The sequence below is a fragment of the Condylostylus longicornis genome, unplaced genomic scaffold (assembly GCF_029603195.1).
Source record: "Condylostylus longicornis isolate FDR11 unplaced genomic scaffold, ASM2960319v2 ptg000040l, whole genome shotgun sequence".
Taxonomy (NCBI): Eukaryota; Metazoa; Arthropoda; class Insecta; order Diptera; family Dolichopodidae; genus Condylostylus; species Condylostylus longicornis.
Window position 1 is genome coordinate 15,681,580 of NW_026578009.1, and position 144,179 is coordinate 15,825,758.

Here is a 144,179-nt window from a genome sequence, read left to right on the forward strand (position 1 = left end):
TGCACTAAAAATATTTTACATTGTTTGTAACAAACTGTTTGAGGAACTACATCTAAGCTGCTATACAAAAAAATCTAGTTTTTTAAAATTTGAACACAAACTACGGCACAAAATCAAAAATCAAAAATAATTAAAAATCAAAAATTATTTTGCACAGTGCAATTTTTCTCCAATCAGTCTTTTTTATTTACAAAATATTTACATATATGCAAAAATATGTACGTTTGTATGTATGTTTTTAAATATTGAACTTCTTTTAATTCTGAAAAGAAAATTAAATAATTTTACAAAAAGAAGAAAATTTAAAAATTTGGAGCATTCCTTTACATATTTACAAACATAAAAAATATTTGAGTTTGATTTTCAGTTTAAATTTCATAAGCTTTGTTAAATTTTCTATTAAAAACTGTAGTAAAAAAGCGCGTCTTTCGGAAGCAAAATAACTGAAAAATAAGCTTTATGAAATTGGTCTGAAAATCAAGCTGTGAATTTTAATAATTCTTTTTCATAATTATTTACAATATTGTCTTTTAAAATTAAAATAAAAATTTGTAGAACTACATCATCCTCTACGAATTTATTACACATAATTTTCATGACCAAGCTGTAGGAGATGATGCAACGCATCTAAAAATTAATAACGCAAATGGTTTGTATTGTAGCACTTTTCCCTTCAACAAGTGAAAATACTGTTTTTAAAAAGAGTCTATGTATATCCACCACACTATTTTAAAATTATTTTCATTCATAAACGAAACTATTTCTAGGATTGCATATTTTTTGGATGCACAGTTTTTGAAATAACGCAAAAATTAATTTAAAGAGGAGTTAACATAATACTCGATTTTAAGGGTTAATTGCGAGAGTTAAGAAAAATAATTATATTTTTCAATGGCATGGAATTTACCGTTAGCTTTTAGCGTCCATAGAAATTTGAAAAAACTTGCGGTTTCGGAAATATAAGGCGTCAAAAATTCAAATTTTACAAATTTCAAGAGGCGATAACTTGAGAGGGGGTGGAGATAGAAAAAATTTTTGCTCTAACGAAATAACGTATTTATTAGTACCTAAAAGCCCCTAATTAATTTCAGGCTCTTACAGGCTGGGGTCTAGATGAAAAACGACATCAAAAATTTGGAAAAAACGGACTTTAGATAATGGTAAATTTGAACGGCCATTTTGTTTTTCTAAAGTTTAACTATAGTATACCGCGCTAGGAGAAGCAAGTCACTGCCTTTTTGCGTTTGCAAAATTTGAAAAATTTGAAAAAAAGAATGTAAAGATCTATGTGCACATAATTTCAGCTTTCCATCTTCAAGGGTGTAGAAGTTTTGTAAACATGTCTACGAACGGACGGGCGGACAGAGTGAAACTATTAAGCAATTTTTTTCAAAAAATTTTTGGAAAAGTGCTAAAAAAAATAAGGAAGTTAATTTCGGTCTTTTCCAAAAAGAGAGACCTTTTAAAGCTTTTCAACAACATTAGAACGACGAACGGTATGATGTTGGATTATTTTTTCCAAAGATCTATCTTAAGCGGCTTATAAAATGTTTGGAGATATCAGTGCTCAGAAATCGAACTAGGGCCGATTTTACATTTTTCACCATATCTAAAAAACTAACCGATGGGATTTTTGGAAATTTAATATTTAAGCTCAGTTTATTATCAAAAGTTACTGACGAACTTTGAAAAGAATTCGGATTATGTGAAACTCAACTAGAACCCAAATTCAGATTTTTCTAGGTATGTTAACTAAAAGCTTACTTAAAATTTGAAGAAAGCATTTAAAAAACATTTTCATAATCCTATGCATCATTTTCGCTAAACTATACAATACACTTTGCGGCCGGTTATTAGCTGACCATATCAGTTTTTTTTTATGATGAGAATATTGCTGCAATAGAGTTCTGGCAGGGGGTCATTCCTTATCTCATCGTGAAATAAGAACTAACGGTTTTTGAAAATGACAAGTTTATTTAATATTTTTAATTTTTTATATGAATTATTGAGAGAAAAAATTAATGCTGTTAGAAAAATGTTTAAAATTTACTATATAAGAGAAATCACTTACAATTTGAAATATAAAAGTATAAACGAATGGAACTCGTTGTTTGTTCGAAAAATTAATGGTGTCTAATTTTCTTACATAAAAAGAACTGTAATTTAGTAAAAATCATATGAGGTCAAACATGTACAAACAAAAACTAAGAACTTCCAATACTTTCAAAATGAAGAGAAATTATTTGCAACATATACATAAGTACATTATATACATTTGTAATTCAATAGACACAAAGTTTAAGAAAATTATAATATAAATATACTTTTATAATCAGGAGTTCATGTACATACATATATTTTAAAATTTAAAGAAATATTTACATAAATCTTGAAATAAAAAGAAAATTTGGAATGCGATACACAATGGGTCGTAACCTCACCACGATTGCCTTTCGCAATATTCTCTAAACTCTTAACAAAAATATCGTTATATACGTTTAATTACGTTTGCGTTTGCAATTTACAAAAATTACAAAAATTACAAAATAAATTCACTTTAATATTTATTAAAATTTCATATTTGGCAAGCTAAATTTTAGAAGAAAACTGTATAGATCATCAAAATTAAGTACTAAAATAAAAACATAACAAAATCTAATATAATTGATCAATTATCAAAAAAACAAATTCTTTCAATAATTTACAATAATCTCCTGAAATTTCTCTTTCATTTACTGTAAAATAACAATAGTATGCAGAATCACATTAACGGCGGAATTAACGCGACACGACCCACTGTGTTTTTCGCTATAGTATATAGAAAGTAGAAGAAAAGTGCGTCACTTGAAATTTTTTGTCACCACAAAATTTCTTTTATTCTCATTTCTGTATGATTTTATTTAAAGTTTTCAATTTTGCTGACCTATTTTATTTGTATTATTAAAATATTTCATATTATCTTCAGTTCACTGTTCATTTCTTTAAAAATTCGAAACAAAAAAAATGAACTGGAACTTAAAATTTTTTAAATTTACGTATATGAAATCTTTAAAACTACTCCTATTTTTGTTATTGGTATTTTGTTAATTAGTTTGATGAATTTCATTGAAAAGAGTGATTAACTTTTGGTTTAACTTGAATTGAATTCAATCAACTAAAAAATTGTTTGATTGCAAATTGCAATTACACCCTTCTGTTAATTTTTAGCTTGCATCATTATTGTAAATTTTTGAAAAAAAAAAAAATTAGATTTCATTAATTTTACTTACTTTTAATACTTGCAATCGAATTTTTCCCACCATACTTTTCCCAAATACTTTTCCTAACATTTTTTTTTTCAATTATACTTGTTATTTATTATGGTATATAAAATAATTTTTATACAATTTATAAATTTATAACTTTCTTACTAAATATTTTAAAAATAAATTAAAAATACAAAATTATAAATACCCATAAATCACAAATATTTTACTTTCATCTAAAATTTCAAGATTATTAGAATAGGTCATGCACAGCAAAAACCATAGGTAAATTAAAAACAAATAAAAAAATATATTTACAGCAATTCCAATAATTCCAATTCACACATATAATTTTGTTGAGCTACGCTGAAATAGGCGCAATAAGCACAGCTTCATAATAAATAAACCGGTTAGGTTGTTAATCGCTTTATCTACATTTAATAAGCCAAATTTTCTTGATAACTCTATTATTATACACGCATTACCAATATTTAAACTTAAAAAACAAAAACATATAGGTACATACAATTTAACACTATCGATTTTTAGATTGTTACCAGCTTTCTATTTATTTTATAATAATAAAATTATTACTAAAGCAACTACTAAACAATTTTACTCTTTATATGGTGAGCATTGACTAAATATCGATTTTTTTCAGAAAACTCCTTTTTTACTTTTGAAAATTTTTCTGAAGTATAAAGAACAATGTTACGTAATTCTGCCATATTAGAATTTCATATTAAAATTATGAAAATTTATAATTAAAACTATTTAATATTACATTTTATATACAAATTATTATTTTAAATATACAATTATATAAAAAAAATTAAAATTTTCTTCACAAAATTTCTATTTTTTTTTTTTTTATTTCACCTGAAGAATATCTCCTTCAAGTTCTTCCTCTTCAGAATCATCACTTGTACCACCTAAATTACCCAATTGCTTTTTGTGAACAAACATTTTATTTATTTTAAAACACTTCTATCTTATTTTTTAATTAAATCGAAATTTTTTTACAATTTTTTTCACAAAATTTTTACATTTTTTACACAAGAAAAAATTTTTACATCCTTTTAATACAAAAGTTTTTTTTCTTATATGAAAAGCATTTGTTTAATCGATTAAACAACGGTAGTTAAGTGATCATTTCAATGCTAAGGAAAAAACAAAAAGTACGCCTGCGCCATATGCAAAATATTGGAAATCTTCAAAAATCTTAGAAAATTTAATGGCAACCCTGGGATTTTTCATTTTATCGAATCATACTGTAAAGTTTGATCGATAAAAGACATTTTCAGGGGAATTTTTGTGGCGATTTTGCGCTTTCGCTGCGATGAAGCTACCTGTTGCTTGTTTTAAATTACTTGTTGCGATTTTTTGCTACTTGTTATTCTTTTGTTTAACTTGTTGCTAATTTTAAATTACTTGTTGCTCGTTTTACATTACTTGTTGCGAGTTTTTGTTACTTGTTACTTATTTTGTGTAACTTGTTGCTTCTTTTACAACCTTTTGATAACCTGTTAAATTTTAATAACACGAAATATTTACATTTAACGTGAAAATATCAATAAAATGGTGTTCAAGGATAATTTCATTCATAATTTTTTTTACTTTGTTGTAAATATTAGGTGAACATTTTATTCATAATAATGGTTTGATCCTTGAGATGAATATTATACTCTTTTATTGAATTTGAAGGACAATTAAAATTACTTTGTATATACGTTTGCTATCTTTTTTTGTTTTTAATTGTACTTAAAGCTTAATCTAAAAACAAAAATTCCGGAATGCAAAAATAATTTTCACGAAGTCCAAAACTTCGTGTGAAATAATAGATCATTGTAGTGGAATTTTTTGTCTTTTTCATGGGATAAGTCGGATTGACAGTAGAATGAAAGGAACATCCCAACTCCCGAATAGCTTTTATTAATTATCTACTTCTAGTTGAGGTCAATCTTGGACTCCAATTCGCATATTTGCCATTATAGTCACCACCCAATAAAAATCTATTTCCCACGCGAATAAGAGATTCTTAAAAATATTTTTTTTTATGTTACATCTTTGTGAACAATATACTGAACCAACTTTGAAGTTCTGCTTGGTAGATTCCATCTTCACCATAACGAGTTGAACCCTCTGCATTCTATTTTATATTCCCAAATTAAAATATCACCTCCTCCTCTTGAATGGTTACCAGATTACTTCTAAGAGTCTCAACTTTTACTCTCATGTGCTGAAGATATTCTATTTTATGTTCAAATTTTAATTATGTCTTTAGTATAATCGAAGGACATCATGAAAAGGAGCAACTTTCATATTGTGCTTCATGTCAAGAAATAGTATTCACGTCATTTTCTTTTATTTTTTTAATTTTATTTATAATATCTGGGCATATGAATACCCTTTGGATAAGTTCACACTTAATATCCTGTGGCTCACATGATGGGTGTAGATTTCTGACCATTACTTTAATTGGCCTCGTCAATTTATTTTCATAAGTATGCCATTCCATTTTGGCTTTATTAACAGCTTTTGTTATTTGTCTATTTTCATTTTCATTTTCATCATTTATTTTTAGTTGATCAATGTTCATCATGTTTACCTTTACGTCAATATTTTCCTTTTTGAGGATTCTTATTAACTGCGTGTAATTAATTATAATACTCATTATTACCGACAGAGGTTTACATTTTTTAAATTGAGCATTTTTCCTTGGTGGCAATTTCTCTAATTTAATGCTATTCATTTCTAGTGCCGATTCCATTTCTGATGAACTCTTAGCTTTTGTCTTCTTTGAATTTCTTCAATTCAACCGATTGATTTCATGAAACCAATCGGTTTCTCTAGCCAACTCCTCTTCATCAGTTTCGTACACGACCACACCTATTTTGTATTTTTCAGTGCCATTTGGAACTACGTTCTACTGTCTCTTCCAATCCAATCTTAGATTTGCCCTGAGTTTGCGGAACTCTCATTCAGCTCCTTATACCGGTTTTCCAAATCGTTTATACGCGAACCGATCATTGGTCCACTTTCCTGATGAAACGAGCTTTTTACCTCAAAACAAAATATTTTTGCCCACCTTTTTTATCACCTTATTTTTAATCATATTGCGCAATTTTGCGTAAATGGTTTTCACTTAGTTCCTGTTCAATTTTTCTTCCATGTAACAAAAAACATTTTACGATAACAAAACAACTTGACAAGAAAAAATTCGAAAAAATACTCAAAAGAAGCAAAATGTACTATTGAATTTAAGATTTGAAATGGGCGACGTCTATGTCAGAATATTTAGAAAGAGCTAACGTTATTTACATAAGTTTGCATTAATTTCAAAATTTGTAGAAACTAATACTGCGACCTTGATCTTTCATTTAGGACAGAGCATACAAAAAAGGAGAAATAAAAAATAATGTCGTAATACTCGTATTGATAGCGTTGAAACAAAATACTAAATATTTTTGAAATTTTGTCACCTTTACAAGGATACCCTAAAAATTCTAAATTATTATAAACACAAACCGATGGATTTACTCGTGTCTATGACAACTCTTTCATAAATTTTTACAGTCAGCATAGTACCAATATTTACAGTTTCAAAAGAATATTCAATATTATTCTATTTCTCAACAGATAGCAGTAACCACAGTAAAAATTAAAAATGGAACAACTCTATATTTATATCTGTAAGCAGAAACAATTATTTATTAAAATTTACTTATTTCTGCTGTAAGTAAATAATATTTAATTTTTACTACATCTATCTGTTTACAAATTGAATATTCCTTTGAAATTGTAATCTTTTTGTAATATGTTACAGCGCTATCTATTAAAATATATTTGAACGAAAATTTGGGCTGTGTTTCCGTTTAATACAATATTTTTTTGACATTTGAAATGATTGCTTTACATCTGTTATATGTCGATTGTCAATTAATTTTTTTCTCATAATTTTCAATGTTATTTGGAATAATAGTGATGTGGATAATTTTGTAAATTTTTTCTTTTCTTTGCAAAATCAAGAAAAAAAATGGACAAACCATTCAATATTGTAATGTTTTTCTAAATATCAAAACATTTATAAAATGTATCGTGGAAATCCCAGAGAACATCTAGAATTGGTAGGAGATCAATATAACATTGAGGTGAGAAGTTGAAAATTTTTTAAAACATATTTTCACATAATAAATACATCATTTTGAACAAATTTGTAGGCATCAGCCTTACACAGAAAATTGCAAAGCAAGAATGAAGCTGTTAAAATCATGCGACAAGAATTAGAAAGGTTTCGAACAGAAAGAGATCAATTTAAATTAATGGCGGAGACATTACAACTTCGTTTTACAGCCATTAGAAGAAATACTGATTATAGTAATGTCGGCTTCAATGGTAATGAAGTCGCTACTTTGTTAAATGAAACTCGTGAAAAAAATATAAAATTAACCACCGAAAATGAGGCATTAAAACAAAAGTTGGTAGAAGTACAGGGAGATCTCAAGGTTTTAAGACAAAAAGGAAATACAGATACTAAATCTATAACAAGTACAGATAATTCAAGTCAAGATAAACTTTCAATAGATGGGAAAGATGAACAAGACTGGAAAATAGAAAGAATTAATATGATCGCTCATTTAGAAAATATTAAAAGAAAGGTAAATACAAAACAAACAATGACAAAAATTGATTTATTTTCATAATACGATTTTAGAACGCCCAATTAACCTACGATTTAAAAGTTTTGACTGACGAAAAAGAAGAAATTGTTTCAGAGAGAGATGCATACAAATGCAAAAGCCATCGTTTGAATCACGAACTTCTAACCGCTTTAAAAGTGAATGATAGTCACCCAAATGTATATATATTCATTTTATTTTCTTAGCAAAACAATTTAACATTTACTCAATTTTAGACTGTTGACCTAGACGCTTTGATTTTAGAAAATAAGTACCTGCAAGAAATGTTAAAACATTGTGAATGGGAAATGGAATTCGCACAAAAAACGGCTAATAAATATAAAGTAAGTAAAATAAAATACTAAATCTTTTTAACTTGATTTGTATGTGAGGTGAAAAGATTTAAATACTAACCTTGTGTAATTTAAAAGAGCATGCTTGATACAAAAAGAAAAAAGGGAATTATTAAATTAGGAACTAACAACATTGATAGCATAATTTCTCATAACCAAGGTAATTTAGAAACATTTACACTAACACAAGATTTTTAAATTCAATTAAAAAATCCAATTTTAAGAACTACAGAACTTTTTTCTAAATTTGAATTGCATACATACCATGTATTTAAAATATGTTTTATATTTACTAGTGAAACATTTACTTGAATGCGAATCAGACTTACCATCAAGAGCGGAAACTATAGCTGATCTTAAAAGACTTTGTTTAGCTTTATTGGATAACCTAAATGATAAAACTTTAGCTCTTACACATCAAAAAAAAACAAACAAGTATAAAGTCAATATTTTATTTTAATTTACCAAATTTACGTTTATATTTATTTTAGAATATTAGCTTCCAAAATATCCGAGTTAGAACAAAGAATTCAATTGATTTTACATAATGGGCAAAAAGACGAAAATGCACCAACGAATTTTTCACCATCGCAGATTCTCTTAAATGAGTATAGTTTTTCAAATATAGATACGGAACCTACACCAAAGTCACCCCATAATATTACTGAAGATTCTGGAACTATGTCTTCTGAATCCCACGACCAAATATCAGAAGATGGTAATGATGAAAATGAGGAATCTCTATCCACAAACTCAAACAATAGTAGTATCATATCGTCAGAATATGAAAATCCTAGTAACTTAAGTGAAATCATAGCTTCTCGTAAAAATAAATCCTCTAGTGTAGAAGCAGATAGCTTATCAACTGTTCCGAACAGTATAATAAAAGAAAGACTAGAAGATTTAAAAGATTTTCCTCCAGAATTAGCTGCTATTGTTAAAAATGCTTTGGATGCATTAGATGCCAAAGATATTCAAGAAACTGAGGAAAATGTTTTACAATCATAAAACAAAGAAAAAGTTGAATATAAATTGGAAACTAATAGTAAAATTTATTAATTAATTTAGTATGTTATATACATATACGATAGAAGCATAACTAACTAATATATATTATGCGACTTTATAAAATACTTATCAATTATTGTGTATGGTTTTATATATATATATATATATACCCGTTGATTTTTGCTAATTTTTCAGAGATTTCGAAAATATATTTGTTTTTAATAAGTTTTGAAGAAAATTTATTTATAATTGCCATATTTATAATTTCATTACAAAAAATTACCTCTTCTTTAGACGTAAACAATTAGAACCTCGCATGTTCACTTAATATTTATTTATTTTTACATATTGTGTAACAATTGTTTCCAATTTATAAATAAAAGTCTATTTTATATGGAACATAAATACAATACATAATTAAGCTCACCTTATCAGATAATCAGATTTTTAAAAATATCGAAAATCTATAAAAGAAAAAAATCATTCATTACCTAATTAAAGATAAAACGAAAATAAAGCATCATCATGTAATTTTAAAAATCTAAAACAAATGAATGATATTTTTGTGCAATATGTAAATTATGAAATGAAAACATTAATTATTCTCAATAATAATAATAATGTACATTAATATTTATATATCTATTATGATTGTATAATATATTTACTAATGATGTAAAATATTTAATCGTTATAAATAAAACTATTTATCACAGAAAAACTTCAATTCAAATGAGTTGTAAATTTATTTCATGTAGGTATAAATTTTTGATCTATGCTTATTAAATCCTTTTTATTTATTCTAATTTTTCCATAAGAACTATTTTGATCACAGTATTTGCAAAGTATGTATGTATCAATTTTCACGTTGACGCAAAAAACGTGAATTTTATGAGTTTTGACATAAAATTTTCGAGGTCAATTATCCAATCAAAAATATAGCTCCCAATCTGTAAAGAGTTTATTTCATTTATTTTTTATCAAACGATTTTACACATTTTTTTGACGTAAATTAATTAAGGGAAAATATAAAAATGGAGAAAATATTAAAATGAAAATTAAATGAATTGATGCTAAATTATTAAATTTAATGATACTTTTAAGGTGTCGGTTATTATCGTTACTTAGTGTATGAGCCTTCCACCACAAGTTATTATTCTTTCATATTTGTTAATGTACCATCTAAGAAATTGAAAATATTTTTAAATGACAATAGAAAATTATTAAATAAAATAATTTGCAAATGTTTGTTTTTAAATAATAAATGCATAGATTTTATTAGTTTATTGTCAAAATACAATTCAAAATCAAGTTAAAAATCAAAACAAATTATTTCAAACAATACATACATACGTATTTTAAATAATAAACAAACATTTTTTAAGCAAAATATATTTAAAATATGCAATCAATTCTTTTGAAATGCAAAAGAAAATTAATTTTTTTTATACTCTTTATTTATTTATTTTTAATTTTGTAAAAAAACATTTGTACCAAAAAAAATTGCAAAACTAAAAATTTCGATACAAAATTTTTGTTTTCATAACATGTCCTTACAGTCGTGTCTTGAACAATGAACAATTATATTTAGGAATAATTTTGTTCAATTTTCCAATTTATGTTTGTCTAACGATATGTTTTAATAAATTATTTAAAATTAGTCTTAAAACAATTATTTTGTTTAATTATAAAACTATAACTATTAAAGTATAATTATTAAAACTAGAACAAGTTTTAGTACAAGCATAAAGTTATAGAATATTGTATAGAATATTATATTAAGTATAAATTATATTTAATTTATGTTATTAGTAATTTAATTAAAAATCAAATTATAACGCAACTTCAGCTAAAAATATTTGATTGAAAGAGCAAAATATAAATAATACATAAATTTTACAATATTCATTTTTGTTTTTGTATTTAATTGTTTTTATTATTGTTATTGGCTTTATTTACCTATAATTTATATTATTCGTAAGTCTTATAATTTTAGTCTTTCTTTCTTTCTGTATATGTGTGCATAAACAATTTTTGAACTTTTAATACAAAAATATTTTAGAATTACATACATATTTATTAATGGAATAATAATAAATATAAAAATTCCAATCTCGTAAAAGAAAAAATAAACATCTTTAGAATAATATGTAACATAAAAATTTATTTATAAAATTTGCGTTTTTTTCAGCAACTTTTGATTTTATCATACTTTTTCTAATACTTCAAACATACATATTAAGCAACTTCTTTCAATTCACACTAACTAAATTTTAAATAAGAAAAACTATTCAAACCATTAAACATTAAAACAAAAATGTAAAATATTAATTATATTCTTCTATTACAAATTTCACTTTGAAATTCAAAAATTTTTCGTTTACAATTTATTCGTTTAATGAATTAATTATAAATTTAATTAACTTTTTTTGCTAAAAAAAAGAAAAGAATGTTGACTCAATTGTAGACTTATAAAAGTGATTTTAGAATACATATTTGGCTCACTTTAAAAAATCATTAATTTTATAATTTATCACTTATTTAGTCGAAATATTATGAAAAAATATTTCTAAAAGTAATAATTTATTTTATATGCAAATGTGAACAGTATTATGAAAAACAAAACGCAGACTTATACTTACTAATTTTATGTGTTATTAAAAAAATTAATCTTATATCAGAAGGACTAGTTAAAAAAAACTATTTTACAAAATTTCAATTCAGAACTTACAACTCTAATTGATTTTAGTTCTAAACAATGACAAAATAAATATCATAAAAAAAAATGCAAAACAACATAAGAAAAGTAAATAAAAAGCAATAAATTATAAAATTTTACAAAAGAATGTCTCAGCTAATCAGCATTTCAATTCCAATAGTCACCAAAAATAAAACTAATTAAGTATTTTTATTCATATTTAATGATTCAAGAACGCATTTCAAAATACTATCACGAATATTACGAAATTCATGATATTTCGAACAATTTGACAATTTCTTTTCCTCGGCAAACATTTTTTAACAAAAGTAAAATGTATATCAAGATGTATAAACTATTGTGAACTAAATTAAAAATGTATTAGTCCAAAAGAACGCATCATTTTCGTGCTAACATTACTTACAAAATAATTTCAAAAAAATGAAGAACAAAAATCGTAATTTGTGCTTTTTATGAATAAGACATTCTTTTTGTAAAATACACTCACAAAAAATAATACACTCATTAAAAAAAAAATAATTAAAATAATTGAAAGTATTACATTTTTTTTATGTTTTTTTTCACAGTATTTTTGTTTACATTATGTAGGTATATTAATAGTTACTATAAAATATATAAAAATTTTAGTTTTTAAAAATTATTTTGTTATAATAAACAATCTTAATAAGTTTTTAAAAACAATGGTTCCATTAGAAAGTAATGTAAGAATATGAACATTACTTAATTTCATTTTTTACATACCTAGCACGTTAAATTTGTAAGTATATTTTGTTCAGCATATGCTTAAAATAATATAAGAAACACTCTTATGGCTTTAATTTTTCGTTATTAAATTATATAGACGCATAATTATTAATATTCATTAGGTTAATTTATTTTAATGTCACATATAAATAAATGTTTTATTAAATTATTATTGATGAAAATTAATGATGATGACGATGAATAATTTACTATTTATGTCCTTTGTTTTTAATTTACATTATTATTATTTTTTTCTATAGAAATGCAATATTAGCTAGTTGATGAATGATATGTAATTTATAAATATGAAGTAATTTTCAACTAACCGCGCACATAATTCACGTCGAACAGTTGCTGTAAATTTATTTACCAAACATAAAGCCGTCGTTGTACCAAATATTAAATTATAAAACAAAACAATTTGAAAATTTCCTAGCCATTCAATTGCTCCAAAATCTCCCAATAAATCAAAATTTGTAATTCCTAAAATAAAAGAAATATGGATTTATTTTTTTGTTTCCAAAATGTTAAATTTTAAATATGACCTAATATTCGGGATAATAATGGTAAAGCTGAACTCAACATGAGTACAATGGCACAATTTAATATTAATTGTGCTAATGACGTTTTATGTTTCTGGGGTCTTACAATTCTCATGAATGGCATTGTGTATAAACCAACAGATGAAGTTGCTCCCAAATATGATATTATGAATACTTCTAAAGCAGCTCCTGTTGGCCCCAATTTTGATAAGGAAGTTATACCCAAAGTAAATTGCTGAAAGATATAATATGAAAAAACAAGTTAATAAAACGTTTATTTAATAAAAAGGTAATATAGTAATTTTTTTACCCTTGTACTTAACGGCAGCGCTTTTATACCAATTAGTAATTCTAACGTATTGACAACAACTAAAAATATGGTTATTACTGTTAAAAATAATAGTAATAGCATAGCAAATGGATAAACGAAATTTCTTTGAAATGATGAAGAAGTTTTCAATTTATTTAATTCTCTCTTCTCAGACTCTAATTCTCTCAGTCTTTCTAAAAGTTGAGCTGGCTCATTGCCCACATTACCATTAATTGGCTTTCTCTGATATAAACTTTTTAATGTTGGATTTATTATACCCGAATGAATTCCATTTGCGTCACTTGTGCTGACATTTTGAAGTTCTAAAAATAGAATATATTTTAAAAGTAATACACATTATGTAGTTCATTTAGTTTACAGTTTCAACTTTTTTCCTATCTTACCTATGTTAGCTATTACATTAGCTAATTTTCGTTTAACACTCGCCTCTTCTAAATTAAATGCAGCAAATTCTTCATTAACATCACGCAACAGATGAGGTTTAACAAGAACTTGTCCAACAACACCAAAAAGTCGAATAAAACCAAAGGGTGTACAAACTGTAAAAAGAAATATTTAATTATGCATATGTATGTATAACAAGCATTATGATAGACGTGTACATAAGCTTTTAATTCTGCCAAACTTTTCAAACGAAAAGTTATTACTGATAAAGAAATATATCCTAAAAAATTAATGCGACAGGTATGGATAGATAGAAAAAAATTTCATTAAATGATTTTAAAACAAAACTCCTTTTTGAAAATAATTTTAAAATAATTCCAAGCAAATTTTTAAATTAAATCGGATCTCGTATACAAAATATTAAGCGTTTTTTCGATTAAAACTCAAAAGAACACATTCGATGACAACATCAACAAATTAAAATGTAGTTTTCTTCATCGTCTTCGAGATTTTTTAATTTTTCTATGGAATTTTTTAATAAAACATAATAGTATGCAGTTTCTTAAAATAACCCTGATAATGTAAGTTATTCTCAATTTCATTTATCGATCAAATTGGTTGAAAAATCGATTAAAATATTGCAATTTAACATGAAATATAAAGGCTCGTCATTTTTTAATCTTATTTTATATAAGTTGAAAAAACATAGATTTGAGAATTCGATAATATTCCACAAATATTTTGTTTTTCTATTTGTAACAAAAACAAAATTTGATTTCATTTATTCCAACAATTTTGAATGTTCCATTTCGAATTAGATATCGGCTTTGTTTGTGTTTTACGTACCACACTGTCGTTAAAACTTAATTATTTTTCTTCGTAGCAACCATAAAATTTTTGTTATTTATTCAATATTTGTAAATAATTTGTCTCAGAACGTTAATATTTTTCAAATGAAATAATTTTTTTCGCAGGCCATTGATTTCAAAAAGAAAAAATAAAAATGTCTAATCCAGAAGAAATTAAGTTAATGAAAAATGATGTTCTTCAAAATATACAGGCATCTGATAAAGATGATGAAAAAGATTTCGAAATTTTTCAAACAAAAGTAGAAGCCGTACAAAAAATTTTAGAACAAATGAATAGTCCCGACCAAAATGAACAAATCGAAGGTTTAAAGGAAGCTGATAGGTAGGTAGATCTACATGATGTATTAGATAAATAGTGAACATTTTCATTTTAAATTGAATTTTATTTATAGGATGTTAGGAAATGTTAACGATGTCGACAATGAAGATTCATTTATTGTGAAATATCGTGATGACCGAACTGTAATCAATAAAGCAGCATGGAAAGATGAAACAAAAGTTGAAATGGATCAGTTCACATTTATGAGACAAGTTGAAGAGGATGCAAAACAAAGAACCGAAACACGTCGTGAAAATGAAATGATTGCAAATAACTTTCGACAGTAAATTATTACAAAATAGTTTAATTTCAAAGATGATGCAAAAATTTAAAATGTATTTAACGTAAAAATCATAAATTTTTCATTCAATTTAATTAATAACTTCAGGTTAAGTGGTACAAATTGGAAAGAAAGTAAAAAAAAGAAAATTTTTGCATTTTCATTGATTGCACGTAATTTATTTTAAGATACATTATTATTGTTTCAATTAGTTTTAATGATTTTTTAATCTCTTTGTTTTTTATTTTCTCCTATTTACATGAATGAAAAGACTTGGCAATGAAGCATTCCGTAAACAAGAATACGAAAAGGCAATTAATCATTATACGAAAGCAATTGATCATGTTAAAGACAGTCCGATCTTATACTGTAATCGTGCTTTGACTTACATCAAGTAATTAACACTATAAATATCTAAAAATTTAACATGTTTATTTATTTGTTTATCGAATATAGCTCCTCGGATCGAATTTTTAAACGAATTGAGAAATATTTTTTAATTTAATTTAAATTTACTTTTAAATTGTAAAATTTTGACTATAATCATGAATATTTTTTCAATACATATTATTAAATTGCAAAATGGAGTCATAACGTTTCTAAATTCACTTCAATTTAGGTATGACAAAAGAAATACAAGTTCCCGGGTAAAAAAATACACAGTTAAAAATAAATTTTTAAAAAAGAAAATTTAAATGTTCTGGTACATTGGAGAAGTTTCATTTAAGATTCTGAAGAAATATTTTGGTTCTTCTATAAATCTCGTTACGAGTATATATCGCACATAACAAAAATTATATATTTCTACAAATCTGCAGAAAACGCACTCGGGTAATTCTTCAGTATCTGGCATTTTTCTACTATGCTCCATTTCTAATTTATAATATTTTTGCAGTAGTTATTAAAATCTTTTAGAAATTTAAGTACAAGTGTAATTTTCGAACACGTTTCTTTTGTAGCAAAAACTTATCGAAGATACTATTTTTGCAGATTTACAGTTCAGAATTATCGAATTTGCTTTATATAAAGACCTAAGTTAAAACTGAATCATCGAATATTCCCCATTCTTCGGAAGAAAACTAATATTTTTAAATCATATTAAATTTTTTGAAAATGCTATTTATTTTATAAATTCAAAATGTTTTTGCTCCGTTTTTCTAAATTATATTAACAATTTTTCGAAAACAAGACAGTATTAGATTAGATAAGAAAATTTTTTTTTTATTTCAACAAATATCATTGTTGATGAAAATATTTAATTTTATCTAAATCGGAAATTAATTGGAAATATATAGAGCAATCAAAAACAAAATGGAAATCAAATACATTTTAATATTACTAGCAGAGATTATTATATTCATTTTATCATACACTGTACAACATCAACCTCTTTATATGCCCAATTTGGTATGTTACGAGTAAGTTAGTTCATTGCGGTTAGTAATATACTAATTATTTCGTTTATAATATACAGAATTGGGTTAAACTTACACTTAGTTACTGAAATTTTAGACTTTTGAAGTCAATTTCGCAAAACAATAAATTTTTATTTTAAGTATATTTTATATTAAATTTATTAAAATAAGATTTTGTTTTGTTCAGAAATAAAAGAACTCAAGAATTTAATTAAATTTAAAGTATCCAATTAGGTTCAAAGGCATTTTAATGTTTTTTAATGTATTATTGTGTGTATACTTAACACAATCAAATCCTTAGACTATTGTATTTATTTATACAAATTACAAGTATGCATTTTATTTGGTTTATGTTCCTCAATCACCTCATGTAGCGAGAGACCTTTGTAAATGTGGTGAATGAAAGATAATATTGAAATTCTTTAGTCAAATAATTTTTTCAAGAGCAAATTGCATGTTTAAAAGAATTAATTTGAATTTTCTAATATTTTTATACCAAAAACTTGGTTACAAATGTGAAAAAATTTGAAATTATAAGCACTCTGTCATAGTGTGATTTTTAGAAACAAAATATTTTAATAATAATTAAGCTACTTATTCACATTTAGAGAAATTAATTTCTAATTCTAAATATGTCAATATTTTAAGAGAAATTAATTTTAAGTCTAATAATGTACAATTCCCTTAATGCTAAATATAACATAATGTGTACATTGCAATTCTTAATATTTTAATTTATACTACATTTTATGATCCCGGCCCGGCTACTTAGACTATTTGTTTATAATACTGTAAAAGAATAGAACATTTTATTTAATTTATATTTAATTTTTTTTTTTAAACAATATTTCATATTAAAAAAACCTGTAGCATGAATAGGTAAACAAACTTTATACCTTTTTTTTTTATCTCTGATTTAGTTACGAAACTAATTGAAGCTTTATTATTTATGTTTTACATACATATATTATTTTCTTTATATTTTTAGATTAAAATTATTCAAACGTGCAATCAACGATTGTGATTTTGTTGTAAATAAATTGGATGAAAAGAATTTGCGCAGCTGGTTATATCGTGCAACAGCATATTTAAATCTACATGATGATCAAAACTATGAAATGAGTATTAAAATGGCAAAAAAAAATAATTCAAAAGAGATCGAATATATTGATGACTACGTTCAAAAATTAAAATTAGAAAACGCATAGATAAAAAATATGATATAGGCGCTTTAAACATTCCAACTCAACGATTCTAATCATTTTATTTTACAATATTTGAAGTAAATTGTAGAACTAATTTAATTTAACTTCGAAAAAACATACAAACACAAAACGGAAGTTTGGTAATGCACAGCACATGCAATATTTGTAACAAAAATTAAATTGTTTTTATATGTAATTCCACAATAACTCACCAAGTAATAATAGCACACCTATAAATGATACGCATGAATATAAAAATGGAAGATGTGCACTCCCTAAACCTGAAATTACAAAAAAAAAAGACATTTGTTAACATATATAGACATTTGTTTGTATTATATATAAAAGCTGATCGTTAAAACTTATTGGTTCAATGCATTTAATGAATAAAAACAAACGAAAAATAGAATCGCATACTTTCTATGTTAAAAAAATTTTCAATTCATTACAATCAAACAAAATTTTTTAAATAACAATTTATTTAATTAATAACTAATTCAATTTAATTGCAATAACAATAAAATTTTATAAAGAATACACATTCTTTTAATGTTTAATGATCTGAAAAAATAATTGTATGTTATTCAATACTACAAAAAAAGCTTCATTTCAATTGCATTCTTATGTTAACAAAAAATGATAATAAACTGATTAAGAACTCAAACAGTAGCATTTTCAGCCTTCATTTGAAATAAATGAAGTGCTTATGCAAAAGTTTTTAATAAAACGACTCAAATTAGAAAATTTACAGGAGCAGTTGAAAAATATACTAAATTCTACAGAAAATTCTTAAAAAAATATTTAATTTATAATTTATTTTTCTATAAAAATTAAAATGTTTGTATAGAGATAATGTTTTATAATAAATATGAAAAATTTACTCACTTAAAACTAATTTTAAAATTCCACTTCGTTCTGGATCAATTAAAGCTGACAGTATATATGTTAGACCAAGTACAACAACTGCTAATAAACTAAAAACTGTAAATGTTTCATACACTCTGGCAATAATTCCTTTTCTATGGCCAGGAAATCCGCAAGATTCAGTAAATAAATATGCAAATGGAAGAAATACAAACAGTGATAAATTCGAGAACAGGAACACATGATTCCAAAGACCTGCAAAAATTTTAAGAGAATAAAAATATTAATGAATTTGTTAGTACATTATTTTTAATTATCAAAAATTAAATATATTTACATTTCAATACATATACTATTTGAATTGACCTTGTAAAAAAAAAGTTTAATTCAAAAATTTGTTCTTATCAAATTTTTTTTCGGAAATAAAATTTGAAATATATACGTGACTCCTGATAATTCGGTATATTATGTTATATTATTTTAAAATATGTAAACATTTTCAATATAATTTGCTCATGTGCGCTTTTTTAAATATTTAATAAATAACAGAGAAAATAAAAACTCAAGAGAGCTTTCTTTTTTTAATTTTCTCATGTCGTTCGTGTTATCTGCGTGCTTCTCAGTAATTGTCTGCGTGCTTTCACAAAATTTTTAAAAGTTTTATATTTACTTGCTTATTTACATTCCCTGTCAAATCAATATTTAATGCAATCACCAATTTGTGACACAGATACAAAACTCGAAATGTGCAAGAATCTTTTTAAACGTGTTTAACATATATTCGCTGATTTATATCTACATACACAGGGTGTTACGCATATATTGGCAAATATATTTCGCATTTATTGGATAGGAAATAATTTCGGAAATTCATATAAATTTCTTATTATACATACTAAACACAAAAAATATTTTGCGAATCTATGAAATAATTCTAAGTAGTATGAAATTTATTTTTCACATGTTTTTTAAACACATTTAACGTGTTTTACTGGCAAAACTATGAGAAAATGTTATATAGGTTAACTTTTAGCTCTCATCGTAGCGCATCGAAGAAAACAAAAAAAAATGAATAATACTCGTAACAGAATTTTTTGAGAAATCTCGAGTTTAAAAAAAAAAAAAATCGGAAAAATAATAAAAATTCTGACTTTTACGAACTTGATCTCGAAAATTATAGCTCAAAGAAATCAATCGCATGTGAAGTCAACCCGCAGTCATTACTATAATGTCGCATGGTTTTGAAATTGTAAGCATTTATTTAGATGCAGGAAAAATGTGGTTATTTTTTTCCAACAGGGTGCTTCTCGAAAACGGGTACATTTGCACTCCCCCCCCCCCCCCCCCCCTCTCTATCCAACCCCGCAAACATTCAATTTTTTGCTGGTAATTGATCAAAAAATCACCCCTGAAATTATTTGCCAACTAATGCGAAACACTCTATATACACTTATATAATACCAACAAACTTATCTTGACTTTAAAAGAAAATATGTATAAGTATGTACTTATGAAAACTATTTTTTTTGTTTTCGGCTTTTTGATTAATGTGCCATCATACACAAATTTAATTTATGTACGTAATGAATGTATAAATGTATGTAGTAAGTACGTTTTAATGCACTTGTTCTATTTTAATTTCAATATAAATTTACATTCATGTATGTATAATAATATCCAGATATAAGAGATCACAATAATAAAATTTAGTTTCTTATTTAATTGGTTATTAAATTGGTTTTTTATATATAAATATATACTACCAAAAAGTTATTTATACACAATACAAAATTGAACTGAAATTCATTGAACTTACCTTGGATCAATGAACTATTTAACCATTTAACATAATAACTATTTGGATACAATAATAAAACTTCATTGCTGGCTATCGAAATTGGTAAAAGTAATGCAGCCCCAACAGCAATTGCCAAAGAAAATGTGCACAACCATAAACTGAAATATGTAGGAAAGAAAAAAATAAATTTAATAAAATTAAAATAAATACTTATGTTTGTTTTAAACTTTATTTGTAAGATGTAAGATGTATAAATGCTTTAGTATTCAGCATCACCATATTTACATAAAGAGGTTTAAAGAAATCAAATTCGTTTTCCTTTTACTCGTTTTAAAAATAATTTTCATTCGAAACTTTAAAACACAATCATTATTTAAAAAAACTATTAGAATATATTGATCATAATTTTTATGATTAAATGTGCTAAATTAAAAAAAAATAGTTGCAGATCATGTTCTACTGAAAACATTCGATTTACAGTCAAATTTTTAATCATTGAAAAATTTTGTATTATCATTTCGTCTGTTTGATTTGCAATTTTATGAGATTTGCAATTCTCTTAGAGATTTTTTGAAGTCTCTTCGTAAAAATTAGCATTAGCATTTAAAACCACTAATATCCCTTCTTTCCCAAATTTACGTAACAAAGTGGCATGAGTATTACACAAAATTAAATTCGTAAGTCCATAAATATCCCAAATGTTTTGATGCTGATGAAGTTATTAAGTTCTAAAGTAGTAATGCCATAGCATATTGCATTATCAAAAACACCCCATGTTACATATTTTTTTGTGAAGTCGATTAGAGTTTTTAAATGTCATTAGTGAACATGAAAAAATTACTGAATTAGTTCCTACAGCAACCGTCGAAACGCTCTTCAATAAACATCTATTTTTGTTACCTTATGTACATTGCTATGTAAAATTTTAACTGCAAAAGATTTACAATAACACTATATGTATGTATATGTAAGTATATTAAGAAAGCCATTTAATTTTTATTATAAATATAATCAAATTCTACGAATTTAAGAAAATTATGAAGTTTAAGCTACAAAAAACCGAGATCCACAATAAAATATATGTATTATACACACATTTATATTTAAGAAATTAATTTCTGGTCACGTGGATTGAATTCATTGCTGCAAAGTCTTCCATTTGCGTATATTCTACGTACGTATAATGGACAAACCTCCAAATGGATATTTGATTAACATAAATATGTACATATATAAACATAATAACAGCTGTCAAAACCTGTTTTATTTTGATAAATAAACACTGATATTTTTTTAAATAATTAAAAATGCCATATTAGGTATACTTGTTCAAGTGAAAAATTTTTATTTGTGTACAAATAACAATTTACTTATAAAAAAAAAACAACGTTTTTTATTTCAAACTTTGCCAAATTTTGTTTTCATAAAAATAAATGAAAAAACAATTTTTGTCAAAAATTGAAAATTCTAACATTTCCTTAACTGTATTTTAAAAGAACATGAACATATAAATTTTATTTGAAAGTATTATTCATACGAAACCGTAATAGTTGTCAAAAACATAAAAAAACACGAGAAATACGTACAAGTATTTATAACGTAATTATTATGACAATTTATTTTATATTATTTTTATTTTGATTGACGCTATATTTTGCAGCAGGTAAAAAATAACGTATATCTATTGTTACACTTATTTACCGCAAATTTTGCAGATTTATCGCTTTACTACAAAATCTAGAGTTCAACATCAAGTCTGCAGAGTCCAAAGTTCAATACAGTTTGTTATGCGTGTAAAATTTGAAGATAACGTGTATTTCGAAAACCTATACATATTTAATATTTGCTTTGTCGCAGCGGATGTTACAGCTACGATACTTTATTTTTACATCGTCACAGTTGGTGCAACAGTAACGTAAATATACAAAAACAAAAATCAGTAGAATACAGAATACAAAACAAAGTTTTCTTCATTTTTTATTTTCAATGTCACATTCGCGGTTGGCGGCAAAGGATTAAAATGTAATTTTTTTGTTGTGTCCGCAATGCATGTTAGAACTCTATATCTAAATTTCAGTCAAACGTTGCAGTGCTTCAGTTATAACGCATATATCTGCACAATTCAAGGATACTCGTTCTATAAACCTAAAATTGTTGTGCAATTAAGTATTTTGTAAGGGTGAACCAATATGCTTATGAAGCATCAGGTTCAACCTTCTGAACTTTTTCATTCGACAAAAAAAAAAGGAACCTTTAAGCATTTCAGTCTAATTTTACCATAAGAAATAAGAAAAGTAACGAAATCTAATTTCTGCCAGCTAATTGGAATTTTCCTCGACATATTTTCATATTTTTCTAATATGTGTACATATGTATATATTTTAATTGACTTTAATACTCAAAATATTTAATTCGCGGGTCACAAATTTTTAATTCGCCCCTCAATCTGTTCAAATTTGTATCCAGCAATAACGAGGAACTAATATACACAACTTACAATTTGCAAGACAAAGTTTCTGAGAAAATTAATTTATACTTATTTAAGATTTGAAAATATACGAAAGGTGCAAAAGCTAATATCATTCAATTAAACTAAAAATTGAATTTTTGGTATGTATTATTTGGTAAAATTACTTATCAAATAAATTTTCTTGCTCTAATTTAACAATCTAAATAATTGCTACGTAAAATCTTCAGTCTTCCAAAATCTGGATCATTAAACAACATCAATTATTACATTAATTCTGCTCATTTCTAATGAAAACTTAATCAAACTATTCATGCTATCTACGGTAGCAAAGTGCAATGTTTAAATGACTAGATTTTAGTGTAACTTCCATGTAATGTACCTTTGGGACATACAATGTTGCATTAGTCCTTAAGATAAATCAAATAACATTGAATATTAATAAGTTCATAGTAAATTTATGTCGTTCAATTACTCTGCTTAATTCATTATAAAATCAACGATTTTATTATGGCGAAAAAGTCTAAACATCGAAATATCATACTTTTTTTAATATTTTTTAATAACATTAGAAAAATATTAAATTATTAACGATCTTAGATTAAAGTGCTTGAATTTGTGCAATGCTTAAGGTTATAACTAAACTAAATAATTACATATTTTAAAAATTTTTAATGATTCCATGATTGGCAAATTTTTTTAGTATCAAGGAAAGTCAATCACTCTTACTTTTTTTTCTTAATATTTTTAAACTTTACATTTTATTTCTGTTACAGTTAATTTATTTATATTGCAAAAAAAAATTGAAGAAAAAACGAAAGTTAAACCTTTCACTAGTTATATTATACAAAAAGTGTTATTACACCTGAGATTTAATAATTTCTCAAGTGTTTTGTTTTTGGTTTTGCTACAAATATTTTAAATTGTACAGCACACATAGCTAATTTGAAAAAAGAAAAAGCTTTTTAATAGCATACCTTATGCGATAAACAAGTATTTCATCGTCATCAGTTGAAAATAAATCCTCTTTGTCTCGTCGACGAAATCTAGCTATTAAGGCATATGATGCCGTATATAAAAGCATTAAAAGAAGCAAAAATATCTGAAAATAGAAAATAAATAATAAATTAAAAAATAATGCGATTATAATTATATGAGAGATTTTTATATATTAAACAAATTTTCAGAGTAACATAACGCATTTTAATTATTTTAATTAAGTATGCAGCATGCAAAATTTTTATATGAATAGCGTATTATACATAAGAAATAGTTTTTCAGTAGATATTCTCAAAATACTAAGACAAATTTGTGTTGATATGCAAAATCGCAACTAAAGAGGAAATTACACATAAATTAGGTAAGTATTGCAAATTTACCCATATATGTACTATGTTTATACTAACTATACTATAGTTCTAATTACCACGATGCTACGTGCTTTATTTCATTAATTGACACAAAAAATTAGACCCCATTCTTTTTTATTACTATACTATTTTTTTCTGCTATTAAGAAAAATTCGAAAAATTTGCTTAAGCAATTGCCTCTCAGTGAAAACAAACATTGCTTTAACCACACAAAATAACGACTTTCTTAATATTGAATTGGCGAAATGTTAAAAACTGAAAATTTTAATGGTATATATATATATATATATATATATATATATATAACATGTATGTATATGATTTACAATGTTACTATAATTATTTAATTAACTTTTAATATAATAAAATTATTAAATAATTATTACTATAATTATTTAGTCGCATACAATTATTTAATTAAGTACTTTTAGTTTTCTTTTTATAATTTAAAAATAAATGTTGACAACATTAATAAAATCCATCATTCATAATTAGAAATAGATGCTGTTCCTAAAATAAATCTATAAACTGATAAATCTAATCGTGTTGATTAAATTTATTACAATAGTAGTTTAGTCAGTTTCGTATTTAGAATTGTTTATTATAGATTTTCTTTTTATTTTTTTCATATGCTTTATCTGTATATAATTGTCTACAAAATTCCTTTGTCTATAGGTAATTTTACCAAAACTTGTTTTGGTTAAATTAATTACGAATTTTAATTTAACCAGCATAACAACTGTAAATACTATAAGAATATTGTTGTCAGTACATTTTCTTTTAAGTCATAAATAAAATCAGACAAAATATTTTTGCATTTTTCTCCATACTTTTTGCAAACTTCAAAATAACAAATACTTAAAATTTAAAAATAAATTGGTACTTGTTTTTCAAAACTAATTTTCAATTGTACTTAAACTTTATTACGAACTATTAACCTGTTACAATGCACACATGTATACGAAAGGCAAATAACTATACACACGAGAAACAAATATCTTAACGGTTTTGAAATAAAAGAAAAAAAAAATTGTATTCAGAGCACGCATACCTTATTTTACTCTGTCATTGCCTTTCGGGTGTAGTTTTACAGACAATATGAGGGCTCAGTATCAGAGTGGCCTAACTCAAATTTATATTTTTAATAATAATTTTAAAATTCTTATAAATTTTCTATATTGAAAGCATTTGTCTTAATCACTGGCTTTTTGTGATTATATAATACGCATTTATAACATGTATACAAAACAAGAATACATATTAATTTTATAAAATATTTATTTCTTAAGTTCAAAACATATAAACATTGAAAATATATATAAGAGTAGATTTTATTATCTTAGCAATAATTACTAAATTAGAACAAATCTGAAAAGAGTCAACAGAAAACAGAAAGTGTGCTAGTTTTGTAATTAAAAATTTTAATTACTTAAAACATTCTCCACAAAAACATTGTATCTCTTAAATTCTTGGTGGTGAATAGAAAATCAAATTATTTTCTGAATTATATGTAAGATGACAAAATAAGTAACAAGTTTGAAATGCTTTGATTATAAGTTTATAACAAAGAAGAATAGTTTAATTTTGGAATAAATGTATATTTAAGAAAAATACACACAATTTAATTCTAAACCTGCCTGTAGCTTGTGCAACCTGAAGCACGTGATTTTGAAGTTTTACTAAATTACACATCCAATATTTTCTTTTGTTTTTAATTGGTAAAGTTTTAAAAACTTGAAACGATTGATCAACTTTCTAAAGCTTATTTTCCAGCATATACTTATGTACACATTTAGAAAATCATTATTTATTAACAATCATCCTTCCTGTTTAATATTTTAATATTAAAGTAACTCAAACCCAATAAAAATGGGTAATTTGTTCATATACAGATAATTACTGTGTTGGCGAATAAAAATTTATCAAGGCAATAAGAAAAACTGTTAACAGAGCGTAAAGATTGCTCATAAAAATTATGACAATTGATTGAAAAACTCCTCAAAAAAGTACTTATAGCTAAATTACGAGGTCAGTTTTGAATTTTCACTTATATTTTTGATTCCACAATATTATTGTACATTGCACATAAAGAATCATATAAGAAATTATAAAATTTTATCATGAATTGACTTTATAACTTCTATAAAAATATTTACAATGTTAGGTTAATGTAAAAATATTTACAAAGTTCAATTACTCCGTAATCAACACTGTTCAAGTACTTATGTATATGCATGTGTCTATATGTGTGAATTTGTATATATGAATTATATTTTTGCAAAATTAAGGAAAACCCTAATATAAGTAAATAATTTTGAAATTTTGATGACAGAAATAAAGCTTTTTTTGCAATAAAATTGCTTATGTTCACATAATTTTACTTTGAGATATAGAAAAGTAAAGATTGAAATACAAATTTAAATGCTTTGTTACGATTCAAGATCTGTATTAAATGTATATACATATACGTTAACATACATGTAGACAGAGTAATTATTACTAAATAAAAAATATTTAGTAATAGTAGATAACTTATACTATTGCTAAATATTTTTATAGCCAATTTTTATAGCCTTTTTCAAATAAATTTTAAAGAAGAACTTAAAAGCAATTTTCCATAGATTTGCTATCATTACTTAAAACTCTAACTTTGTTAAAAATAGTTCGCATTGAAAATTCATTGTATAGAAATAGTTAAATGTCCACCATATATGCATACACCCACTATTATTTATTAAAATACAAAGTTTCATAATTTTTAAAACGGGAATTTTAAGCCTTTCTGATAGAAAACCATATTTCAAAATAAGTAGGTTAACTAGTTTTAAAATATTTATTATACATTTTAACAAAATTTATCTTGAGTTCAAGAATATTCAACGCAAATATTTTTAGAAATTATATTATTTGGTTTAAAAAAAATAAATAAAATAAGTACATTTTGGAAATTGAATTAAGGTTATTTTGCCATTTTAAGATTTTTTCAAATCAAATGCGAAATAGAATTACGCAAAATTATTAAATAAATTTGTTTAATAATATTGACAGTTTACTTTACATTAATATAGGTAATAATGTTACAATTTTTTGAAAAATATATGTCATCCTACAGTATAGTATGCAGAATTTTAAATGTTTTAAATTTCAATAGCCATTTTATGGTTCTTACCGTAAAATTGTATTTAATTTTTAAAATAAAAAATTAATTTTAACTTGAACTAACTCACATTTATTTTTAGTGACGAACTTATTATTTAGTGACGAACGCATGTTTTCTGATGAAAAGCAATCAAATTTATTGCATTTAGTAAATTATTTGTATACTAAAATAATCTATATTTTAAAATTTGATCTAAAATGTATGTAATGCCCCCGTAGCGAGTAAAAAATAAATAGTAATCATTGAATTATAAAACTTAGAAATAATTTAATTAATAAAGAACTGCATAAATCCCCACTATAAAAAAATATAGATATTAAATTATTTGAATGTGTACGTATATGTATATAAAAAATATTTTGATTAAAAAATATTTACCAACAATATAAAAAGACCACCACATAGTAAGAGTATTATTATAAGTACTTAATTGAACTTTTTATAATTAATATTAAAATTAAACTTATATGTACACTAAGTCTTCGAGACACGACATCTTCTAATACGACATTTCGAGTTACGACATGATATAAATTTGGACTATTTTTATTCGGCTTGCGAGATTTATTCCTGATACTACGACATTAAAAATAAAAAAAAAAATTTTTTTTTCACAGATTTTACTATTTTTTAAATTAAACTATATACCGAATTTAGTTATAAAACAAGACTAAAGCACATTAAGTATTTCAATAACAAACTTTTTTTAGTTAAAAATGCTAGTCAGTACTTAAAAATACGAATAGAAGTGATAGGTATACATATATCAACTTAAACAGATTTTATTTTATTTATTTTTGTCACAAAATTGGGTTTTTTTGGTTTTGTTATTATATTTTGAATTACGACATAAATTTCTGGAACCAAAAATGTCGTATCTCGAGGACTTAGTGTATATATAAACACATATATACATGAGTGATTCTGAAAATTTTACAAATTTATTTAACTCTCTCGTATCTTCAATATTTTTGTTTTAAAAATCTACTCATTCAAAAGGTTTTGGTGGCAAAACTATGAGGCACTGAAGAAAACTTTTGAAACCGAAGAAAATATTGTTAAAAGAATTTAGAAAAAAAATATCACAAAAAAATCTGTAATTCACATTTTGATCAGCTTTTTCCAAAAAACTGAAGTTTAAATATAATTAATTGTAGGAACAAAATTAAAGATCTATCAATTATCTTTGAAACATGTGTCTAACGGGTTCTCTATGTTCCACAACTGCCCAGTAATTAGCATTCATTTATATAAAGGGAAAATCTGAACAAGCTGTAGCTCGAAAACAAAGATATTGAAAATGAAAAGACACTATTTCAAAAATTATTTCAAACAAGAAAATTTCGAAATTTTCAATACCAATACCAATTCCAATTTAAAAAGCGAAGAGCATCCCTCAAAAATTTTTACCTAATTAAGTTGCAAATATTAGAAAAATGTTTACTATTTTACCTAATTTTACCTTCAACTATGATTTACTGTTTATTATGATTTTGAAAATTGGGTTAAACTTAAAAAAATGTCTGTGCAATCTCCATCAAGTCTGCTTCTCAACTAAAAAAAAAATTAAAATATTCAATAAAATAATTTTAATCTAAATTCTATGAACCCTGTTTTAATATGCTCTTTAAAATTTTTCCTGAAATTATTTTAAGTCTTTAAACTCGAATTTGTACTATATTTTTTTGCAACTTATAACATGTAGATATGCATATATATGTATATACATATATGTAACGTAATTTCACATCTATGAATTTCAATTTTAGTTTTAAATTTAAAGTATTAATAAGTCCGTGAATAACATATAAACGCATCTATAATTAAATACATATGTAAGTAAGTATGTACATTTTTTTAAAAATATTTTACTAAACAAAAATAATAAAATATAAATTTACAAACACCAGATATGCACACTAAACCGTATACATATGTACATACACATTTATACATACATACTCATACTCATGTATACATTATTTTAAACTTTCTGATCGTAATTTTCGTTTAACCCATCAAATTCTATACAGAAAAAAGCAACAATTTTTATTTACAAAATTTATTCATAATTTGTTTTGTAAACAAAGACAACTGTTTTTGTTTTTACGTGTACATTTTCCATTTGTTGCTTTCATTTGATTGTTTATGTATCCATTGAATTGTGGTTGCTCAGGTGTTTATAATAAAAAAAAAAAAAAAAAACGAAAACAACAAGAGAAAACCAAAAATACTCCCAGCAATTCTAAAAATAATACTGATTTGATGAACGTTTAGATAAAACCAAGAAGATAATTTTCATAAAAGAATTCGTTTTCGTATTATTTGATTTTTATACCCTGCACTTCGTGAAGGGTATATTAACTTTGGTATGGAGTTTGTAACTACTTGAAGGAGTCATCTGCGGTATGGACATATATATATATTCTTGCTCAGCGTAAAATTCTGCGTCGATTCAGACATGTCCGTCCGTCCGTCCGTCCGTCCGATCGCACGATAACTCAAAAACCAATAATGCAATCGACACCAAACTTTCACAAGTTTTTTCTTTTGTGCCAAGGACGAACCCTATTGTTATTGGACTAAGTCGGACAACGGGTTCGGGTGGCTGCCATACAACTCCAACAGCAAATTTTTTATATTCGGCAAAATAATAAAGTCAGATTCATGAAACTTGGCAGTCATGTGTCCAATTATAGGTCAAATATATTTCCGAAGTTTTGGAGGAATTGCTTGACAGGTTCGGGTACCTGCCATACAACTCCATAAGCTAATTTTAAATATTTGGAAAAAGAATAAAGTCAGATTCATGAAACTTGGCAGTTGTGTGTCCGATTATAGATCAGATATATTTGTGAAGTTTTAGTGGAATTGCTTGACAGGTTCGGGTACTTGCCATACAACCCCAAAAGCTTATTTTAAATATTTGGAAAAATAATAAAGTCAAATTCATGAGACTTGGCAGTCATGTGTCCAATTATGGGTCAGACATATTTCCGAAGTTTCGGAGGAATTGCTTGACAGGTTCGGGTACCTGCCATACAACTCCATAAGCTAATTTTAAATATTTGGAAAAAGAATAAAGTCAGATTCATGAAACTTGGCAGTTGTGTGTCTGATTATAGATCAGATATATTTGTGAAGTTTTGGTGCGATTGCTTGACAGGTTCGAGTAGCTCCCATACAAGTCTAAAAGCTTATTCTTAATATTTGGAAAAATAATAAAGTCAGATTCATGAAACTTGGCAGTCATGTGTCCAATTATGGGTCAGACATATTTCTGAAGTTGTGGTGGAATTGCTTAACAGGTTCGAGTAGATCCCATACAAGTCTAAAAGCTTATTCTTAATATTTGGAAAAATAATAAAGTCAGATTCATGAAACTTGGCAGTTGTGTGTCCGATTGTAGATCAGATATATGAAATTTTGATGGAATTGCTTGACAGGTTCAGGTACTTGCCATACAACTCCTAAAGCTAATTTTAAATATTTGGAAAAATTATAAAGTCAGATTCATGAAACTTGGCAGTCGGATGTCCAATTATAGGTCAGACATATCCGTGAAGTTTCTATAGAATGACTTCACGGGTTCGTGTAATTGCTACATAATAACGAAAGGTGCAGGGTATAATTCAATCGGTTTATACCGACTGAAACGTTTTTACTTGTTGTTTTTTTTTTTGCTCAAATATTAAGCACAAAAGCAAAAAGAAAAACATTACATATTTCTACATACATATGTACGTAGAATTAACGTTCAATAATTATTATTAGCAAAGCAACTGAAACGACTATATAACTGTAATGGTACCTAAATAAGCCTACACGTCGGCTGTCAATTCTTTTTCCTGAATTTTAATAATTTTTTCTTTTGTACTAAAATTCTGTCATGTTGTCGAAGGTGGCTAAGAAAATATTTTCAAATTACTGAAGTGTTTGCAAATTCATTTGGCGCTTGAGAAGTCAATGAGTGACACGTCATGTATTCTCGTAGTATACTTTAAAGGCAAAGAAATGTTTCTTGTATTTTCCAGCTATGTGAACAGAATTTACTCTTGCTTACAGTCGTACCCATTTAAAAATGTAATCTTAAATTTAGATTAACGGTGCATTTGGTGATTAAATTAAAATATTATCCTTGAAATATTAAGTTTTAAGAATATGAGTTGATTGTTGCTCTGTACATGCAAAAATATGAGTTCAACTTCTAGTAAAAGTCCAGTTGTTTGCACCTGATTTCTTCAAAAAAAAAAGGCAGCTTGTCGTACATTAAGATGAAACTTATATGAAATTTCGCAATATAAAAAGCTATTTAATATTTTCTGAAAATTGATTAAAAATGTAAAATCGGGCTACATTCCAGTCCCTAAGCCCTCACACATCGCAAAAGTTGATCCATCCGTGACAAGACTAAACCGATTTTAAATTTTCACGGATTGACAAACCGACACCTTTCAATAAAATATTTCACCCGATTAATATTTCTATGCAGAGTATTTAACTAAAATTATATGCACAATAATTTGTTGAATTCCTATTTAATTTAGTACTTAATCTATTTTAACACTAATACTTTTTACACCTAACGTGCATATGTATGTCATATTTAAAAATCTACATGCATATATTTAGAAAGCAAATAGTTTGTCAAATACTAGATTTAAAGAACGTAAAAAAACTTTTACCATTATACTTTTTGTCAGTTCTAGTTTTAAAACGGGTCCCTGTACTCAAATAGTATTAAATACTATGTATATATAAAGAGAGACAAAACGTATTAAATTTTAATACGCAAAAAATTTCATAATGAGAATTTAATCTAGCGAATTCGTTTTAAATTTCAGCTGATTACGTATTTTTTTCTCGTTGTTAAATAATTTTCGTTTTTTTTTTACTTGTTTTTTTTTTTTTAATTTTCATTGGTCGTTTTTGTTATTAAAGAAAAATCAAGTTTTATCGCGGAATTAAATATAACTGCACGATTTGTCTATAAAAACAAGGTACGACATCTACTTTTGCCCATGTTTTATGAAATTTATGAATTCTACATTTTTCGCGTGTTTTTTGAACACATTTGACACGTTTTACTAAATAACACAAGTTATCGAGAATCTTCGAGTTTTTAAAAAAAATTTCGAAAAAAAAAAATAAAAATTCTGACTTTACCGAGTTTTATTTTTAAAACTGGGGCTCAAATGAAATTGACTGTAAGATCAGAAAATAAAGAGCAACAAATTGCCTCTAAAACAAGTCCCAGATGGTTACTCTATGTTACATGGTTCCGAAGGTATAAGCACTTATTAACATGCAAGAAAAATCTGGTACCCAGTATAACAACGTTCTAAATAAATCTTATATTTCGAATAAAATAATTATTTCTGAAATTGGATATTTTTTTATATAAAAAGAAGTATTTAGAATTTTAATTCTAATTTTAGCAAAATTCTACATCCTTACTTACAAGTTTTTATCTTTTACCTCATATATACATAATAATAAGTACTCATATATACGTAATAATGAGTATTTTATAAATAAAAAGAAACAAAAATTAATAAAAAAGCAATACTAGAATTAGGAAAGCTAGTTCTTTTAACAGATTTATTAGACGATTAACGCAAAGTGAATTGAAGAAAAAATTTTATTTTAGTTTTTAGCAATCTTCCAAAAAAATTTTGAAAAAAAGTGCTTATTTAATTCACTCTGTCCGTCCGTCCGTCCATGGACATGTTTACAAAACTTCTACACACTTGAAGATAGAAAGCTGAAATTTTACATGTAAATAGATCTTTACTAGAAACTTATTTCTGTAGAAGAAAATTTTTACCTATCTCCCCCCCTCTGGGAGTTATACTCCCCCAAAACCCTAAAAATGCCATTTTACAACTATTTATTGCAGTGAAACCATAAGCATTATTCAAATTTTGCAAACGCAGAAAGGCGTTGGCTTGCTTCTTCTATCGCGGCATACTATAGTTAAACTTTAAAAAAGCAAAATGACCGTTCAAATTCACTGTTATCTAAAACCCGTTTTTTCCAAATTTTTGATGCCGTTTTTCTTCTAGACCATAGGTTGTAGGAGCGTGAAGTTTTAGCATCTTTTAGACAGTAGTAAATTGATTTTTCGTTAAAAGAAAATTCTTTTCCACCTCCATCTCCAACCCCTCCCAAATTATCGAAATTTGCAAAATTTGAATTTTTGACGGCTTATATTTCCGAAACCGTAAGCTTTTTCAAATTAACATAAACGCAAAAAGGTAACGGTAAGTTCCATGACATTAAAAAAATATAATTATTTTTCTTAACTCACGCAATTAACGCTTGAAATCGAGCATTATGTAACATCTCTTTAAATTAATTTTGGCTTTATTTTAAAGACTGCATAAATCGTTCATCCTAAATATATGCAAAAATTAAATTTAAACAATTCATTTGTTGAAGGGAAAAGTGCTACAATACAAACCATTGGTTTGACCCAACTTTATTAAATATGTGCTGTTTCAATACAATTATCTGCTGGTCAAATGATCATTCTCTACTGAAGCTGTAAATTAATAGAATAATGAATGTCTGGTTAGTTTAAGGTCAGCTAGGAACAGCCTTCAATTTTCCTTATTCTTTTAATGACAATTATTTTTTTGTGATGTTGTTATAGAGATTTATGTACATAAATGATAGTTAAAGCATAATAGTTATGAAACCTAAATAGTTAGATCTAATTTTAAGAATTATAACAAGTTTACTTTAATTATTAAACAAAATTTTGTGGTATTTTATGTTATGTCGGTAGAATTAATCAATGAACTAGTATTTTCTTTCTTATCAGTTTTTTTAAACGTTCTTAAAGAGGATATTATTTGTACAAAATAATATAAGTTTATCAATAACAAAAGAATAATATACACATAAACTATAATCTATAAACAATATACTTAAGCAAAATTTGCGTTAATTCGTATATATCAAAATATATTAAAACAAATAATTACATAAAAAACAAATAATTTTTTGTAAACATCACAATATCAAAAAATATTATTAATTTATCACAGTCGAATAAAAAATCAATTAAGAAAATTATACTTACAATTATTAGTTGCATCAACTCTAAACGTAAGGGACTCTTTAGAAAAATTGAAGAAGCGTCAAAATTTTTGATTTACAGAATAGAAATGCAAACCCATTTTTTCTTCACGCGACAAACAAATCAATCGATTTAGTTTTATTTTCTTATTAAGCCCGATATTTAAAAGTTACTACAAAACTTTTACCTTTATTTTAGGATTTGAATATGCTTTCATTGTGATGTACTCATTGTTTACCTCATTTTTTAACTTTTTTTCTAATATAAGTACTTTATTAAATTTAAGCAATAAATTTTAGAGATGTTTCCAGATGCAGGAAATGTAAAGAATTTATAAAATTCAAATTAATTAACATGTTATTTGAGTATGTAAGCCATGCAATGTAATGTGCCGTAAATACAAAATTGAAACACATAGAAAAAGTTGACACACATATGAGCACTCTAACAAAAAAGAACCTTATACTATATCTATTTACACTAAGTACATACATAAGTAAAAAAAATATTCTTAATTTTTATGAAAGCATAAAAACACTTTATGCCCGACTAAAAATATAAATTTTTTCAATTAAAGATCATTGACACTATTAAAGATCAAACCGATTATTAACAGAACAAGCTTCACTTATTTGTGAGCATCTTTTATCAGTATGTATATACATAAATGTTAAGAATTTCGTAATGAACATACATATAAAAATAAATCATTTTATACACAATTTTAAATATACGTACAAATATAGCTTTGCGTTTAAACTCTTACATACTAAATTTGCATTTATATGCGTATGCTTTTCTTTAATGCTAAACGCATATGCGCTCAATAGCAATACATATTGCATTATACAAATAATATTTACATGTGCATACAAAGTTTTTGATGTTTGTGAAATTTTAGAATATCCCCACGTTGTCATTTATTTCATTATACTTAATTTAAAATTAGACAGATACTTCACTACACTAACTATTTATTATATGACCAAACACTGTGAATCTCAAACACCTTGTTATCAAAACTTTTAAATAATCTTTGAATGTATATACAGCTATGGTCAAAATAATAGAAACACCTAATATTTTTGTTCATAACAATCCCAAATCATTATATTGCCGCCACCATGTTTTACGGTTTTGAACGTGAACCTGGGGTTTAATTCAGTATTTGGTGGACGTATAACGAACATCTGGCCCAAATAAATTAATTTTTGTTTCGTCCGAACAAAGGATATTGCGCCACTTCTTTACACCCTCTGGCCCACTGCACTCCGAATGAATTTTAGCAAAAGTTTTTCTATGTTTAATATTGTTTTTAATGACATGGGGAACTGTTCGAGCTTCGCGACCAATAAATAATTTTTGTTCAATATTTTGCAAATGGTTCTACCACTCACATTAGCCTAACATTCTTTTAAAATTGCTTTTGAAGATTTGAATGGGTCTTTTTTACATATCATTACAATTTTTCTGTTCTGTTTTTCACTTGTTTATTGCTTTCTTCCTCGTGTTTCAGGACTTTTATTACTTTTTAAAGCGTTAAAAACTAAATGTACTCAACATTCAATAATTGTGACAATTTCTTTTACACTTTTTCCTTGGTTTCTTAAGTTTTTAATTATTTATTTTTTCTTAACACTAGAATGATTCGATCGACCGATAATTCTGCAATATTTTTCCAATTTTTCAAAAAATTAAATTATTTGATTATTAAAATTTAAATATTGTTCAATATTTGCTTAAATAATTAAAAAAAAATTACTTTTATTCATCAATAAAGCTACCGTCGCCGGGTGTTTCTATTATTTTGACCAGATGAAATACGGTATTTTTACTTTCAAATGCTGAATTCCCGCAGATTACAGTTTTTTAGTGACAATAAATATATTCACAATAGAACATAATATAGCAAAATAATTTTGCAAAAGATAGCATTTAATTCGAATATAATTTACAAAAGATATAAAAGAAATTAAAAACGTATATTAAGTGTTTCTATTATTTTGACCATAGCTGTAGATTTTGTACTTCGATATTTTAGATTTAATTCGTAACAATTAAATAAATTTTAAAAATAAAACAATTTAATTCGTGAGATTTATATAAATAATTTCTTTGATGACATATTGAGAAAATTGATTATAAAAACCTCAATTCGTAATTGTACTAGTCTCTATTCGAAAAAATTCATTTTGCAAAATATTTCTAACAATTAAACAAACATCCCAAAAAAATAACCTACCTCCACTAAAAATTTCTAATTTTCTATAAACAATGTAAATTTTTTTCACAAAATTTACATTCTTTATAGAAATGATTTCGAGATATGTTTATAAGTATTTTCTACGTCAAAGAAACCTTAACTTAATGATAAAATGAAAAAGAAATTAAAATATAAGTATTCAAGTATTAAAATCTAGTCGAAAATTTTGATTACAAGTTGGTTAATTTCCTAAAGGTAATTTCACAAAATATTACTGAGCGTTTTTAACAAAAAAAATGAACCAAAAACAAAAAATAATTAACTCTCACGCTTTTACAATAATTTACAAAAATTTTCGCCAATATATTTACATATGTATAAATAAAATAGATTTAGGTCAAAATAAACTAAATTATAGAGCAATCTTTTTAAATGACGACGAATTCAAAAGACAATTAAATCTAGCGTTTCTTTTAAAAATTCTCTTACAATGAAAACTTCACCACTTAAAGGCAAACTCATGTAATTTCAGAATTTCGTAATATATAAAATTTCCAGTATAAATTTAAGGAAATATTAAAGTTATCTGTTACTGTCAATTAATGATTAACTACTAATAACCAGTCAATTATAGATAATATTTCTAGAAATACATTTTATATGTTTACTCAAATTTGCCTACAAAAAAATAAATATTAATTTTAAGTCAATTCTACATTTACCGTGAAAAATTTGATTCTACAATTACCGTGAAACAACCTTGTTTTATTTTAAAGGTAAAATAAAAGCGAGTTTGAAAAAAATTCACTTACACACATGCTTAATCAATTTTTTATTTTTAATCTTTGCGAATTTGTTTAAATTTGGCTGTTCATCGGTCATTTCGTACTGATATGCTACAAACAACATCATTTCAAAAATTAAGTAAATCTTGTAGATCACGGAGTCGTAAAATTTCGAATAGCAATAACTTTGTAGAATTAACTATGACATAAAGTTTCAATTTATAAGCCTAAACCTTCCGAAAGTATTTGCTTTGTCATAAAATATTTACATAAAATCTTAAAAAGCGATAATTTTTTTATATTGGCCTTTATTAATGCCCTCTGCACCTGTGAATTTTAGATATAATCGATGAATAAGCATTTAATACTTTTTTCGTAAAATTTTTCAAATTCTTTTTCATATTGTTTGAAACAATAAATCACACTTAATTTGCATAATACTTATAAACAACTAAGTATTTCAAAAGAATGTTTACAAATTTAAAATAATACACATATTATGCTTGTAAAATATACTTAACCCTCAGAGACTATTCATAAGTGAAATCAGCCCATAATATAGTTACTGCACCTAAAAATATTTCAACAAACTCCGGACGATTAAATTATTATCAAATTTAAAAGAAAACTGTTCTGGGTATATGGCCCATGTATCAGAAAATTTTTGTGCACACAGTTAGAGAAGTCTCAAGAAATAATTTGAAAGTAAATAATTCATATCTATTGCAAATACTCACATAAAATCTTGAAATTAAAAACGAGCAATTGTTGCAAGCATGATCGCAAAACTAAAGCAAGGTTTTGGATTTATGTAATATATATATATGGCGGACTAACAGTTTTCCTGTTAAAATAGATGCAGTAACTAAGGTCGATGTTAAATAATGCTAAGGGACTTTAATTAATTTCAGCTGACTTTTTCTAAAAAAAAGTTCTTCCATATTACAGTAATGATAACATTAAAAATAAAATATTTATTGCATTTTATTATTTTTGCTTCTTTTTCTTTCAAATTGAATTTTTTCTGTTTTATTTTAAAAAGAATATAAATATAAATATAATAGCGAAAATAGCATGAAAAAGTTTATACCTATTTACACTTGGTTTTTTACGCCAGTTATTATACTTAACTAAAAAAACTAGAGTTACATACGGGGCGATTACACTCATTGATACTCGTAGTAACATCGTTATAAAAAAAAAATGGTATTAACCGGGGGTTAGACACAAATAAAATTACAAAGATATATACATAAGTACATACATAAGTACATGTACACAAGTAATTGAGACACAAAACAAATGAATAATGAAATTATTCTAAGTTTATCTAAAAAAAAAAAAAAATTGGAGGAATGTACTCAAATGTTCAGGGTTATTTCAGAAAAGGTTAGACAATCGGTTATACTCGTATGTGTATGAATTCGATCTGTTGTACATACTTTGCAGAACAAAAAAAATATTTTGTTTTTTTTTTTTTTTTTGGCACACTGACAATTTTCATGGCGCTATAAATTTTCTGTGTATATTAAGTTTATACTCAATCATACAAAAAACAATATAATTATAATGTAACACTATAACTGACACTATAAGGTAAACTCGAGATATGAAATATTAAAAACCCAATGAAGGGTCCAAAAACAAAGTGATTTTGGTGAATACCTTAAAAACAACAGGAGAACAAATGAGCTTTATTTCGCCGCATTTATTAATAAATAAATTTTGATTTACTTTATCAGATGAATATTGCAATATTTACGTTATCAGATTGATTTTTTCATTAAAATTTCTTAATAAATTGTTTTTACGAGATTTAATCTTCATGCTTATATTATTATCTTTGATACAAAAACAAAAATTTGAATATGCCGAGTATTTCTGATTTTTTTGATTTTGTAAATAATATAAGTATTTACTTAAATACATACACAAGCATATTTAGAAGTCTTCAATCATTTTTCAAAATAACAAAATAGTTTTAAATAAATTTGAAACGGTTTTTTAATTAGCACTTTTGAGGTAAAAATAGTTTTATTCTAATATGTAAGTATATACACATGTGTAAGGTAAGTGTCCCTATTACTGACATATTTCGCAACAAATTCAACTTTGGCGTGAGATATTTTATATGTGGGACACAATAAATGATCGCATTTCCGATTTTTTGAATAATTTGGATAATTGAGAATAATGTTTTTTATAAAATTATTTAATCAAAATATTTTTTAATTCATAATTTTTCGATTATAGACGAAAAGAAAAAATGTTCCTAATATTGACATAACCGCAAATGTTTGTGTCTATTACTGACAGTTTGTGTTCCTAATACTGACAATGTAATTTTATATGCTGTAATCCATATTCTATATATGAATAATGGTTTAAAATGGTTAAAATGATAATATTCAATAAAAATGGAATAATAATTTGGATTTCTACGGATATTTCATTTTATTTAAAAAAAAAATTAAAAATTTATCATATTATAATTCAAACAAAAATAAAAAAAATATTTTTTATTGAATTAAAGGTAAAAATATGTGAAATTCAGCTGATTTGAATTTATTATTACTGTAGAATGTACTTTTGCTAGTAGTCTTAATATGCAACAATGAATAAATAAAAATTTTTAAAAGATATTTATGAAAATCTAATTCGAAATTATATAATTTTTTATAAAGTATTATAAGTAATATTTGCTACAGATGTATTCTTATAAATAATACCTAAAATATGATGTACCAATCACACGAAATTATAAGAAATCATATCAATATATTCTAAAGCTGCTAATAAGCCTATTCTAAAGCTGCTTTTTGCTTTAACAAAGACTATTTATGTATTAAGTACGTAACGAGAGCAACCCATTCTTAATTTTTGGAACAACATTTCGGGTTATTAAAAAGGACTCCTTTTCTTATTTAAAGAGAACCATTTCCGTTGTGATATTTGTTATGACGTTAACGTTTACAGTAATTTCAAAGCATTTTTTTAGAAAGCGAATTGTACTGTTTTATTGACAGTATTGTATACAATATTGACACTCAATTTGTTAGACGAATATCACTATTAAAAAGGTAAAAAGCTCGTAGTCAGATATAAGTTTTCACAAATGTAATCGATTTTCATTCGACAGAAATAGCTTAAACAATTTTAAAGTATAAAGAAATTATTTTAATTAATTAAAATGAATATCAAAATTAAAACTTTATACTGACATAATTTTGTTCATAATATTGACCCTCTTTAGATCGTATTACTGACACCAGTTTTTAAAGCTAAAATACTCCGAACCTGTAGTAAATTCTTAGTGTCAGAATTCGGACATAAGAAAGAAAATTCAAATTTGATTTTAATTAAATAAATACGAAAATAAAAATTTAAATATTTTAAAAATGACGGCATTTATAAAAATACGGATTTTTGACGTATTACTGACACATATGTCAGTAATAGAAGCAGGGTCGAATTTTAGATGTTCCTAATACTGATAGAAATTATTTGTTAAAATTCTTATTTATTTAACGTTTTTACTTCGAATTACTTATAAAATAAGATAAAAAATAATCAAAATATTTAATTTAATATAAATACATATATTTTTAACCCTCAAATAAGTCAAAAAACAATAAAAACAAAATCGGAAAAATTAAGCAAAAAGTATAAGAAATTCTCCAATGCAACCCACTTTTGCTATGTCTATGGAAACAAAACTGATTTATGTTCAATATTTTGGAGTTATTTCAAAACTAAATAAAAGGAAGTATTGCGATAATTTGAATTAATCTAGAAATAAAAAAATATATATATGTTGTATAGAGAAAATCTCTTAATAATTATAAAAAACCTCATATATGTCAGTATTACCGCCACTGTCAGTATTAGCTACACTTACCTTATATAATTATCGTCGAATTTATTCATAGACTTATGTATATAATACTTAATACGATTGCGCTGACATACTTATCAATGTATGAATATAATTTACAGATTTAGCAATTTAATAATTATTAAAATCAGGAAACTAATTCAAATTTCATTCACTTACTTATGGTTTGCACGTAAAATTTAAAAAGATGTAATTTTGTATATGAAAAAAGATGATGGAACAAAAATATATCTTGGATAAGTTATTAATGCAAATAATACTTTATGGGCCATAAATTATTTTGCTGATTTAAGCTCGGATACTTGAAAATAATATGACAATACTGCAAAAGGTACCACGGATCCAATATAAGTATAGGTGTATGTGATGTGTGACTGACTATATGTATAAGAGCCCCCAAAAAATTACTATAACTATTAAGTAACAAGAATCACTTTTGGCCACAAAGCAATTACCGAAAGAAATGATTCAATGACTACAATCAAGTCGGTAAACCAATTTTCATTGAATCAGTGATACTAACTTATTACCCATTAAATTTATGCCTACTTAATAAGTTTTAAGTTTGTGAAACTAGAAATTTTAATTTTTAATTCGAGTAAAAATATTATAACCAAATTAGTTTAATGCACTAAAAAAAATTAAGTAGGTATATATAGACAATAATATGTATATAAATATTAGCCTATAAATATTAGAATCTATAAATATTAGTACATATAATTACTAATAAAACTAAAAAGTTATGGTAATAACAAAAAAATTATAATAAATTTTTTTAACTTTACTTAATTCTCTTTATAAATTTCTATTAATTTTTAAATGAACTATTTTTGTTAATTCATGTTTTATTTTTTATATTCGCAAAGTTTTCTGGAAAGCTGAAGAACAATCAGACCTCATAAAATAAATTTTTATCAAAATCGAAAATTTAAACAAGTCTAATTTAAGCGATAGAAATATGAGTAATTTTTTGTGTTATATTATTTTTCCTGTGTTTAGGTACTTGCATCCTCATAAATACATACTTATTTCTGTAGGTTTCGCTTATTTACCAGGTTTCTTTAATTCATCAATGTAATTAGATGTAATTCAGTGAAAATTATCTACCTAAGTATTCGAGACTGCTTTGAAAAAAGTCAAAGCAATAAATCATGGGGAAACTCTCATAACTTCTTTATAATGTGGATATCTCCAATGAAATTTTCCCTTAATGAAATTTAATACTATTTAATATTATTTTTAACTTACGTAGGAACTTAAACATGTCTTTATACATATTTTTAAGTGAATTACAAAGCCATTTACTTATAAAAATTCCAGTAGGTAGGTACCACGTTACTAGATAATCAATAACTTAGTTAAATAAGTAATGAAATTTAATGAAATTAAGTGGCTATTTCCAATTTCTTAATTTAATATAACTTAATAATATAAAAACACTTCTGGGTAAAATATTTTTTGATTATAGAGATAACTGTTCATATTGAAAAGAAAAATTTATTTTAAAAGTAAACTTTTTAAATATTTATACAAATAAATACCTTTATTTGAATATTTATGTTTTGAAAAACGATTTTAAAATTTTAAAACTCATTTACGTACTCGAAAATTACCATTTAACTAACTCGAAATAGGAACTTCCCTTCTAATAAAAAATATTCTAAATATACATATAATAGTGCAACGCAATAAGCGAAACTTTTTCCTAAACTATTATTCTTCTCAATTTAAAGTTGGTACAGCTACATGTACACATTAAAAATGAAACTGCTACTGTAGGTAAACGAATGATGCTTTAACCATTTTATTTTAAAACAAGCATTCAGAAAGATTTGCATAACTATATAAAAGTAATTTTCTTTACCACGCATATTACTTTAGAGATGTGATTTTATCAATTTACCTAATTGCTATACTTAGAAAATATTTTAGGCAAATATAATAACAATATAATATTTATAATATCAATAAACTAGCTAAACCCAATTTGTGTAAGTACCCACGATGGGAAAGTCCTATCCTTTAATAAAAAATTAAAGCACATATTATTTTAGGTACCTACCTATGTTCATATGTTTTTTTTATTTTCTTTTTCTTAATAGATATACAAAAGTATATGCAAACATGTATATATGTATATGTATGTAGGCAATATGGGCTTCTTTTTCTGAAGCCTACATATATACATACATACACTACATACAACAGTTAGCAATTAAATCATATTTTCATGTTCTTTTAATGTAATTAAATTGTTATTTTCAAAAATTATACTAAAAGTGTGTATGCATTGTTTTATATTTTAATCAAACACAATTGCACTTACTATATGCTCCCTAACTGTGTTATGAAAAATTTGAAGTCGATCGTCGGTAATTTCTTCCTCTTCCTCTATATCCATTAGAATAGTAATTTAACCAAATGTAATTTTTTATATTAAATTTTGTAGGTTTATTTCCAAAATTTCTATAAAACACTCTTCACTGTCTTTATATTTTTTTATTAAACTTTTGAATTTTTCTTTTAAATCTTTATGTAACCATTTTTTTGCTATTCTTTTTTATTAAATGGTTAAAATACTTTTTTGATAGCCAAATATTGATAATTAATTATACTTTATAAAAATTTTCACTTTCACTATCACAAAATTTTATTGAAATTTCCTTCAAAGATTATACGCACAAACCATTTTTTTTTTTTTCGAATCACCACAAATTTAATATAATATGAACGTTTGTAAATCATAAATTCAACTGATTGTGACTCTTCTCTTCTCTTTTTCATTTTATGTAGTTTGATTTTTCCTTGACAATATTAATTGACATTTGGCAGTCTTAGAAAACACTTTAACTGTACAATATTTGTATCAGATTTGCTACTTTATTATCAGAAAATATCGAATTCATTATAGATACCAATAGACGTATACTTCGTTATGTCGGATCGAGTACTTAATTTAAAATTTAAATCTGCATATAAAATGCACAAATTAAAATAATTCGACTTGAGTTTGACTTCAGCTGACAAGCATTTTATATTAATTTGTCATTTTCAATCTCTCATTCCATGTATATGCAATCGATTTTCAAGTCAAGTCAAGTAGCGTTTATATGAGCTCGAAATCCGCATGAAATGAGCTTCAGGCTGCTTATAAACGGAATAATTGATAAAAAGTTCCACGAGACAGAATTAAATTTGAACTTAAAACAACAATTAAAAAATTTCTCAGCGAATTAAATTTTAATTTCTAGCAGGCAGTTGATTTTAACTTAATAGCACAGGAATGTGATCTTTTCTTTCTTCAAATGTACATAATTTAGTTCATTTTTTCCACCAAAATTTCTTTTCTTTGGCTTAAAAGATTGGTACATAAAAAATTAATAAAGTAAAACACAATATTTACTTATATGAAATAACAAAACTCTTAATTCAATACATATTTTACGTACCTCACTGTAATATGTAAAGCAATAAAAAAAAAATTATTACAAAAAAAGTTAGAAAAATGCCAAAGCACTACCTAGTAGAAACGTTAAAGATATAAAATTTTTATAAATATAGCTTAACTTAGTATAAATTCGTCATCTACGATCTTTTTCCACTAAGTATGAAAGGATGTGCTAAATGAAATATGTACTAGATTTAAATATAATTTTTTAGATTTAAAAAATATATTGTATCTAGTACGAAGGTACAAAAATCATATCCGGACTATCAGTAGAGGGTATTACTCCTTTACTATCTAATTTGCTATCTACCCATTTTCCGTCAAATATTTTTATAATTTATTTTTCGGTAACGTCAAAGTGCATTTAAAATTAAATATTGGTGAAAGAAAAATAGGTTCTCGAAATTTTTGTTATTAATTTTAAACTAGTCTCGGGGTTTATTATTAGTTATTATAAGTTATTTATTTGGTTATTCTCGTATACCTCAGACTGTAGGACTCTGAAATTTTACCAGCTTTCAGACACTAATAAAGTGTTTATTTCGTGAAAGGAAAATTTTTTTTCCCCTCGAACACATCTCAAATTGTCGCCTCTCGAAATTTTAAAAAATTTGAATTTTTGGCACCTTATATTTCCAAAAGAAACATGCCCAAATTTCTATGAATGTAGGAAGCTGACGACGAATGCCATATTATTTAAAAATATCATTATTTTTTTGCCTCACTAAATTGACCCTTAAATTCGAGCATTTTGTTAACTACGCTTTATGTTCTATTTTTGTTTTACTTACATTGCTCATCCTAAATGTATGCAATCTTTGAAATATATTCGTATATGAATTATTTAAAAAATAATTCATATTTTAAGTATTTAAAACATAATTCATATTCAATCTATTTCGTATTTTTTAAATGTATTAGATTGCTTTTAAAAGCACTATATTCACTTGTTGAAGTGAACTTTATTTAATTTTTATATCGTGAAGGGACTATATAGAGAAAGATTTTATTTCATTTTTTATTTTATTTTATTTCATCGTTAGAGTGTTTATAAAAACAGTTTTTGTACGGTTTAAAGTACCATTCAAAAATTGGCAAACATGGTTAGAATGAGAATCATTCGAAATTACCTCCACGAATTTAACTGAGAGCGAAAAAATTGCTTAAATTTCACCAATTGCGGTATTTTTGATATCATCTGTTTCCATGTGTGTGTGATATTTTATGTGGCTAATATTTGTTTCCATATGCGTGAACCCTTGGTTTTGTCGTTGCACAGTTTTTCTCGCAACTTTTATTTCCAAATTAAATATTACCTTTGTTATTCAATTGTCATCGTATGCTGCAACGACAAACATTCAATGTTCTGAAATTTTGCGGTTGTCGGTTTCGCATGTCGCAGCAATATAACTTACTCTATTTAAATCAGTGGATATAAAATCATTTAGACAATACTTGCGACTGTCGTTGACGCAGGGTTGCAGTAATATTATGGCAGCCTATAAGTTTTATTATTTGCCTTAAAACCAAATCTGACACCAGACAGTGTTTACATATTTGACGGTCATCCCATTCAGATTTACAGCCTTATCTTGTACATATATCGCTTTTCCTCCTCACTTTTTATTTACAGAATTCTACGTTTTCCTTATGGATATTTTTATAAATTCATTATTCAATGAGTAACCTCATTTTTTCAACTTTGTTTTTGCATTTGTTCTCAAATTATCGACTGAATGTCTCATTTTTAAAAACAAAGTGAATAAATTTTGTATATATTTTCGGAAAAAACGAGATACGCAATACCAAATAATTCTTCTCACTCGAAAATTACGTTGTCAAATATGTAATAGCTACTCACTTTCCGCTCGCTTGCCTAGTTAAATAGCGAGATAGATGATCAGGTCCTAAATCTTAGAGTTTGTATTATGTGTAAACACTACCTAAGGTTTTAACGTTAGTTCTATCTTTAGTTTTAGTTGCATTGGACTGTTGCAATAAAAGTGTGTACAAACATACATACTTGTTTGTTTTCATAGTCATACCAAATTTGATTGAATTCAAGCGTTTATAAATTTAGTGCATTGACAAAAATTAAAAATATTTTATTCTAAAAAATATTTTCCAATATTTAAGGAAATGTCTGTTGTGATAGAAACTACAATAGGCGATATTACCGTTGATTTGTTTATAGAAGAAAGATTTAAAGCATGCTTAAATTTCTTGAAATTGTGTAAACTAAAATACTACAACTACAATTTGTTCCATAATATTGAAAGAAATTTCATTGCACAAAGTGGGGATCCAACTGGAGCTGGCGATGGAGGAGAATCAATTTGGGGAGTTATTGAAGGTCGGCATAAACGTTTCTTTGAAGCAGAAAATTTGCCAAAAATTAAACATGATATATCGGGGTTGCTATCGTTGGTCAGCATTGGTAAACAAATGGTCAGCTCACAATTTTTTTTTACCCTTGGACAAGATCTTATATCTTTAGACAATATGCATTGTGTTATAGGAGAGGTAGTTGAAGGTAAAATTTATAAAGTTAATTTGTATTAGTTTTAATATCTGCCTTTTTGATTTGATATCCTAGGACATGATGTATTGAGAAAATTAAACGAAGCTATAGTTGATGAAAAATTTCGTCCATATCAAGATATTCGAATTACACATACTGTTATTCTAGAAGATCCATTCGAAGATCCTCGCGGACTCCGAGTGCCCAGTAGATCACCTTCACCTTCGGCGGAGAGGCTCAAAAATGGCAGGATAGCCGCTGATGAAGATATAGATGATACGGAAGGAAAAACAGCACAGGAAATACAAGAAATGCTAGCGGAGAGAGAAGCAAAAGCTCGAGCAACAATTTTGGAAATTGTAGGAGATTTGCCTGATGCTGATATTGCCCCACCAGAAAATGTCCTTTTTGTATGTAAACTTAATCCTGTGACCACAGAGGATGATTTAGAAATTATATTTAGCCGTTTTGGAAAAGTAATTGGATGTGAAGTTATAAAAGATAAAATTTCTGGAGATTCGTTGCAGTATGCGTTTGTTGAATTTGAAGATAAAAAAGCTTGTGAAGCTGCTTATTTTAAAATGGATAATGTTTTAATTGATGATAGAAGAATACATGTTGATTTTTCACAATCAGTAGCAAAAGTCCAATGGAAAGGAAAAGGACGTGGTTTAATTTATAAAGAAGGGAAAGAAGATAGAAAACTTGACTTTAATAATTATAAGAACATTAGAAAAGAAAACAAAAACTTTATGACGACCAGTAGAACTAGAAAATCAAGAAGTCCTCAATACAAAATTAATTCAAACTCAAAACGTAGAAGCAGATCAGAAAGTCCTTCACGTAGCTTTGGGTACAAAAGTGGTACTAGTAGAAATAAATATTCTGATAGGAGATATGAAAGACATAGGGATAGATCACCCTATAGGAAATCATTTCAGTCAAGCTATCATGAAAATAAAGATGGATATGAAAAAGTTCGAAATCAAAGGAGTGATTATTCAGAAAAACGTTATTCCCGAAAAAGTAGATCGCGCTCTCCTATTAGTAAGTCTTCTTTTTCAAGTTACAGTTATCACAAATTAGAATTTAATAAATCTTGTAATAGAGATTCTCAAAAGAGTGAAAACCAAGATAAAAATGACGATAAAAAAAATAGTTCAACATCAAATAAAAAAGTAAGAGATGAAAAAAGAAATTCGGAAAAAGAAAAAATTTACAAAAGATATGAAGCAGAAAATAAAAAATCTAGCAAGTCAAAGAAACATAAAAAAGAAAAGAAAAAACACAATAGAAAGAAGTCTTCCACAGAAAGCGATTCTAGCAGTTCATCTTCGTCTACATCGACACCACAAAAAAAGAGAAAACACCGCCGCCAAAAAAGATCTAGTTCTTAAATAGACAAATAAAATTTTGCAAATAGAAAATTTATAACATTATAAATTTTATCAAAGTAAGAATAAATTACATGTATATATTCATGATAAGTTCTGCTTTATTTTTTTTGAATATTATTACTTGGTTCTTTTGAACCTTGAGTTTCGCTATTGCAACATTTTTTCCCTTTAGCAGGTTTTGTAAGAACAGCATCTGGATTGAACATATAATTTTCCATTAAAATGTTATCTCGAACATTGGCTTCTATAAAATAAAAATTTGTTCATTATTTTTTCTTCATTTCAAAATTCAATTGTTAAAGAAGTACGTGCCATAAACTCCAGGTTTTGTTTCCACAGCTTGAATAACATTGTTTTCTAATTCTTTCCTTACATCTATAGCAAACTGGATTTCCTAAAACAAGTGATTTCAAATAAGTATGATCACAAATCAAATTTATCAAATTTTAATATAGTGTGAAGCACGAAAAATTCAAAATCTAAGATGAGGTATGAACAAAAAAAAATAATTTTCCAATAAATTTGTGTTTCTACATTCTATATTATTTTCGTTTTTTTTTTTAATTTTTATTACTTGAAAAGAGTTACATATATAAAATATGTTCTTGAAAGAAACAAAAATATTATATTTCTTCTTAGCTTAAAAAAAATCAATGTCATTTAGTAGAAACAGAGCTTGATAATTTAAACTACATTAAAGTTCTATTCTAAATACGAAAAGCATACCTTTTGTATTTCTAATTTTTCTTTCAAGTATTTATTCTTTTTAAACCCTTCGTTTATAAGTTTTCTTGATTCTATAAGAGCTCTTTCATCTCCATTAAATATTAATTTTCTTGTTTGATGTAATTTTTTAAACTGTGCCAAAACCTTTAATACAATAATATCATCAATTATATCTAACATTTTTCTTATAAAAGTTTTTTTAATAAATTGTGTTAATGCGCACCTGTCTTCTTAAGAAATTTTCCATTTTCGTATTTCTTCTATATAATCAATCATGGTTTACATAATGGAAATATTATTCAAAGTTTTATTATTGTTTACAAATACTATACATGTACCATATGGTTTTGAAAATTTGATATTTTGATATTTTTTGATTTGCGTAGACGTTTTAAAATATGTTCATTTATGTTTGTACAATAGCCCTACTAGATCAGTACAATAGACGGATAAAGAATTCTGGTTGGTTTCTGTTAACAAAATTGTGTGACTAAATTAGAAACTATCAAAATTTGAAACATATTTTATTTGTAAACAGCCAATATAATCAAACTAAATATCAGAAAAATAGAAGCTTGTCCTATTTTCCAACCAATTTTTTGACAGTTGAAACAATTAAAAACGATCAGCAGTAAAATTTTCGATGTTCTACAAGTATGATCAGCTGATTTTTATTTTTGTTAATTACCTATTTACATAATATAATATGTTTTGTCAGTTATTACAACAATATTATTTTAAATTTTTGGAGCTTTGAGTTTTAATTTTTTAAAATATCTTGAAGGAAAATAAATTGCACGGCGGCAGTTTAACAGAATTTAATTTGGAACTGAAGAGAAGGAAGTGCCTTTGCACCATAAAAAAATCTTTCAAATCTCTGAAAGATATAGACTATACTGAACACAACTTTTACCTTCATAAACATACCTAAATTTCATACGTCAATTATGTTATAAAAAACAACAAATGTGATAGAAAATTTGACCAAATTAAATTTGATTTGTAAATACTAATTCGATTAGTTGAATTAGATTTAGTTATCCAATTTCGCTTAATTTTCAAACGCTCCTAGATTATATTTAGTATACAGTTTTGGTATGACGAACAGTTTACATATATTACTGGTATTTTCTGATAGAGCTCAAACTTTACGTCAAAATTTAATAATTTAAATACAAAAATTATATGTAACCGCAACAAAAATCAGCCGATTGCTGTTCCCAACTCTCACAAAATTTAATTGTCGCCATTTTACTTTTAAAAAATCTGATAGTTCTCAACCTCTGCCGGGTGAAACGAAAGCTTAAAATACAATTGTTTTACCCAGAAATACAATGCTTTTTCAATCCTACATTTCAACCTCTAAAGCTCGAATAAAAAAAAATTAATGCAGAAAAAACACATTCATACATACATATTTGTAGAATTCGTTTTAACAATTTATTTAAGTTCATTTAACTTTAACAAGTATTTGATAAAATTCAATCCAAATCAATCCAATTCAACCTTACTAAATGCGTACATATGTACATATGTACGTAAAACAAACTTAATATTACAAATTTGTACCAACCATTGCTTTGCCATGTATTTACGTGCATAGGTACATGTATAATATTATACACATAATACATACCGTGAATAAATATATACATAATTCTGAGTGCAAGAATTGGTTTATCATCGAAGTATTTTCAAGTTGCAACTATTTAGTGCAAATAAGGAAACTCTATTCATGTCTTGTAGGGATTTATAATCTGTTAATTTTGTAATAAAATAACATAGAGATCATCAATAGTTGTACATAATTTTTACAAAAACTAAATTGAATTTACATAAATTATGTTAGATTTGTTTACCATCAAAACTGATAATAATTTTAATTTTGTGTATAATAAAAGTAATGACTTTTTATGAACGTGAATTCATATTATATGTATGTATACTTATACATACATATATTCCTTTTAAGTTAACTCTCATTACTGCTACAGGTGGTTAAAATTTTGAAACGCATGCGTCAATATGTACTCCACACATAGGAAACTACTCATACAAAATTTTTGACTGAAGAGAAAAGTTTATCGATTTTTCATCGTTGTTGAATCATATCCCATCAGATTAACATTGTTCAATAGTGTCCTTTAAAAAATATTTTGTTTATTCAAAATTAGAACTAAAAACTTTTTTATGTATTTTTAAAATAAAACTTGTATTTTTGTTGACCGTAGATATAAAAAATCTTTAGTTTATAATTATTTAAATTTTAAAAATAATATAATATAAATTGTGTAAGACATTCGTACAAAGGAAAGAAGTTAAGAAAACGTAACATAAATATCCTTTGTTGTTAAAAACCATTTTGCATATAGAGAATCCTTAAAAATAAAATTTGAATTGTACTTATATAATTTTATATTTTATGAAAATTGAAATTAAAACCATAGTTTAACGATAATAATAATAAAATATTCAATATAAGTTTATATCAATAAAGTGATAAATTTTCAAGGATATTTTAAAGAATATGAAAATATGTGAAAATATTTCAAAATAACAAAATTATAATTTATCTACCATTACAAAACTATTATTTTTTTTTTATTTTTGTTTGTATGAGTCAGCTGGATAATATAGCTACTTACCAATCTCTTTTAATATAAACCAAAAAGGAAAACGGAAAAAAAATCTTGCCTAAATAATAACGGACAAAATAAAAGTTTCTTATTTATATTAAAGGAAACAAACAAAAAGGGTAAATATGGCAATTGATTTTGTCTCTACTTATAAAGTGTTAGTTTTGGGTGATTCAAATGTTGGAAAAACTTGTATAGTTCATCGATATTGTGATGAAAAATATTATGACACGTACATTTCAACCATAGGTAAGAGAATTAAGAGCTTTTAAAATTTGTATTTTTTGCCTATTAGGAATTTTTGGATTAAGAAGCTGTACAAAATTTTATTTTCACTTTAGCTAGGTAAAAATTGAAATGTTCTTTATATTATGTATGCACAAATATACATATATACTTATTTATGACAGAAATAAGGTTAAACATAGAACGATCAGAGGACTTTATCGAAATTTTACAAATTTATAATTTCAAATTGAAAGTATATAGGTAAATTCCTGTGTTGTAAATAATAGGGGCTCATCATAAATATATGCATATGTATACAGTACATTCTAGATATAGGATTTGTAGTATTGTGTATATCTTTACATATGTTAATCTATACATATGTACATACTTGGTAATGTAACTACATACATTTGTTACTGTTTATACATGCACACAAACAAAGACCGTGTATTTGTCCATTTGAATAATATACTTATATGGTCTTTAATACTGGCTATGTTGAACCACAAACTCATATAGTGTAACGATGTCTGGTTAAACAGACAAGTTATATTATTTTCTTTGGTTTTATTCAGATTTACTACTCATCATATATGTGCATACGTATGCGTGAATGTTTGTATGAATATAAGGAACCTTAATTTTCAATTTGCATAGGTATGTATGTATATAGGTGGTTAGGTAAACTACCTACGTTAAGGTATCTTGATCTCAGCTTAGACGAAATATGTGCTCAAACTCCTAAGCCAAAAACGTACAGAATAAATAAAATAGTTATAGTACCTATTTCAAAAAGTATAAGTATCATTAAAATTTTTCATATACATATACATATAAGTATATGCATGTACACAGACCGAAACGCATATAATATATTACATTTTATCCAAAAATATTAAAATTTTGAAATAGTAGTGTTGAAATAGTATATTGTAGATCTGTCTAAAAGAATCAAAGAACACATTTTATCCAAAATCTCAATAACCTTATATATGTATGTAAGTATATAAGAAGAGAAATAAGTAGTTTTTTGCAGGAGTTAACAAAAAAAACTTATGGCATAATTTCTGAAGTTAACAATATGTCCCTCATTCATATTGTATGCATAAACTATCGACGCATTTGAAGCAACGCAAAACCAATGCTAAGTTTGAACGGTCTAGACTAGACAAATATAAGATATTTTTGAAAATGCAGTTTTTAAGGTTAGAAATAGGAAGCTTCACGTTTAATTTGTACATACTTAAAGCTTTGAAACTTTTCAGTTCTAGGCTTATAGCTGCATTTTTAGACATACCCATAATTGAGCATAGTCTAAAAATCTGAGTAACCATTGGAAACAATGAAGGAACTAATATTAATTAATTAGTACAAAAATTTATAGCGACTTTTCACCATTGTTAATTGTTTTTATTGTTTCCATTTCAGTGAATCCGTTATTCATTTTTCATCATTCCCCCACAACTTTCGATGTTATTATTAAACAAAAATGAATTATATAAAATTGTTGTCATTTATTCACTTTTTATTTGGTAAAAAGGAAATTAGTGCCTGTTTGTAAGTAATATAGTGAAGCGAGTCTAGAAACGTCTACGTATGTGTATGTACGCTTGTTTGATTAACGTAAATGTACAAAAATCTGAGGACGATCAGCTGATTTTTGTTTTGTAACAATTTCTGTTATAAAATTCTGTTATAAGACGTCTACCTGTTATAAAAATTGGAGAAAATTATGACGTCATTTTCTCAATGTTTAAAGTTTTTTCAAACTTTGTAAAGTAAAATTTAGTGTTTTAAAAACTTTAAAATCTTACAGTTATTGAAACGAGTGTTTTTTTGGTTATGTCAGAACGTTTTATTTAAAAAAAACTCTTTCATTAAAAATAAAATAAACAAAAAAAATTCTGAAATGTTTTTTTCTAAGTTTCACACTTTTATAATCAAAAATCAAAATTTTTTGATAATTAGTTTATCAAACATAAACCAATATTTAATTAAAACCAAAAAATATTGCTTTATGTTTTGAAATTTGATGTTTATCACCTATTTATGTATAAAGTTTTTCACAACTTCTTCGTCATTGCTTTTCTTTTTAAAGTGTTTTAAGTTTTATGCCAGACACCTATTATGTATTAAATTTTGACGTAAAGTCTGAGTTCCATTAGACAATTTTAGGGTGACATGTAAACAGTCATCAAACTTTATTTTAGATTTAATTTTAGATTTCGTCGTATATAGAACGCCAACTATTCTATATTATATAAACGGCTTATTAGGTCTATTATAAGCGTATTGTGCATTTATAAATAATATATAATATGTGCATGCATAAAATAAAACTTTGAAAACAATTTATGACTAACGGTTAAACATTTAAATATTTACAGGTATTGATTTTAAACAAAAGTTAATTAATTTAGATGGGGTTCCAATCAAATTACAAATTTGGGATACGGCTGGACAGGAACGTTTCAGGTCCTTATTAATTTTTAATAATTAATTAGCTTTTAAAAATCACTCACATATTTATTTTGTCTATTTAAATTAGAACATTAACAACGGCCTATTACCGTGGTGCTATGGGCATTCTTTTGATGTATGATGTTACCAATTTGGAATCATATAATAATTTGTCTTATTGGTTACGAAATATACAAGAGGTAAAATTTCATGTAAAAAAAATCAATTATGTAACTTTAGTATAATTATATTTATAGAATGCGTCACCAGATGTTGTAAAAGTTTTAGCAGGCAATAAATGTGAGTGTACAGCATCACAAAGAATGGTTGATAAAGATAAAGGTGAAAAGGTAAAGGTTATTTTATTAAAAGATTTCTACTTTATTTTTTATTAAACACTAACACTAAATGACAATAATTTGTAATTGAGGAGGAATTAAAATTTTCAACGTAAAAAAACATTCAACCTTATTTTTCTTGAAATAAAATAATTAAAATATAAAAGATTTTCAAAATAACGGTAACTTGTTAATTACTACACTTCAACCAATATTGGTAACATAAAATAATATTAATTGGAAATTATGTATAACCAATTTTGTATGTATGTCATAGAATATTTGAAATAATTTTATTAAATATACAGTGTGCTTCGTATAAGGTGGCAAATAATTCTAAAGATGATTCCTTGATCAATTTCCAGCAAAAATTGTAGGGTTAGAGGTGATGCAGATATATTCGTCTTCGAGCTAATCTCTATTGGCAAAAATATTACCAGATTTTTCCGCATATAAATAAACTATTATATTTTCGGAATCACGCGAGATAGAGTAACCATTCCCCCTCCCCCCACATATACAACTTTTTGCTGGAAATAAATCAAAAAATCATCCCGGAAATTATTTACCATCCTATGCGAAACACTCTGCATTTCATAAAAAAAAGAGTTAGGTTCTATCACATTTGGTTTAATGTAAAATATCTATGCTATATACAAAATAATACTATTTATGTACGTACATACATATGTATAAAAAATTATTTCCATAACTTTTTAAATTGCAGATTGCTGAAACATTTGATATGCCATTTTTCGAAGTATCTTGTAAGCAAAACATCAACATCGAAGAAGTATTTATAACATTGGCCAGAAAAATTCGTGAACAAAGAGAACGCCGGGTATGATACTTATATTAAAATTTTATTAAAACTAATTTAAAATCAATTTATTTGCTTAATATTAAATTTGTCCAATATAAAAATTAATACATACATGTTTATATAAATTTTTTAAAGGGTGACAATTTTAATGATGACAAAGGCCAAGAAAAGAAATCACCATCTCTTGGTGGCATCAGCCCATTCGCTTTAAGTAACTCTGAAAATAATGGATGTTCATGTTAAACTATAAGATTTTTACAGTCAATTTTAAAAAAAATTAAAAAAGAAAACAAAAAAAAATGAAAAATACATTTGCTTAATATTATTCATTAAAATAATTAATTAAAAAAGTATAGAAAAACTATTAAACAAAATAAAAACCAAATATAAAAATATATTATATTGCATCAAAAACAACAATTTATAAAAGTATTTAGGAGTTCAAAACAATACACAAGTGCAGTCTTTGATATTTTTCATTTATAAAAGATTTTCAATTTGGTGATAAAGTAGAAATTTAGTGAAATAATGAAAAAGAAAATACAAAAAAATTAATAAAAATTAAAAGTTTTTAGTAAAAACTTTTTACTCATAACATTTGCTTATGTTTTAATTTATTTAAAAAAAAAATAAGTTGAAAGGGAAGTTGTAGGTTCTTTAAAAAATATATGTACATATTTAAAGAATAAAATTTATTAAATTTTTATTTAATTAACTCCTCTTTAAAAAAAATTTTAATTTTAATTAAAAATATTAAAATTCTAAAATGCATTTAAAAACATGCGTACATTATTAATGTCTGTAAATTAATAAAATCAAATTTTTGTAAGTTGGGATTGTAACCGCGTTTAATAAGGTTTAAATTGTTTTAAATTTTAACAAGTTTGCAAATCTCATACATATTGTAAGGATATTATGTGTACATACGCTTCACCATCGATATATATAACAAGTTTTATTTATTATATAAGAATCCAAACTTTTGGAGAAATTCAATTGATTTGAAAAACCCCCAATTTTCTATAAAAACTTGTAAAAAATATGTTTCAATTTTTACTCCAAGTACTTTTAGATTAATTTAAATAATTAAATATATTTTCTAACGTTTTAAAAATAACGTATGAAAGCGCACACAAAGTACATTTATACTTATCGCATATTTTTTCTTAATTTTTTTCGAACAGTAAGGATAATTGAATCGCTTAAAATGATTGGATTTTATTAAGAGTATTTTGGTTTTCAGCGTAAAATTTCAAATTTCTAAATTAATTTTAAATCTGAAAAATCTTTATATTTTTGAATAAAAACTCATCACATCAAGTGATGACAAACAGAATGTTGGTGAATATGTAGACATAAATTAGCAATTTTATTTTTTCTGAAAACGATTAAGATATAGAAGTTGTTGATGACGTAAATTATTTGCTCAGATATATATTATGTATGTACATATAAATACATATGTATATATTTTCTTATACAAATGCCTTTATGTTATTTTTCATTAAAATAATGTTTATTTGCAAAAGACTTTTATATGTTAAAGTAAATTATAAATCTTTTTTTTCGCAATAAGAACTAAATTTAATAAAACGTTTTCACAGTAAAACTATTTTGGTATATTTGCAAAAAGTATAAAAATATTTCAATTTTAAATAACACTCATCAAATTTTTAAAAAGGACATAAAATTATTTATTTTATCTAATCCAATAAGTCCCACCTGCAACGCCTCAGAATAATTTTTCGTTATGTAAGAAAAATTTTTAATAATAAGTAATTTAAATTTTTATTTAAAGATAACAAACGCTATTAGGATAATCCACTTATTTTTTTTATATGTTAGTGTAATTTAATTAAAATAAAACTTAGATTATCTTCTAGAGTGCTGATAAAATACATGGGAAAAGAGGTATTAACATAGACTTTAATTAACAGTTAAAATTTTAATAATAATAATACTTTAAATTTTTTATATTAATTTTTATTTTAGAAATACCTATATTTTTCGTTTATATTTAGCTATTGATTGCGTCTATCTTAATATTTCTTTGAAAAATACAATGTTTTAAGGCAAACTTTCCTGTTAAGTTTGATTTGAATGTTCGAGAACAAGATGAATAATATAAGTCAGGTTTAGCAATATATTGTACTATTGTATTGAAAAAAAACCGTACTCTTATATATTTTTTTTTGAGAATAAAACGTTGTAATTTATATACCTATAAATGACTTTTATTGTTATTTTGAGGATGCAAGTGCAAAATACATTGAATTGCATCGTATTCCTATATACCTTAAAAAAATTTAGCTTGGGAATTATTATATAAAATAGAGAAACAAAACTGAATAAAAAACCTGAAACAAAACTTTATTGCTCTAAAATATGGTCAGATTAACTTAATATTCTATATATAAAGATTATCTGGAAACCGCTTTATTTTTTAGAGATAAAATAAAATATGTATGTATTTTTCAAATTTTTATTTCACTTATAAAAGAACCAGCTTATTTTGTTTCACATTAATTCAATGGTTCAACTTCCTCATGTGGCTTGACTGGTGGTGCTATTTTATATTCAGTTGTAGGACTTTCATAAATCTTCTCTTCTTTTGGTTCTGCAACTGAAATGTAATCTGGTAAAGGTTTCTTTGGTCCACATTTTTGATTTGGATCCCAAGGTAACATAATTTTAACTTTAATTCCCAAAACTCCTTGTCTTAAAAGTACATGTCTTGTTGCTGTGTCAACATAGTCATTACATGGATCACCGGAATGAATCATTAAGCCATCAACAAATTTCATTGATTTAGCTCTCTGGCCTCTAAGTTTTCCTGAAACTACTACTTCACATCCTTTTGCACCAGATTCCATAATAAATCGCAAAACACCATAACAGGCCCTTCTAACGGCTAGGCCACCAGTTAATTTATAACGTAAGGATTCGGCCTGTGCTATTGCACATAAACCGCGAGTAGGTACTTTTTCTGCATATAATTCAATGCGTCCTGGTTCATAACTAAATCTTTTTTGGACCATTGTTGTTAATTCACGAATACGACGTCCTTTTTCGCCCAAAACTTGTTGAGTTTTTGTGGCCATAATAATGATTTCCATACGAGCTGGTGTAACTCGGACTTCAACACCTGAATAACCATCTTCTGCTAGTTCACGAGTAAGAAACTCATTAAGTTCAGCTTTGAACATGCCATCCGACACGAACTAAAATATAATTTGAAAACAAAATGTAACTGTAATAAATAGATTGTATTATACATGAGAACATTTCGTAAAATTATTTAGTTGTTCTAAACTACAAATTAGCTTGCCTTTAAGGTTAAAAATTGTTAGTTTTTGTAAAAATTATTTTCACTTTCAAAAGCCTTCTAATTCAGTATTTATTTTTACAAATGCAAATCTAGTTTATAGAAATTATTAAAATTGCAAGTTTTATAAACTTACCTTGCGTTTTTTAGAAATTGTTACACTCATATTTATAATTCACGACTTGTACAGAACGTGGTTACAGAGAAAAAGGCTTTCTATTTCTATATACGTTGACTGCAATACCGACATAAATGGATGGTTGTCAATTGTCAAATGTTGTCAACAATTACATATCCCTTTGAAGCAGAACTGTCTTTTGATTTCTACTTGGAAATTTTTGTCTCTGACTCCTCATTTTTAGTTTTGACTCCCATTTCAAAATACATATTTTAATTGCTTCAATTTGAAACAAAATTTTTGGGGAATTGGAAAGAAATCATGTGTTTTCTTTTACCAAAAAAATTTTACTAAACAAAATATAACATATAAGAATATAAAAATAATATAAAATAATATAAAATAATAAAAAAAATATAAAATATAAGACCATTTATGGAACAGAATTGAATTTTACGAGTAACTCAGTTATCTCATCGTAAAAATGATAAGCTTTGTTTCGCGAATTGTTGTTTTTTTCTTGTCAAAAATTTATATTTAATTTTTAGGCAAACTTTATTTATATCATCATCTACTGGGTTAAAATTTAATAAGAATTTTTTGAATTTAATTGAAATTTTTGTGTCAAAAAATACAGAGCAAAGGATGTGATTTGAAAGTTGATGTTTAGTTTGAGTAAACTGCAAGGGTATTTTCCAGTTATTGTTACATTATATGAACTCGGGCTATTGAAATTTTTGTGTCAAAAAATACAGGGCAAAGGATGTGATTTGAAAGTTGATGTTTAGTTTGAGTAAACTGCAAGGGTATTTTCCAGTTATTGTTACATTATATGAACTCGGATTCAATATGAGTCTTCTTTGATTAGTGCAATAGAATGTGTATCGATGTGTTGACGCATCAGAGGAAAGCTTTGGATTGTTGCAACAATAATTAATATATGAAAAAATTCATTCATTAAAGCATTCACAAAAACGTAGTGCATGTTGCTTCACAAAAATATTTGTTCCTTGAGCAAAATTCTAAAAGTGAAAATAAAAAAAAAATCTTATTTTTATTTAACAAATAACTCAAAGTTTTTTCGTTGTGTTATTTTTTGAATATTTTGGAAACAAATAAAAAAAAACACATATATGATTGTCAATTTTGAAAAGTGTGAAAGAATAAGAAATTGACTAAAGGGTTTTTGAGTGCTACTGAAATTGTTCGACAACTGCTTGTAGCGATAATGTAGTTTAATTTTTTTAAAACTGTCATATTGACGGTCCCCCATTCAATTGACGTTATGTATTTCTGAATTCCAATTCTTTCTGAATATAAACAAATAGTTAAAAATAATTTTCGCGTTTATGAATTAATAAGTGTTATACTTATAAATATTAAAAATGCAAAATTGTGTTCCAAATAGGAATTGTGCAAGTGATGAAGAAATTTTGGAATGGGAAAAAGAAGCTGAAGCTATAATACAAGATGTAAAACATCATGTAAATGAAATATTTATTTCAAGGAGCTTAAGATCAGATTTATTTGAGATATTTTTGAATCTACGAACTTTAGAAAATAATGAATACTGTATTCGAGCTTCCGGATGTGGTTTTCAAATAGCTGGCAATGGTTATGATACAACAGACAGAATAAGTGAAAATAATGACGAAGAAAATATATTTGAAACACCATATGCTCTTTTAACTTTTATTAGCCCTGGTTATGTGCAGTCATTTGCAAATAGATTATCACAACAAATTCAAAATTCATTAATGCAATAAAAAGTGAAACAAGTTTAAAAATTTTATTTCCAGAAATTTTTTTTTTTGAATAAAAGTCCTTGTATATTAATAATTTTTATACACTACTAAGGTAAACATCTTTAGATATAATTTTATATTTATTAATATTTTATCTGATTTTATGTGCACTTTTTTATTGGAAAACCTAATTGCTTGATCTTGCGACTAATTTTATTAAAATTATATGATTAGGACTTAAGAAAGCAGATTATGTACGTACCTACATAAACGATTTATTACGCAGCAAAGAATAAATATTAAAATCTACGGTTGAATTCAAAAATTTTATAAAATATTTCATGCATTGACTATGATATCTTCCTTTTTATGTTTAAATTTGCAGTTCAAATGTATTTGTAACTGGGGATTATTGATTGTAAATGTAATTATAACTTTTTTACAGGTATTGTGGAAAAATGATATAAATAACTTTTTCAATAAATTTCAAAAATAGCAATGATTCAATATATAGTACATATTGTACATGGCACAGGTAATACCAGCTGTGAAAAGAATACGAACGAAATGGGGGAATTTTCGCAGATTTTCTTTCCTTTGCCTATAACACATACATACATGTACATAAAATTATGCCACAAATATACATACATACATATCCAGATTTAGAAGTTCATATGTATTTCTTCTTGAAAAACGGAAAAATAGAAATTTATTAAATTAAATATATTTTATTATGGACATTAAAAAAGATTGACATGAAAAAATTAGAAGCATTTGAAATGTGGTCATACCGTAAAATTTTAAAAACAAACTGGTGCGACAGGGTGACAAATGTGGAAGTTTTAAGAAGAATGAACATAGATAAACAACTGCTCTACACCATTCAATCGCGAAAATTAAGCTACTTTGGACACATTATGAGAAACAGCAAGTACCAATTACTACAATTAGTAACGCAAGGCAAGATTCTTGGTAAAAAAAACAGAGGAAGACGTAAAACATCATGGATCAGCAACCTTACAGAATGGTTCAATATGCCGGCAAATAAACTGATGAGAGCGGTTAAGTCCAAAGAGGATATAAAATTGATGATTACCAATCTCCGTAACGGAGTGGCACGCTAAGAAGAAGAATATTTTATTAAATTAATCATAGAATATAAAAAAACGAAATTGAAATTTTTTTTTTTAATACCACTATTTTACATAACGTCGTTTCCTTCGTTTTAAACTTTTTTTTTCCGAAGTAAATTTGTACCACAAACATTTTTTTTTTTCATTTTGACAATTAAATTTTTTGTCTGACCCTTAAAAACGATTTTTTCAATCCCATCCATTTTTTTATCATTTATATCATTGCTTTTATGATATTTTTTTGCAAGCGACAGCTGTTTTTAAAATTCTAATACGTGACAAAAATTGAAATTAATTTTTAAGTTTATAGGACACACATAATTGTTGTTAATTATTTCAGATAAAAAGGAAAGCGTATGTAGTAGCTATTTAATATAAATTTTCTAATTTACGTCGTGAATTTTCAGTCCCAAAAACGACGTTTAGCAAAGGATACCTGTAATTTAAATATTAAAGTTCTCAAAATTTTAATTTCTTTCAATTTTTTTTACGTTTTTTTGTATTGGCTTTATATTCATTTTGTTCCCAAAAGAAACAAAAATCCCTTTTTAATTTTCAGTTTTTAAAAAAAATTTATTTCGATATGCGACATCTAAACACTTCGATGTGACTACCGATTTCTAACCAAAAAATGTTTCTATTCAGTATCTCGTATCTTTTTTCTGCCTTTACTTTATATTGAAATTCCATTCTTTTCTCATATATTACTTATAAGAATTTTTGAAATATTTATTATAGAAACGAAGTGAACATTTGGATTGGTTTGTGTGTTTGAAAAAACCAATTTTTAAAGCATATATTTTTTAAATTTAATTTTATTCCAATTTAAAGAGAAAACTATAATCCATAAAAGGTGTTTGAATAAACTGAACATTATTAAAAACAAAAACCAACTTATATATGGTTTATACCTATGATAAATTTTTTAAGATTTCTACGATATAAAGCTATTCAGAAATTATTGTGAATTCAAAAGCTTTTCTTATGAGGAAATATTTACGTGCATTAATTTTGTCGTAATAGCGAAAATCAAGCAAAAGCAAACAGTTTATTTGTTTTTACATGGGAGACAAAAACGTGTATTATATTATATTTCAAAATAAACCTCGTACTACATTATATGGTTAAAATATGTGAAAGATATATCTATGTATGAAAAATATACACATTTTTTATATGATAAGATATATTCACATCGTTGGCGCAAATTCTAAAAGAATATAACATATTTATTTTATATTTGGCATTATCATCGCCAAAAAATTCAAATTTTAAAATGAAGCAGTCGGCGTTTCTTCATTTTAGCTAGCTCGTTTTCATAATTAGTGCTTTTATTACTAGAAGAAGAAATTTATGTAATTTACATTTTGAAAAACAACAGTTTTTAATTTACTATTTATAAGTTCTTCAATAAGTTTCTGAAAATTCTCTATATTCATACAAATACTTAAAAGAATTGGAAAAGAAAATTTGCTAGAATCTATCAAAAATATGAGTTATGTATTTAGTTATAAAAACAAATTTTTGAATTTTAAAATTCTAATATATGTATGTATGATTTTAAAAACAAAATCATTTAAGGAAAATATTGTAAAATTTAAAGAAGATAATAATATGCTTTGAAAAAAATTAATAATTTTAAAGTAAGACTTCTACAGAAAGGGTAGGAGTCATCTTATGAGATGACTCCTATTTATTTATGAAGTTCTTTTATTTATGAACTCAGAAATGAACATGGAAAAAAAAATGCAAAATCTGCTTAGTTTGTCAAAAAGTCAAAAAACATTTTAATTTTTTCCTCTTTTTTTATTATTTTGCCGCTAACCCACTAAGAGGAAAATAGAATTTTCTTAGCGTCTTGCTTCTTATTTTTCAGTAAACTAAAATAAATCTGCAATTGAGTTTTTAATGTTTAGAGATTGACTATACACTGGATGATTAAGTAATACGTACAATATATGCAAATGCAACAATATACCATTGGTTAGAATGTTAAATGATCAAAAATGGGGGAAATAGTTTTTTTTGAGTACGTACGAAATCTCAATGGTGATTTTATGAATGCTTTTCGAAAGATTATTTTATGGCACAATTTTTAATACCATGTTCAATACATATAATATCTTCACATTATGTACATATATCCCTTTACCTCCATTACATAACGTTTTGAAATTAATCTTTTCTACATTAGAATCAGGAATACTGGATGTGGTGCATATTTATTTTGTATAAATTTTACGAACATTCATTTATTAAAATATAGGTAATATAAAGATTATCACATTCATACAAATTATTTATTAATAAAAAGAACTGCTCAACCATTTTTAATATTTTACAAAATTTTATTGTATTGCTGATTTAGAGTCTAAAATTGTTACACTTAAGAGATTCTTAATGACAATGATGTATAAATCTTCATTTCTTCATATTTTTACTGTTTTGCAATTTGCCCACTCCAAAATTCATTAATAAATATTTTTTTGAAGCGTAAGAGCGTTGTTTCTTTTGAAAACAACTTAGTTGACTATTATTTTTAATAACATTCGAAACTTTTCACCCATGTATTAAAAAGAGTAAAATGAAATACTCAAGTATTTTTCAACACTTATTGCTATTGTTAAGGGGATCAAAACAAAATTAAAAATTTTATTATATTTTCTAACGATCCTTTTTATTTGTAGGGTCAAATAGTTTTATGAAATTCATTTAAAAATTTATTTTTGCAGTGAATAATGTACACGTAGTTTTTAAAAATTAATAAAAGGATTCAAGGATTTTTTACCCATTATAAGACTGTATATACATATATATATATATATATATATATATATATATATATATATATGTACGCACGCCATATAATATGATATATTTTTGATATTCATTAGGTAAAATTTTCAAATAATAAGAAAGTAAAATAGCTTAGTATATAAGGTAGTTTTATTTTTTAAGGACTAATGTTATATATTTGAACCTTTGATGTATGTACAATACAAAATGGAATTCTCTTGAATCATTGTAGAATTTTATTATTAAACTAGAATGTAATTATTATTCGGTTTGTAAATTTTGTCATTTATTTAAAAAAGTGTAAATATTTATCTACATATAAGTAAAAAACTGTTTTGAACAAAGATAATCCGATTTAAATACACAATGTTGTTATGTTTCATACTTTTTATTGGAAAGCATTAAAGAAAACGGGATATCTATATATAATTTGGAATTTTGTATTTTTTCTTTAAAAGGATAAAGAAAATAATATATTTTTTTTTATTGTGCCATTAAAAACAAAATCTTTTAGAAATTCTTTCGATTTTCGTAATTAATCTGTTGATTATTAAACTAAAATATTTGAATAGAATTGAAATTGAAATAAATTATTTGTAAGTTGGTACTCGCTTGAGGATTTAGTGAAGATTTACATTATATTTAAAATGTTTCAGCTTGCTTAAATAACATACTGTTTTGTTGAAATATGACCAAAAAATTTAATTTTAATTTAAGTGAAAAACTAACTAAATCATCAAAATTATTATTTTAAAATTAATAAAAATTATTAAGTTATGCATTCGTGAATTTTTTGTTATAAGCATATCATTAAATTAAAAATTAAATTGAAGCTTCTGTTAATCACCAATTTTGCCTGCGCTGCAATTATATTGTTGAGCTCTATTTTGACCTACATATTATTGTTTCATTACTTGTTCATTTTATAAAAAAAACCAGTAAATTAAATTTCCTTAGGGTTTAGATTAAAATGAGTCAATTGCATCTAATTTATAAAAACTTATGAATGCTTTTTTTTCAAATTTGATTAATTTTTTAAAATTTTCTGATTTAAATTTTAGAGATTTAAATAATTATTGAAAAAAATAAATTTGAATTATTTTTATTAATCAAATTTTATGAAATTAAATTATTTTTGCTTAATGCAAATGATAAAATTTTTTAAGAATAAAATAATAATTAAAATAATATTATTTCAAGAATAGTTTTCTTATTGTTAATTATTACCGTAATATTGTTATATTATAGCAAAATAATCTCCGGAACTTCATGAATGTAGCAGATTTCCCTTGAATATAATTTTCGTATAGCCTTTATGACCTAATTAATATTTTATTAATTATACATATATTATTTATAAAATCCAATTAAGGAGTAAAAACCACGTTCAAGAAATATATTTTATAATTATATGTATACACTGAAAAAAAAAAACGCATATCAAAAGTTGTCATAAACTATTTCGGAGATCTTATTTGTGTTTTGTAAATAAAATATTTGATAATTTATAATATTTTTACTCAAAGAAGAAATTATTTTTATCTTTATACAACATAAACATATTTCAATATTTCTTATAGTAAAACGCGTCAAATTATTACAATTGTATAAAATAATGTTAGAAAAAATAAAATATATAGCAACTTCTCTAATAATTCAGTTATGATATAAGAATGTTGTGACAAAAGTATATATAAATATATCTTTTGGTATTACATAACTCTTTTTCTGTTTTTAAAAATAAAATGAAGCTGAATAAAAACTGTTTTGACGGACACAAGTTTACCGACATTCAAACAAAAGCATTACCAAATAAGAAATAATTTATTTGTAATGTGCTATAAATATTTCTCAATTCATCAAAAAGTGTTTTAAATTTGACTAAAAAAAATATATATACGAAATTATTGTAGCTCATTCAGAAATTTCTTTTATTCCAAATACATAGTTAATTAATTTTTGACAAACAACTCAAAACTGGAAAATTTGAAAACAGTATATGCATTTATAAAACTGTTTTGAATTATATTCAAAATAAAAATATAGAAGAAGGAAAATTAACTATAAAATAAGGTTGCCTTAATTTCGGTGTCTCTTCTCTAAAAAAAATATCTAATTTAGACAAAATTTTTCTCCGTGAATGTATCTATGTCATAATATAATTTGAAAATTTCTATATTTAAAAACCTGTATTCAAATCAACTTCTCCGCATTAATTATAACTGTATTGTTATTCTATGAGTATTGTTATTATTATTATTTATGGTTAGATTATTTATAAGTGTCAAATTTTCTGCTTATCTAATCAAAACATTCCAATTGTAATAATATGTATGTACCTATAAAATAAGTTATATAAAGGAATTTAAAGTGAGAAGCAGGTAATGGTATTTAATTTAATCATTTATTTCTATTTATTATTCCGGTGGAGGCCACCTACTATTGTCATCGATTGTAAACACGTCGTTATGCTAAAATACTTTTAGAAAAAAAAAAAAAAAACAAATTGAAAACTTGAAATTCATATAAAAATTTTGCTTTGTATTGTTTTTTCTTTTCTTCCTTATTTTTTGGAATTTTTCACCTGCAGAATTAAGAAAAAAAAACGGGAACACTTAATATGGCACCCTCCATGAGCACACCTATAGTGTCGAAAAATTTATCAAATTAAACGTATTTACGCCATATTTTTTGTGTATAATTCGAAAGTATAGCTCTAGTTTAGTTAATTTAATTTTTTGCCAAACAAATATTTAGCTGTGATACACAAGGGCAAAGAAAAAAAAAATGGGAAAGAAAAGGTACTAGAAAAACAAAAATTAATTTTTCGTATAACAAACAAAATAAAAAAAAAATAAGAAATTTTCCTTCTGTTTATGAATAAATTTTCACGGTTTTCCACACAAATTAGATGAAAGTTGAATTCTATTATTTTGTTTTTTTTTTTTCTGATATACTTTCAAAATAAAAAAATTTAAGTAGTATTAGTGGTGGCTATCAGTATGAATTTCCTTTGGAAAATGATTCAAATTCATTTATCAAGATTAAAAATTATATAATATGAAAAAAGTGTGAATATTTGAAAATAAAATATTTCTAACATTCATAAAAATTTTAATTAATTAAGTTTCGAGAAATTTTTCAATTGCATAATGCATATGAAATACCATAAGTATAATGCTTATTAATCATAAAAATTTTATGATTTGTTCACAGTATGTACATGGTTATAAAAGTTTAGAAAAAATTTTACCGGCCACATTGCATAAAATACATACATATACATATTTGTATAAGAAAGGAGGGGTCGGGATTGCACCTGATATCAAATTTTTGAACTTTAGCAGAAACTTATCTTTGCAAACAGAAAGGTGTGCAAAAAAAACATCTTTAGTTAGATTATTTTTTTTGTCTCCCATACTAATAAACTCTTCCTTTACTAACTCCCCACTTTTGCTTTCCTCCCTCATCAAATGATCTAATTGATGATTGTTTTGACTCTTTCATAAAATAATAATTTGCCTGGCAATTAATGCTTGGTTTAAGCAATTCGTCTGTTATCTGTTATCTGTTGGTTTGTCCGTCTTAATACACTCATGCATCCCAGATTTGCTCAAAGTTAATTTGAGCAAATTTGACCCAGATTTGCTTTAATGAAATTTATAAATACGATATCCATTTGTGAATGTGATGAATTGGTTATTATTTGGAGTATATCAGGCTCATGGTTGAATTACTCTTTTTCGCTAATATTTAAACAATTTATTTCTTCAGAGAAGTGAAAAATAATAAATTTTTTGGGGAATTGGATAACGCAAACTATAAATAAAGAATATAGACCAGAGTTAATTTTATATTCTTACATTTATTTTGGACATTAGATTATCAATTTTATGTACTTGTTATACTCTATATAGTCTGTTGTGTAAGTCTTTCACTGGTTAATATTAGAAATTATATTTGTATTTAATTACGAATACTACTTTGGATTTAAACATAAACGTATAGCACTTCAATTAATAGTTTGGTTACATAATGTATATTAGTCGAACCTTACCGCGAAACACTTACCACAGGAGTAATTTTTTTTTCACTTAGCAAATTTAGATAAGAAAAAAGTACACTTATTTTTTTTAATTGATCTTTATTTTTCATTTAAATAATTTTTAATTTATTTCATTAAATTAAAAATCAATTTATTTTATTAAATGAAAAGTTTAAGGTAAGTTTTATTTTCGTTATGAAGTTGAGTTGTCACATTATACGTATTTCATACTGTATTTATATATTTGATTTAAAATAAATTTTAAATGCATTTTCCGCACGTCTTTTGGTATGTGAGTTACTTTTTAGATCTCATCGTAGCGCATCGAAAAAAAAAAACAAAAAAAAAAGATAATAATAAAAATTTTTGAGAAATTTCGAGTTTTATAAAAAAAAATTGAAAAAAAAAAAAAAAAAATTCTGACTTGACGAGCTGTGTCTCGAAAACTGTGGCTCAAACAAGGTCCTAATGATAACTCTATGTTCTTTGGTTCTGAAGTTATAAGCATATATTTATATGCACCAAAAGCTCGGTACTTTCAACAGGCTGTTTCTCGAAAAGTTTCTAAAAATTATACGCAAACCAACAATTTATAGCTTTGCATTTAATAAGTTAAATTTAAATTGCAATTTAATTGAAGAGTTAAATTAATAGAAATATCTATAAAAAAAATGTTTTTTTTTCTGGCGAAATATTCCAAATTAATACGTAATAATTAAATAAGAAAACAAATTCAGCAAATCTAAAAGCTACTATGAGAATATTCTCCAAGGCATTCTTTAGGTGGTGCCGTTTAAATACATATACGACAAGAACTAAGATAATAAAGACAGATTCTGATAACTATATTCAGTTTCTTCAAGTTCACATCAGTTATGAAATTTACAAGTTAGTTCAAGTTTACATATCAGTTTGAAATTATAAGATGAAGCTCAGACTTTCCGTCAAAATTCAATAAATTTGCTCAAAAATATTATAATTAAAATACAAATCTGCTGATTACTGCTTAAAATTCCCAAAAAGTATTAATTTTCGCAATTGTTTTGCGAATTTTAATTTGACAGACAATGTCTGATGTCAAACAGTGTTTACATATCATATAATTTTCATCAGACTAGATTAAATATTAGATTTTACCGTATCTTTAAACAGTACGTGAAATAAATAAATAAATAAATAAAGGAATATTATTTTGCTTTCAAAATATTAAAGTACTTGGATTATGCAAAATTAATAAAGATATGGGCGAACAGAAAATAGGAAACATGAATCGACTTAAATATCAAAATTTGAAAAAATTTATTTGAGTATATTGTTTTCAACGCAAAGAGGTCCATTTCCATTATGCTTCATGGTGTTTTTATACTTTAAATTTAATTGCGCCCATTAGGTTGTTGGTGGTCTTCCAGTTTGTAATTCTCGCAGTCCTATACGTCCGTTTGCAAAAGTATGAAAAAAGGTTTAATTCCACAAAAAAATAGATCCTACTAAAAAAATTATTTTACTGAGAATTGGCACAAGGATCTTTTTAAAGTATATTGAAATGTCTGTGCTTGTTTATTTTGCAAAGGTTTGTATTCTTGGGAGCTCATTTGCACATATCAGTTTTTTTACAAATTTTAACACAAACTTATTGCGCTAAAATATATTATGTACGTATGTATTTTTTTCAAGTTTTGGTGTGGCTTTCTTTCTAGCAGTTTTTTGGCAGATTTATTAGAATTACTTCAATTTTAGTAAAATTTAAATTTTTAGTAATTAAGAAAAAATATATTTTAATTTAATATTAAGATTGAAATTCTTAAAAAATTCATTTAATTCAATTATTTTGTTAAAATACAATACGTATTAAAGAAGATTATTGTATTTCGAAATCAACTTAAACGCTTTGATTTAGATTGATCAAATTATTAAACATTATTCTTAATGTAGCGAAGAAAGAAAATCATCGACAATAATTAAAAATAACAGTAACATAAAATTTGTATTAATAATAAGTAATATGTGGTAGTATCGGTGCATAATACTACACATCACTAGTGTTTATTTACACTACTGTATAGTTTATCATCAATTTGCATACATAGTTATAAAATAAATAGTTGTATTGCCTTAATCTTAAGATTTTATATGTATATTTGTGAATTGATACTAAATAAATAAAATAAATAAATAAATAAAATAAAAATAAAACATTAAACAAGTTCTTGTCACGAAAATTTTCCATATCTTAAATTCTTATGTATAAATTTTGTTTGTACATAATAATATATTAAAATTCTATCAACCAATTAAGAAACCACTAACATAAATGGACCAATCCACAAGAACTTCTACACATAATAGCTATTTACGACCATGAGTTTACAAACTGAACTGTGGTCGTATAACCATGAGCAGCGCCGTCTATGCACATGTCCTTTTGTTATTCTTTTAGGTTTTTATTGTGTTACTTTACTCATTATTTTATTTTATTTTTTTAAATAGTAAAACAGTGTGGCCACCACCTACTCAATTTCAGTGATTTTGTCCTTATTCACAGCTTGTTAAATGTTTTTTTCTCTTAAAGGCATTCAGCTTAATTTGAATTCCCAGTATTTAAATATGTGTACATAATATTTGAATTATTTTTGTACCTAAGTATCAGCAAAGCATACTATTTATGAATAAACATTGAAGATGCAATGTCTTTTGAGTAAATTTTTGTTATTTGATGAAGCGCGAAAAAATAAATGTATGTACATATGTACATACCATGACGTACGCTTTTCTTTGCAATGCTCTTGAAATTATTTATACGTTTGATAATTAGTAATGGATCCTTCTAGTTTCGATTGAAAGAAAATATTCATTAAATAATTATTGCGGGTCCAAATACGATAAAATGAAAAAAGAGAATTTTTAAAGAAAAAAATGGAGAAGAAAGTATTGCAAATCGAAATTATGATCACTTACCAAGTTTATGGTTTTATGTTCGGTTGGAATTAATTGTACCTGAGGGTCAGACATTGTGAATTACGTATACATGTCTCATATGTTAAATGTTGCTTATCTAACATTATAAAATTGAAAAGATTTGCATAGCATGGCTTGATTTTCATATTTATGTAGAGTTCAACAAAAATTTTGTTTAAATATTTTTTGTACTGTAGAAGGCGCTTTTGAATTTAATTTTGGTCATACTAATGTATGTATCTACGTACTTAATTATTTTATGATTTTCATATTTTCAAAATTAATTTCATTTAACTTTTCCTAAATAACATTTTCTGAATGAGTATGTGGCTGTTACATTTTGTTTTTGTTTCTCTTCAATCGCCTTAACATCATGTGTGTAAGTTTACGAGATTTCTCATTCGAAAGGAATTTCAGAACATCAGCGGATCTATAAACACATATTATATACGTGTAGTAATGCCTATAGCCCTATATAAATGTTGTTATGAGCGTTTTTGATTTGTTCTTTTATAATTATGTTTTAATACTAATTTACAGTTTTATATATGTAGCTATGGGTATATATAAACAGCATTTATTTCGTGAAGCTGAAAGAAAGAGGTTGTGTGTTTAAAATCTTTTCAAATTATTTATTTTGTTATTATAGCGTTTGTGTATACATATACATACATTCATATGTTGTGCATGTGTATGTACATGGTAACAGTTTTATATTCAAAATGGTTAGTATATATGTAAATATATATACATATATATGGATTAGTATGCATATATACATATTAGCACAAATATACTCATTCATACGTATATATAATATGTGGGAAATTGGGGCGTGTGGTGATGATGCTCTTGCGCAGTTGGGCATTTTAAAAGAAAATTATATTATGTTTTTTTTTATTTCTGTTTGTTAAATTCGTGGTAATAGGCACGCGCATTAGTTTGTGTTATGGGAATGTACAAGATAATGTACGAATTCACAGTGTATATGTATGTATATATATACACTATGTTTATGTACATACATACGTACTTATGCATTATACATGTATGTATATTTATTTATGAAATTTTATAAAAACGTTGAAAAATTTTTGTAAAATTAATTATTGAGTTTTAATCATAAATTTTAAAAATGTTTAATATTATTACCTAATTAAAATTCATGACTTTGTATGGTACATATATATTTTCATATTAATGTTCGAATACATTTTTCCAACAAAATGTTTTCAAAATGTGACAATGTGTTTTTGTTTTATTTATTAGTAATAAAAAATTACAGATAAAATATTTGTAATTTAAATTATGAATAAAATGAAAAAGAATGGGTTATACATATGTAAGTATATAGAGATCGAATATTAACTATATTCCTGACGCTGAAAATTTATTAAAACTGATTATTTTAAATAATCAGTTAGGCAAAGGAGTTTCTGTTTATGAACATGAATATGATTTCGAAAAAAAATCAGCATATACATTATAGATGTACGTTTAGAATTAATTTATATTTCCTACAATGTTTTGCCTCTTTTTGCTCAACAATAATACCACCCGTTAAATCTATAGGACAGTAGTTCCTATAACAATTTTTTTTACTTGTGCACCTGCAAGAAATATGTATATAGGTACTTTATAAAAAAATCTCTTGCTTTATATTTTTTTTTGTTTCACGCAATAATATAAAAAAAAATAGATAAAGCTTACTATCAACTTTGTGATATACTTCTACGAATAAATGAGTTTAATAATTGTGTTATAAGTTTCGTTTTACACAATCTTTTATTTTTTTTATAAAGTATTTTTTTGTACATACGTTTACGTCACTTTTTATGTAGACTCGTGTAATCTTGCAGATTTTTGTGCAAAATTATATTCAAAATTATAAATTATATAGTACTGGCATTTCAATAGTCCTTAGGTATTGATCAAAAAAGTTCTGAAGTTGAATGGTATTTGTCCGAACTGCTCCCTGAATTACATCCAATTCAAATAGGCTTTTCAAATTTATCATAATTGAATATTTGTGAAAATTTGGTAAACCTATAGAACTCAATTAGTTTTTGAGCTTTGCTGAGACGGGTGAAGAAATGAATAGACAGGGTAAAACTGAGACAGAATTCAGCGCTCAGAACAAATGTATTTATTATATATAACTGTATCTCGGAACAATTTTTTTTTTGCATTATAGATGTAAGAACTAAAGAACATAAAAATGAACATACATACAAATGTTTTGTGAGAATCTGACTGAGAAGTTTTAATTAGTGTGTTTTTCGTGATTTACACATTAGCCAATTTCTTCATATTGGCCCCATTGTTTGTTTTCAGTGGAAAAATTTTGACAAATTTTTAAAAAATGAAAACTTCTAAAGAAGTAACACTGCAGCGTCATGCACCTCTACAAATTCTAAAGATACACTCAAAGTTATTGTGAATTAAGGTTGTATTAACATTTTCCATGTCCGTCGTTGTTACAAAACATATAGATTAACTATATTCTAGCTAAAACGACACAGCAAATTTCTCTTTCTTCTAATTTATTACTAGTCAAATATTAATTAACAATTTTTAATTAATTTTTTTTTTGCAATTTTAGTAAAGCTTTGAAATGACATCTGAAGTTATTGAATATTTAATTAATATTAAATAAAATATTTATTTGCAAAAAATAATCAGAAGAAGCCCCCTACATTTTCTTTATTATACAAATTTTTTTTTGTAAATATGTCATTTACAATCAACCAAAATTTTAATTATTTCCATGGCATGGATTCTTTTAAAAATAGATTTATGATAAAGCTATTGATAGTGAAGAATTCTATTGTTAAAATGACAATATGATTTTGATTACAGACAAAAATATTTCTTTTATTAAACTTTTAATAATAATAAAACAATACCAGTCAAAATTTTTGCATAAATTGTTGAGAAACAAAATTATTTGAGCTTAAATCAAATTACCAATAATGTCTTTTTAGATGAATTCAATTAATCAACATTTTCTTAAAGTTGACGTTTAAATTTGTTTAAATAAAAATTTTCTCATGGTTTTTCAAAAGTTTTGAACATTTCAAATGAAATGCAAAAACTTAGTTTAAGTCGACCTAGCACAATCTATTATAGAAATCAGATTATAAAATCAGAAGCTGGTGAATAAGCTGAACACTTTTTCTGAATCTGTCTGAATCTGTCAAACCATTTCATTAAAACTTCTAGGATATATCTGAGCTAAAATTGTTGCTAAAACATGTTGCTAAATTTTATTCAGCTAGCTTAATTATTTGCTCGTTTAAAATTAAAGTCAAGCTATTTCACTGAAACTTCTACGACATTTATAAGGTATAATTTGACACACAATTGCTAAATTTCGTGCAGGTAGCTTTATTCGTTTTGAAAATATTTTAAATAATCTTTTTGAGTTGTATGGCAGCTACTCGGACATTTTTTGTTTGAAATGGTCCAATTATAATATCAGCTGTTCTTAGCAGAAGAGAAATTTTCTCATTAAAAATTAAAATTTTTCAGGTGTTTATTTTTTCGTTTTTTGAGTTATCATGCAAGCATATTAACACTTCAATAGTCGGAAATGTATAAATCAACGCAAAATTTAATGCTTGCCATAATGATGTTCATACCCAAGAATATACTCCTTCAAGTGGTTACAAAATCCATGCAAAACTTAATACGTCTTTACTTGAGTGTGAAAACCCAACTTCGTTTGGTTTTATCATATAATTTTTTTTTTTTCAGTATGTCATGAGTATCTATCTGTACAATAAAATTTTTACCGAGATTTCAGTATACATATCTGTATTTTTCAGAGAAAGTTTTCTCTTTGCTAAAAGTTCCTCATAAAAATATCTGGCAGAACATATACATATAAGTTCATACATATGTGGGTATCAGATGAACGAGAACTAATACTGAAATAATAGTTCAAGAGTCAATGATAAATATTAATTAATTTTGTATATTTTGAAATGTAAATTTTACTTTTGCATTAAAAAATTTATACAAATACAAATGATTGCATTATTATTTGAGAACTAAAAAATATTCACGTGTAAAATATATCGTAACATTATCTATTATATACTGTACAGTGTATATAAATGTATAAATAATATAAATATGCATACATAACGATAACATACATGCATATAGATTCCTATATACACATGCATGTTTTTTTGCTAACTTGAATATTATTTCATAATTATAAATCCAAAATGTTTTGAAATTATAAATTAAATGTATATTTTGATATAACATATTATAAGGTACATAGTACTATGTTTGTTGCAATACATACTATGAATGTAATAAGTTTTTGACCACAATTTTCAATTTTAAAACATCAAACGGAACCAATATTGTTCATGTATGATTCAACTTCCAAAATAAAATTATAATTGTTCTGCAGTGACCTTCTGACGCTGTCTATTTACTTTTGATACAAAAACAATATTAACATAAACAAAATTTAAATAAATCAAAAAAGAGAAATACAAATAATTTCCAACCTTTTTTCAAATATTGAAAATTGTGGTTTTTCATTTTGTGTATACGTGTAAATATTAATGGGTAAGATTCATAATTATACATATAAATACACAAATATATGGGTATACTTGTATATACATATATGCATATACATACTCGTACATACAATTATTAAAATAATAATGACTTAATTTCTTTGGTTATCAAAAGTCAAAACATAAAAATTTGTATAATTATGCAATAATTAAATTGCTTACCCATTGAATAACAATAATAATAATAATAAAAAAATCGATTTAAATTTTCGATTAAAGTAATTCGTGATTTTCAATTTTACTCCCTAAAGCGTTTATTTGGCATTCGTTTAGTTAAATAACTTTTTGTTGTTTTCTTGCCTCTTGTTTCTCCTCTATAGCATTTACACTTACTTTCAACTTCTTTTTTTTTATTTTTTTTCTATAATCTAGCTACTATTATCATTATATCAGGTAAATAATGTCTGATTGCGTTTAAAATTCATCTGAAGGTGAGAAATTGTTGTCATTGATTAGAATTCGGTACGCTCAGCTGCTGTTATAACTAACTGCTGAGTAATAGTAAAAATTTTTTTTGGAATATAAAAAAAGTTTTTAATTTTGGCTATAGAAAAAAATATTTCAAATTTCCTTCTATATTAAAATTAAATAAAAAATAAAAATAATCAATGAACTTCCAATAATTTAGAAAAAGTTTTTTTTTTCGAATAGATTTTTAAGATAAAAGCTTATTACCCCCCTATGAGCGTTGAATAATTCCATTTTTGTTTTTATTTTAATTTTTGTATACTGAATTCATATTTTTTCTAGATTCTTTGAGTTTTTCCTAAACTATATTTATACAGAAAAAAAAAAAATGTAAATTAAATTCCGTATTTTAAAAAATGTTGAAAAATTTTAGGGCCTTTAATATTTAAAATTTTTGTTTTTGAATTATTTTTTTAAAATAAGTAAAAATGCTGTTTGGTGAAAAAAATATCAATATTAATTTTGAATTTTGAGGTTTTGGGCAAATAAAGGAAAAATTCATTTTTTTATATCCTATGTATTTTAAATGACAAGTTTAATTCAAATTTAAAGAAACTAAATTAAACATTCAGTATTTAAATATAAATGATTAATAATATACCAATTGTTGTAATTATAATCAAGTAGATTCTTATACTTTACAATTATATGTTTTCGGAAAAGTGGAACAAAAATACAAAGTGCCCTACTCGATAGTATATAAAGAAGGTTTATGTAAAACATTTAAGACGATTCTTAAAAAAATCTATTCAGATTTAAAATTTTACTGAAATTGTCTCGTACATTCCGAATATTAAAGAACATTTTGTAATTTCACACACCTGTATATATATGTATGCGTAATTATTTATTCTTATATATTTGTTTTAACATAATAAAGTAAAAGTATTGGTCTTTAAAAAAAAATGAATTCTAATTAATAAGGTTAGGTCTTTCTACAGGAAAAAGAAATTTTATGGTTTATAAACATTTATGTACATAAAACCGCCTTCATTTCCACCAAATGACTTCTTAGAAACCTTAATTGTATAGCCTTTTTATAAACAAAAAATTAATTAAAGTGACCAGATCCATAGTTAATTACAATAATTTAATCATAAATAATCGAAACCTTTACCCATGGGGGTTAATATTTAAAGTTTTACAATAATATTATTATTATGTTTGTTTTTTAACAAAAGGATTGCCTATTAGAGTATTAATGAAAATCCTTTCCAACATATTATTTTTGCTTTCAGAATTTTTAAAAGTAATAAGGTAAAAAAAATGTTAGGAAAAAGGATTAAATTAATGAGATCAGTCACTTTCTTTCCCTCTGTTCTATTTAATCTTATTGTTTTTAAACAATTCATTATATATATATATATATATATATATATGATTAATATTTGTTAGAATGAATAGATCTACCAAGAAGCTGTCATTCCTTTTATCCTCTTTTGTTTTAATCTACAACATGGAATCAATTTGTATATTTGTATTTAAAAAACGCCGGCCAGTAGTGAATTGAATTTTGTTTGATAGTTAATTTGTATTTTTGAATCTTTTCAAAATATTTCTAATATAAATTTTCTTTTTTAATTTATTTTCTACTTTAGAAAATTTGTACCATTTCTGTTTACAAATTACTAAATTTTATTTTACACAATATATGATCAACAAAATTTAGCGGGTAAAGGTAAAATTAAGATAGGGAAATAACATTGTTGAAAAAGTTTTTGAAAACTCTGTTATACCTAGTATAAAATTGAGATTTATTAAAAGGTGGAAAATTAGATTTATTAAAAGGTGCTATGGTAAGAATGAAAATAAAGGCTTACCATTAGTATTTGTGAATTATGACGAAATATTCATCTAGAATATTTCAGTTAAAACAAAATTTTTAAAAATTTAAATTACTCTTTCTTTAATTTAATTTCCATTCACTCTCTCTTTTTTTTAAATTTTTCATAAATATAGAATGTATGTAATATATGTATATATATATTCAGTAAATTTATAAAAAAAACTAAATTACATAGAATTTTTTATTTCAATAGTTATCGAAACTATTTGAGTAAAAAATTCTATAATTTTGTTTGGGCTTTATTTCCTATGCTATAGAATTTGTTTAAATCATTTAATGGATTGAAAAATTTTTCTTTTAATTTTGTGTTTTTGGAAAATGTCTTACAATCAAAATAAATTTAAAAATTAATTAGGTTTATGTTATGGCTCCGCGCTGTGAATGACCATACCCTTTTTTTTTTTACGTTTTACTTGCTTCTATTTTTATCTTTCATAAACATACTTATATAAACATATCTGTACAAAATATTTGAATATTTAAATGTTTTGTGATGAAGTATTAGAGAAAACTATAATAGATTTTGAGGATATATTCAAAGTGTTCTACTTTTTAAATTAGTCTGTTTATATCAATATATTTTATTCTTTTATACTAACATAACTTGGGTTGAGCTGTTAGCGATTAGTTTTGAAATTGAGAGAAGTTTTGCCTATTTTTTAACTGTTCATTTATTTATTCATCAATTAAATGAAACTGTACTAAGAAAAAAAGAACATGATAAAAAAGATGGGCTCTATTGGAATACACCCCATTGCAACCGCCTGCAAAAATAAAACATAAAAAAAATTTATATGAAAGTTAAACAAAACAAACAAATATAGAAAAAAATATACATATAAAAAAATAATAGAAAAATAAAAAATTCATTAAAAAAGACGAGAAAAGTTTTTATAATTAGAACGGGTTCAATAGTTCAATTTTATGCAACTAAGGTTGATATTCTTTATTGTTTCTATCTTTATGGGAACAACAATTTAAGAGGAATGCTCTAATCTATATACATGATTACATAATAAAATGGAGTCATGCAGAGGTTTGTTCAAAGTTACAAAATAAAACAAATTCTCTCTTATTAACATATTTTTACGGGTTTCATGAAAAATTAAAAAAATTAGAAGGGAGTTTTATGTTTTGTCATTCCATTTGTTTAGTCATCGTTATAGAGATTTAATTACATCTAAAAAGAGGATGCAATTATGAACATTTAATAACGCTTACAATTACAACGTTAAAACAGAAGAAACTTTTGCATAAACTCAATTTGTCACGAAATTACTTTAATTTCATTCAAAATCAATGAATGAATAATATTATGATTTCGTTCTAAAAATAGTGCATGAAATGGTTTGTAGTGTAGCACTTTTCCCATCAACAAGTGAAAATACTTTTTTTAAAAACAATCTAACGAATTTGTTATCTTATTTGCGAATAAATATGCCATATTAACATATTAATTTATGCAAAATTTCGGTACTGTGTTTTCAATATTTTCTAAAATATGGCAAAATAACTTTTGAATTTATATGGCAGCTACCAGAAGGAGCCAAGCAATTTCAACAACTTTTATGAAACACATTGGCTTTACTAATATATTCGTTTATATGAAATTTCAATACCACAGCTCTTATATTTTCTAAATTGGTTTCGTTACAATATAAAGTCAAAAATGAGATTTTTAGGATTTTGAGGACTATAACTTTTAGAGGGGAGGAGATGGGCAGGCTTTTCTTTTACGGGAATAGGTTTCTACTAAAGATCAATGTACATATGAAACTTCAGCTTTCTGTCTTCCAGCACGTAGAAGTTCTGTAAACATGTTCACGGACGGACAGAGTAAAACTAATAAGCACTTTTTTCAAAAATTTTTTGGAAAAGTTCTAAAGGATAGTAGACATACAAATAAAGCCTTTTTCATGTTCTTAACCTAAGTAATATAACAAAAGGAAAAAAATAAATAAAATTCAGCAGTTATAACTAAATTGAATATTTCATATGTTTACCCTTACCGAATTTGTTTTTTAAAAATTGCCAAATACTGACTATTCTCAATATTACGAGTAATTGGTCAAATATTGACTCTTGTCAATATGACCATTAAGGAAACGGTTTTTAGAAGAAAAAATTAAAGGTTTTTTTCTTTAAAAACCACGGTTTTTATAATATTTTTATTATTTATAGTCTATATAACGTATTTCTCGACACCTTAGTTGGTTCTTCGTTGCAACATAAAATTTTCCTGTTTCGTCACAAAATATTACATCGTCCTATAATAATCATTTGTTTGATCCTTATAGCTTTCGCCAAACAAATATCTTTTCTCTAAACTTTAAGCCAAGCTTTTTTATTGTTGTGTGACTCACATTCCCCTAAAACCCAAATGAAATAGTGTTAGACCAATTGAAAAACTAAAGTTATTTTAAAACCACTAAATGGTGGCTAAATATTTCAAAATGAGGCACTTAATTGTCTTACTTTTTTAAAGGAATTCCAAAAGTATGTTAGCAACTAAAAAATAATATTTTAATTTCGGGTTCTTGATTAAAGCTTTAAAATAGGTTTGATTGAAAGTGATCTCTTTAAAAGGAGAGTAACTCTTGAAAAGGAGAGTATTTAGGAGGTAACTAAAAATCTATAAAAAAACTACGGGGAATTGTTTTAAAATAGCTGTGTATTTCGAGAACTGTTATGCTTTGACATTTATTTGTGAATTTAATATTTTTAATTACCTAGACCTTTGGGTACCGCGAACTTTCGGAAAGGATGGTGTCGAGTAAATGGTCAGCACAAATTTTATTTGGCTATTTAATTTACTTTTACATAATTTTTCACAATAGAAATCTCAAAATTTATGACGTGCGCTAAAACAATAATTGCGCATGTTACTACGGTACTTAAGTGAAAAATATATTTTGAAATTCTCTTTATTTACAAATTATGTTCATGAAAACATTGTATTATTTTTAAATATCATGACATATAAAAGTTGATTGTTTTGCAAAAAGAACTTCTTAATTTAGCAACATGATGGCTAGCGTTGTTGCGGAATTAAATTCTGTAATGAGAAATTTTAAGAGTTTAAAAAAGAAAGTGTCAAATAGGTAATTCTCTGCCTTTTGTTTTATCCTTTCAATTTTTCATATTTTTCAGTTTGTTAAAAGTTCGCAATAATTTAAAATTCAAATGCAAATTTAACAGGCTCTCTTTTTATCTATCCTGTTCAGTCACTTTTTTTATTCCCTTTTTTTTAATTTGATATGTCATTTTTCAAATAAGGTTACTAATTTTTTCAGCTAAATTTTCTAAATCTTTTCTTAAAATATCGACTATAATAGTCCCCTTCAAAAACATAGTAAATAAATTTTCACTATATTTTCTACAGCTTTTCGAAAAAACAAGACACAGAATACGAAAAATCCTTCTCACCTAAAATGCTTATTATACAAACATAATATGATACTCACTAATGAAAAGTTTCTTGTTTTAAAAAAAATTGATTTTTAAACATTGCATACAATAATGCAGGCATGTAATGCAACAAACTCTGCATATGGAATTTTTAATGGAAACGCACTTCTCCATAGTAGGGAAGCGTTAATAAACTATTTTTAGGGAGATGTCGGTCTCTCTGTCATGTGTGTGTGCACGCGAGTATCTCAAGATTGGCCGAATCGACTTTGATGAAATTTTATATGTGAGCTTATTTTGGCTATGACACGGATTGATCAACTTTTGGAATATATTAGACCTCAGGAACTGGACTTTTTTCGGCCCGATTTTACTTTTTTGCGCATATAAAGAGAAATACTCAACCAATTTAATCGAAATTTAATATTCAAGTTTAGGATGTTAAAATAATGAACCTATAAATTTTTTTGAAAAGATCAGGGCTCGGGAAATAAAACGGGGGCCGACTACATTTTTACGATATCTACGGAACGGATTGAAGGAATTTCTTGAAATTTGATGTTTGATATACTCCTGCTTCCTTTACTCCTGCTGCAGTCATAATTCATAAACCTCAATGTTGTCAGCAAAATGTTTTCAGTTTTCAAAATGTTTCGTTTATACCAAAAATTGTTCGTTCATACCAAAAATTTAAAAGTTGCTCTCATCAGAAAAAATAATATTTTTACAAAAGTTAACTCCTTCGTTATAAAATCTAGTCTTGATTAACATTTGAGTTCGTCGTGCAGAACTACCATTTTTACGTATAGTTTTCGTTATATAGTAGTAAGTAACACTTTCAGTTCTTTTTATTTTTCACAAATATTTTGTGATATTTTTATCGTCTTAGTATTCCGGTTTTTCTTTACTTGTCTCAATATATGCCTTTGTTCAGAGTTAGAAAATCGTTTTGGTCTACAATACTTTTTGAAATCATCAATTTGATAAATATTTTTATATTTATCCATAACTTAGTTCACAATATTATAACTTCTTTTGACAGTATCCGCTATATTTTGCAGTGAGCTACCATTATTGTGCAAATCTATTATAATTTTTCTATTCTCCAAAGAAGTTTGCTTTGTCATTCTTACAAAACTAATAAAATTTATAAGAATATTTCCCTATTTCACAAAATAATTAATTTAAATATAGTGTATTTGTCTAGGAAAATTATTCGCAAACAAAATATCTTGAAATTTCTCTTAATTTAATTGTACAGTAATATGAATTTCTTAAAATTAAAGCGTCAAATTCGGATTAAATTATTTCACACTCACAATACGTCCATATAATACTAATCTTAATTTCTTTGCTACTTGGGAAAACTAAAAGTAAAATTTTAGTATATAATGCCTGCACTTGTTATTACCCAAAATAAAAAAAAAAAATTATTTATCACCAATATGCAAAATTTCGCTGGTTTATTGATTCTTCTTGGATTAAAAATACCAAAAAAATGCAACTTAACAATTCAAATTAAATTAACGAAATTAACCACAATTTTTTTTGGAAACTCATAAACAGAATCAGAAAGAATTTAAAGAAATATGATATCCATATATAAGATGCTTAATAAAAATTGATGAAAATATATTTGAATTTACAATACTAATAATCTGAATTTGGAAAATTTAGTAAATAAAATGTTTTTTTTGTGTATTATGACATATGAGCTTTTAACCACTGGTATCGATTTTATTATTATGGGTCTTTAATTTCTTTATTTTTATTCATATTTGATTATGTTTTATTGCTAATCATTATAATCGTATTATAAAGTTTTATAATTGGAGAATGAATAATGAGTTTTTTAACTGTCTGCATAAATTAACAACTTTAATTTATGTATATGGATGATGGATTCCGATTAAAATTTATAATAATAAATTTTTGACTTTGTAATTTACATCGTAGATGAACCATTTATACGGGTATAATCTTGAAAATTACAAGTTTTCATAAGAAATTAAGACGTCAAATTTTTCTTTATGGTTTTCTGGTCCAATAAGAAAATAGAAAATGTTGCACGTCGAGTCATGGATGTCACAATGCATTTTTATTACAAATACTGTAGAAAAGAAGTGCTTGAATATTCAAAATTAAACCATTTCTAATTGTAATACAGTCTTAACATCTTCCTTTTGATTAGTACTTCCTTTATCAGTAAAAGCTATATACTTCCTTAAATTTTAATTCAACTCAGTTATGTGTTTCGAAACATACAATATAATCAACTTAAGCAATTAAAACGAAAAAAAAAATTATTATAAACTTTAATTGTCGTGTAGAATTTTCAAATAACTTTGGTTAATATTTGATAAGATGGCATTTAATCAATAATTGTTTTAATAAAATGGCAAAAGAGAGTTACAAAAACAACTCCCTTTTATTTAAGAAATGTAAGTGTATATTTGCTCCCCTATAGCTTTTTGTTAAACTAAGAAGCACAAATAACAATAGGAGGGTTCCCAACATTTCTGGTACATAAACTTTCTTGTTTTGTAACAACAACCGCATCACGTTTTAATAACAAATTATTTCAATTATTTCATAAGGATTTCTTGTGTTACTTATACTTTTAACTTACCTTTCATATTTTATCAATTTTTAAAATTCAATAATTTTATTTTTGAATTTTCATGATCAGCCAACGTCACTTGTTCATTTTTTTATTAACTACAACGATTTTGTATATATACACAAATATATATATATATTAATAATTCCAATTTGAAAAATTGGTAGCTTCAATAAAGGGATCTTTCCTCCTTCTATTATTGTTGTTGTTTATTTGATTATACAAATAATTCAACTTAATAACATTTATTTACCAATTGAAATTATTTCAATTGAACTCATGTTGATTTTCAGTAAAAAATAAAAAAAAAAATTATATCAAAAGGAAAAGTATAGTTACATAAAGCAAGGATTCCATTAAAGCTCATCCTGAGTGTTTTAATATATTTATTATTATGTATAATATATGAAAGGAAAATTGCCTCAATTCTCAAATGCCGAATTTGCAATAAATATTTTATATAATATAAAGAGGGAAATATCTGAAAGCTCTTAAAATCCATAAGAAAACAGAAAGAGTCGATTTTGATAATGAATCTTGTTCGTTCTTCTAATTGATATGACTGGAGATATTTATTAATTGTAAATATTTTTTAATTATCAGTGGAACTAAATTGTTTCAGAAGACAAGAATGTTAAACTATAATTGAAACATTTTGTATCTGTATTTATACACTAGTATTATAAGATGAAAATTATAGTTATGGAACAATTTTCCTTCTAAATTTGATAATTACTATGTAAATTCCAGTCAACTCCATGCTTATTAAGCAAAAGTAAAATTTTAAAAAATGTTTCAAATAAAAAATAAAAAAAGAATTCATAATTTTAGAAAATCGTTTACTTTAAAGGATTTAATAATTACTCGAAAAAAACTATGAACTTAAACTTTTTAATGAATGCTGAGGATATTGACAAATAGACGGACTTACTATAGACTTGATAAAATCTTTATTTTAATTTGCCATCTTGAATGTATGCATGCAATTCGAAACTAATAATTGAGGAGCCCGAAAAGATTTTAAGAGAAAAACAAATATAAAAAAATGAATTTAAAATAAAATAATAATGAAACGCAAAATAATAAAACACAAAAATAAAAACAAATAAATATGATGACATATCGCGTCATAGTTCAAACGGCAGGGAATCCTTTAGATCAATTTTAGGCACAGCATGCCAATATCCACTATAGAAATTTTTAGTTCTTCGAGAAAAAAAAATTATTTGTTTTTATTCTTATTTTCTGTTATTTATTTTAATTTTTGGGGATTAAAATGAATTCCTGCCCTTTTTTTTGTAAAAATAACGAAACACAACATTTTACATTGGCATTTATATAGATATTAGCCCAGTTCATCTATAGATACATGTATATTGTAATGAATAGCGTAGCTTTCAATAAAGTACATTGCGTAAAAGAGAAGTAACGTCATACTAAATGTAAAATTATTGTAATACACTTTTGCAAATATCCTTGACGATTTTCGTTTTCTTTCTCAATTTTGTTTTCATTCTTGAACTTCTGGATGGCGGCAAGTTGATGTTGAGGCATTTTATAACAAAATTTCGAAAACTAAATTTTTTCAACATTTTTTTTTTATTAAAGAACTGAAAAAATATAATTTTTTTATTAAGATACATTAATAAATAAATAAATAAATAATTGTATTTCGCAAGGATCTTTTAAATGTCGAATTGTCGTGTAGTATAACATTTTGTTGGAAATTTCAATTTGCCTAAATTACATAAATATTTTATTTTATGATTATATTTCGCGTTTTTTCATTGTTTTTAATTCTGATTATGTGAAAATTTCGTGAAATTTATTCTGATTTATTTGCGTATAAAACATGTGTATATCGAACGCCCTCTAACAGAGATAAAAAACCAAATAAATGTAAGAAGAAAAAGAATTAAGAAATTATATTACGTGATAAAAGGACATTTGTCAACTATATAAAGAAAATATTTTTTTAAGGATGTTTTATACAAATATGAGTATAAATACACATCTATAGTGCACAAATACATACTTATATTTTTTTATTTATCATGAACTCAATTTTTATGAATACTCGTATACTTCAACATTTACAGGAGATTATTAATTATTTAATGTTATTATAAATTGATGCGATTAAGGTAATAATTTCAGTGTTCATGAATAAAAGGAAAAAATATATTGAGTAAAAGCATCAAGAAAAAATTAATATAATAAAAGGAAAAATATATAGTAGTTTATGTAAAAAAAGAATAAAATAAATTGGACGCCGAATTTTATGGAAAAATTTGAATGCAGAAAAATTAAAAACGAAAATTCAAATAATAATTTCTTGTTACAATGAAATATTTTGTGATTCAAAATACAAAGCATTTTTTTAATTTTAATTAATTAAAATTTTTATGTCTTTTTTATGTATATATACATTGAGTTACTCTTAAGTATCTAAGAATTGGTTCTCTGGCATTGAACAAATTAAGTTGTTCATGCTAAAACCCAATTCTAGAATTCTTTTGAAGAGTTTGAAGAGTCAAAATTTTGCAAAAAGAATCCCATTTATAAATTACATAATATTTATAAATAAACTTTACAAACAAAGTTTAAAAGTATATATATTTCTAAACGCTGAAGATTTTTAAATTGCAGTTTCCTTTGGTTAAATTTGGAAAATTATTTTTTAATTTTTTCGATAAGGTTCATTAAAATATGCATTTTTTTTTACATGACTGTTAACAGCTTATTAGTTTTACTAAAAAATTCAACTTAAACGAAAGCCATAAATTACAACTCTATACAAATATAAACCTCTAAAATGACTTAAAAACACGACTTTTAAATTAAAAGTAAACACTATTTTTAAACGTTTCGTTTTTGTTAAAAGGTATAAAATTTGACCTTCTAAATTAAATATTTTAAACATTTTAAAGCATTCTTCAAACATCTTAACATTAAAAATTCAAAGAAAAATGAATCCTTTACCTATATAGATTTATATTACGAACAGAGTGTACCGTTATTAAGTGTGTTGTCTATTAACGCCTTAGTTATAAATTGTTCAACTATGAAAATTCAAACTAACACTTTATTACATAAAAGTAAAGATACATCCATTTTAAATTTGTAATTTTAAATTGTTGTATTCATTAGAGTTAACACTTACGAACTTTATTTCATTGGTGAATTATTCAAGTTTAGTAGACGCTATTTCGTTTTAAATTTTAAAAATTAGTTTGTAAAACAAAATCATTTCCTGAATTTGTTTTGTTTTACAAACTAATTTTTAAATTTTGAATTTATTTAGCATGAAGTATAAAATTTTACCAGATTTCAATTGATTCAATTGCTTTATAACTTCAGAGACTTTGTGCGAAATACGTAATTTTAGTATATTAGAAGAATTATATGGAACAGTTTAGATGTTTACAAAAAATTTTGCCACTATAAAATAATCATGTATAATATAGCATTTTTTATACAGCACACTCTGTGTTTAGGCTTGATTTTGCGTATTCGAACGAATAACAAAGAAAATGTTTTTTGAAGAAATAAATAAGAACAATGAAAATAAGGACATTAATTGAAATATTGTATATTATGCAATCAAAATTTGAATTTTGTTTTTGTATATACGAGTATTTATTAGTGTTTAACAGCCAAAATACTAATAAAAAATAACATATTAATGTCACATATTCTGACAGAAAAAATTTGTAAAATGATTTATTGCTCTATAAAATTTTATTATGTCATAATTTTACGTCAAAAAATAAGACTAGTATTCCTTTACGATCCTTTGGGAAAAAAGAATTTTGACATTTTTAAAATTTTGTAAATGAATTAACGTCTTTGAATTTTAGTTTGCAACGTCGACAAAAAGAAATATCGTGAAAAAGGATGCAATATAGTTCAGATTTTTTTTAAATTTTGCAAAACGAAAATACAGAAGGTGTACAATTCAAATATTGAATTGGATTCGATTAGAATCTTTATTAATTACGCTATCGACTATGACACTATACTAAAGTGGTATTTTTTAAATAAAACTGTTAAAATAATTTACAAAAAATTGACAAATAATCATCATTTAGCAGTCAGCAAAAAATCGTGTAGATAATTTCAATTACATATTTTTTTTTTAACATATTGTTTATGTAGCATATTACATAAATTAAAATGTAGCTGGCAGAAATTACATAAATTTTTATTTACATACCCTATAATAAGATTAACTATTTTTCGTTTTTAAATTGTTTGTGACAAGGATAAGAATAATAAAAATTTTTATTTTTAAGACTCTTATAAATTTGCAAAACATTCTAGTAATTAAATTACATAAAAATAACAGTCACTCTTACCTATATTTAAAATATGGGCAAAAAAAATATATTACAAGTCTTGTGAAACCCTAATAAATACCAGAGTTTTACACTTTTTAATGTAGAACTACCTGTTATAAACATATACATTTCCTTATTTACATAGTTCTTTGGAAGAATTTGAGAAAAGTATACAAGTCTAAAGAACAGTAAAATATTTTTAAACTAACTTTAAAGATTCCTCGTAATAGGAAGGTTTTGCTTTATGTCGTACATTCATTGTTCTTTTAAATTTTACTGAAACTGTAATTTAATTGTGATTTATGGCAACCTTTTGCGTAATATTTCAATTTTCAAAGTATTCTTAACGCATAGAATATGTTTCAATAATTTTTTTAAATTAATTTTTATAAGTTTCTTTTGAACTCATTGTTTTTTGGTGTTAAGCAGAAATTTTAAGTTTTTTCTCTTAAGGAAAAGCAAAATGAAAAACAAATTTGTATAAAAATAAAAATCGAATAAAAAAATTTTGTGTAGAACAAGGAATTGGCCCATAAGAAAGACTGTAGAAAAGAAAACAAGTACAAACGTTTCAGTCGATCTGAAAAGACTGAATTATAACCTGCACCTTGACAATATAAAAATTTGTTTTTTAAATATTTAGAATTAGCTTTTAAAGTCGTAGATAATTGCTACGCGAATCTTTCAAGCCATTTAAAAAAACTCTTTAATGATATATCTGTGCTGCATTTTTATGCACGACTAAATTTCGTGCTGTATTTAATAATATTAGCTTTTAATGTTATTTGGCCTTAGAAACTTTAGCGATATGCCTAACCCATAATTAGACGTGAATCTAACTTTATTAATTTTTCGAATATTTGAAATTAGCTTTTGGGGTTGTATGGCAGCTACTTGAATCCGTCGGCCGAATTGGTCCAATTACAATAATGTTTGTTCTTGGCTGAAAAGAAACATTCTGCGAAAATTTTGTGGTGCTTGCTTTATTCGTTTTTAAGTTATCGTGTGATCGAATGTACATATGTGTAAACCAATGCAGAATTTGACACTGAGCAAAAATATATAAACATGCCCATATCGCAGACGACTCCTTCAAGTGATTAAATTGCGTACTAAAGTTAATATATCCTTCACGAAGGTGCAGGGTATAATAATTTTGCTTCAGTAAACGTAATCCGTATGCATATACAGAGAAAGATGAACATTATACATACATACATAATATGTACATATATTTCATTTTCAAAATTTGAAATAAGTCTTCATTGAAATAGATCTAGAAGCTGAACTTTAACACAAAAAATTGAAATACCACAATCACAAACAAAATCACGATTTTGTTCTTAAACTTGGTTGAATTTTAAATTTTGTTTTACTAAAGCAAGAATTCCACAAAAAGGATGATTGATTAAAAAGTTTATCAAATATTTTATTGAGTATCTACTTACACAAGTTGATATTACGTTATAAAACATATAGTATGTATGAATGTATGTATATATTTTAGATTTATTTTGGTAAGACTTGAGTAACCATAATATCGTTCTTCATGGATTCCGTTAGTTTGGTAAATTTACGCAAATAGTTTAAGTAAATAAATATCAGAATCTGGAAAAATTCTTAATTCTCAATGAATAATGCTTACGAATAGTCAAGTTTGTTTTTTTTTTTTTCTTTAAATGTGTTTTTTTTTCGAAAAATTAAAGAATATTTGGGTATTACGGTTTTTTAATTAAAATTTTTTTTGTAACATCCTTTTTAGCACTTTTCCAAAAAAATTTTTGAAAAAAGTGCTTATTAGTTTCACTCTGTCCGTCCGTCCGTCCGTGGACACTTTTTTTGTTTACAAAACTTCTACAGCCTTTAAGATAGAAAGCTGAAATTTCATACATACATAGATCTTCACTAGAAACTTATTTCCGTAGAACAAAATTTTTACCTATCTCTCCCCCTCTAGAAGTTTTACCCCCCCAAAACCCTAAAAATGGCCCTTTTTAAATATTTGTTGCAATGAAACCATAAGCATTTTTGAAATTTTGCAAACGCAGAAAGGCAGTAGCTTGCTACCCCTAGCGCGATATGCTATAGTTAAACTTTAGAAAAACAAAATGGCCGTTCAAATTTACCGTTATCTAAAGTCCTTTTTTTCCAAATTTTTGATGTCATTTTTCTTCTAGACCCCAGCCTGTAGAAGCTTGAAATTTTAGAAGCTTTTAGACATTAACAAATAGTTCATTTCGTTAGAAGAAAATTTTTTTCCATCTCCACCCCCTCTCAAGTTATCACCTCTTGAAATTCGTAAAATTTGAATTTTTGACTCCTTATATTTCCGAAACCGCAAGCTTTTCCAAATTTTTATAAACGCAAAAAGCTAACGGTAAATTCCATGAAATTAAAAAATATAATTATTTTTCTTAACTCACACAATTAACCCTTAAAATCGAGCATTATGTTAACCCCATTTTATATTAATTTTTGCTTTATTTCAAACATTTCATATATGCGTCATCCTAAATATATGCAATTCTAGAAATAGTTTTGTATATGAATGAAAATAATTTTAATACACCCAAACCTCGCTTTACGGCCTAGATACGTTCCGCGAAACGTGGCCGTAAAGCGAAAAGCCGTATAACGAATCAATTATTCTAATACGTATTCATACAAATTCAATGGGATCGGTTCCAAATTTGATAAATATATAATATGGTTTATCATTCAAAATGTATTTTATTTTTTTACTTTGTTTAAATTATAAACATATTTAACATAATTTAATTATATAGAACATAAATTTTACATAAAATAAAAAACTCCAAAAACATTACATAATTTTTAAGTAAAAATGAAACAACTAAAACCTACAGATCACTGTCACCACCATTTTGCGCTGGTGGTTTGAATAAATTGTCTAAAGTTGTTTGTCTTGCTTTCTTGTCTATTTCTTCCTTTAGTGATTTATAACAGCTAATGGCTGAGTTAATTCCTCGAGACACATTAGCGCTACGTTCGACGTCAGGATCGTTTTCAAGGAGGATGTTTATTCCTTGTTCAAAATAAGAAAAAGCGCTCGACATGAGTTTTGATGTTAGCTGTTTGGATACAACAGGCTCTGTATCTTCATCGATTGCTGGTTCTGCTTGCAACTGAATGAGTTCCTCATATGAAAGGGGTTCCCTATTAGCTGCAAGTAGATCCAGCACATCAGATTCGTTTAAATCTTCAAAACCGAGATCATGTGCTAAATCCAAAATGTTTTGTCTAACTTCAGAAAGGAAATTAACTTCTGCATCGGTAGTTTTTATACATTCTGGCCATATTTTTTTCCAAACATGGTTCATTGTTGTCGATTTTAATTCCTTCCAGGATTCACTAATGTTCTCAACAGCATCCTTGATATTATAGTTTTTCCAAAACGTTTTAATTGATGATGTACCATCGGTTTCACTTATAAGTTGTTGGAATGTTCGGCGTAGGTAATATGCTTTAAACGTGGCTATTGCACCCTGATCCATTGGTTGGATCAGAGCTGTTGTATTTTTCGGAAGGTACTCAATCGCACACTGAATAACACTCGTAAACAAGGGAAACACAAAGAAATAAAGACTGCGCTTGCGCAATATATCGACATAGAAAAAAAAAGCCGTTATAGCAAAACATTTTAGGCCGTATATCGAAAACGTACCTTAATTAAAGAGGGCCGTTATAGCGAAAGGCCGTATAAAGAGCGGCCGTATAGCGAGGCTTGGGTGTAGTTTGATAGGTATACAATATAGACTGTATATAAAAGCAGAATTTTCAGTTGTTGAAACGAAAAGTGCTACAATACAAACCATTGGTTTGACCCAACTTTATTATTAATTTATGGGACTAGTATGGATTTTTTTTTGCGTAGAACATCCGTTGAATTCAAAGAAGTGAAATGAAAAGTACTAAAACATTCTTGTTCGAACAGCTTTATACAGGGTGCTGTCAACTATATGGCGATCAACTTGATATGAAATTTAAAATATTAAAGACGCCTGATTTCTAAATAAAAAAATCTGATGTGATTAGCACATAACCGACCGCAATGTATATTGTCTAGATTAGCAAAAGTATTCGAGAAGGTTATGAAAATGCCTTTTAAACACTTTTTTAGTTAACGTACCTAGAAAAATGTAAATTTGGCTCTTAGTAGAGTTTCACTTTATGCCGTCTGAATTACACGAAAAGTTCTTCAGTAACTTCTGATAACAACGAGATCTCAAATATTAAATTTCAAGAAATTCCATCAGTTCTTTCCGTAGATGTGGCAAAAAATATAAAATCGGTCCCCAGATCAGTTTCCGAGTCCTGATATTTAAAAAAAATATATAGATTCATTTTCGTAACACCTTGAATTTAAATATTAAATTTCAATGAAGTCGGTTAATTATTTTTCGTTATATACGCAAAAATGTATATTTGTCCTTTAGAAAACGTCTAGTTGCTGACATCTGTTTTCTTCCAAAATTTAGCGTACGGTCGAATGAAGCTCACATATGAAATTTCAATTAAATCTGTTGAATACTTTTTTCGAAATATTCAAAAATGGATATATTCCAAAAGTTGATCAATCCGTGTCATCGTTGAAATAAACTTACATATAAAATTTCATCAAAATCAGTTCAGCCGAACTTGAGATACACGCGTGCACATACAGACTGGCAGACCGACAGGTTGCTAAAAATAATTCAATTACACTTCCCTACCATGGAGAAGTGTGTTCTCACAGAAAACTCGGTATGCAAAATTTGTTGCCATCACATTACCTACCTTATTGTATACACAATGCGGTTGGTAAAAATTTTGAACATACAGTTGAAAACTTGAAAGCTTTTTATATAATTAGTCCAAGTATTGTACAACGCTGTGGATAACACGCAGGACGAACTTCTCATTGCAAAAATGGATGAACTGTGATGTTAATGATTTTTTGTTTCTGAAAACAAGAAAGTACACATTGTACTTTAAAAAGGAATAAATTCGTTTTCTGCATAAAATTAATGAAAAGTAAAAAGTATAAAATGTGCAAGAAAATAAGTGATTAATTTTAATTATTCTTTAATGAATTTTTTAGTGTCTGTGTCTACGTCTATAACGTTTACAATAAATTAAATGGTTAATTATGTAAGGTGTATGACGATAAGATGAGAAAGAGAAACATTAAGTCTACACAAAATAAAGTAGCCTTTTTCTGTTACGAAATGCAACAAAACGCAGTGTTTAATGGACTGTACTCGTATATCTATCTAATTCAAATAATAAGGGAAAATAATTTGACTAAAAAGGTTCTTTTCAATTATACAGTGTATAATAGCATAGGAATCATAATAATATCATAACTGTGGAACATGAAAATGAGAGGAGGTAATGTTGAAAATACCTTGTTTTTAAAAAAAATTATAAAATCCTTGTTAAGAAGTATATGTTGATGAGTAAATCGACAAAAAAATAGCATAGAGTCTTACTTGTCCCTTTAAAGATATTGTCAAGTCATATTTCGGCCATGTTTTAAAAGTTATGTCATTTTTTTAAAGGTGCTAAGATACTTTGTGTAAGAAGTTGAAAAGAAGTTGCTAAGAAGTTTGTGTAAGAAGTTGTTTATTCGAGGAAGTGCAAAAACTGTTTTTAAATTTCTTTGTCATAGTTTTGAGATTGTATGATAGCCGTATACTCAAAAAAAATATTACTATATCTGTCATAGTTTTGCATGCTCCTAGTGATAAAAACTGGTAGAAATCGGGGTAGTGTGAAAAAATAACATTTTTAGTTTTGTTGCACTGCATTTTTAACATAAGTTGCTATTGTTTTTATCTTATGCTGCACAAAAGTACAAGTCGGTTTCGTAACTCAGAGCTATTATTGCCGATGCAGCATAAAATATTATTGTTTTTGCAATGACTCAATTCTCTCGAGACTATGCAACTTTAAGTATTCCCTTTCCAGATTTTATATATAGAAGAAAATAGCTGCATAAATTAAGCAAATTGTCGGATATTACAGCAATGTTTTATCATTGTAGAAACAAAAAACATTACAGTGAGTAAGTGAAATGTGCTGCTGCAAAAACAGTCATATTGTTAAGCTAAATTCTCAATGTTATATTGCAATTTTAGAAATGTTTTGTTTGTCATGTACACATATGATGAATCTCACAAGAGCTATTGAAAATGTAGTCATAAAACTTAGCTTTATTTTATATGCCACAAATCAGCTACATGTGTACATATGCATGTATATCACTACAGAATAAATATGTAAGCAGAAATGTTGAAATTTTGTAATTTTTTACACAACTTCAAATATAAGGCTGCAGTTGTGTTTTGCCTAACAAAATAGTGACCAGTTTTTGCGGTATATAGGTATAGATTATATCGTAAGGAAATTTTAGCTATACGCATTATGAAAGTTACGCTCTATTTACATTAATTAATTTGATAAGAATTTGAAAATCGTTTATAAAGAGAACGAAATGAATTTAATACGAATTTATGTTATTTTTAAAGCATATTTTCAAGTGTTGAAAATACTAAATGTCATCTTAATTATAGACTCACTCAACAACAAATATATTGTGCGTTATGCTATACTGAACAACAAATATTATATGAACTCGTAAAAACGAATTTATCCAAGATTAAATCTCAAATATAATTTAAAATATACTTTATACTTCATATAAGACGAAATCAACCCAAAAGTGTAGACTTATTAATGTAAATTGAAAAGTCGCCATAATTATTGAGTTATATAATGTGCGTTAATTTTTGTAAATATATTCATACATACAATAGTACATAGTTTCATTACATAGTTTTATTTATTAAAAACATTATCATATTTTATTTTTTTCATTTAAGAAACCGAATTACACGATGAAAACAATAGCTTTTTTTCCTTTTAACAGTTATTTCTAACATTATGCAAAAAAAATAAACTATAAAATTAAGAAAATCTTAGAACGTGAAACGCCCCAGGTTTTTTTTCTTTTTTGCAGTTTATGATGATATTTTTTGTATGGGACCCCTGGCAACTATTACACTAATATCCTTTTAGAGTTTTGCACCATTGGGGGTTCTTCCGTTACTTCTCGTTCTTATAGATTTCAGTACTATTCTTTTTTCAAATCATTTGTTAATGATATGTGTTCCATATAATATGTACATATATATAAATATTAACATGCAAGTAAGAGTATTGTAGAGGACAAAATTATTCTTTGTACAATTCTAATAACTGACTTTTACAAATATTACTCGAAATAATTTTGCCTTGACATTATATAATTTCATAATTGCTTTTGTTATTTTTCTAATATTATAGAGCAACATGTATTGGATTCTTACAAAACGAAAGAGTCCTTTAGGTATATGTTTTATGAAATAGTCCTTTAGTATGTAATAATCTCAGTTTGATAATAATCTCTATTCTAGATCGCATTTACTTTTTGTTTATTTTGTGCTTATTGTTTTCTGTAAAGGTTAATCAAATTCAGAAAAAAGGGGCAAATTATGTTAGTTCAAAATAAGGGCTTGACATTTGACTCTATTATTCATATTTTATAAATAGTGAATGAATTGGCGATTTTTATTATTTTTTTTTAGAAAAAATAAACTATTTTTGAAACTCGGAAGGTAGAAGTTTAAACGAATTTCCCGCTTTGTTGGTATTTTGTAAAAATATTTTTTAATTTATTTCTTATTGGCTTAAGGTAACTTAATGTTTAAGAAGAATTTTATTTTAAATGTTGAAGAATATTTGTATGAATATATGTACTCGTATATCACAAATTACAATTTAGTCGAATATATTAGGAGAAATATTTAATTTAATTTTCTTTTTGAATTTTCAGCTGCAACCTACAAAATTCAAAATGTAAAGTAAGTGAAATAATGTGCCAAAATCTGTTCAAAATAAATAATTCATTCTTTGTGTTCCATTAGTAACTACTCCTACTCGTAGCTAAGTCTATCTACGGTTAAGTGAGCCAGAAAAAAAAGAGTAAATATTTTACAATAAATTTTCGAGTGTTTTTTCGAAAATTAGAGTTGATAATTAATTAAAAATTTTTCCGTTAAACTTTTTCGCTTTACTAATTATAAATTAGTTGGGAAGCTAATTGTTTTTAAGTTCAAGTTGATATCACATACATATATAAATATATAGGGTGGCTTAGTTTTGTTCGCCACATAGTTCCGAGCTACGTTCATATAAAGAAAAAAAGCAACAAATTTCCTTAAAATTTAATGTTTATAATTGAAATGTTAAAACAATGAATCTACAAATTTTTTTGGAAAGATCATTGCTCGGAAACCAAACTGAGGGCCGATTTTACATTATTTACCATATGTAAACGGATTGATGGCATTTCTTTGTAATTTGATATTTGAGTTCTAGTTCTTACCGAATATATCTGATGAACTTTTCAGGAAATTCGGGTGGCACAGAGCGAAATTCTACTAAGAGTAGAATTTACATTTTTCTAAATATGTTAACCAAAAGCTTACTGGCGTCCTAAAATGTATTTTCATAATCTTCTGTAACAGTTTTACTATACTAAACAATAAACATTGCGGTCGCTGATGTGCTGAGAACATCAGATTTTTTTGCTTATAATTTCCGTTTCAAAGAAGATAGAACCTTCAAATAAACGGTTTTTGAGAGAGCTATTAGAATTATTAATTTATTATTAATAAATTATGTATGGTTTTATTAAGTTTGATAAACAAACTGCAACTGTATGGTGTTCCATATATAGAAGGAATACGAAGTTTTTTTTTGTAATTTTATTAACGATTTGCCTCTAATAATCGATCCACCACTACATTAGTACCACTTGTAATGTAATTTCCGATGTACGAGATATTTCCTACTGTCGGGAACAAAACAACTATTCATGGTATTCGGAAATATTTTCTAATTTATTTATAAAAGTTACATATGTACGTATTATATGCGTAAAATGACGTTTTGAATTTTAATTTGCAAGTTTTTAAGGCGTTTCAATAATGGCAACATCCCATATGGTGTTCCACATTAGGTAATGATGGTTATGAAGCATGTTAGTTTAATAAAGCAAAGAAACCCTTTTCTTTTTATAATTTGCTCGTCACATATATAAATTATTTATTTTATTTACGCTTTTTATGTTTTTATATAATATTCTTATTTAGTGTCTATGTGTATTAAAAGTATTTTCATAATTTATGGCGATATAATTAGATATTTATAATTTTCCTTGTTTTAATGTTTCAAAGGAAATATCAGTCCTGTCGTACTTAAAACTTATCTAACAATTTGATTTGAAAATTTCGAATTCAAATTTCTAAATTAAATTCGTAAATAATCATTTTGATCTGACTTTTAACATGTCAGAACATTTAATATTTAAATATATTTTCGTATCTAAAATATTAGGTCATGTCCAACTGTGAAAATAGTTTTTAATTTTTTTGTTTTTTTTTTGGTAAGTACCTATGTATTTATAAAAATATGTGCAAAACTCTGATAACATTCTATTATTAAAATTAGTTACGTTACAGTTTTTTGTCTATAAAATGACTAGTTATTTCTGGTATGCTCATGTTACCTTATAGGCTCAAAGCAACTTCGACTACATACGTATTACACCTACTTGTGCAGTATAATAATTTATTTACCATTTGCAATATGAATATGTATACGTAAGTAATGTTTTACTTATTTCTTTGGAATATTATTTGGAAATGTTTTTTGGTTGATATGCCAATCAATTGTTTGGAAAACTTAATTTTTCAAAATGAAGTTTTAAATAATAGAAGGGTTTCAAAATTTTAAAAGAAAAATTGAACTGCAAAATATGTGTTAGAAGATTGATTTTTTTAAATTGATATGGCATACATTGTTAGGTATGCTAGAGTATTGTCAATTATTGCATTTTTCGGCCATGTTTTACATATTTATTTATTAAAATAAAAATATCATATGTATATACATATTAACGACCGCATTGCATACAATAAGTGAAGTTATGCGATGGTATCCAATTTCGTATGTTGAATTTCCGGTGGAAATTTTTCGTTGTATGGAAGCTTAAATAAACTATTATTGAGAGATGTTTGTGTGTTTCTCTGTCTGTCTGTCTATCAGTCTGTCTGTGCAGATCAGTATCTCAAGTTTGGCTAAACCGATTTTCACTAAAATTTATATATGAGTTTACTGCGGGGATGATATAGTTTGTTTAACTTTTATGTCAGGCCAAAAAAACAATCAGCTGATTTTCCTGAAACATTATAAGCTTCGTATGACAGTACAAGAAATAATTAAGATAGTAGTAGTAATGGAAAAACTGCCTCCCCACGAAAGCGTTTGCATACAGCCATAGACAGCCCGCGAGATCCAATATCCTCCATCATGAATTTTGAGGTATATCACATCCCAGCAACTGGATCTTTACTACGGGTCGATTTCACGTTGTTGAATATTTTAAGAAAAGAATGGAATTTCTTAAAATTTTATGTGTACCCGACCTAATCTAATAACCTAATAAACCTAAAAAACCTAATATAACGTTTCTTATCATATCTAAGGAATTAATGGCATTTTTCGAAATTAAGTATGGATATTTACATAGATAGAGTATAAATATAGAAACACCAATTCGTACAGACATTTGCGTTCCTAACATATATTGTTATACACTATCTCTTTTATATGTGAAAAAATAAAGGTGAAAGTGAATAATTGAATTTAGTTATTTGCAAATACGCAATATGAACTATTGGTAATTTACTATACACTTAATAATCAAATGACTCAAAATATTATGCTTATTTGTTAAATATAAAGTTATTATATTTTATGGTGTTCATTTTTTAAATTATTGTTGCCTAAAGGTATTCAATTCATTTTCAAACATTAATTTTGATTCAAAATAAAAAAATAAATTAAAAAAAATTATTATTTATTACATAAATCTAGTGAACTGAAAATTAACATATTTTTGACATGATTATTTAAGGTCTAAAACTATTGTATAATTGATTTTAAGTCAAAATAAGCAATTTTTCTTTATTTCAGACCTCCCATATATAAAAAAGTAAAAAAGAGTTTTGTTTTTTTTTTTCATTTTTTGATTTTGATTGGCTCATTAGTATTTTACATTATATTTGCTTTCATAACTTATTAGTCAGTATAAAAGAGTAATTGATCTTCGTCCATTCGTTGCACAAGAGATGTAAATATAAAAAGAGTACGTATTACGTACATATAAATATTTAATCTTCGAGGATCAAAGAAAATCATAATTATGAATAATGAAAAAAACAGAAATGTTAAAATGATTTGTTAAATGCTATCAAAAATTAAAAATTTCACATCAATCTTAAGTCATTAAAGTGAATAAAAGACTGACAAACTAAGATCAAACCCTTAAATTTCAATATTTGAAAAATTTCTTACTTTTTTACCGACCGCATTGCATACAATAAGGGAGGTTATGTGATGGCACCAAATTTCGGATGTTCAGTTTTCGGTAGGAACGCACTTCTATATAGAAGAGAAGCCTAAAGAAGTTATTGTGTGCATGCGTGTATCTCAAGTTTTGTTGAACCAATTTTCATGATACAATATATAAGGTTGTTTTAGCTATGTCACGGATTGATCAACTTTTGAGACCTCGGGAACTGAATCTTTTTGCGAGTCGATTTTACATTTTTGCGTATATAAAGAGAAAAAATCAACCAATTTTCTTTAAATTTAACCTTTAAATTCGGGGTGTTAAAACAATGAACTTATAAATTTTTTGTAAATTAATATTTGATTTCTGATTTTTATTGGAACTTACTTCAGAATTCATCAGTGAATTCGGATCGCAAGGAGCGAAACTCTTCTAAAAGCCAAATAAATATTTTTATATAGGTATACGCTAACTAAAAGCTTACTAACTTCATTGAAATTCGAAAGAAATGTTTACAAAAGTTTTTTCTGTGACATTTTTGCTAAACTACGGAATACACCTTGCGATCGGTTGTGTGTTAACCACATCATATTTTTTTGATTTATTGTGGTTAAATTGTGAATAAGGGTATTAAAAGAAAAGGAACTAAACTTGGAATTTAAACGCCATACTTTGAGGATTTCGTAAAATTATTAATGAAAAATTCAAGTTAAACACATTTCTTCAATTTGTGTTTAACTTTTACTTTTTAACATAAATTGTATTTTTTTGTAAAATTTTGAAAAATGTACAAAATGAGCGATAATACTGAAAAATTATGTTAATATTTTGAAAGAATTTTTTTTTATTAAAGTACTGTATTATAGTCTTGGTCTTGATCGTAATTTTGTCTTAAATATAATCCTTTTTGGCGCAAGTAGACAATTTTTGTCGTTAATAAGTTTAATTTTTTTAGTTTCAATAAATTAAAATTCATGGAAAATGAAATTGATTACGTTAAAGTTTACGTGACACATAAAACTCAGGGGTAAAAACTTCTAGCTCTTCTATAAATAAAAAGGTTTTTCTTGAATGTTCTTCTGCGTATTGTCATGCAAACATGTCTGCATTGTTTTGCATTAACGTTGCAACTAAAGTTCATTTGAAAGAAAATAATCTATAAGTTAAAGCCCCTGACAAAATTTTAAACATTTCAAGCTCCTTCATTTTCTTACACTTTTATCAGGCTTAATCGTTGAGAGATGGGTCAAATTTTTGTATATCCAGTCATTTCAATTATAAGGTAAGTATATTTTATTGTGTAACGGACAACAATATGTTTTGAAATTATGACAATTACTCACGTTAAATTTTGAAGAAATTTTCAAAATTTATGTAATTTTCACTGAAAACTTTGAATACCTTATATACTTAAGACAATGTTTTAAATAACTATATTTAACGGATTGTTAATGTTTCGAAATTATTGTGTTCCGATCGACACCTTTCTTTGTTGTTACGAACTGGTTGTTCTAAATAAGCCAATACTTGTACTCTTGATGAAAATAATCTGTCGTACGCAATTTAAATAGGATTAAGGTAATTTTTTCATTTAATTATGGAGGTGCCACACCATCTTTTGTTTTAATTAAAAATTATTATTATTAACTTTAATTTCCAATTACAATATATTAATCTATGTATGTATATTGAATATTCTATTAGGAAATAACATTTCAAATTATAATCTAGACTAAACACGCATTACAAGTCTAACAATAATTCAACTAAGCAGTAAAAAAATCATTCAAAAAATTTCAGAGATAACCTCTTCTTCATTTCCTTAACGTAATGACTTATAAATACTTATTTAAAATAAAACGTATAAAAAAAATTTAAAAAGCGAATAATGTCCATCGTTTATTCACTTTGTTACATGGAACACACATTTTTAAACGCCATCGTCAACATGAGTAATATTTTAGCGCCCAAAATAAAAGGTAAGTATTTTCTTTGCTTTCCCATTTTGGAGACAACTAATAATAACAATAATATAAATTGTCAATAGTAAAAAAAATTATTTCTTTATATAACATATACAACAACATTGCTGTATAAGTGTATGTAATAATATTTTAATGAATGGACTTTTTAATCGGCTACACGGCCTCTTAAACACATATAAAATATTTTTGATGCAAGCAAAATTAAATTTAAAAATAAAGACAAGAAAGGTGCCTGAGATGAACAAAGATATGCCATAAATTTTTAAATTATGAACCAATATACACCAAGTATGGGGCCTCATTCATTATATTATTTTCATAAAAGCCATTTTGTTAAGAAAAGAATTATAAAAACATAACTAAGTACAGAACAGAAAAAAGCCTTCTAAAGACGTTAGTGACAAACTATTTGTTTCTTTTTTTATTGTCCACATAAAGCGTGTATAAAATGTTTTATCACTTTTTTATCAATTCTTTCTTCCAGCTTCTTTTAGAATTTAAAATCTTGATAACAAATTGAAAAATATTTAATCTTCTTAAGAAATTAAAAAAAATTTGTCTGGCTCTTAGATTTGCTTTTAATATTTTTTGATTGACTTGAAATTACAATATTATACGAAATTATGAAAATGTGGGTAAGGAGAATAAATTATGGAAATTTACAAAACTACTTCCGTTTTTTGACTAAACAAAACTACCATGAAAAAATCACTGATTCTGACTGATGAATTTTGTTAAATTTGATTATGTCTATGGTGTTTATAGGTTTTTGATCGTGGGCTAAGTGGATAACTGAATTCTTCTAGTTCTGTGAGGAACACATTTTTTTGTGTTTTAAATCATTCCATTTTTAAGCGGGTGATCGATTTTATACCTGTATTGCTTAGTCATTATTATTACGCAGAATATTTTTGCTAACCTGGCAGAGTGAGAAATTTGTGATTTAAAAAAAAATTGGTTAATGCTTTGTGATGTACAAGTCAATGAAGGGGTCATTTTTCTAAATCTCACATTCAATATTTGTTGTCTTCAAAGAAAAAGTTTTAAGTTATTCTTAAATGCCTCTACTTCAAGATGAATCAAAATTCGGATAGAATGCTAAAAATTTCTGATATGTATATGTACGGTAAACCGACTCTTGTTACAATTGCTAGTAAAAATTATTTTAAAATACTATTACAGTAAATAAACTAATAACATTTATGAATTTCATCGCATTCATTTTTTAAAAACAAAATGTATCACCCTTACAATACCACCAAATTCATGAATATTTTATTAATTAATAGTAATTCATATGTTCTGGTTATAAACTTATAATTTGATTGCCATTCAAGAATTTTTTATACATATTTCAAAAAATTTATGATGGCAGAATTTAAAGTAAAAGAAAAGTAGAAAAATAAACTAAAAACGAAGAATTTAAGGCGACTTAGCGGTGGCGCAGTCTAACTAAACAAGAAATGAGACACCATTAAAATATGCAAAATATTTCTGGATATTCGCGTGCTCAAAACAGAAAGATTTCACATGCAATATTTTAAAGAAAAGATATTTTCAACATAAGTATATAATATGTATGTGTGTGTGCTTATTAATAAATATAGTTTATTTACACTATTGCATATATATATATATATATAGCATATGCAACAGTGTAAATTATAATTAATTAACAAAAATATAAATGAGATTTTTGATAAAAATATAAGAATAAAATAAATACTAATTTAAAATTTTTTAAGAAGTTTCTTTGTTTTTAAGACTTTTAAGACTCTTAAGAGGAGTTTTTGCTGGCTCTTTCTGCCAAAAATTACTTAATAATTACCGTGTTAAAAAATTATGTTCCAAGTTATTATCACCTTATTTTATGGTACAAGGTTTGGCTTATTAAAAATTATACTTGCATTATAGTCGCAAATCAAGAATTAATTACATATAAAATGCGATGCTATTTGGATTGGTAAAACATTAGGGTTAACTTTTAAAAATATTTTTATAATGCTTTCGCGATAGGTCGTTGAAGATTAAATGTCTTAAAAGATTGGAAAAAATTTTCTCCCTATTTTTGTGGAATACAAACAAGACTTGAATTTTAAGGTAAATTTCCTGAAAAATAATTGTTTCGAGTTAGGTACATTTTTTGATTTCCAATATAAACTTTTAACAAAATTTGTTACCTAGGTGATGCAAATATTTTTGGATATTCTAAGCATTTTATAATACACAATTTGTAACTAGACTTACGATAAAAAGAAGTATCGTATACAACGAAAAAACGAATAAAAACAGCTTGTCAAAAAGGAGTATTAAGATATTAGAGTATATCGTAAGACGTATCGCATAAAGTGAATATAGATTTTGCTCACAAATTGAATGAGCTCGTTACGCAGTAAAACTCATCACATTAGTTTTATTCATTCTTAACCCCTTAAGTCGAAATGACGAGTGTCGCCCGGAAACGTTTTCTGAGCCAAATTTGACATTGACGGGCTATGCCCGTCGCATATTTAAATGTTTCAAAAGCAGTAGTAATAAATTTAATAAACTTAAAAACAACCGTTATGATATTTATGCATTATCTTGGCTTCCTTGTTCTCTAAAATTCTCTCATTGTAGATAACGGTACTGGGCGTTTTGTAAAAGAAAACAATTGTAATTTTTCCTTATTCATTTTGTCAGTGAGTTTTGTAGAGTGCTGTAGTTTTTTGGCAATATATTTTGCTATTCTTGGGAGGTTGTTTTATAAAGTTTATATATATAACTAAAGATAACAAATAAATACCATAAGATAGACGTTTTTATTTATACATATCTAATATAATTCTAAAAAAATGCCCAAAAAAATAGAAAACTTATTATACGAAAGTGAGGATGACTGCAACACTGAGTGAACGGAAAGATATATTAGATGAATTTGAAGTTGAAAGTGATTTTTTGTTCATTTTTCTCATTATTTCATAAATATGATTTTCTACAGATGAAATACGAGTAAAATCCATATTTTTATAAAAATACTCATTAAAGTTAAAATATTTTAGTTTTATTTTCTGATAACACCCGCACAGAGTTGCATTAAAATTAAATAGTCTGAGCACGCATGTTTCTTCGAAATTAAATCGAAAGGCAAGGGGCTAATATTATTACAAAAATGTTAGAAATTACCTTTAAACGAAGTAAAAGCAGCAAGGAAATATAATTCGTGAATAAATCACAATTCGTAATGCATATGAAATAAATTTATACTCATAGATGAGAACAGAGTGATTTTATTCGTACTTTTCTTTATTGTTGCTTTTGTTCATGAAGTAAAATACTTAGTTAGCCAAAAAATTTTCGCAGAACTTTTCTAAGAAAATACTTTGAAGTTTTCTAAGACAGAGAAGATACATCCTATGCGTAATAGATCCTATATGCATTGTTTGTATTATTAACATTCAAATGTTTTCGTCTGAGGCTACAAATTTACAAATTTTTAATATTTCAAATAAGTAAATAAAAGATAGTCCAGTTCAAGGATTAAAGCTTTTGGGAGTTGATTGGTTGGATTTTTATATTTTGTGATGGAAAATTCAAGATTATTTTGAATCAACTAACAATTGCCGTTCTCAACGACAACCTCAATCAATTTTAAATTTTTCAACCGATATTAAATTAATTATTTATGTAAAGTGATATATACAATCATTTATTAATCTTATTTCAATATTTTTGAACTTACTTGGACTAGGTGCAATTCAGCAGTTTCTAATGTATATACATATATAATTTGGTAACAAAAATAATAACAACGTCTAATATAACCAATTCCTTCTTTCGCTAATTTCAAATTTTAAAAATCGTTAAGTTTTTCACGGTACATTAAATTTTTTAAATCCAAGCAACTAACCGAATGAATGAAATGTGATGAAAAACGAAAGAAACAAATGCTAATTGTGTGTTAAATATGGGTTGAACCAAGTTAATAAAAAAAAATATTTGTTTTTATTCAATTATCGCTATTTGATTTAACATTGAAATTAGATTAAAAGTCCCTATAAATGAATTTTGAATTCAATACGCAACAAATGTCAGAATTTTTCAATTACAATTTTCAAAAATAAGAAAAAATTAAAATGAGCATTTCAAAACTTTTCAAAATTTTCAAATAAGCGTAAATCCAATAAAAATCAATTTGCTTGTTGGATTAAGGAAGAGAAATTTTGCTTTCAAAAAAGAATTTTATTATATTTTTAAAATTCTTTGATCAAAAATCTAAAAACAAATAGAATCCTTTTATAATCCTTGATTTTTTGTATATTTTTTTAACGGAAAAACAAAAACAGAAAAAAGAAAAAAAATCTGGTAGCTAGAGACCGCATGGGTGGCATAAAAAGTACAAATCATCGGGGGGTTCGTTTTTTGTTGTTCAACTGTGTGTTTCTTTTACAATTTTTATTCGTTTTACAAATTCAATTCTGATGTTTAATGATGAATTTAATAATAGTGAAATTTTATTCGCGAACAAAATTTTTAAACAAATTATTTGTTCAATTAAGGATCATGTTCTCAACTATGTATTTGGAGTTTTACATATTACATGAAATTTAATTCTTTTATGAATAAAATAGGATTTGTAATGGCACAAATACATATAATTCTTCTACTAAGGAAACAGAGTCGGGATGTAGGTTGAAAATTATTTATGAAATATGTTCTAGTTATTAGCAACATTATTGTTGCCTTCTTACTAATAGCTCTTAATAGGAATTCACTTAATTAAGCTAATACCAATAATTGTTTAACGGGGCATTGCGCTTTGGGTTCTTTTTTCTTATTTATTAAAAGAAGCAAATATTTTATTAGTAGTTATAAAGTTAAGTGTTATGATAAATGTTCATTTTAATAAGGTACAAAAATCACTAATAGTATTCGACAATAATAATTGCCTGCTCGTCCAAGTTATTGGTAAAAAACTGTTTGAGCAAAGTTCAGCAAAATTTTCTCAAGTTGCATAGGTGTCAGAGAGTTATCAAATGTTTCACAAACCGATTTAGTAATTAAGCATTTATTCAAACTTCAGTTTTGATTGCATATTTTCCTGCAATACCGGCACATACAAATTCAAAAATAACTTGATAACATCTCGCAAATTGTAACAGCTATAACTGCTTAAATAAATTTTTTAATAAAGTCAATATTCTAATAGAATGTGCTTATGATTGCAAATTGTTTTTATGAAAAATGCAATATAACTTCAAAAATGACTGTATATGGCAACAGTGAGTGATAGTATTGACGGCCTCAATTCTTTTCTCAGCTGTCACTTAACTCATTGAAAACATTTGCGACATGAACTTAATCATGACGCGGTCAATTCTGCCTTTTCTCATTTTGTAATGAAATTGTTATTCGTTTTTTTCTAAGGAGTTGCAACAGTTAAATTGACAGAATTATGTAAGTATTGCATGTATCCTCTCAATAGAATCTATGTGGATATTTACTACTTCGCCATACCGAACTAAAATGCCAGATGATAAGAAGACGAAAAGTAAATAAAATGAATGCGGTTTATTCCAACATAGAAAAATAAATAAAAATTTTTTAGATTCAATTGTTGTTTTATAACTCATCAAATTTGTGTTATTTTGTGGTATTTTTTTTTATTTAACTTTAGTTTACACACATTTAATTTATTTATCCTTTACATTACATTTGCATATATCCTTTTTTGCAATACATATTTACACAAAAAAAAACAAAAAAAACAATCATTATAATATTATAAAACTGGAACACGACACGGTTATGTGTGTATAACCACATGTATGTATGTAAAATTCATAATTGTTAAAGTGTCGTTGTCATCCCGCAGAGTATTTAAAACAAAGGTGGAAGTTTTGCGAGATTTTTCATTTTTTTTATTTTATTAATTTTTTAAGTTGAACGTTTTTTTGTCTTACTCTTTTATAGAGCGTTTCTAAAGTGTATAATAAAAAGCGAATTATATTTTTCTTCGTTTTATTTTTTTTTATTCTAAAGGATTTCAATAATTTTAGAAATATATCCCTGTTGGAGACCGTGTGGTGGCCCACCTATAGAGGTGCCTCAGCACGCGCTAATATTTAACAATATAGCACCATCGTTTTAATAGAATAAAATTAAAAATAATGAAAGAAAAACGGAAAAACAAAAAATAACATCGACTTCAACTTTAAAAAAAACAATAAATGACTTCTTCTGGCTCAAAATGATTGTAACAGCAGCAGGATCAAGCAGGAGTATAATGAGCAGGACTCAAATACAACTTGGAAATTATAGAATAAAAATTATATATTTTTATAATAATGATATAACAGTAATTTACAATTTAACGTAAAAAAAAAGCGAAAATACAAGGATTCATGTAAAAATAAAGTATAATAAAAGAAAAAAATGAAAAAAAAATTCTTGTAAGTGATGTCATATTGCCCTGCTTTTACTTAGTTGAGTGCTTTTGTTTTGCTTTTGTTTTCTCCTATTTCCTTTGTATTATCCTTTTTCATCAAAAATCTCATTATAGGATTGGAATTTATAATTTTTTTAGCACATGCTAAAAATTTTTTTTAATAAATTCCTTTTGAATCCTCGATTAATTTATAAGGTAGGAATTTGTTCTGCTACTCGTATTCGGGGCAAGAATTATATCGCTGTGTAAATTATCTCTAAAAAATATTTCTTTCTTATAAAATTTTCAAATTTACAGAAAAAATCATTTTATTTAGACTATTAGTTTCTCAAGTTACAGAATGTTATGGCTAAGTATTTTTTATTGCAAGATGGTTTATTTTTGATTTAACGATCTTGAGTTTTAGACACCGACCGCATTGTATACAATGAGTTTTACCGACCGCAGCTAGGATGAGATAGGTAGGCTATGTGATGGCACCAAATTTTGGATGTCGTGTTTTCGGTGGAAACGCACTTCGCCATAGTAGGGAAGCGTAGATATTCTGCTTTTATATAGTTGTCGGCCTGTCCGTTTGACGGTCTGTCGGTCAGTGGGTTTGTCAGTTTGTCGGTCTCTCAGTTTTTCGGTTTGTGTGTGAACCCTCGTATCTCAAGTTCGGCTGAACCGGTTTTCATGAAATTTTATATGTGAGTTTATTTTGGCTATTGCACGGATTGATCAACTTTTGGAATATATCAGACCTCTAGAACTGGATCTTAGGAAATAATCAGCCAATTTCCTTGAAATTTAATAATTAAATTCGGGGTGTTAAAATAATAAATCTATAAATTTTTCGGAAAGATCATGGCTCGGAAACTAAATTGGGGGTCGGTTTTACATTTTTAATGTATCTACGGAGAAAGAAAGAGAACTTGGATGGAATTCCTTGATATTTGAGTTTTAGTTGTTACTGAAACTAACTGGTTAACTTTTCAGGAATTCCAGTGGCACAAAGCGAAATTTTACTAAGAGCCAAAAATACACTTTTCTATGTATGTTAGTTGAAAGCTATGTACTGACCACATCGGACATTTTAAATATATATAATTGTAATAAGTTTAGCCTTGCCATTTGTATAAAAAAACTATTTTTGTGGTTTTATCTGATTAATTGAAAGACTGTTAAATAGGACCTACAAGAAAATATTAATTCTAAAATTAATAGCAAATTTTGTTTTAGTTTCTGATCAAAATTTCACAAATAAATAAATTTATTGTAGAAAATTAAAAATTCTATTTCACTTACAATTCCTTAAATTTCTTCTAGTTTTTGTTCTTTTAATTCTTACTCTTTAGTCATGTAATGTTGAATAATTTTATTTAGCAATGACAAGTTAAACATAATAAATATTAAGTAATATAGAAAAATATTTAGAATATTTAAAAAATATAGTAAAATAAAAATTCCCTCATTTAATTTTCTTAATTTTATATCACTAAGAAATAAGAGATTTGCTAAATTTATATTTTGGACAATTTTTTTTGTATTAAGCAATTGATTAATAAAACTGAACTATTTTTAGACGTATATCTACTTCTAAAGAGGCAAATGTTTCTCTGGAATTTATTTTTTTCAGTGAAATTTATGTATTTACAACTAATTCCTAGTTTAGAGTTTGACATCAAACATTATTGTCATCGGTTCTCTTTAATGAGAGTTTATGGTGTTTTAATTTTTTCATCACACAAAATTTGTAGACGTTTACATATTGAAACTTTTAACATATTAAAAAAATTTAAAAAAAATTGTCTAAAAATGGCAATTGGCATAAAAAATGTTTGATGAGAATGTAATCTTTATAATTTTTGTGTTATATAGAAATTTGAGAAGATATTAAACTACATTATTTCTAAAAATGATATTTTACACTAATATTAATCCCAACTATATTCTGTTCGGTACTGTAAAGGTGTCATTACCGACAAAAATTTTTGTAGAATTGAAATAATATATTCTAAATAATAAAATTGATCACTTGGTTACCCGCGAATAACGAGTTGTCAAACAGACTGAAGGTTTTTAATATCATAAAAAATTCATATTAAAATTTTTATATGTGAAAAAGTGCGTAAAAAAGTCATTAAAGAAGTCATTACTATAACAATGTGGAAATTATAATAAATCTTATTAATTTATTGAATGGAAGTAAAGTGGCCAGGATTATAAAAGGATATAAAAATTGAAATTAGTTTTAAAATGACTTTAACTGTGGCTTTTGTTTTGAACAATAATAATTATCATAAATATGTGTATTCACCTTTATAATATGTAAGGATTTTAAATGATTTTAGAAATGCGAAGTTCTCTCTCAGCATTCTTATCCTTTATTAATAAAACAAACAACGGAAAGCACAAAAATAAAATAATGAATGTCCTTATTTAAAACAAAAAAAAAGGTAAAAGAAAAAAAAATAATTAAGTCCTTTTTAAATTGGTGAAGATTATGGAAAAAAGAGCCTCGTGCTGAGATAGTTTTTATTTTAATATATATACATATACATATATGTTTTTATTTGCGTTATTAAACTGAACAGAAGGATTTTGAATTTTCTAAATATCCCACCTGGTTTCTATAAAAAGGACAGTTTTTTATAAGTAAATTTTATAGAGGAATTATAATTATAAATTATAAAAGACGTGTATGCATGTGTAAATTAATAAAAAGGATTAAATTTTTTGTTTTTAAAAATGACATAATTTTACCACTAAATTCGTAACTAATGATTTAATTATTAATTAAAGAAGGTATCCTTTATACGTTAATGTCACTAAATATATCCTATAGTGATAATGAGCTCTAAAATTTGTTTTCAAAATCAATTTTATATTTGGATCTTATAATAAGTCAATCGTCATATAATTGTTTTGTAAAACCTGAAAATTAATTTTTATATAGATTCAAGAAATTTTTATCTTTATTTATTTTGAAGATATGCAGCAAATCATTTTCCTCGTAACAAGAATCGATGTTTCATTAATTAAAATGTAAAGGCAATCTTAAGTTTAATGTTTTATGGGGGCATAACTAAACAGTTGTGTATATAAAATTATTAATATTCATTTCAATACTAAGCTAATGACGACTAATACTAATAAGCTAATTACTTAGCTAATACTAAGTAACAATAACGAAAGGCTACAGACTTGAGGCAAGGCATAGATAAGTAAAAGCTAAAATATAGTACTTCAATCACTAATTTAATTGCTATCCTTTGGATTATGCGCATACTAGAACGTGCAATACTACAATCGGTCTCCAACGAAACGTTGCGTTATATTATTCCGAAATGTACAAGTCTCCGAAATTATTTAAATGTTTTGATTACATTTTACAAAACAACTATTTCTACTTTGACATTGGAAATTTTTAAAACAACTGTTTAGAGGTTAAAAAGAATTAATTAAAATTTCGTCTAAAATCAATTTCTTTTTCTGATACTCGTAATATTATTTTTGAGGCAAATTGTTTATTTTATTGAAAACTTTTTTTTTTTTGGGACTTTACATATTTTGAATGTGAAGTTGAAAGAACGTATTCTTTATACCCGTACGAACGTATGTTCGAAGGGTATACTAAATTTGCCTTACCGTTTGTAACGTTGAGAAATAAAGGTCTTAGATATAGACTCAAGTGTATGTTTTTGATCAGCGTCGAATTCTGAGTTGATTTAGCTTTGCCTGTCCGTCCGTCCGTCCCAACGATAACTCAAAAACTAATTGAGCTAAGTTCACAAAATTTTCACAAGTGATTTATTGTAGTAAGTGCCAGAACCCTATTTAAATTGGACATGATCGGGGTACCGGTTCGGGTAGCTGCCATACAACTTCAAAATTTATTTGGCTATATCTCAGAAACTATAAAAGCTGTGGTATTGAAATTTCGCACAAACAAATATATTAGTAGGGCCAATATGTCTTATGAAAGTCGTTGAAATTACTTGGCTCCTTCTGGTATCTGCCATACAACTTCAAAAGTTATTTGACTATATCTCAGAAACTATAAAAGCTGTAATATTGATACTTTACACAAGCGAATATATTAGTAGGGCCGATGTGCTCTCTCTAGTAGCTGCCGTACAACTTCAATAGTAGTTTGGCACACACAGTATTTTGAAAAACAGTACTGAAAGTTTGCATAAATTAATATTGTAATAAAGCAACTTAAAGTCATTGTCTGTTTCATAGTCAGTTATGGCTTATGTATTCGCACATAGGATAACCAATTCGTACGGGTATCACAGAGTTGACAAGGTCAACTCTATTTTTTCTCGTTTTTGTCATGAGGTTACCTTTACTTTCTTCGTCATTTACAAGTTTTTAGATCCTTCAGCATAATTTAATTTACAAAGAAAAGAATTGTAGCTGTAAAAGAACTTTATAATGTTGTAGGAGTTCATATTATTTCAAAGAAATGGGAGCTTCTTGTGAATGATTCTAGATAGATCTTTGCATTGAAACAAGCATACAATAAAATGTGTACATATGTATGTATGTCTGTATATGTACGTTAAAAATGTTGTGTCATCCCCCTGACAAAGACGGAAAAATTAAGTTGTTACAAAATTGATTATTTCAATATTATAAGCCAGGGAAAATATTTAGATACAACGCATTTTCATTAAGAAATTAATTTTAAATCAAATCATCTTTGATTATAGGCAATATATTTCTCGTTATTGAATAATCCCAAAATTGCTTGAGTTTTTTTTTCGTAATTTCATAGTTTTTGTTTTTATAAAATATTATAATTAAATTGTTTTGGGTGTATTTAATTAAAGAAGAGCAACGATGAAATAAGTCCCAAAAACAGCATGAGATTAAATTGTTTGTATTTTTAAAATTTTGTATAAGGGAGGTGTTTGTTGTTATTTAGAACTTGTTTTAGTATAATGAAATGACTTTGTTTGTATAAATTCTTAGAAAAAGCAATTTCAAAATTTTAAATTAAGTTAAATTCTTCTTAAACAAATAGAAACTTCACTGAAGTTTACACCTTGTTATCAATAGTGTTTAATTTTAAGAAAAATATGTCTGTATCTTATACATATAAAATATTAGTATTTACGTATTTGCTCCAAAACTTTTACTTATATTTTTAAATCAAAGCATCTTACAAATATGTGATTATTTTCACATTAACCAGAAGTAAAGTTATCACAGTTAAAACTAACTTTGTGATAACTATGTGATTCAGCGATTTTATTGCAGTTAATACGAAAGTTTCAGCAAATATTCATCATGCGAAATTTTATTGAAAACAAAAAAATTTAATAAGTGGTCAAATTTAATAAGTAAAATTTAATAAAGATCAAGAAGGTAGAATGAGTTAATATAATTTTAATGTTTAACACTTTTACGATGTCTTTTCATCTGAATCTTATCAATTACTTAATTAAGCCAGGAAATTAAGCTAGAAAATTTTGCTAAACTACATGCTTCGCGAAATGGAATGATTTTCAATAAGCTTACTGAGTACTGACTTTTCTAAATAATATGAAACTTTCGCAAGTACGTTTTCAGTAAGCATTTTTCTATATTTTTGCCCTTCCTTATACTTATGTTCACTTACATGCTTTCTTTTAAAGGTAATACCATGGAATAGCTCATGCATCGATCACGTTTTTTGTATCACTTGGAACTTGTATTGTATTACGTACTAATACCAAAAGCCTTTGGCTCCATGAACAGATTATAAAATCAATTCAAGGAGACATAAAGCTAGTTTAGATTATGACTTTTGACGACAATTTATGTTAAAACACTCTCTTTTGCAGAAAAAATTCGGTCATTAAAAGGTGTTGATAGTGAGGTTAAAAATTTTTATAGGGAATTGATTCTACTCAATATGTTAGCAAAATAATTGGTAAGTTAAAGAGTGGCAAAATTAAAGACCATTTGTCAAATTTAAAATTTTTGTTCCCTTATAAATATATCGCTTTTAGGAGGTACATATGAGTTTGTAATTTTTTGTTTGGTTGCAGTATGGTTATTGTAGTTTTCATTGATTTGAGTAAGGCATTGGATGTTATTGACCATATTTCTAGAAAAGGTTGTTGTACGCTGAATTTCCGTCATCGTCCTTATAATTTATTGAAAGATATTTGGCTGATAGTGGCTAAGGAAGATTTCTACAGCCTCTGCTGTCTCAAAATAAAATATTAATAAAAATTTTTAGACTTGGTCTTCGTCACCATAAGCCTGACTTATATTCAGATTATAAAGTCTTAAAATTGACTATAACACAATTTAATTTGCGCAATATATAATATTTTACTTTGTTTGCATTTTTACCCAGTTTTAGAAGTCAGTTTCGAAATATACATCTAGCGTGACATTAGTGCTTTGATTTTTTCTATATTAATGTTTATTTACTGAATAATTTTGCTTGAGTAAATTTTTTCATATTGCATTTTATCAGAATGTAAAATACAATGTTCGTGAATTATTAAGTGACTATTAATCAAATGAATGATGGAACTTAGTAAAAAAAAGTAACCTGATGTGGCCGGCACAAAATCGACACCTTGTATTGTGTAGTTGAGCGAAAATGTTACAAAAAATCATGAAAATATCTTTCAAACACTTTCTTCAAGTTTTAAGGGCACAAGGCTTTAAAACAGAACTAGCTTTTAGTTAACACACCTAGAAAAATGTAGTTTTGGCTCTTAAAGGAGATCTATTTAATGCTCTCTGAATTCCCTGAAAAGTTCGTCTGTAACTCCAGATACAAAACATACAAAATGTAAAATCGGCCCCCATTTTAGTTTCCGAGCGCTGATATTCCTAAAAAATTTTTTGTTATTTGCTGTTAAATGGAAGTTTTTATAAATAATTTGTACGATAACTCCACTTGCACCAAAGAGAATTATTTACAAAGAAACGGCTAAGCACTTGAGTAGGTAATATTTCGTGCTTGAATTCACAGAATTAGTAAACAACCATTAAACTTTCTGATTACTACTGCATACTAATTCCTACTGTTGCAAAGATTGTATAATGAAACTTTACACTTTGTGCTACAATTCGCTATATAAAGTTTTTATTACAAAATTAAAGAGTTGAGTAAAAATTTCCATTTTTAAATTTCTAAAATTTGTTAGAATAATTTGCGTATTAGGTACAATTTGTCTGCCCATTAATCCATCTGCTTACAAAATTTCAATACTGTTGAAGATGAAATTTTGTACACGTCAATTTATAAAAAATGGTTGAAGGGCTATATTTTTTCTACAAGATAGAAAACTACTATCCATTGACTTTTTAAATTACCCATTTTTGGCAATAAAATTTAACTTTTACAATGTAAATTTTTGGAAAACAATTTGCTTAAAAGTTATGCAAAGAGAATAATTCTGGAAGTAAGAGAATAATATCAAATAGCTATCGTGTAATTTAAGCCTAAGGTTGACAAATGTCAAATTGAAATTACTAAAATGAAATATAACGAAATGTGCTGTTCCATAAACCATGACAAAATTTTTTAATAATAAAACTTGTGATTAATACTTTTTTTTTCTAAATAAAAAATGAGTTAATATAAATTTTTAAATTTACATACAGTTAATATTAAAATAGGATAAAAAATTTTAAAATAGAAAAAAATTCAAATTGCAGAACTAACAATTTTTTAAGAGATTATTTTAAAAAATTTGTGCAAAAGTAGATTTAGGAGAGTGCTAGAACAATCAGTTATAAAATAAGAAAGAAGAAATAAATTAAAAAAATTATTCATTTCCATGTTCAAAGGTCATTCATCAGAAACTCCAGGGTGTCCATCAGAAGAGACCTTTATAATATAAGTATAGAATAGAAACTTAAGGCTTTAAGATATAATATAATTTAAGTTATATGCGTGTTGTTTTTTTTTATTTTGTAATTTTTGAGCAGAAAAGAAAACAAATTTTACGAGGAAAGATGAAAATGAGGAAATATTTAAAAAAATTAAAAGAATTCAACCGGGAAAGGAAAACAAATGTAAACATTCTAATGAATGTGAACACGATTATTTGACATTATCCATGAATAAGTAACTTAAACTATTGATAGTATCGGTAAGTATCATTAGTCTGATAGGACAGGATATATGACAAAATGGTTAAGTTCATTTTGAAAAATTTTCTCAGTTTTTATAAAATTCATCTATCTAAAACATAAAGATGTTGATTGGATTTGTCGATTTCTGCTTAAGATACCAATGCTTTTCTTGAAATCCTTTACCCGATTCAAAGGATTGCTCGGGTAACTTTGGTGCAAAATACATGCGAATACCATATGTGAAAATAAAACTACAGACAAATTGTGAGTATAGATCGCTTAGAAAAAAGATATTGCGCCGGAATTGTTTTTTGATCAAGTCTATATTTTGTTTGCATTAGATGATTTTTCTTGCTGATACAATATTTGTATGAATGTAATAAATATCTGCATAACAGTGCGTTAATCAGTGAATTATCATATACCATTTGTATACCATGCGTGATATATGTTAATATGAACGATTCTTCAAATACTGAGGTTTTAAGGAAAGTTTTTTTGCTTCTAGCTTCTTTTCTGAAAAAGATAACTGCTTCTGAAAAAAGCTGTAATTTAAGCTATTAAACGTTTAAAAATCTTTTATGGCTCTAGATATGTAACAAAACGCAATGATATCGAATATTTAATGCTAACCTATCGATAACAAATGAAATCTTTATATAACCCAAAAATATCAAATGCAGTAATATTACGATATTCACGTTAGAATGTGTTATTGAATTGTTATTGCAGTGTAAAAACTATAGAAAATAAGTTATTTCTATTGAAAAAAATTATTTTACAATATTTCTATAGAGCAATTGTAAATGTGCTTTGCATAGTAAACCTACATTCATATTTGTATTAGCTACTTCGTTTTACTAATTTCGGCGGTTAAGTTACAACTAATTTGTACTTAAATTTTAATTTTTGGAAACTTGCATGAAAAGATTTTACTTGCCCTCGCCCTATTAACAAAGATCTTTAATGTGTAAGTCGGAAATAATAGAATTTTTTTAGGAAAACTATTAATTAACTATTAATAATATCAATTAGATATTTATATACATACATGCATGTAATATTAATATCTTTTAGCACTTTTCCAAAAATTTTTTTGAAAAAAGTGCTTATTAGTTTCACTCTGCCCGTCCGTCCGTCCGTCCGTGGACACTTTTTTTGTTTACAAAACTTCTACACCTTTGAAGATAGAAAGCTGAAATTTAATACGTACATAGATCTTCACTAGAAACTTATTTCCGTAGAACAAAATTTTTACCTATCTCCCCCTCTAGAAGTTATACCCCCCAAAACCCTAGAAATGGCCTTTTTTATATATTTGTTGCAATGAAACCATAAGCATTTTTGAAATTTTGCAAACGCAGAAAGGCAGTGGCTTGCTTCCCCTTGCGCGGTATGATATAGTTAAACTTTAGAAAAACAAAATGGCCGTTCAAATTTACCGTTATCTAAAGTCCTTTTTTTCCAAAATTTTGATGTCGTTTTTCTTCTACACCCCAGGCTATAGAAGCTTGAAATTTTAGGAGCTTTTAGATATTAACAAATAGTTCATTTTGTTAGAAGAAAATTTTTTTCCATCTCCACCCCCTCTCAAGTTATCACCTCTTGAAATTCGTAAAATTTGAATTTTTGACACCTTATATTTCCGAAACCGCAAGCTTTTCCAAATTTTTATAAACGCAAAAAGCTAACGGTAAATTCCATGAAATTAAAAAATATAATTATTTTTCTTAACTCACACAATTAACCCTTAAAATCGAGCATTGTGTTAACCCCTTTTTATATTAATTTTTGCTTTATTTCAAAGACTGCATATATGCGTCATCCTAAATATATGCAATCCTAGAAATAGTTTCGTATATGAATGAAAATAATTTTAATAGTGTGATAGGTATACATAGACTGTATTTAAAAGCAGAATTTTCACTTGTTGAAGGGAAAAGTGCTACAATACAAACCATTGGTTTGACCCAACTTTATTAATAGTACAAAGTGTATTAATAACTACTGGTTTATTTCAACTTAAAACTCTTCCATAAAAGCATAGTTTTTTGGTTGTTGGAATTCTTTTAAAAATATAGGGTGTTAAAGGAGATTTCATAATATATTTAATATATATTCTTTTGTCAGTTTTATAATTCATAATTTAAAAAAAATACTTAAAAGTTTTCGAAGTTAAAATTCACAGGATTAAAATCATGGGTTTTTTTTGTACCTTTATCTGTCTAATTTCTATATCACAAGAACTAAATTTTTCAAAAAATTAAGTTCTTTAGATATTCTTCGTAATATCGCTCTATACAATAATAGACTTGTAGAAAATTATATTACTGTCGCCATAATTAAAATCTCATAAAATTTAATGAAACGATTATCTTCATATTAAAATTCTTGATTACTTTTTCCTTAATTGATTTTCTATAATTTTTGTTATTAATTTGTTTTAAGTTAATAATTCAATTCTTCGTATGCTATCCTATGCAAGCTGCATTATTTCAATTATCTATAAATTGCGTTTCCATACACAATTTGTCTAGTTGTATACCCATATTTTATTATTAAGATGTATGTTTATTGTTAAAATTTATCACAGATAATTAAAAATAAAATGAATGCTTAGTTTTGCTTTTGTTTGTTTTATTAAACTGTTAATAAAAACTATCAAATTTAGTAAAAGAGGTGTTATTATTATAGTTCTCTATAGTTTGAATTCACCATTTATAATATTTTATAATTTAATAACTTCAATAAAGAAGGATTCATTCCAAACGTAAAATACATAATTGCAAATGGCTTTAAAATTTTAAGTTCGGTATCAAGGAAAAATAAAATGTAAAATAAAACAATAAAATATAAATATTTTTTAGTTTCTCCTTAATATTTAAAATGCAAACAAAAATTTTAAGAGTTGACTTCTATCTCTGCAGGATACTGAGGGCGTAAGTGTTTGTAAGATACAAAAAAAAGAAAAAATATATTTATTTGGAATCGGAAAATAATTGTTATTCTCTGTTCTGAAAAAACAAAAATCTATGTACTGAGATATTTAACGTATAAAGGACTTTTGAAAGGACCTGCCTAACTTTGCCTTATATAATTTTTGATAAAATAATTTGAAAATTATTTGTGTACGTATTATAAGGGTTTTAAATTTTGGTATTTAATTTGATTGGGTTTAAATTTTCTCTGTTTTTTTCTGTTTTTGGTATGTGCCACAATTGCGAACAGCACGATATCATTGCAGGCGCTGGCTGGTTGGCTAGTATATAAAAAAGAAATACAAAATGCAATTTAATTTTACTGTTATACAAATAGCACATTTCAATAAAGAAAACAAAGTATAATTCCTATTTATTTTCAGAAAAGTGATAATTAATGACATCCTTATTATTAATTTATGTACCATTATTTTAGAAAATAAAATTTTCGAAAATATTAAAAGACTATACAAGTTTTATAAGTATTTTTAAATAAATATTTTATTGTAAAAAAAGTAAATTGTAGTTGTAAGAAAAATCACCTAAAATGACAGTGGGTGTCCTTAACAATATAAGAAAATTTGTAATACAAGACAAAGTTACATGACAAAAAGGAAAGGATTTCTTTATGCGACTCTTATTTTTATTAGTTTGACAATGAAATTTTTGAAAAGAGATGAATTTTCTAAAGGATAATAACCATCAATCGAATGGTTTATTTGGTAAACCATCTGCTCTTTTCAAAATAACTAGGTTTTGAGAAAGAGAAAATATTCGAAATTATCATGGTACTTAGATATTGAAATCGATTGTGCTATAAAGGCGGTTTGTTTTTCAAATGTTTTATTTTGGAGTGTGAGTGTGTCATACGGATGTTTTGTAAATTCAATTAGTGAATTTACATTGATTCAGTTCTATTAAAAGTAGGTTATACATGTACTGTATAGGGTACACAAAGGCCACCTAGGTCCGTTGTGGAATCGCCGGATCTCTCCTTTTCCGCCCCACCTTCGAACCAGCCAGAGGTCCTCAAAAATCGGCTAAGATCTCTAACATTTACAGCTGCTAAGTCTTCATCGCAATCAAAGAAGTAAGAAGAAGAAATCTATGCCTGGAGCTCGCCAACGCCGGACATGAGCAAAGGAGGTGGGTCACCCTTTTCTACTCCCCGTGTGCGGGGCGGCCCATCCACCTTGCACGTTCGCCAATCAGGCAATGAGCGGCCAGAACTCCTATGACAGCACCGGTATCTTCCGTCAAAGAGATATCAGGTCTCAAATTTAGCTCTGGCCACAGCATTCTCGTCGCGTTACACGTAGTGTCATTTGTCCATCTGAGATTGGTGCGCTCGTGCCTTGAGTAGCATCAGCTAATGGGTCAGCTGATTCTATTGCTGAATCAGCAATAGAATCTCGAGGGTTGTTCCGTTACATATCTTACTTTTTTCGGAACTTTCCAGATGATGGCCCTGTCACAAAGTTGCATGTTATCATTAAAATCACTTTGTTCCCAAGTCATGCCGGATAGCCCGAATAGTTTTTTATACCCAAAGGAAGATCTTGCTGGCCAAATCATTTATGCCAATCAGTCTCACTTCATATTTATTGAGAACAATAGATAAATCAGATTAGAATGACAATTTTGTTGGAGAAACCACTTTGTCAACATAAACATAAGTTCGTACTCAGATCTATGTACACCGCTTTGCATTGAATGATAAGTACACTAAAAAAGACGTTTCAATATGGAGAAGTAGAGTAATGTGTATTCTTATTGGCTGCCGATGACAATACTTCGAATAATATGGGCCCAGGTAAGTAGAAGAGTGAATGACAAAAGTTAAGGTGGAAAAAATAAAAATACTCGTGGACATTTCCCTTATGTGTATCAGGATGTGAAGCGTAGCATCCTCTTTAATGTAGAGCCTGTTTCTAATTGGTCCCGTAGACGTACTGCGTGAATCCTGTCCTAACAAACGGGCAGGTAGCATTGTGCAAAAAGGCAGCTTTCAGTACTACAGAAAGAGGCCCATAAAAGTTATGAGGATGTGTTCGAATGCGGTTTTGGAGGTGCTACAGGACAGGCGTTTCCGCATTTCCTCAGGGATGACATACAATTCTGGAAACAATTTTGCTTTCTGAAATGATGTAAACACCATGAAGTACTCTCAAGACCAATACGTTCTCAGATGTCATCCAGAGAGGACAGGGCTTAAGTCTAGAAAATGGGTTTATTAGTGCAAGAAAAAGTTTTGCGCCAATAATTTTGATATTGATCAAATCGGGGAGTCGCATTGCTATTTAAGCGTTAGTCATTTCAAAGGTATTTTAATGAGTTAGGTTGGGGAAAATGGTGGCAATTGAAGGCTGCGGCAGGCTAAGGAGCATTTAGGCGACTACGACCAGAAGCAATATAGTCCTGGTTTTCCAACAGAATTTTGCTGACTCAGGGGCAACTTGATGAAGTTGGACTGGATTTCCAAGTAAAAGTGAAATTAATTTTTATGCCAAAAAAATGCATAATTTCATATACGAGTATTATTTCTTCACAAAATTGTAGTCATATAATGCTTTTAATATAGTTAAATATTTTACGTAATCGATTCTAAGCACATTTCCAACAAAATTTGAAATGAAATGAACCTACCCCTCCATGCATCTTTTTACAAAATTTCTACATCCTTTAAAACAGAAAGTTGATATTTTATACACAAAATATTATATTATTGTTCTATTTTTTTATTTTTTCGGCTACTTATTTTTCCAAACGATAAAGATAAAAAGTTAACAGTAAAAATGTCTCCCAATAAAAAAATAAAATTATTTTTCTTTACTTAGTTAAAAAACTGTTGAATTCGGCAATTATGCTAACGTGTTTTCTTTAACTTTTCTTTAGAAGAAAATCAGCTTTGATAAAGTGCGTATGTAGCGCACGAAATATATTAGCGAAAAATAAAAGTATTTTATTCCGAATAAAAGGAAGTTTTCTTTTCACACCAATAAAAAAAAAAAAATAACTTTTCTTTTTATTTCAAAAGTTTATTTCAAAAATTTTTATTCAAATGAGAATAATTTAAGCAAAAAATTGTTTTTAAAAGAAGCATTTTTTCTTCTTCAAGGAAAATTCGCTACTTTACAAACAATTTGCTTGATCAGATTATTTCTATAATCAGAAATGCGTTTTAAACTTAAGCATCTTATTTCACATTGTTCTGTAAGATTTTTAAAGAAAGGCCAAATTATTTAACAATAAACTAAAATTAGCTGTATATTCAAATAGAAATTATTACAAAAATTCTTTTGAGTTAATGTTGAAATACAAGAAAGGGGGGAGTTATTATTTTCATAAAAACATTAAACCCAATTCAATGAAATGCGAATACTATAAAAAGCATATAAATTGTATGATTATAATGTTACAATTCAGTATAATTGTATAATATACGGGATGTGGGATGTTAAATTTTTTCTTCTTTGTTTTTTTTTTTGTTTAAATTTACTCTACATATTATATACATAATTATGTATTGATGTCAGTCAAATTGATGATGAAACAATTTGTAAAACTCTTTTGAAATCATGCATTTATTGTCAGAAATGAGCAATTTTGTGTATGGTAAATAAAGGAAATTACCTCTTTTAATGAGACGATTGAATAAACATGTATGTTCAGTGTGTGTACATTATTTGTACATATTATATGTACAATGATAACGACAATGCAAGTGTACGAGTCCCTTTTAACGTAATGAAAATTTAAGATTGTCATGATTTACTATATTTACTGTAATTTTGTGATTATTATGATGGCTTTTATGAATTAAGAAAACATCAATATATTTAACTTTATGTACATATAGTAACGTACATAAATTTAATAATCCTGTGATGAATAAAAAACCTACAAAACTGTAAAATCAAACTAATTGAAATTTTTATTATGTAAAATTGCAATAAAACTAAATGAACAGTTTTATAAATACATAAATCGCAAAAGTATATTACATGAATACACATCACATACATATGTGTGATGATTCCATATCTATGAAAATATGTATAACTATATAGTTTCAAATATTAAATATGAAAACGTCATAAAATTAGATGAGTATGTTATTAAAATTTGAAAGTACGGGGACCTTTTTTCCGTAATCACATTGTCATGCTCTAGTTGGATAAGATTGGCAACTTTATTTTTATTCATTTCTTGTGATGTTCTATTAATTTGTGCATATGGAATTAAAAAAGCTCTTGAGACTATAAATTTTTTTAAACAATCGAAGTGGCACTTAATTAACGAAAAATTTCTTGTGGATAATATTTCAAGAGCGCTTCTATATTTATGAAAAAGTTTTAGATTCAGTAATTTTATTTTTTAAGGAAGGTCAGTTAATAAAATTATTATTGCATCTTGAAATGTAAATTTTGCAAATAAAATTTAATAACGCTATGGGAAACATAAATATGTAAATTAGTGTAACAAGAGACATGTAGTGTATAATTAAAAGCAGTATTGTACTATTAAGAAATAAAATGAGAGTCGGAAAACATAATAGGAAAGTGCAATTTGTTAATTTTTGCAGAAATTAAAGAAATAAGTATAAAATAAGTACTTATACTCTATTTTAATTCTTATTCTGCTTTATATAAGTTTTGTTTTTAATAGAATATAAAACTGTTAGGTCTGATTTTAGTGCTTCTACTGATACCGTTATTAAATTTATCATTAAGCACTGGTAATGTCAAACATTTTTTATATCTTAAAACCAGTTAAATCAATCAATGTTAGTAAAAAATCGCATAAAAGATGAACGTGAGCTTTTTATACTAACTTTGATCTTGGAACTGTGATTGATCTTGATAGCTTTAATAGATTAAAAAGTGGCTATTAAACACTCTGCAAAACTTAATTTAAAATTGTCTTTTTCATCCTTTTAATTTACGGCTTGCCAAAATTGTTTCGATAAAATTTTTTTGAGGTGTTTCATGCCATGATGTCTCACAAAGTACGTTTAAAATTATCATCAGAAAAAGAAGACTGAGGTGCCTTCATACTTCTTTGAATAATTAATAAAATATGGTATATCTTGAATTTTTAAAGAAAATTCTTAAAAAAATATATCAAAAAGATCATTTAAATATAAAAACAACAACTTTAGAAAAGTTCGCTCTCTGAAAACACGTTTAAAAATTTCAATAAAATTCAAACAACAAATCAAAAAATAACACGCCTACATTCGTTATCAGCACAAAATACATAATTTTTTGTACATATTATCTACTTATGCACAAATATACAGTCTTGCATTTGTATATAGTGATGTTATTAGTGGCTGCAGTAGGGATTGGAGCGACATTTGCTTACATATTTTAAAACAGTTATATAAATACATGTACATAGATAAATAAAATGAAAATTATTACAATGGCTGACCAAGCTAAAAATTAATAAATTATTTAAAAGAAAACCCACGATTGATTAAATTTGAACAAAAAAAAAAAACTGAAAGAATGTACAACATACTCGTAGAGTCTAAAAAATGTAAAATTAGTTTTTTCTTTTTTAAATTTATATCATTAATTTCCCTTTTGTTTATGAAAAATTTAACAAATGATCGTTTTGTACACGAATATTTTCAGTTGTAATTTAAAATTACACAGGGTGATTTAGAAATAACACGAATCTACTTATCTATTGAAATATTTTACATAATAGTAGCAGATAAAAAAGTATTAAAAAAAATTTGATCTTTTCTAAATACAGCTCAATTTTGCGATCTGACTGTCAACTGAAGGTCTATAAAAATTATATTAAAATAATGTTTATGACCACTCGATATGTCACTAAAATTAAACCACTGTTGGTGACGAGACATTTACAGTAATTTTACATAATTACAGAATTTAGAGGGGGAAGGTTGAGAAAAATTTGTACTTTTCCTTATTTTAAATACTAGTTAAACAAAAATCAATAACTTGAAAGAGCGAACATATAAAGTGAAAAGAAATAAACGAGAATGCAAAGGACTTTCCATCAAAATATTAGGTTTGGAATTGGTTTTGAAATGTTATATTAAGTTGTTAAAAGTTCAAAATAATAAGTTGTACAACACTGTGAGACTATCCAATGTTGTTAAAATGTTCAAATTCTCGGATAACGTCTGTTTGTCAAAGCCTTTATTGGGCAAACACATACTTATATGATAAATACATTGATGTTGGCAAATATCATTGATCGTGGAATATTTATTAAAAGCTGGGCTTCTGACAGTTTTCTGATTAAACTTCTTTTTTCTTCTGAAATGTAAGAAAATTAGTTTTGGTTGGAATTGACCATTTTGAGAGTTGAATTCAGACGCTAATAAAAGTTATCCTTTGTTATGCAAGTTATTCTTTACGGAAACAGCATTTTTATACGTTTACTTCTTTTACAATTATTTTACAAAAACATACATGTTGATAGCATTAAATACACTTAAAACATTGAACACCCATTACTATTAGATTTACTCATATAAAAACAGAAATGTATATTTACATAGTACATTTTTATTATACAAATTTAATTTATTTTGATTATACAAACTTCCTGAATTTAATAATATGCAATTTGTCAAAAAAGTTTAATCAATTATTTTAATATGCTTGTAAAAATTTTTTACTTTTCCATTTTTTGTGGAAAATTATGCTTGTATTTGAAAAATTACAAAATTAATGAACTGTTTCCATTCAAATTTTTTATATATGTATGCATGTTTATTCTTCATTTTTAGCACTTTTCCAAAAAAATTTTTGAAAAAAGTGCTTATTAGTTTCACTCTGTCCGTCCGTCCGTCCGTCCGTCCGTCCGTCCGTCCGTCCGTGTGTCTGTTTACAAAACTTCTACGCCTTTGAAGATAGAAAGCTGAAATTTAATACGTACATAGATCTTCACTAGAAACTTATTTCCGTAGAACAAAATTTTTACCTATCTCCCCCCTTCTAGAAGTTATACCCCCCCAAAACCCTAAAAATGGCCTTTTTTAAATATTTGTTGCAATGAAACCATAACCATTTTTGAAATTTTGCAAACGCAGAAAGGCAGTGGCTTGCTTCCCCTTGCGTGGTATACTATAGTTCAACTTAAGAAAAACAAAATGGCCGCTCAAATTTACCGTTATTTAAAGTAGTTTTTTTCCAAATTTTTAATGTCGTTTTTCTTCTAGACCCCAGACTGTAGAAGCTTGAAATTTTAGGAGCTTTTAGATATTAATAAATAGTTCATTTTGTTAGAAGAAAATTTTTTTCCATCTCCACCCCCTCTCAAGTTATCACCTCTTGAAATTCGTAAAATTTGAATTTTTGACACCTTATATTTCCGAAACCGCAAGCTTTTCCAAATTTTTATAAACGCAAAAAGCTAACGGTAAATTCAATGAAATTAAAAAATATAATTATTTTTCTTAACTCACAAAATTAACCCTTAAAATCGAGCATTATGTTAACCCCTTTTTATATTAATTTTTGCTTTATTTCAAAGACTGCATATATGCGTCATCCTAAGTATATGCAATCCTAGAAATAGTTTTGTATATGAATGAAAATAATTTTAATAGTGTGATAGGTATACATAGACTGTATTTAAAAGCAGAATTTTCACTTGTTGAAGGGAAAAGTGCTAAAATACAAACCATTGGTTTGACCCAACTTTATGTAATTTAGGTAATAAAAACCAATATGGATAAGTTAAACATAGTTATATAACTTTCGAATATATTAATCTAGAGCTAGGCTTAAGTAGAATGTAGACAATAATATAATTTTCAACGAAATAAAAACAAAAGTAGAAAATTTAATAAGAGACAAAAAAAAAATTAAAATTAAGGAAATCTTCCACCGGATGGGAAGTATAGGGGCCTTTGGGTGGTCTAATAAATGACATTCTGTAATAAAAAATATTTGTCTAAATCAATATAAATTGGTTAACAATAGTCTGGAGGCACACTACATATGAAATAGCTTTAATACAAGTTACAAATGCTAAATAAAATTAGTTTTACAATACTTAACATACAAACATTCTCGCATAACAAGAAAACAAATTTTTGACTGTAATAAATAATAAAACTTTTTTTGGAGTGAATGTGCTGATTACCTCATGAAAATTAATTGATGTCTGCCATATTAAAATATTTTAGTGTAGGATCGAGATAGAGTGACATTTTAAACATGAACATTCTATATCTATACATACTTAGGTAAGTACAAAGGCAAATATTTGTCAATTTTGTCAATTAATACAGCATAAGTATGTATATATTTACTTGTATGTGGTTTTAAAATAAACGACTGATGAAAATATATGATAGGTATTTAGTATTAAATACCCGTTCGTATATGTTTGAAGGGCATACTAATTTGCCTAACCGATTGTAGCGCTAAAAATTAATGGTCTGAGACATAGACTCAAAGTATATATTTGATCAGCGTCGAATTCTGCATAAATTTAACCATGTCTGTCTGTCTGTCCGTCACAACGATAACTCAAAAAATAATTGAGCTGATAAATGATTTAAAACAGTAAACGCCAGAATCTTGTTTAAATTGAGTATGATCGGGGAGCCGATTCGGATACCTGCCATACAATTTCAAAATTCATTTGGGTATATCTAAGAAATTATTCAGGATATAGTCTTGAAAATTTGCAAAAGCATTATACCGTCCGGTTATGTTTGTTAAAAGGTGTTAAAATTTCTTAACTACTTGTGGTCGCTGCTATACAACTTCATAAGCTGTTAGTTTATAGCTCAGAAATTATTAAAGCTACGAAGCTGAAATTTTGAATAAAGGAATTTGGTAATGTATGTTTAGTCGTATTTCAGAGTTGACACGGCCTAATATATCTATTCTTGTTTTAAGTTGAAATCAGAAAAATTAATTGAATATTTTTGTTTTTGAAAAGTTTTTTTGAAATTTTATAACTACACAAAGATACAAGCGCAACACAGCTTAAGTTCGAACGGTATAATGTAAAAATAATATTTGAAAAAACTATATTTTGACAAAAAAAAAATTTTCTTATTTCAAAAATATATCTGAGTGTTCTCGACATCAGCCTTCCTAAGTTTTTTGCAATCTCGCGAACAGAATCTTTTGAGAGTTCCTACTTGACTTTTGGTCATTGCAATAATTTTTCTGAACCATCTTTGTCTATTGCCCTCCAAAAATAACCCGGTGTAAATTTAATAGCAGTGAGTTTCTGGTTTCTAAGTATGAATTTTTCTAGATATATGTTGTAATAGATTGAAAATTGAAATAAATTGTGCTGACAAATTTAAGCAACGTAAAACATAAAAGAAATAAATATATGTAAGTAGTGAGTAGAACCGCTTGAATTTAAATATAAGAAAATAAGGTTGTTTTTTTTTAAGAAATGAAAAATTCTTAGGATCTAGTTTGGAACTTGTAGAAGAGTGTAAGGCAATAAGAAGAAGGTAAAAATATGTTTTCCACAGTGAATGGAAAATCGGGCTGCTTGGGAACTTAGAGTTTGTGAAGTAAATTTTACTTTTTTTGACTATCAGACAATTAAATTAAAAAAATGAGTGTGTAAATAACTACCAATTGCAGAAAAGAAAGTAGGATCCCCAGTTGAGGAAAAATTTTTCTAACAAGTAATAATATTTTTAAACATTCCATTAAATTTTAACATTGTAGTAATGTATAGATTTTTAAACCTTGAACACGAACTCAATTGAAGTTTTGACTACCCTAATGGAAGCAGGAACGCGAACAAATATTAACATTTTCGTTTTTTAAGAAGTTCTTTTAGTCTTTGCCCTCGTTTAATTTTTATCTTTTTAAAAATCTTTTTGAAAATTTTTTTAATATTTTGAAAGTGTTATTCCATTTTCTATAGACAATAGTAGAAATATTTATTTGTAATAGAAGCTTTTATAAAAACCTGGCTAGCCGGTGGGGGGTTGTTGTGATCTCAGAGAAAGCAAGCAGCATGTTTTTTTTACTTATTCTTTTTAGCGCTTTTCGATATACGATATTTTTTGGTTCTTCTGTCAAGTTCCTATACGAATAAATTAGAAGGTTTCCTGGATCTTCCCATATGTGGTTGTTGTCATATGGACGGATTCTCTAAATCTTGCCAAAACATTTGAAATGTTTAAAGCTTTATTTCTGATCATTTCAAAATGATTCGCTTGGAAACTAAATCAGTGCATATAACTTTAAAATTTAGCACATCTTAAATTGCGGTTAAAATTATAATTTTTGTTTATTCATGAAAATGTTTTATGTCATTATACACGGATTGCTTTTTGAAAATAAAAAGTATTTGCACTTGCATAACGGAAAGTACCATCTTAGATTGGTTTCATCCTAATTATATACATATTATACAGATCAAAATATAGGCCTATAACTTTGTATGTAAAAGAAACAAATGCAAAAATTCAGATTTTGAACTAAAGTAAGTTTACATGTTAATATGTATGAATTATATCTATTGCTATAATATCCTTTTGTTGATACATTTCGTTACATAAAATTATTAACCGTTACATCCTTTCATAGTGCTTTTTATTTCCCCCCGTAATTCGAAATCAAGAAAAATTTAAAGGGATGAAGAAAGGCTTGGTAATTTAATTTTGTTTGAAATTCACAAAAAGCCGAGAATTAATAAAAGGCATTTCGTAAGTATTTTTCTTTATTCTATAAAGCATATGCCAAAATTTTATGGTTTTATACTTTAATTTATGCATATGTGCATAAGTATGTATGTTTAATATAGTACAAATATAAACAAAGCACCCCCCAATTGTGTTTTGAATTATCACTTAAGAACGCTATGAAAATAAATAAATTTATAAGACAAGAGGACCAAACATAAAAAAGAGCAACTTCAAATATAATCAGGCATATATAGAGAAAGAAAAGAAAAACAACTTTAAACTAAGGCAACTTGGATGCCATGATTCCCAAAAATTGTATTATATATGAGACAAACGTATGCACACATACGTTATTGGATATGTGTTTAATGTTAACATTTCTTTAATAAATAAAATTATGACGACGACGACATTATGCCCGAAACAAATACATACATATATACATAGGTATGCATATAAAAAACAATATTTTTTTTTGGAGTCATACTTACATTGTTTTTGGGATTTTTTGCTTTTTTTTGGGCTCATATTTTCCTTAAGGAAGAGAAATAATGTCCTGCTGGGTAATAAATATGTCACTTTATCTAATAAAGAAATACGTCATCTTTTCTGAATTTTTCGTTTACTTTAGAATCTGCCAGATTAAGAAATTCAATGAGTTTTTTTGGGGGACAAAAAAAAATAAATGTGCCAATAAGTATTGTTTTTTTGGAAAGAATAATTCGCGTGTGCTATTTTATAATTTATCAGATCTTTTTTATTAACATATTTGTAAAAATATAAAATAGACAACAAAGTTATTTTTTTCAACTGAAATCTACAAGAAAAGTCTGTTTGTTTGTTTCTCCATTATATGAAAACTTAATTGTAATTATAAGAGAAATTGTTGTGAAAAAAAACTCTATTAAAATGTGGACAACTACAATTTTAAGACTAATATTAGATTTGTAATTTTAAATTTGGGATTATATCAGAGGGTTTCAGATTAGAACATTATCACACTCATTCCTAAAATTTTATGAAAAAACTTAATATTTGTATCTATGTTTCTTGGTATTACATTTCTATTTATGTACTTGTATATGTTAATGCATACGTTACTGTGTACATATGTATGTATATCTTACTTTTGAAAAATTAGCATATTTTACACTAAAACTTAGAAGAAAAAACCATATTCTCTTGAAATTTGTATAAACCGCGTTTTGTAATGTAAAAGCTTGTCACTGTTAAGGCCAGATTTCATTTTGCAGATATTCGACGAAATTTTCCATTTATTAAAAATACATTATTTATACTCTTTGCTTATTACAAAATCGCGGGGCTACAAATATTTCGGGCTACTGAAAACATAAACGTATACTGAACTAAATTTTTTATCTGAATTTTTCTGATTTAATCAGAAATGTTTTTTTTTTGAAATAGAAGTAATTAAAATTATTAAAACATAGATTTTATATGAGGATAATAAAGTTTTAGAATTCTGACTGAAGAATTCTTTATAATATAAATTTTGCTGCTGGCAATTAATGTATTTTGTATCTAACTGAGTTTTAGAGATGTATGTTTAATACAAGCTTTCAGTTTAGTGCCATGTTCTTAATTTTTTTAAAGTTGTGGCAATAATTTTATTACATTTTGAAGACATTTTTTTTTTTTGGAAAAATTATTTAATACTTAAAATTTTGATATTCGGACACAATAAATGCCCTTTGCTTAAAGCCAAACAGCATTTATTGTGTTCGTTGAGGCAATAAAGTATAGTAATTTAAGCAAATGTTAAAAAATAGTATGATTTAATTAAACATTTTATAAACTGTCGTTTTCGAAGTTTTGCAAATTTGTACAATCATAGGATAACAGTGCACCGTGACCGCGTATAAGAATCTATTCTGTCCTCTCTGATTGGGAAACATGTTCCTACAGCATCCCCTTGAAACCCACCCTTTTGATGAATCCGAGGAAGACTTCAATTCCGCCGCCGTGAGAGCAAAATCCCTTAGACTTTCCTTTTTTCTACAAGCGGCATCAAACTCTGCTAGAAAGAGTACTGAAGTCTTCTCAGTATTCTGTCCTAAGAATTGAAAAATGTATTTGTGCAATTCTTCTAAATTTACAAATGCAAATTCTGCGAAACACATATTTAAAACCACTCTATATTTGGGTTAGGTCAACTAAATTTATTAAGCAGATTTTGTCTCATTTTCAAAATTCATACACCACTTCTATTTTTTTTCACTGTATACTCATATGATAGAGTTTCTCAAAAACGGAAATGATTTATTCACTTGAAATTTTTGGGTTAATAATCATTATTTCTTTGTTACTTTTTTGTTGTTTCTTAAATTTTAGTTTTGATTCAATTTCATTTTTGAATTATTCCACAAAGGAACATTCATTTCATGACTTGCAGATGTATTAATATTAACCAAAGATAATTAAGTTATTTTTGGTTATGTTTTGTTTTCAATATAAGTATTTACTTTTATTTCCTTAAATTACATCCGTATAAATTTAATAAATATAAAAAATTTTTTTCCATATTGTTTTTCAAGTATAATATTTTCAGACCCCATGTCATCAATTCAGATATGTATACGTAATATTTAAGAGTTTTATGAATCACAAGTTTTACACAAACACACAGCTTTAAAATTTTTGATTCAAAATAGTTAAAGGTGATGAGCTAATTTGTGTTTACTTACTATGAAAGCCTAAATACCAATAACAATGAATAGGGCTTCAATTTATTGTGAGGAATAAAAACAAAATGATTGCAAAAATTAAATATTAAAAAAAAAAGGAATTATTCTCTCAAGCACAGTTGGAGTTTTACATATTTTCGAACAAGGTGTATCGAATTATATAGATTAAACGAAGTTATTGGAGTAAAATATTGAAACAATCAACCATTCATCTTGATGATTTGTAGAGATTCCTGGTGTGGGAACGTGTGCTATTTTTGTTATTCCTTTCAATTTTATTTCATTTTATCATACAAGCGTCTCATTGAATTCTTCGATTATTATTGAAATGTATGCATATTCATTGTACTTGGATGTAGGATTAAGGAAAGGTCAGTAATTGTATCATAGTAGTTTCAAAACAATGAACTTCAGGTGAATTTATTTAAAAGATTTTTTCCGGAAGTAATAGTTTTTTTTTATTGTTTACGGTTTTGTATTTCATACATTTTTTCTTAAATATTTTGGGAAAACGATGTTCAGAAATACAAAAAATTTGAAATTTATTTGACCTCGTTTTATATAGACTTAATAGATGTTTGTTCTATGTTGATTTTGCGGATAACTAGTGTCGTCTTAAGATGTTTAATACAAAACTGAAGTAATGTGCAGCTTCAAATAAAAAACATATTGCTGTGGTAAACGAATTTTTTTTTGTTAACTTAGTGTATATAGGGTGGACCAACTGTATCTTATAATTAAAATTAACCTTACAAAACATTACAGACTATTGCGCTTTGAATTTTACTCTCAAATAATTTTTAAATCAAAATTTTACTTTTTCTAAAACTTTTCATATTATTGAAAATGAAATTCTCTAATGTATGAGTTGAGAATTAAATGTGCGGTAAAAGTCTTTTTTCTCTTTGTCTTTTAGCTATTATCTTTTGCGTTTGCCTTACAACAATTTTTTGTTGTCTATATTCTTTTGATTTTCCCGTACTTGAATCATAAAGTAATTTCAGTTGCAAGGCGTTCATAATTTTATTTAACATTTTGCTACATACATACATATGTACAATAAATGTACAAATCAGTTCACATAAAAAACAAGATTTTTTTTAATTCGATTTTCATTTAATTAGTTTTCGATTATTAAAAATTTCGATTTCAATTCATTTTAAATAATAATCGCAAGAAAATTTAATTTCTTTTCCGAAAGAAAAAATTAATATGTAATATTTTCAAAAAAATTTAATTTTTGAACTTGCTAACTATACGGTTAGATTAGAAAACTTACAAATTGTTATACAACAACGTAATAGTTGAATCATCCAATACTCGTAATTGAACCCAAGCGTTTTTATTATATTGTTGAGATATTGTTAAATTTTAATTAACTAGGGTTCTGTTACATTCTAAGTTAACTACGATTTTCTTTTAGCACACAACTATATTATTTACAATTATACAAATTTTCATACATATGTATATTAGACAGCAGTATATTTAAACTATTCTCAAATAACATTTTACAAAATTATTTTTTTATTTGTACGGCAGCCGTATGATGTTATTATAAATTAATTGATATATACGGGTGTACATAAGGTGCAGGATACGATTCCCTTGAAGGACACAATGAAGAGATTAACACTGAAAAAGTGTAAAAAAATATTCAATATCCAGACCTACATAAATGCACATATATGTATGAACAGGAAAAAATTACATAATATGTCGACCATAAATTTTTAGAATTTTTTTTCGTCGGATGTTTGTAGACACTTTAATTAGAAACTGCGCTAAAAATGCAACCAACCCTATGGAATATAAGAAAAATTAAAAATAAATAGAAAAATCGCAACAAAATATTTAGTGATGGATCTTAAATTGAGAATGAAACAGGATGTGCAATTATTTGTAAGGAATATATAAGTAAGGAATCTTAAAAAATTGTTTTGAAAAGCCTCAATTCTGTTCCTGTTAATGTCGAATATTCAGGACCAAACCTACGTTTGGTGTTGAATAAGAAAGATGTGGTTGAATAAGAGTAAAGAGATTTCAATGTGTGGGGATCATTGAACGACTTTGACCATCACTTAATAAAACCCAACAAGGAACTTGACTTGCTCATAAAATAATTGAAATGGCCTAAAAACGATAATTTAGAATTGAAATAAACTTCCAGGTCTTTAATTGCAAAAGCTCTTCTCAGACTATCACCATTAAAAGAATAATCTGTCATAAAAGGTCGCCTAAGGAGCGAAAAATTTATTGCAGCACATTTATTTACTTTTAACTTTAAATTGTTGAAGGAACACTATTCATAAAAGCTATTTAAATTATTCTTAAGTATTTGGGAATCAGCTAATAAAGAAATCTTTTTAAAAATTTTTATGTCATCCGCATAAATTAGAACCCCACTGTCTGTCAACTTCAAAGCCACATCATTCACAAAAATTTTGAATGACAATGATTTTAAATGGCTGCCCTGTGGCACGGAATCATATAACATTAATTCGAAAATTTTTGGAATTCCAGACAAATTAGCTATTGGCGTATAGTTTTTTACCTCAGCCAAAGACTCTTTTTTATGTATTGGCCTTATAAACTTTCTTTCCAAACGGTTGGAAAAACTCCCGACAAATATGATTTTTTAATAAAGCCGTAGGGACAGTCAGTGATGCTAAACAATTCCATAAATTTATCTCACGGATGCCATTCAGCTCTGTAAGCAAACACGAGAAAAAACAGACCAAGTATTTTTTTACAGTACCGGAGTTAGTACTAAAACCCTTGGTCCTCCGATAAGAACTGAGGTGTTGAAAATTGAATTGGATTTGGATTTACCGCGAAAGACGAAGAAGTATAGGAATCAGAGAAATATGTTCGGAAAAATTCGCATACTTTACCTTAGTCATTACAAGATATACCATTAAAATTAAAAATACCGTTAAAATTAAAATATTCCGTTAAAAGGTGGGTAACTATTTTCCTTCTAGAATTTATGAAATTCCAAAAAACCTTGGAATTACAAGCGATTTCTTCCGATATTCAGGAAATAAACAAATGATATTGTAATTTCACACTTCTTTTAAATTGAGCAAAAACCTGCTGAAAAACGTAATAGTTTACAGAATCTTAGGAATCCACGTATTTACACCACAGTTCGTTCTTTCTATAACGTAAATTTTTTCCTTCTCGAGTAAACCGTGGAGGACAAGAATTAATATGTTTGTGCCCAGTTATGGACAAAAAGGTCGAAGGCAAAAAAAGATATCTTATATGCACATATAAGAAATATTGCAAATTTTGCAATATTTCTTATAATCTGTTTGTAACTTTATTTCTAAATATTTTGTTATACAATTCGCTTTTGCTCATGTACTTAAAAATCACGGATTGGTCTCTTAATTATTGTAATATAAATGTAGATTACTCCTTAGAGAAACATAAAAAATAAATAAATAATGTACATGGTTGCACTTTTCGCGAAAATTTCGAGGTGATTTCAATTTCCTCATGGCAAATAAATGTATAATTGCTTAATACTCGATGTTTTGATAAAAAATTCAGTAGAGAGCCTTTTTAAGAAGAAACTTTGATATTAAAGGGTTGATTTTGTTATACAATTCGCTTTTGCTCATGTACTTAAAAATCACGGATTGGTCTCTTAATTATTGTAATATAAATGTAGATTACTCCTTAGAGAAACATAAAAAATAAATAAATAATGTACATGGTTGCACTTTTCACGAAAATTTCGAGGTGATTTCAATTTCCTCACGGCAAATAAATGTATAATTGCTTAATACTCGATGTTTTGATAAAAAATTCAGTAGAGTCCCTTTTTAAGAAGAAACTTTGATATTAAAGGGTGTTCCTAAAAAAATATTTTTAATATTAAGACAATTTAGGACAAATTTTGAATTACTTAAGAAGTTGCTTACGTAGTCATCATTTAAAAACCATATGTAACAATGTTTCTTATGTGGAAAACTTTAATTCATAATACGCAGCGTAGTATGTGTTATAAACATATTTTAAATATTTTTATACAAACTTTAATATCATGCAATCTGTGTATGCAATGAGATTTTCGATGATTATTTTAAGCGTTACAATTTAAAAAATTGTACATATAGGTAAACATTTTCTTTTTAATAAAAAGTAAAAATTATTTATTTTTTGTGTTTTATTTCTCTTAAATATTAGAATTATGAAAATATTTATTTGTAGTTCGCCGCACACCAGGTGTGAACAGGCTGCGTTTCTTTCTTTTTTTCTCATTAATTTTCCATTATTTTGACTTTAATCAGCGCAACATCAATCCTATTGTGTTACTAGTTTTCATATATTTGATATTTTTTTACATTAAAATCTAGGGAAAAGGTGGAATATTGTAACCACTTGTTTGTATCATTAATAAATTAAAAATCGAAATGAAAATCACAACAGTTATACAACGTATAAGAAACAAGAATAAGAATTGTATAGCTTGAAGATGGTTATTTACGCTTATATTGAACTTTGAATGCGGCAATGGAGCTAATGTGTGTGTGTCTATATGAATGATAGTTTCTATAGTATTCTTAAAATTAATGATTATAAATTTATTCGTGACAATATACGATGATAATAGTAATGATATACTATATTTGAATTTTGAACTTAAAGCAATAGATGATGCCTTTGAGATTTTATTTCCTATGATTTGTTTTTGTAATTTTTGTTTTTTATCGTAGTGTAAACTCCCTTCGAATTATTAAAAATCAAAATGAAATTGTTTTGCTATGAAGCAAATTTCTTGAATTTAAATTTTATATTTTCTGTAAGTTTTTATTTTTTTTAAATATTTGTTGTATTGCTTAGAGGGTGTCCAGTGCTTCCTATACCAGCGTATAATATGGATCATTTAGTTAATGAGTTCAAATTTGTTATTTGCTTGTAATTCTAAACTGCTTTCGAGAGTTAATAGAAAATTATTTATTTTTATATTAATTAAAGAAATTTTGCATGATGAAAATTCATTAAGTATGATATCGCCTATGTTTCAAATTAAAATAAAATACATATATACACTGTATGTACACTGAAATACTTTGCTTTTTTAATGTAAAACCATAAACTAAGTATAATGAGTTTAATGTAAAACTAATGTGTAGAACAAAGTTCGACTTAGAATTATCAATTGATTTATGAGTAAAAATTAATTTACAGTAGACGTTATTAATCAAAGTCCATTTGGACCTGCTTTGAATCTTGGCAAGTTATTATGAAAATTATTCAAAATTACCTTACATCGGATAGCTTTTTGTTAATTTAACAGTATTAACTTTCCCCTTGAGGAAACTTTTCCTCAAACACTCTTTAATTTGAATGACTTTAAATTTAAAAAATTTCAATTTTTCACACATTTTTAAAGATCAACCTCTTCAAAATATAAAGAAAGAGAAAAGACTCGATCACAAAATCGTGAATTAATTTGATTAAACAAATAAGAATGATTCTGGAAGAAAATTGAAAACGAATTTGGGTGTAGCATTGTAATTACATTATGTATACATTTTGAAAATTCGTCGGTATAATATTTAACAAGTTAAAAGTTCCAAGTTAGTTTGATATGACGATTAAAGATTCGATAATACTTTACACACCCTGTATCTTTCTTATTTCATTTATTATCCATTTCATTGTGAAGGCTATAATAGAAGGAAGTTCATTTTACAACTTTTTTATAAATTACTTGCATTTTTGTATGTTGTGATTGAAATTGTACTCTATAAGTTTATATGAATAGCAGTAATTTGTAAAAGAAAATTTAACAAACAGGTGAAAGCATTTGTGAAAATAAGTTGTGAAAATTTTATTTTTACAGGAAAAGTAGTTATTAAACGGCGAACATTTGGTGCTATGAACGCGTTAAAAATATTTCATAATAAAGATATGAACCTGCTGACATTGGCATTGTCACCATATAGATCTTAATTTAACAAAGTTCAATGACTTTGACATAAAATGCCTTTTTACAACTTTCTTTCTTTTTGAGGAGATTGTATTGGATAATCGTATGACATAGTTATTTTACATTATTAATATTTTGAAAAAGTTGGAAATATGTCAGTAATTTGGTATTAACAATTTAGTTACAGTAAAAATTATTTTTGGTTCTTGATTCTGACCAATTCTATTATTGCACAAAATCGAAACTGCTGATGGAAATTTTATTTGAATGATTCCTTTAATTTCTTGATTATAAAATTATAGTTCTCAAATAATTTGAAAACTATGTACCAAGTTCAAGTTGCGATCTTTTGTTTCTTAAAACTGCCTTTTTACCGAGAGGGAGAGATAAGGGAGTTTATGTTATCACACCAAATTTCGTATATCGTGTTTTTGGTGGAAATGCACTTCTAAACAGTAGGGAAGCGTAAATTAAACTTTTTTTTGCCAGACTTCGGTTTGTGTGTGCGTGTATCTCAAGTGTGTGCGTCAATCTCAAGAACCAATTTTTAAGAAATTTCATATCCGAGTTTATTTTGGCTAAAGGACGGTTTGATCAACTTTTGGGATATACAAGAACTTGGAACTAAACCATTTTACGGGCTTACGGGCCGGGCCGGTTTTACTTTTTCGATTATTTTAAAGAAAATGTTCAGCAGATTAGCTTGAAATTTTATATATATATATGCTTCGCTCGATAGAAACCACTTAACTTTTTAAAGAAATCAGGTGTCAGCATATTGACTTTACTACGGGCCAAATATATATTTTTGCGCATGTAAAGAGAAATAATCAATTGATTTCTTTAAAATTATATATACGAGTAAAGGGTGTGAAAACAATGAATTAATAGCGTTTTACGAAATCTCAGGGTTCGAAAACCGAACTAAGCGCCGATTTTACATTTTTTACCATATTTAAGGAACAAACTGACGGAATTTATTGAAATTTAATATTTGATTTCAGTTTGCCACCAGAAGTTACTGACGAGCCTTTCAAAAAATTCGGATGGCATAAGGTGAAACTATAGTAAGAGCAACATTCACATTTTTCTACATATTTTAACTGAAAGTTAACATCAAATTGTAAAAAGAAAAATGTGCTTTTTAAAAACCATTGATTGGGTCGTTTACATATTTTTTTGAATTAATCGAGGCTTCCGGAAATACAAAATATAACGAAAACTTATTTAACACAAATATTTAAATTTTTCAAACCTGTCCTTTCCTACGTACTCATTATTTTATTTCAAATTGTTAATCAAATATTTAAGTATGCATCAAAATGGGGGTATTGAAGTTCCAAGGTTCAAGAAGCAAAAGTTCTTTTTGCACTTGAACATGAATCGCATAAAATCAAATGGAATTGTGGTAACGCTATTTGATAAACTGAAATAGAACGATCTTAATTATATCTTATAGCGTGGAAGACATTTACTGCAGGAATTATATATCTTATTAAATGTGGAGGTTCAGTAACTAAAAATATGAAAATTATTTTGCTAAGTTATTTTTTATAATAAAAAATCATATTGAAAGAACAAAATTTTTAATGCCAATATAAGTGTTTTTTTATATTTTCTTTAAAAAATTTCTCAACCATAAAACAATTATTTTATTAAGGGTATTTTAAGACTTTTTTTACAGTAAATCAAATTATTCGCATACTTCACCAGAATCATTAAAAGTATCGAAAGCTTAAATATTTACAGTTCATTTCACTTTTACAATTATTTTAAAAGTTAAAATCTATACAATAATATTAAAATTACCTTTAGGGTCAAATCATAAATAACTAATTTTTAGAGTAAAGGGTGATGAACTGACACGTAAATTTATTAAGGCTCTTTTAATGCATATGGAAATCGTTCATGTATTCAATTAATTTCCTTTCTTATGTTTTTGTAAGGATTTCAAAAATATGGTTTAATAACAGAACTAGCACAATTTTGTTTGAAAATTTGTTAGACGTGGCTATAAAGTAAAATATTTGATTTAGAATTATTTAAATTGGTTGTAAGTTTTTCTTTATGCTTATATGAATTTCGAATAAGCGCGGAGTTTCAAAACTTTAACTTTGAAATAAATTTTCATTTTAATAAAGTTAATAAAAACTGAATCTGAATTGATGTCAATAAATGACGTCTTCTATTCACGTCACTAGTTTTTAATTAAATTTGTTTGAGTATTTTGTAAAATAATTTTTTCCGAAATATTAACTCAAAAATTTATTAAAAGTAGTTCAATACTCGTATATAAGAATTCACTGCACAAATTTACTCAAAACTCAAAAAGCCAACAATTAAATTTTCAACTTTAAAATTTATATTAGAAATGTTATTAAATGGTTTTAAATTTTATTTTCTATAAGGTGCAAGGAAATGAGCACAAAAAAATTGTTTTAACTGAAATTCTCATGGTTGTCAACAATTTCATTGCTTCTTGCTTTGAAATCCACAATTTCAGACAAAATGATTTTTTCCTTTTTGTTTATCCTGGCGCAAATATATGAATAGTTTTGAATTCAAACAATAAAATGAATCCTTAAAAGGAGCTAAATTTTATATTTTATTATAGGATGTTAAAGTTTGAATTCTTAAAGAAATAATTATATGCTACGAATATAATAATTTTCTTTCATTGAATATCCGTATAGAGGTGAGTTATTATTTTTGTACTTGTGTAGTTTTATAACAACAACAATTATTTTTATATTTTAAGTTGAAAAATATTATTAAGAGAGGGGATACTCTTGATATTTAATTGTGTTTTCAGTCGTATACAAATTTAATTTTGTTGAAAGGGCCGTAAAAGGACATTTAACTTTTATGTTCTGTTAATACGTCTTCGTCTTTTAATTTTTTCTATACAATATCAATCAGCCAGTGCATTAAAATTTTAGCAAGTTAACAAAAACAAAACATAAATTTTGTACAATTTTTCGTTTTGTTATTGTGCAATCAATCTGATTACATTTGGTTAATAAAAAATTCGCTTTAATTTCAATACACTATTTAGGCGACTATTCAAATAATTTTATATAATGATCCTAGCAATGGTATTAGCGTGAAATGAGAAAATACAATAGGAAATTTTGCCTCTTTATAACAAAGATTTTTACAATAGTTTTGTCACCCTACTTGTTACACCATTTCAGAAATGAATAAATTTTAAAAAGCATTTTATTTTCTTAAAGGGAATTCAAAATTCTCTTTTGATTATCACAAGGTTTTTTTGACTTTCTTTAAATATCAGTAAGATTGAAATTCGATCTTTTTTAGCTGTTAACTTATTTTTCTTTAAAAATATCAATTGAAATTTTGGCTTGGTTGGCACTAAGAAAATAAAAGAAAATTTTTTGAAATCATAGACCGGATATGATAAAATAATTGAAATGCTTTAAGGATAAAGTAAAATTCTTTATTTATTTTTTTCGATTTCTTTGTTTGTGCGCCTCAAAAATTTTGCTAGTGTTCTAATATGTGAACAAAGAAAATAAACAGAAATAGGGGAAAAATACCTCGCCTTTTCTGAATAATTTTTTTGATTCATTTTAAATTTAACTTTAGCTAACAATAAATTAATGCGAATATTGAGATTTCATGGCGAAATTTCTTAAAATCATAATTATTTTATGATTATTTCACTCCATTATTTTATACCACTTAATAAAATTTGATTTGAATGATGAAATTTTTTAGTTTCTTGTAAGAAAATTATTGAATTGATTAATTATGTAATCTAAGTGCCATTAATTATCCAATTATAATTTTAAGTTAATAATAATTAATGCATTTTAATGAAATTAAGTGTCTTCCAAATGAATTAAATATTAAAAACGAAAACTCTGTGATGAGAGAGAAAATTAAAATTTTTTCGTAATTAATTATAAGGGACCTTTTAAAATTTCCATACCTATTTGTCATACATTGATTCAATATAGGTCAATAATACATGAATTAAGTCTCTTTTATTAAGCAATAATTTTGAAATCTCGACTTCTTAAATGCCAAATGTCTCGTGCTAAATGACATTTTATTTTTCGGCGAAATAATTTTTTTGTTTCCTGTTTTATCTTATTTTAACATATTTAATAACCCAATGGCTCATTACCTCTGCTCAAATATGTATCATATTTGTTCAGCTTTCCAATACTCTTCAAAAATTCAAAATTAAATTTTAGTTTTGT

At 26.0% G+C, this 144,179-nt stretch overlaps 8 protein-coding genes across 10 annotated transcripts; 5 read left to right on the forward strand and 3 right to left on the reverse strand.

Annotated features, from left to right (window-relative positions):
* Nucleotides 1-7,194: 7,194 nt before the first annotated feature.
* On the forward strand, nucleotides 7,195-9,421 carry LOC129609624 (coiled-coil domain-containing protein 149). Its single transcript, XM_055521668.1, has 7 exons — nucleotides 7,195-7,396; nucleotides 7,466-7,903; nucleotides 7,960-8,103; nucleotides 8,161-8,268; nucleotides 8,356-8,437; nucleotides 8,574-8,712; nucleotides 8,769-9,421. The coding sequence occupies exons 1-7, from the start codon at nucleotides 7,337-7,339 to the stop codon at nucleotides 9,283-9,285; spliced, it is 1,488 nt and encodes a 495-aa protein (XP_055377643.1). The 5' UTR covers nucleotides 7,195-7,336; the 3' UTR covers nucleotides 9,286-9,421.
* A 180-nt stretch (nucleotides 9,422-9,601) lies between these two features.
* On the reverse strand, nucleotides 9,602-44,435 carry LOC129609623 (protein Lilipod). 3 transcript variants are annotated; one of them, XM_055521667.1, is made up of 10 exons: nucleotides 44,049-44,435; nucleotides 24,200-24,324; nucleotides 20,774-20,913; nucleotides 18,979-19,212; nucleotides 18,306-18,374; nucleotides 14,005-14,160; nucleotides 13,601-13,923; nucleotides 13,294-13,525; nucleotides 13,075-13,231; nucleotides 9,602-9,749 (listed from the first exon to the last, which is right to left on the reverse strand). In XM_055521667.1, the coding sequence occupies exons 1-10, from the start codon at nucleotides 44,121-44,123 to the stop codon at nucleotides 9,725-9,727; spliced, it is 1,536 nt and encodes a 511-aa protein (XP_055377642.1). In that variant the 5' UTR covers nucleotides 44,124-44,435; the 3' UTR covers nucleotides 9,602-9,724. The 3 variants fall into 3 exon arrangements, with proteins under 3 accessions (XP_055377642.1, XP_055377641.1, XP_055377640.1); XM_055521666.1 differs by lacking the exon at nucleotides 9,602-9,749 and adding an exon at nucleotides 9,963-10,235; XM_055521665.1 differs by lacking the exon at nucleotides 9,602-9,749 and having other exon boundaries at nucleotides 11,231-13,231.
* LOC129609763 (tetratricopeptide repeat protein 12-like) lies at nucleotides 14,838-18,087 on the forward strand (the record flags this gene model as incomplete). Its single annotated transcript, XM_055521881.1, has 4 exons — nucleotides 14,838-15,196; nucleotides 15,267-15,476; nucleotides 15,745-15,867; nucleotides 17,877-18,087. Coding segments are annotated over exons 1-4 (732 nt in total), but the record flags the coding sequence as incomplete, so codon positions are not given.
* A 2,795-nt stretch (nucleotides 44,436-47,230) lies between the features above and the next one.
* Nucleotides 47,231-49,178, forward strand: LOC129609646 (peptidyl-prolyl cis-trans isomerase sig-7). Its single transcript, XM_055521700.1, has 2 exons — nucleotides 47,231-47,703; nucleotides 47,767-49,178. The coding sequence occupies exons 1-2, from the start codon at nucleotides 47,310-47,312 to the stop codon at nucleotides 49,086-49,088; spliced, it is 1,716 nt and encodes a 571-aa protein (XP_055377675.1). The 5' UTR covers nucleotides 47,231-47,309; the 3' UTR covers nucleotides 49,089-49,178.
* On the reverse strand, nucleotides 49,103-50,167 carry LOC129609648 (complex III assembly factor LYRM7). Its single transcript, XM_055521701.1, has 4 exons — nucleotides 50,038-50,167; nucleotides 49,815-49,958; nucleotides 49,401-49,482; nucleotides 49,103-49,332 (listed from the first exon to the last, which is right to left on the reverse strand). Exons 1-4 carry the CDS (start codon nucleotides 50,059-50,061, stop codon nucleotides 49,187-49,189), a joined length of 396 nt encoding a protein of 131 aa, XP_055377676.1. The 5' UTR covers nucleotides 50,062-50,167; the 3' UTR covers nucleotides 49,103-49,186.
* Nucleotides 50,168-51,926: 1,759 nt separating this feature from the next.
* Nucleotides 51,927-58,507, forward strand: LOC129609585 (ras-related protein Rab-8A). The gene is made up of 6 exons (XM_055521589.1): nucleotides 51,927-52,699; nucleotides 55,069-55,156; nucleotides 55,230-55,341; nucleotides 55,399-55,491; nucleotides 56,207-56,320; nucleotides 56,438-58,507. The coding sequence occupies exons 1-6, from the start codon at nucleotides 52,576-52,578 to the stop codon at nucleotides 56,543-56,545; spliced, it is 639 nt and encodes a 212-aa protein (XP_055377564.1). The 5' UTR covers nucleotides 51,927-52,575; the 3' UTR covers nucleotides 56,546-58,507.
* A 144-nt stretch (nucleotides 58,508-58,651) lies between these two features.
* LOC129609584 (40S ribosomal protein S3) lies at nucleotides 58,652-59,875 on the reverse strand. The gene is made up of 2 exons (XM_055521588.1): nucleotides 59,764-59,875; nucleotides 58,652-59,523 (listed from the first exon to the last, which is right to left on the reverse strand). Exons 1-2 carry the CDS (start codon nucleotides 59,791-59,793, stop codon nucleotides 58,825-58,827), a joined length of 729 nt encoding a protein of 242 aa, XP_055377563.1. The 5' UTR covers nucleotides 59,794-59,875; the 3' UTR covers nucleotides 58,652-58,824.
* A 1,147-nt stretch (nucleotides 59,876-61,022) lies between these two features.
* Nucleotides 61,023-62,634, forward strand: LOC129609752 (GSK3-beta interaction protein-like). The gene is made up of 2 exons (XM_055521866.1): nucleotides 61,023-61,602; nucleotides 61,725-62,634. The coding sequence occupies exon 1, from the start codon at nucleotides 61,131-61,133 to the stop codon at nucleotides 61,509-61,511; it is 381 nt and encodes a 126-aa protein (XP_055377841.1). The 5' UTR covers nucleotides 61,023-61,130; the 3' UTR covers nucleotides 61,512-61,602; nucleotides 61,725-62,634.
* The last annotated feature ends 81,545 nt before the right edge of the window (nucleotides 62,635-144,179 follow it).

Coding starts and splice junctions, on each gene's coding strand:
- LOC129609585 (XM_055521589.1), top strand. CDS start 52,576: ATGGCAATTGATTTTGTCTCTACTTATAAAGTGTTAGTTTTGGGTGAT. Junction 52,700..55,068: donor CACGTACATTTCAACCATAG/GTAAGAGAATTA, acceptor AAATATTTACAG/GTATTGATTTTAAACAAAAG. Junction 55,492..56,206: donor ATAAAGATAAAGGTGAAAAG/GTAAAGGTTATT, acceptor TTTAAATTGCAG/ATTGCTGAAACATTTGATAT.
- LOC129609623 (XM_055521665.1), bottom strand. CDS start 44,123: ATGGATATAGAGGAAGAGGAAGAAATTACCGACGATCGACTTCAAATT. Junction 18,375..18,978: donor AATTTTAAAATTAGTTTTAA/GTGAGTAAATTT, acceptor TTGTAATTTCAG/GTTTAGGGAGTGCACATCTT. Junction 13,924..14,004: donor TAATGTAATAGCTAACATAG/GTAAGATAGGAA, acceptor TTCTATTTTTAG/AACTTCAAAATGTCAGCACA.
- LOC129609648 (XM_055521701.1), bottom strand. CDS start 50,061: ATGGAAAATTTCTTAAGAAGACAG. Junction 49,483..49,814: donor AAAAATTAGAAATACAAAAG/GTATGCTTTTCG, acceptor CACTTGTTTTAG/GAAATCCAGTTTGCTATAGA. Junction 49,333..49,400: donor AACAAAACCTGGAGTTTATG/GCACGTACTTCT, acceptor TTTATTTTATAG/AAGCCAATGTTCGAGATAAC.
- LOC129609624 (XM_055521668.1), top strand. CDS start 7,337: ATGTATCGTGGAAATCCCAGAGAACATCTAGAATTGGTAGGAGATCAA. Junction 7,904..7,959: donor TAGAAAATATTAAAAGAAAG/GTAAATACAAAA, acceptor ATACGATTTTAG/AACGCCCAATTAACCTACGA. Junction 8,269..8,355: donor AAACGGCTAATAAATATAAA/GTAAGTAAAATA, acceptor GTAATTTAAAAG/AGCATGCTTGATACAAAAAG.
- LOC129609646 (XM_055521700.1), top strand. CDS start 47,310: ATGTCTGTTGTGATAGAAACTACAATAGGCGATATTACCGTTGATTTG. Junction 47,704..47,766: donor TATAGGAGAGGTAGTTGAAG/GTAAAATTTATA, acceptor TTGATATCCTAG/GACATGATGTATTGAGAAAA.
- LOC129609584 (XM_055521588.1), bottom strand. CDS start 59,793: ATGAGTGTAACAATTTCTAAAAAACGCAAG. Junction 59,524..59,763: donor CAATTTCTAAAAAACGCAAG/GTAAGTTTATAA, acceptor ATTATATTTTAG/TTCGTGTCGGATGGCATGTT.
- LOC129609752 (XM_055521866.1), top strand. CDS start 61,131: ATGCAAAATTGTGTTCCAAATAGGAATTGTGCAAGTGATGAAGAAATT.